This window comes from Triticum urartu, chromosome 4A, assembly GCF_056163025.1.
Source record: "Triticum urartu cultivar PI428250 chromosome 4A, HENAU_Tu73, whole genome shotgun sequence".
Lineage (NCBI taxonomy): Eukaryota > Viridiplantae > Streptophyta > Magnoliopsida > Poales > Poaceae > Triticum > Triticum urartu.
In genome coordinates, this window is record NC_141876.1 from 528,672,680 (window position 1) to 528,816,858 (window position 144,179).

A 144,179-nucleotide genomic window follows, 5' to 3' on the forward strand; every position below is an offset into this window, starting at 1 on the left:
ACACGATTCCAGCGCCCAAGGTCGACGGGAGGCCTTGGAATGGGCGTGCTACAGTGCCGGAGAGCACTGTAGCATGCTCCAGAGCGCGAGCTCTACACGCCATGGCATTGTCTATGTGCCAGGGGCGTGTCCACTAGTGTCTGGGCCTTTGTGGGGTGAGTAAACAAAGGGGAGGTGGCCTTGGATGCCCTAGTGAACCACTAGGAGAGGAGAGAGGTAGAAGAAGAGGGAGAGAGGGGCTGTCCAGGGAGGTAAATGGGGGTATTTTACCCCTCAATCATTGAGCAATGGCCAGGGAGAGTTACTGGAGGTAGGAGAAGACTAGGAGGGGCTGTGGTAAAAAGATAGGGTCATGGAGATTAGTGGAAGTGGTCAAAAAGGTGGTTTTGGAAATTTTGCAGAAGGTGTTTGTTGTAGGTTTGGGAAAGAAAATTAATTCCACTTGCCATGAGAATTAACAGGATGGAATGGCACATAGAAGTAGGATGTTCCACCAAGTTTGAGCTCATTTGGGCAAAGTAGCCAATGTAACTTTGGTAAACCCTAGAAATCAACAGAAATGGCTTTACCAAGATTTAGTCATGCAAATCTATTCTCCTTGATGCACCACTTGGTGTAGTGTCATAATTTGAGGTTATGAACATGTCCACAAAAGTTGAGATCAAAAGGAGAAAGTTGCCAATGTAGAGTTGTTCAAATTTGGTTCTGAACAGGAAGGGTTTTGGGGCACTTTGAGCAAGATAACATTCTCTCCAACTTGTGCCATTTGGTATAGATGAATAATTAGACCATTTGAGCATGTTCACAAGGTTTGAGAACATTTGGACATGTTTGGCAATGTAAAGTTGCTCAAACTTCAAAATGGACAGAAATGGTTTTGAGGAGATTTCATGGGGTTATACTATTCTCCATGACATGATACTTGGCAAGATCATCAAACATGTCATATGTGACATGCTAGAATTTTCTTGGAATTGCTGGGGAATATTTCCTGTATAAATATTTCAAATCCTTGAAATGGGCAGAAATGATTTTTGAGGGATTTGACCAATATTTTGAACATGACCATGTGTTGAAACTCTTATATATGGACAATATATGTCCATTGAGTTTCCCTGATTTTTGTCAAATATTTTTGAAACAATAAAATAATTTTTCCCTATTAAAGACCATTTCTGGCCTTAAGAAAAAGCTTTTAAATAAAATAGTAAAATAACTTTTAAAATTATATTTTTGTGGTTTATGGGAGTCCTATATCTAATAGGATTCAAATATATTTTTGGAAAGATTTTTACTGCCCTGAATTAAGTACTTGCAGTACAAATCTTAATTCAGGGGTTTTTGGAAAACTAATTTTTGAAAATACTTTTTGGCCAAATTATTTTTGTAAGAAAATACTATATTGCTCTATACACATGGCATGATCATTGGTTCAAGAGTTTGGAGCAAGGAGATGAAGTATAGGAGTTGGAGGATTTATTTGATTTTTAGAGCACTTGCAAACAACAAACAAAAATCCAATCAAGGTAAGGTCCAAAACACTCAAAAGTTTTTGTCAAACCACATTTTATCATGATTGTTAGCTTAAGTGTTGTGGCATGAAAATCATGGTGTGACAGCGGTGGGTGGCATATGGCTTTGGTTTGCAAAGAGCTGGCAACCGGTGCATCGTTGGACTAAGTCCTGAGCGTCTGCCCGGGCCGTCGGCCAATAAAAGCCTGTACGGAAGGCCTTGCTTACAAGGGACCGGGCTGCAGCGTGATGACCGCCGAGTCCGGCATGAATTTCAGCCAGGAGGTTCCGCCCCTCCTCTTCGGAGATGCACCTTTGAAGGACTCCGGTAGTGCTTTTCTTATAAAGCTCTCCCTCGTGGACTCTGTAGGCTTTGGATCGCCGCACTATGCGGCGTGCCTCATTTTGGTCCTCGGGGAGTTCCTGCCTAGTAAGGTAGGCCAGGAATGGTTCTGTCCACGGGGCGATGATGGCCATTATTACGTGGGCTGAAGGTGTTATTTCATTGGCAGAGCCTCCGATTGTGTCAGAATGTTCGGTGTCGGGCAGTGCGGTTGGGTCCGGGCTGTTATTGTTCGGCTCCCCTTCCCATACTACGGATGGCTTGAACAACCTTTCCAAGAAGATGTTGGGGGGGACTACATCGCGTTTTGCGCCGATGCGTGCCAGGATATCTGCCGCCTGATTGTTTTCCCGGGCTATATGGTGAAATTCAAGCCCCTCGAACCGAGCTGACATTTTTAGGATGGCGTTGCGGTAAGCTGCCATTTTTGGATCCTTGGCATCGAAGTCTCCATTTATTTGTGATATTGCGAGGTTTGAGTCCCCGCGCACCTCTAGGCGTTGGATGCCCATGGATACTGCCATCCGGAGACCATGTAAAAGGGCCTCATATTCGGCTGCATTGTTGGAGTCCGTGTGCATAATCTGTAGTACGTATTGAACTGTGTCTCCTGTGGGGGACGTCAAAACAACGCCAGCCCCTAGTCCGGCCAACATCTTGGAGCCGTCGAAATGCATGATCCAATTTGAATATGTGCCGTACTCTTTAGGGAGTTCGGCCTCCGTCCATTCTGCGACGAAGTCGGCCAAGACTTGCGACTTGATGGCTCGTCGTGGCTTATAAGTTATGTCGAATGGGAGGAGCTCAATGGCCCATTTTGCAATCCGGCCCGTTGCGTCACGGTTGTTTATAATATCGTTAAGTGGTACTTCCGAGGCTACTGTTATTGAACACTCGGAAGTAGTGTCATAGCTTCCGGGATGCCATGAATACCGCGTACGCAATCTTTTGATAATGCGGGTACCGTGACTTGCAGGGAGTGAGGACAGTGGACACATAGTAGACCGGCTTTTGAAGGGGAATTTGTGTTCGTCCGCTTCTCGTTTGACGACGAGCACTGCGCTTACAACCTGATGTGTTGCTGCAATGTATAATAGCATTGGTTCGCCAATGTTTGGCGCGGCCAGGACTGGGTTTGTTGCCAGTATGGCTTTTATTTCGTCGAGTCCGGCCATGGCTGCATCCGTCCATTTGAAGTGTTCGGTGCGCCGAAGGAGGCGGTAAAGGGGTAGGGCCTTTTCTCCTAAGCGGGAGATAAAGCGGCTTAGAGCCGCCACGCATCCGGTTAACTTTTGTATTGTTTGAGGTCCTTTGGGATATCTAGTTGCGACAGAGCTCGGATCTTGGCTGGATTTGCTTCAATTCCTCTACCGGATACAATGAAGCCCAAGAGCTTTCCGGCTGGAACGCCGAAAACGCATTTTTCTGGGTTGAGCTTGATGTCGTATGTTCGGAGGTTATCAAATGTGAGCCTCAAGTCGTCTACTAGAGATTCAACATGTCTTGTTTTGATGACCACATCATCTACATATGCCTCCACTGTTTTGCCGATCTGGCTTGCCAGACATGTCTGAATCATGCGCTGATATGTTGCGCCGGCGTTTTTGAGCCCGAAGGGCATCGTGTTGAAGCAGAATGGCCCATATGGTGTGATAAATGCCGTTGCGGCTTGGTCTGGTTCTGCCATCTTGATTTGATGGTAGCCAGAATATGCGTCGAGGAAACACAACGAATCGTGTCCTGCGGTAGCGTCGATAATTTGATCGATGCGGGGGAGGGGGAAGGGATCCTTTGGGCAAGCCTTGTTAAGGTCTTTAAAATCAACACACAGGCGCCAGGATTTTTCCTTCTTTGGTACCATCACCAGGTTTGCTAGCCAGTCCAGATGTTTTATATCTCTGATGAATCCGGCCTCCAATAGCTTTGCTAGCTCCTCTCCCATGGCATGTCTCTTAGGTTCGGAAAAACACCGAAGAGCCTGTTTGACAGGTTTGAATCCTGTTTGGATATTTAAGCTATGCTCGGCCAGCTTGCGTGGGATTCCTGGCATGTCTGAAGGGTGCCAGGTGAAAATGTCCCAGTTCTCTCGTAGGAACTCTCGCAATGCGGCGTCGACATCAGGGTTTAACTGTGCCCCGATGGAAACTGTTTTATTGGGGTCTGTTGGATGGACTTGGAATTTGACTATTTCGTTCGCCGGTTTAAAGGAGGTGGACTTGGATCTTTTGTCGAGTACCACATCGTCCCTATTCACCGTAGAGCGCAGCGCAGTCAGCTCCTCAGCCGCTAGGGCTTCGGATAGTGCCTCGAGGGCCAGTGCGGCTGTCTTGTTTTCGGCACGGAGTGCTATGTCCGGATCACTAGCGAGAGTGATGATCCCGTTAGGCCCGGGCATCTTGAGCTTCATGTACCCGTAATGGGGTATTGCTTGGAAGATTGTAAATGCTTCCCGCCCTAGCAGAGCGTGATAACCGCTGCTGAACAAAGCCACCTGGAACGTGACCTCTTCGGACCTATAATTATCCGGCGTGCCGAACACCACATATAGTGTGATTTTTCCTGTACAGCGCGCTTCCCGACTGGGGATTATTCCTCTAAAGGTTGTGCTGCTTCGCTCAATGCGGTTCCAGTCTATTTCCATTTTGTGAAGGGTCTCCTCATAAATGAGGTTCAATCCGCTGCCGCCGTCCATGAGTACCTTGGTAAGACGAAAGTCGTCCACTATTGGACTAAGGACCAATGCGGCTGGTGCTCGGGCTGTTCGGAATTTAGGTTCATCACTAGCGTTAAAGGTAATAGCCATGTCACTCCATGGGTTTATTGTTGCTACTTGGTAGACTTCGGCAAGGCTGCGAAGTGTCCTTTTTCGCATATTATTTGATGCGAAAGTCTCGAAGACTGTTAATACTGTATTGGTGTCTCTGGGGTGGCTTTCTGTGGCCTCCGGAATTAGGAGATTTTCGCCAATTTTGGCCACCTGCCGGAGTATCCAACATGCTCTGAGGCTGTGAGTTGGTGTGGCGTCCTCTGTACTGTGAATTTTACAGGGTCCATTAAGCCATCTTTCCAGTACGGTTCCATGCCCTGTAAAGGGTTTTTGCTTTTTAGTGCTTGACCCGGGTGACTGGTGATGATGCACCCTTTTATTTCGGACTGGGTTTGTATTCAGGGCCGGATTGTCCCAAAATTTTATTTCGGTTTTCCAGGCGCTTTCCATCGCACAGTACTTTCGTACAATGGACGCCAAGTCAGCAAAGCGTGTAATATCACGGCGACTTATGGCGTTGAGTATTCCCTTGTCTGTGCAATTATTGCAGAAGATTGAGATTGCGTCTTCCTCGCGGCAGTCCCTTAGCCTGTTCTTAACCAGGAGGAATCTGGCCCAGTAATGATGTACTGTTTCATCGGGTTCTTGCCTGATTTTGGGTAGATCGCTTATGTTGGGGTGGGTGGGTGGAATTAAATCCGAAGCCTCACCCCATCTAAGGCTCAGAGGCCGAGGAATTTCCGAACTCGAAAATTTGGATTCCTGGATGTTGTCCAATGAATCCAGCCCGTCGTCTGACTCTAAGCTCAGGTCTTGAGTGATATCCTCCCCTCCGCGGGTATCCAGCTTGGAGGGATCGGGAATCCGGACGTAGCGAGTCCTTAAGATAGATGAAGGGTCGCCGCACTGTCCCTCTACCACGGCAACGTGATGGGTGACTTGGGGAGAGTTAATCTCTCTCAGATCGGTTTTAGGCCCAATCTGGTCATAATCCGTAGCGACTCCTAGGGCGGCGAAGCGATCCAAGAGCTCGTTTATGGAGGAAAGCTCCATTGGATCTAACTGCTCGGCGAGTTCCGAGCTGACATGAAGATTGTTTTCGATGGCTCGAGAGGTCATCGTCGGCACCGAAGCCGAACAGGCGGTCATAAGAAAACCACCTAGCCGGAGGGTTTGGCCGACAGCCAAAGCTCCCTTAGCAATGGTGCCGTCTTTAAAGACGGGGCGAGGCATCCTTCCTGATGGCGACGACACAGAGGAACTCTCAATGAAAGCACCAATGTCGGTGTCAAAACCGGCAGATCTCGGGTAGGGGGTCCCGAACTGTGCGTCTAGGCCAGATGGTAACAGGAGGCAAGGGACACGAAGTTTTACCCAGGTTCGGGCCCTCTCGATGGAGGTAAAACCCTACGTCCTGCTTGATTAATATTGATGATATGGGCAGTACAAGAGTAGATCTACCACGAGATCGGAGAGGCTAAACCCTAGAAGCTAGCCTATGGTATGATTGTTGTTGTCCTACGGACTAAAACCCTCCGGTTTATATAGATACCGGATAGGGTTAGGGTTACATAGAGTCAGTTATAATGGTAGGAGATCTGCATATCCGTATTGCCAAGCTTGCCTTCCACGCCAAGGAAAGTCCCTTCCAAACACGGGACGGAGCCTTCAATCTTGTATCTTCATAGTCCAACAGTCCGGCCAAAGGACATAGTCCAGCTGTCCGGACACCCCCTAATCCAGGACTCCCTCAATGGCCAAACTATATGACTTTGTAGGGATACATTTTCTTTGGCTATGGTATTTTTGATAAGACATAATTGCTTGATTAGCATACTTGGAGTATTACTATTTTTATGTCAACAATAAACTTTTATCTTGAATCTTTCGGATCTGAACATTCATGCCACAATAGAGAAAAATACATTGAAGAACATGCTAGAAAGCATGCCACATCAAAAATTCTGTTTTTTATCATTTACCTACTCAAGGACGAGCAGGAATTAAGCTTGGGGATGCTTGATACGTCTCCAACGTATCTATAATTTTTGATTGTTCCATGCTATTATATTATCTGTTTTGGATGTTAATGGGCTTTATTTTACACTTTTATACTATTTTTGGGACTAACCTATTAACCCAAGGCCCAGTGCAAATTGCTGGGTTTTTTGTGCCTATTTCAGTGTTTCGCAGAAAAGGAATATCAAACGGAGTCCAAACGGAATGAAACCTTCGGGAGCATGATTTTTGGAACAAACGTGATCCAGAGGACTTGGAGTGGACGCCAAGAAACGAACGAGGTGTCCAGGAGGCAGGGGGCGCGCCCTCCCCCTCGTGGCTCAATCGACCTAATTCTTCCTCCTATATATGTTCACATACCCCGAAAACATCCAGGAGCACCACGAAACCCTATTTCCACCGCCACAACCTTCTGTACCCAAGAGATCCCATCTTGGGGCCTTTTCTGGAGCTCCGCCAGAGGGGGCATTGATCACAGAGCGCCTCTACATCAACTCCATGGCCCCTCCGGTGATGTGTGAGTAGTTTACTTCAGACCTTCGGGTCCATAGTTATTAGCTAGATGGCTTCTTCTCTCTCTTTGAATCTCAATACAAAGTTCTCCTCGATCTTCTTGGAGATCTATTCGATGTAACTCTTTTTGCGGTGTGTTTGTCGAGATCCGATGAATTGTGGGTTTATGATCAAGTCTATCTACGAACAATATTTTATTCTCCTCTGAAATCTTTTATGCATGATTGGTTATCTTTGCAAGTGTCTTCGAATTATCATTTTGGTTTGGCCTACTAGATTGATCTTTCTTGCAATGGGAGAAGTGCTTAGCTTTGGGTTCAATCTTGTGTGCTCGATCCCAGTGACAGAAAGGGAAATGACACGTATTGTATTGTTGCCATCGAGGATAAAAAGATGGGGTTTATATCATATTGCTTGAGTTTATCCCTCTACATCATGTCATCTTACCTAAGGCGTTACTCTGTTCTTACGAACTTAATACTCTAGATGCATGCTGGATAGCGGTCGATGTGTGGAGTAATAGTAGTAGATGCAAGCAGGAGTCGGTCTACTTGTCACGGACGTGATGCCTATATACATGATCATGCCTAGATATTCTCATAATTATTTGCTTTTCTATCAATTGCTTGACAGTAATTCGTTCACCCACCGTAATACTTATGCTATCTTGAGAGAAGCCACTAGTGAAACCTATGGCCCCCGGGTCTATCTTCCATCATATAAGTTTCCAATCTATTTTTACTTTGCAATCTTTACTTTCAATCTATATCATAAAAATACCAAAAATATTTATCTTATCATTATTATCTCTATCAGATCTCACTCTCGTAAGTGATCGTGAAGGGATTGACAACCCCTTTATCGCGTTGGTTGCGAGGTTCTTATTTGTTTGTGTAGGTACGAGGGACTTGCGTGTGGCCTCCTACTAGATTGATACCTTGGTTCTCAAAAATTGAGGGAAATACTTGCGCTACTTTGCTACATCACCCTTTCCTCTTCAAGGGAAAACCAACGCAGTGCTCAAGAGGTAGCATGCCACCACTAAGCTTGAAACGCCGAGATCCTCCGCCAGGGCCAGTGCTTCCCTGCACGCAAACATCTCCAGCATCGTTGGGTCGGAAATGCCCCGGATGACTAGTGCCAATGATCCCATGTATAGCCCTGTATGATCCCTGCACACTGCTGACACCGCTCCCCCATGTCGATGACGGGCCACTGCTGCATCAACATTCATCTTCATGACCCCCTCGGGAGAGGCCATCCATGTGTTTGGCAAGACTTGATGTGGAACCCCGCTGTTTTTCCTCTCCCCAGGTTTGGGTAGTTGGGCTAGGTCTTGAATTTTTTTTTTATGAATGACGAAGTTTGCTATGGAGACTGAAAAATTCCCTCATAAACTGCCTTCCTCCTTGCGTACCAAATAGCCTAGAGAGAGACTACCATTGATACAAAGCTAGAATGATCCATAGTGTCCCTCATTGCGAACAGCCAGTTCTTCGCCCTCGTCTCCCCGTTCTCCACCATCATCGTCACTAGTCCTGGTTCGGCTAGTGCCCAAGTGCACCTCGCCGAGGTGCAAGACAGTAGCGGATGACGCCATGAATCAAGAGCCCCACAGAGAGGGCATGCATCTCCGGTCTCCATGTTTCTCATGTGCAGTACATCCGTCGTTGGCAGAGAATGTCGTGCCAAACTCCACAGAAATACCTTAATCTTCGATGGAACGTTGATGCCCCAAAGCTTCGACCAATCCTTCTCTTCTCTCTCATTACTAGAAACCCCCGCCTCTTCGTGCAGCCATCCTTCCCTCTCGGTTTTTGTTTTGATCAAGAATTTATATGCCGAGCTTACAAAAAACTTTCCCTTTTTATCTGGATGCCAAGCCCAGAAATCTTCAATGTTCCTCGTACAGACGGGCAGTTTCAGTACTGCCTCTGCATCAATGGGCAAGAAGATGGTCCTTACAAGTTGTTCGTTCCATGCTGCCACGCTGGTAATAGCAATTCAGAGACCAACTGAGGAGCGTTCGTCACCCTTGATATAATTGGACGCAGCGACACTTCTTTGGGTATCCAATTGTCATCCCAAATATTCGTTGTTTGTCCGTTGCCAATCCTGTGAATTAAACCCTGTTTTAGAATGTCTTTCCCTTCTAGAATAGCTCTCCAAATCTGTGAGGGCTTTGATCCTAGCTCTCCATTGAGGAAGTTGGTGTCTGGATAATATGAGGCTTTCAAAATTCTGGCACTAAGAGATTCAAACTCTTGTAAGATCCTCCAGGCTTGCCTTGCCAAAAGTGCAAGGTTGAAGAGTTCAAAGTCTCTGAATCTCAATCCTCCCAAATATTTGGGTCTTGTCATCACCTCCCAAGACACCCAAGCTGGTTTTCTATGGCCCTGCTTGCATCCCCATTAGAATTTTCTTATGATGGAGTTCAAATGATTACATAGTCCTCTCGGGAGCTTAAAACAGAACATAGAATAAACTGGGATCGCCTGTGCTACAGATTTTATCAATACATCTTTATCTCCGGCCGATAAACATTTACTCATCCATCCTTTTATCTTGTCCCAGACTCAATCGCTGAGATACTTGAATGTGCTCATTTTTGAGTGACCCACGTCAGTAGGCATTTCTAGGTATTTGTCACTCAAAGATTCATTAGGAGCATGCAAACAGCCCTTAACTGCATCCCTGACTATCTGTGGGCACCCCTTATTAAAAAAAATAATAGAAGATTTGTCCCTGGCTAGGAGTGATAAACAACAGCAGCTGCCTAGGTGTTCAGCCCGGACAGTAGCAACCCACCAAGGCCCAAAATACGAAGAAGAAGGCCCGAAGGAGGCCTCCTCGCTGCGCCGAATGCCCAAACGCACACAGGCGCCGCCTGTTCGCTGTCCTGTCCTCCGCCGGCCGCCGCCCTTCACCGGAGCGCTGTGCCCCCCACGCCGTCCTGCCCGGTCTGCCCCCGCCGCTTCGCACAACCATGCCCTGCCGCCGTTCCCCGGCCCCTCGGCAGCCCGCCTTCGCGCCGGTCATTTTTGGCCCCGTCCGCCGGGCTCCTGCCGCTGTGCGGCCTGCGCCTGGTACAAGGACTGCCGCCCTGCTCCCGCCGACCAGGCGCTGACGCCCGACGCCGAGGAACGCCGGGTAGGGATCGCCTCTCGAGCAGTGTATTTTTGTTATCGATTTGTCAAGTTAAGTTGATGGATTTTGCTACGAATTCACCCGCTATTATTTCTAGTATTTGTCATGTTTTATGTACGTACTTTGTTGGATAGTTGAGCATTGAGTTCAAATTCTACATCCATCCACGACCTAGACATGGCAGCTACGCGTCCGGAGGGTTCGGCGGAGGAGCATCGGATGCGGGCGGCGCTGCGCCACCTGCAGGCGGAGGCCGGAGTGCTCGAGCGCCTGGTCTACAAGCACAGGAACCAGCACCGCGGTGCCGCCTACTTCCAGTACCTCCTCAAGGTACTCCTACTACCACGACCTGCTCGCCCATTTTTTCCGGCGAGTGGCTCTGCACTGATGAGTGTGATTTGTATGTGTTTGGGTTGGGCGCGTAGGTGCGGAGGGACGAGAAGCTGCTGCTCGGCGCCAATCTCATGGAGGTCATCAGCGCGGTGTTCCCGGTCATCACCTGTCGTAAGCCAGCCAACACTATTCTTGTTCCGAACAGGTTCGTCAGGTTTTGCATCCCTGGTGCGGTTGCACTCCCCTGTAAAACAATCTTTGTCATATATTGATCCTAGGAGATAACAAATAAAAATGTATTCACTAATGACTTATAGCTAGAAGTTTCTACTTGTAGGGCAGTGCTTAATTTCTTCGCAGTTCGGATTATTTCGTTTGTTTTTATTCTTGGTACAATGATGCTATAATCATATTAGTCTGCTATTCAGGTTATTGATTAATGTTTTCTTTTATAGGCAGGGTAAGAGGAAGCCTGGTGCAAACCATTGCCAATATAAGAGGCTTTTGGGGGTTGCCCGTTTGCTGTCCCAGGTGCGTTTTGTTGTCTGTCGACACTGGTTGTGTTTTGCAAAATATCCTATTGCAGCTGAGTCAAATATTTTGATGGAACCATAAATGCAATGCCACCGTTGATAGAGCACAACTTTTGTTCCTTGTGGTCGTTTTCAAGTAACGAGTTACACAATATTGAAATTTAAATCTGTGAAAGTCTGCCTATATCGCCTGGTTGTTTTACTTTTGTTTAGCTAACTATGGAGAGCAGAAAAGGGTTGTGATTATCCCTGCACGTTTGCAAGATTTCCGATGTAATTTAGCATAAACCCTTATATGGTACATGAAGCTCATTACCCTAGAAATTCTATATTTTGTAACTGCCTGATACATACTTCTGGATGAGCCGTTGTAGTTTACAGATCATTCTTGATCAACTTCGAGACAGGAGATAGCTAACTTGGTTTGAACACTAATGCTTTCTGTATTTTGTGCAGTTGGCTGAACCTGTTATGAAGGGAGCAGTGTATCCTTTTTTGTGTTTTGTTGTTTTCTTAGCAAATAAAACAAGGTGTACACCCACACTTGGCTTGCCTTAGGTGAAGCATGTATCATTTTACTCTGTGTACCAAAAAGGAAATAAATCTCATATTAACTTTCATTCTGAGTTGATTGCTACCTACCAAAGTTCCTTAATACATACTACAGCCAGATCAGCTTTTTACTTGCTAGATCTTTTTTCGTAGAACTTTGCACTGCAGTGCTTGCTTTGCTTGCACGAGTGAGGGTCCTGACTCAACAGGTGAGCCACATAGTCTACAGTCATGGCTATGAATGATTGTATCGATTGAATTCAGTAAATAACCGCCCATATATATATGCAGCAACTAACTTGGTAGTCAAACTGTTATGTGTATTAAATTAGGATTCTAAGAAATGTCAACTTGGAATCATATGTGTGCTAGTTATCTTCTGTCTCTTTGTGCAGAAATTTTGCTTACAATGCTGACCCTCTGATATTGTGTTTACAGATGTTACTTGATGTTGTATCAGTATACAACAAGGTTACTGATCTTACGGATAAAAAGCAGTCTGTTAAGATCAGTATTGGTAAAGTGCAGGCATGTTTTGCTTCCACACTATTACTCTGTAATCCTTGATCATGGAAAAAAAAGGTAAAGCATAAGATCATGCTTTCACACAAAAGTGCAGTGGCTGGACCTTGCAGTTACCTCTCCACATAACTCCTTGGTTTCGCCTCTTCATTTCACAGGCTTTCAGAGAGTACTACCCCTCGAGTAACAATCCCAGTACTATACTAGAGTGTGTATGGGTAAAAGATAAATTTGTTTTGCATGAAAAGACAAAAGCTAGCAGTCAGAAAACCCAAGGTGAGGATCTGAAGTCATGCACTCCAGATTCATCAATCCAGTATGAGACCCTTGGACTTGTTAGTGAAGGTTGGAACACCTTACCTTCTCTGATTCATGATATATGAACCTTTGGAGTTCATAATGGTTGCATTTTCTGCAATACTTATACATGAGTTCCTGCTGATACTAAAAGAATCCCATGCAATTGTATCTAAAAGGCATGCAAATGAAAAATAGTTTTCTGTTAAGTAATCTAAACTGAAAATACAGTATGTATTAATAACAAATATATGTAGTAGAAAGTAGTAGGAAGTGATATGGAATGAGTATGAATGGAGATGAAGGGCCTTGGTGGCACTATTACATTCACGTTCAGTTGACTATATGGAAGTAATGATGACACTTAAGTATGTTTTCTGATACCATCTCCATGTCTCTTATGTTAGATGACATTTGACAAAACTCTCAAGAGTATGCGTTTGGGATTTGTAACTTATGGTGGACTACTGTTGTTTAGCATGATATTTTGGTGTAGTAGCCATATATCTCTATACGACTGACAGTTTTAACAACGAAAACAACAGTCAGTTAGCCTAGCTGGATGATGTCAGGGATTGTGTGAATTGCCACTATGATCTTATTTGCTGTTATTTCCATTGCAATTTTAATGCATATTTTGGGTTGCGTGCTCCAACTGGAAATTGAAGTGCATGTGCTGACAAAATGCTGTACTTTTTTTAAACATCACTTGTTTGTTTTGTATCTAATAGAACATGAATGCTTGTTTATTTGTGTTTATCGTGTCATACTTTGAAAAGGATTCTTATAACCTCTAACGCTGCACTTGTGACATATCAGAGATGGAAAGCCTTGATGGAGCGAACACCCCAGCCAAGCAACAACATGATGCTTCTCTGGCTGACCAACCAGATAAAGCCACCCATTGCGGCGATGCTGGAGATTCTCACAGCGGGAGGCAACTACCAGATGATCAAAACACTCCGGGTTCTCTTCTTGGCACGCCCGCTGCTGCGCCGACTCCACGCAGAGATGTCAAGCCTGATACGAGGAAGAGAGTGGCATTCATCGCGGTGGGGAAAACAAAGTCACCGTGACACCGCCTGAAACATCATCATCCGTAGTTGCCAAGAAGCAAAGAGTGGACACGATTCCACAGACCGCTGCAGATCCCGCTTTGTAACTCTGAAAGAATAACCGGGTCGGCCTGATCAATGTGTTCTCGATGCTTTGTTGCATTCTTACCGCATCTCGTTTTAGTACCAAGAGATTGTTCTTTTTTCACCAAGCACCACGTGACATATCCAGATAATTGATGAGGTTTAGGCCAAGAAGCAAACGTCTCAGGCGCTACGCTACGGGTCATTATTTGACCACAATCATGCACTGCGTATAATCGATCATCTACTTTCATATGGTCTAGATAAGAGGTGGCCACACAACCACAACTTTCTCATTCAATCGTGCTTACACGCCTTCTCTGAGGCCTCAAGAACAGCATCAAGTGCCAGCATGTTGCTACACAAGATGGCAACACCACAAACATGTGCACACACAAAAGAAAATCACTAATTGAGCTGAGAATCGAACCAATCGATCAGGTAATTTCATACATTTTCAATCACGTTCAATCTCCCGTTCCTCTAAATCTTCTTGGAAGCTTTTCTGCTGCTGCTGCTGCTTCAGGTCGTGGTCGTCAAGCTTGAGGAAGAGTCCCATCTGTCGCAACAAGTTGTCCGGCCTGGCCGTGTTGTACTGATCAATGCGGAGCGCCTTCGCCTCCTCGTCCAGGGTCTCGTTGAACATTGCCGTCCTCTCCGTCTCGAGCACTTGCTGACGGGCCTTCTCCCTCGCCCGGGACGTCTCCTTCTTTCGTCGCCTTTCCAAAATCTCGCCGGCACGGGCGATGAAGTCGCGTGTTGGAGGCGTAGTACTGTTGGCGGCGCGCTCTGCCGGAGCTGGATGACTGTCGACGCTCTGGTGAGATGAACCAGAATCCGAGCCGCTGCTGCCGCTGATGGTTGCACCTTGGCCAAGATTCTTCACCGGTGAGGCGTCGCCGAGCTGCACCTGCACTGATGTCGGCCTGACCGGCAAAGGGGAGACGCCACCGACGATGTCCACGTCTTGGTCCTCCTCTTGGTCTTGGGCCCTCTCTCCAAGGAACTTGTCCAGCTGCTTCTGCATCTCCACGAGGGCCGCGTCTTGGACGGCGTTCATCTCGATCTCGACGTAATCGTCGCAGATGCCGCGGCGGCTGTGCTTCTTCAGCAGCTCCAGGATATGAGCAGGGAGTACATGGGATTCAGACAGATTGGCTAGCTTGGTGAGGTCCGCGTAGAGCTGGCTCCGCTCCTTGGGCGTCATCTTCTTCGCGGGAACGGGAGGGGGGGACGCCTTCCTCTTCTTGGCTGGCGGCTCCTCGGCTGGAAGGGACGACGGGGACGAGGCGGGAAGCATGGCGTGCGCCTCGGCGAGGAGGCGACGGACCGCGACGAGCTCTGACTGGAACCGCTGGCGAAGGATCTCCAGCGGGCGCTTCCGGCCGGGCATGATGCTGAAGGGCTCCCGGCGGGCAATCTCCATGGGAACAGCGGACGCCGGAAGATGCGAGAGGATGCGGTGGAGGAGATGATGGGAAAGATTGGAGGTGCCAGATGGCCTTTTAAAGCTTTGTGATCCTGATGGCAATCGAAGCCGTGTTTGCTGTGATCGATGAAGAAATCGAAATGTTTACATTTCGAGTCAGTTTCAGCATCGGATTTGGTTGCGTTGCGTTGCGTGCATCTCAAGCTTATGGAAATGTCGATTCACCACGGCCATGGCCTTTTTCTCCCATTTCGTCTTGCGTCTCAAGCTTATTATATATGTCACTGAGTTTTGTTCATGGAGTTTAAATCAAATACAACCCTTTGGCTTGCAGTCCAGTCATTCATTACAATGCCTTCTAAAATAATCTATTCACTACAAGTCATTCAATTAAATTGAATCCCTTTCAGAAATTATTCTTTATTCACGTCGACACGAATTCCAAATTTTATGGCCGGTTGGCCGTTTGGAAGTGAATTGAAAACCGTGAAGCTGGGGCGTGGCAAATAGTTGGGCACACCCGCACCATGCGGAGTGTGAGAGGACATTGTAGCAGTAGCAGGGCAGGTGTGTGTAGCATGTGGCCAGCAGTCGGCAGCAAGGTTACTCGCCTGAAGGGGCTGGCAAGCAAGGCCGCAAGGGGCTTTGCTCTGGTGTCGCAATGGACTTTGTGACGCTTCGGCACCTTGGTGCTCACATGGAACGGATCCTGACATGAAGCTCTGAGTCCCCACCTTGAGCGCTCACACGAGACGATGTCTCACCAAGAAGAGGCGAGGTGAACTCAACGGTCTCACCCACCAGCAATGGGATAGAGCATGAGCCACAGATGAGGCCAGATGAGGCCGATGAGGATGGGCCATTGCCTGGAAAGGAGTCGGGGTGGGAGAGGACAAAGTGTCGGGGCAGAGAGGGTGTGAGATTTCAGACAATACCGCAATCAATAAAGCGGGGCGAAAGCCTTTTTCAGTTAAATATTACATGCATTTTCATCTTGTTTGTTTAATCTATGCAAATTTACTAACCGATAGTTTTACAAGAGATACTTTAACAACAATCATTGTCATATACTCTCACTTTAGAAAAAATATGTAAACTAGGAGTAAGGTTGTTACGATTGGTGATGGTCTAAACCTAGGTAAAACTTGTGCCTCGTGTTACAACCCAAATTTTTCTTAAATTTTGGTTGTGAAATTAGAAGCATATGCATCCATGATTTCCTTGCATATTTGGTTTTTGAGGCAAATAAGGACAACATTTGAATTCAAATCACCATTTGAATTTAATTGGAAGACATGAAGGGCTCACCCTAAACTTTATTCAGAAAACTTGCATAAGGGCACACTACTAGGGAAAACCCTAGTATCATAAATATCAAAGTACAAGGCACGTAAAGACCGACATGACAAACTGAAAAGATAGCAGAACATCTCTGAGTTTGACACCAACGCCCGTCACCTGCCTCCGACACCACCACAACAGCCACCAAAGAAAAGAATGACGGATCACCCCTCACCCAAGCTCAACGGGGCTCCATCGTTGATATGCAGCTTTGCGAACCTCCAAGGTGGCTCACCAAATGTGAAGCCCTTGCCGTTGAACGAATCAGACCGGGGTGATGTCTACTACGCAACTTTATTCTTGTAGACACGTGTTGGGCCTCCAAACGCAGAGTTTTATAGGACAGTAGCAATTTTCCCTCAAGTGGATGACCTAAGGTTTATCAATCCATGGGAGGTGTAGGATGAAGATGGTCTCTCTCAAACGACCCTGCAATCAAATACAAGAAATCTCTTGTATCCCCAACACACCCAATACAATGGCAAATTGTATAGGTGCACTAGTTCGGCGAAGAGGTGGTGATAAAAGTGTAATACGGATGGTAGAAATATATTTTTATAATCTGAATAAATGAAAACAACAAGGTAGCAAATAGTAAACGGGCACAAAAGCGATATTGCAATGCTTAAAAACAAGGCCTAGGGTCCGTACTTTCACTAGTGCAATCTCTCAACAGTGCTAACATAGTTGGATCATATGATTATCCCTCAAAGTGTACCGAAGAATCACTCTCGAGTTCCTATTAGCGGAGAACAAAAGATAGGAATTGTTTGTAGGATACTAAACCACCTCAAAGCTATTCTTTCCATTCGATCTATTCAAGAGTCCGTACTAAAATAACACAAAGCTATTTTTTCCGTTCGATCTATCTTAGAGTTCGTATTAGAATAACACCAAAGCAAATTCATATTCATAATACTCAATCCACACAAAGAACTACAAGGAGACCCCAAAGTTTCCGTCGGAGAAAAGATAATAAAAACGTGCATCAACCCCTATGCATAGATTACCCTAATATCACCGCGGGAATCCGCGAGTTGAATGCCATAACATATATCAAGTGAATCAATAAGATACCCCAAGTGTCACCTCAAGTATTCATACTGCAAAACATATATCATGTGTTCTCAAATCTGAACATTCAATCCTACATGACAAAACTTCAAAGGGTAAAGATTCAATTCATCACAACAAGAGTATAGAGGGGAGAAACATCATATGATCTGACTATATTAACAAAGCCCATGATATAGATCACGAGAGAGAGAGAGAGAGAGAGAGAGATTAAACACATAGCTACTGGTACAAACCCTCAGCCCCGAGGGTGGACTACTCCCTCCTCATCGTGGTGGTCGCCGGGATGATGAAGATGGCCACCGGAGATGATTCCCCCCTCCGGCAGGGTGCCAAAATGGATCTAGATTGGTTTTCGGTGGCTACGGAGCCTTGCGGCGGCGGAACTTCTGATCTAGGTTAACCCCGAAGGGTTTCAAAATATTTAGAAATTTATAGTGCAAAGAAGGGGTGCGGGAGGCCACCGAGGTGGGCACAACCCACCTGGGCGCGCCAGGAAGGCACCCCCCAGGTGCTGCTCTGGCCCATCGGGAGTCTTCTGGCCCATAAAAAATTCATAAAAAGTTTCGCGGTATTTGGACTCCGTTTAATATTGATTTTCTGCGATGTAAAACAAGCAAAAAACATCAACTGGCACTGGGCACTGGGTCAATAGGTTAGTCCCAAAAAAAATGATATAAAGTTGCTATAAAATGGTTGTAAAACATCCAAGAATGATAATATAACGATATGAATACTTCATAAATTATAGATACGTTGGAGACGTATCACGGGGCAACACCCCGGGCACGGCATCGAACTCCAGATCTGGCACCCCACCACGACTAAGACGCCGAAGAAAGAAATCATATATGCCATCCATGAACCACGAACCCAGCACACGTTCCGTGTTCCAGACGTCGTCGATGCAGACCACAATCTGCATCCGCCCCTGGACTAGAGAGGCCCGATTTCCTTCCATGCGACTGCCCATACGACCAACTATGGTCGTATGAAACGTTGTCTTCTACTCTAGCCCTCTTCGGTAAATCGGCCGCCATTTCTTCATTCGAATTCGGAATTTGACGTTTTTGGGTTCGTTGGATTCGTATGAACGACGCTGACCATTTTTGCTAATAGATATTTGTTTTGAGCACTTTGAAAAAATGATTTTTTTGCTCTCTGAAACGGCTAAGTTTGGGGTCTGAATGTCCACTGTTTGAACTACTTTCATCCTGCTAAGTGCATTGGAAGTCCTCATCGCCTACAAAACACACAAAGAGAAATAAAACACTAACAAAGAATAAAGATTATGTGCTCACGGTGAAAAGGATAAAAGTTGGAAATCATGACATGTAACTAGCTCAATAGGACATGATATAAGTTGATATACGGAGACAGTGTGCAACATATGAGCTGTGAAAATGCGTATGGAGCCATCACAATGGAACCTCTGAAACTAGAGCAACGCCAAACTCAGCTCAGCACCGAGCTTTGAGTGTACATGAAGCACAAGTGAGGTGATCTCTTGGTAGATCACGATGCATGTTGGTCATCCAGGGGCAACTTGAGCTCCGTCGTCCACACTGAGAGGATAGTGGAAAGGATGTTTGTTGCTAGATTTTTCGAGGAAAAAATGACTAGAGCAGGAAAAAGGAGCATGGGGGATAAATAAGTTGCATGAAAACACGTATGCAAGCATGACCGCAGAGCAGGCAAGCCACACAAACCATATAATGTGGATACCATGAGTCTTTTTAGTACATCATGAATTTCTTATAGAAAATTGGCTCCATCCTTACTAGTTCCTCGCAAAAAAATACTCCGAAAGTAGTGACCTAAACACTCTTATATTTCTTTACAGAGGGAGTACTAGTTAATTGTTATGGTTTCGGCTTGAGGGAAGTGCTTGAAATAGACCCTGATCAACAATGAGGTTGCCTTCTGTTTTCCACTTCCTGACCCGTGTGTGTTTTTGGGGGGTGGATTCTCACTACTAGGGAAAACCTTATACACAGAACATTAGCAGTAGCGCGGGCTAAAAACGCACGTTGGTGCTAATTAGCAGCAGCGCGGTGTTTTAAACCGCGCTACAGATATAGTTATAGCAGTAGCGCGCCCGAGTACAAAAGCGCTACTACTAAAATTCCCACGGCTTAGCCGATAGGCTACACATAGTAGTAGCGATCTACGTAGAACCGCGCTACCGCTACTTGTTTTGTAGCAGCGCGTTTACGAACAAAGGCGCTACTGCTAACGAAAATAAAATTAAATGGAAAGCAAATAAAAAAGCGAAGGAATAGCAGTAGCGCTTGTTAAGAAACGCGCTACCGTAGCAGCAGCGCACTTCCTGGAACGCGCTACTACTACTTTTAACTTAACCGCGCGGTTCGTTCTTCCCCCACGGCCACTTCCCCCAAATCCTACTCCTCCGCTGTAGCCGCCCTGCATCGCCGTCGGTCGCCGCGCGCGACCCGTCGCTCTCCCCACACGCTCGACGCCGCCCCCGCCCCTGACCGCGACCTCGACGCCCCCCTACATCACCGCCCTCCGCCGTGTGCCCGCCGCCCCGACCCCGACCCTGTCCCCGACCTCGACGCCGCGTGCCCCTCTCCCTAACTCCGCCGGCGCCAGAGGTGAGCACACCCTCCTCCTCCTCCCCTACCTCTGCCTAGCTAGGGTTCTTAGGGTTAAATTTCAGAGTTCATCTAATTAGTTAGGGTTCATCAAATTAGATGCTAATTATGGCAGTAGTTGTTAAATAGAATTAGTTTTAGAGTTCATCGAATTAGTTAGGGTTAAATTTTAGAGTTCATCAAATTAGTTAGGGTTAAATTTTAGAGTTCATCAAATTAGTTAGGGTTAAATTTTAGAGTTCATCAAATTAGTTAGGGTTCATTAAATTTTAGAGTTCATCAGTTAGGGTTAAATTTTAGAGTTCATCTAACTAGTTTTTTTTTACTATTTTTAGTAAGTGTTTAATAGAATTAGTAAGAAAATTAATATAACTAGTTGAACTAGTTTATTTTTAGTAAAAACTAGTTTATTTTTATTCATAGTAAGTGCTTAATTGAACTAGTTGAATTAATACAACTATTTTATTTTTAGTACAAAAATTAATAGAACTAGTTTACTTTTTTAGTTAAAGCAATTATTCCCGCATCGACGTCGACGATGCCTATCCCGCATCCTCGTCGTTGAGTCGGCGGAGGACACCTGCGTCACCGGATGGGTCATGTCCGGGACTGGGCTCCGCCGGGGTGGTACTGGGAGGCGCTACCTACCGGGGGGCGCAGGTTGGTGAGGAGTCAGCTCGTCGTTGACCCGAACCTTCTTTGGTGGCGGTCGCGTGGGCCAGTGACGGTCCAGAGGCTCGAGGACCCCGCGGAGGTGGTGGGTCACCGTGTCAGTGAGGAGGACGCGCACGTCCGTCGCTACTTGTTTGTGTTGGAGCACAGGTTCTCCAATACCTGGCAGGTTCTCCAGGGATCTCACTGGAGCTATGATCATGTGATGGTTCCTTCTCTATGGGTGTCCACCGCCCGCGCCGATACCCGTCGTGCGCTAGGGTTTTAGTTGTATTAGTGATGTTATATGTATGATACTATTCGGGATGTATTAGTGATAATATTCGATGATGTACGGACCCATGAGATGATTTACTTTTGCTTATTGAATGCATGCTAATTTGAATACTTACTTATTTTACGATTTGGTTTTGCTTATTGAATGCTCATGTCAATATGAGTCCTATAAGATATTTTGAAGTGTATATCTTGTGTTGCTCAAATAGGATATGTGCTTGCCCAAGTGGCCGGTCATGTTTGCAGGTTACACCTCCGAGTGGCCTATGTTTTGCTGGAGTGTTGATTCATTTCCGTTTCGGCAAATTTCAGGCGCTCGATATGTCCTATTTTAGCAAAGGTCGTGCCGGATTTTTCCGTAAATTTTGGCATGAGTTGTGCCAGAATATGTAGAAAATATCGAGTGTCCCGGATTTGTGTGTTGAGTATCCTGGTAGTTGTCTTCGATCGATTTTCAATTAATGTTTCAACTATGAACATAGGAAATGTCTGACGACGAAAAGGATTTCGGTATTTGCATGTACTGCGAAGATGAGCGCGGCCTGTGCGACGGAATCTTTCTAGATGATGATAGGCGCTTCAGCATCAAGCTGGACGAGAACTTAGAAGTGGATACAGTAAGTCACAACAGCAAGTCTTTTTTCGTAATTAAGCATGACATCTCCTTCATTTGCTTCAACTTATAATTTATTTTTTTTACTATTCTACTAGCGTATCCCCTGCCATGCAAGAGTTTTTGTCTTGAATAAGATAGGTTTCAGTCGTACCATGGAGGTAAAGAAAGTTTACTTGAAGAACGGACATGGTTATATTTTCCACGCAAAATTATACAACGAAGACGACTACACCTATTTTGGATGCAAAACTTGGCGAGCACTATGCAAGACTTATGCATTTGAGCCTGATATGGTTATCACCTTTGATATTCGTCCGGAAGATGATATTGAAGGTAATACCGACATCTGGGTCGATGTGCAGATGCCTCCAGTTATACCATTATGTGAGTTTCTTAACCATATTTATGTCTTTGATATTGTTTATTCAAAAATAGTTGACAACTAATTTCTATTGTCAGCTTATTTCCGTTCAAGCAAACATGACCAGCGCTTGGTAGACAGGACCTACTACTGTCCCGGGGCTGAACTAAACTGCGAGGAGCTAAGTCATTATGTTTCATGGCTTTAGGATCTTGATACTGTCAAGACAAATTTTCTTCCTGCACTTAGAAATGTTAGTACTGAAATCGTGCGACCAATAGTGTTTGTACTGAACTACGGTCACATCTATTTAGGAAAGATGGTAAGATTTTTACTATTCGTCCTCAGTTCATCTTTTGCATACATTATTTTTTAAGCTAAACTTCATTGCTAAGTATGTTACTATACGATGTTCTTCAACAGGGACTCCCGATGAATGTTGTGCCTGATTGGATCGAGACTAAAGGTACCATGAATATTATTAGTTTACGGCCAAGATATCCTACAATGCACTTTAGTGCATTCAGGATTTCTAATAGCGAGGAATGCTTAATAGTGAAAGACTGAAGCAAAATTGTGAATGATCGCAGAGAAGTACTAGGGGGCAGCAATCAAAAGCGCAGCCCACAATTAGGAGACAGGTTCATCTGCATGCTCCAACTTGATGAAGGAGGAGTGCTATACATGTTTTATGTTATTTTACCTGAGAGAGAGCAGCAGGAGTGATTAGCTAGCTAGAAATGAGTTTGAAGATGATGATGTGCTACACTATGACTATGATGATTAAATAGCTAGTGTTCATGGTAATGACTATGATGATTATTATTAGCTAGTGTTGGTGGTGATTAGATAGCTATCGCAGCTAGTGTTGGTGGTGATTAGCTAGCTAGAATGAGTTTGAAGATGATGATGTGCTACACTATGACTATGGTGATTAAATAAATATTGTTGATGGTAATGACTATGATGATGATTAAATAGCTTGTGCTGGCGGATTAGATTCAAGTGGAGGCAACATGTGGTGCACATTGAAAGTACTACTAGTCCAAACTAGATCAAGTTTGGATTAGTAGTATACTTTTGACATGCACCACATATTGCCTCCACTTAAACCTAATCCACCTTTATTTGACACACTGTTATGGACATAATGATATAAACCTCATAATTAATATTGTACCAAAATTTGTATAACGTCGTATAAATACACTAAAAAAAGTACTAGTAGCGATGGATAAGAAACACACTACAACTAGCTAGATTAGCAGCAACACGGGACAGAACAAGCGTTGCCGCTATGTGTCTTAGCAGTAGCGCCTGTCGCATGCGCTACTGCTAAGTAATAGCTGTAGCGCCTTATTAGTAGCGCGGCTGCCCGCGCTACTAATGGAATTTAAACCCGCGCTACTACTAGGGTTTTCTCTAATAGTGTCTATATGCCACCCACAGGTGGCAAAAAGAGGTCGCTTCATCCACATCCCCCGTAGGAGGACCGGCCCAGTCCGCGGCAACATGTCGTTTGTTGCTTCTTTATTTCTCGCTTGTTTTTTCTGTTGCCTTTTTGTTTTTGTTTGTTCACTAGAAGTTTTCTTTTCTTTTGTGTTTTTCTTTCGGTTTTTATTCTTCTTTTACTTTTATTTTTTATGTTCCTCCTTTCAGGTTGGTTTTTTCTTCTACTTTTTTCATGATTTTTCTTTTTGCATTTTTCTATTATATTGTGAATATTTTCTTAAATGCGATGAACAATTTTCAAATAAACACTGTTTTTATTATATTTTTAAATACACTATTTTTAAAATATATGAAAATCATTTTTAATATACATTAACATTTTGTAATTTTGCAATAAAAAATTAATACACAATGACATTTTAATTATATTGTGAACCTTTTTAAATATACAGTGAATTTAATTTTGAAACACATACTTAACAATTTTCGCTAATTTTACTTGTTTATCTTTTAGTAAGTTATTAATACCTGGCTCCTAAAAAGCCAGAGCCATTTTTTGGTGAAAAATCGAAAAGAAAAAAAAAGTAACCGTTCGCCGGCTCGTTTTCCCTGGCTTCAGGCGGAGCCTCCCCTATTTGACGACGCTCATAATTGTCCAACGGCAGCTTCTTTTTTTTTTGGCAACGTCGTGGCCAGTTTATCAGTGGCATAATTGAGAGGCCTGACACTGATAAAACACCCCTAAAAAAAGACACTGATAAAACTGGCCCGGTAAAGCCATCTCGGATCTGTTTTGGGCTACATCGGCTTCAGCAAACTTACAACTTGAAACTTCAATTTAAAGTCTTTCACAATTACCCTCGAATAACTACCGATACAGATTCAGTCAATCTCAAGTTCTCAGCTAGCTGCTCGATCTTTGGAAGTACTAGTAATGACATAATCAATTTTTTTAGGGATACTTAATCAAGATATATAAAGGTTGAGTGGTTGACACCTAGGTACCTACCGAAAGTTCATACTGACCATGCCCTTACAGAAGAAGGCCAACGAGACCGATCGAGTACTAGAACTGAACTAGCTACTGATTATTTTATGCTAATCTTCAGCAAACTATTCCTTCGAACTGCATGCATGCATGCATCACGCTGAGAGAAATGGCGGATGTCTGCGCGATGATCAGAACTCTAGGCGACCCGTCTCGGCGTCTCCCAGTCCAGCCCGAACGCGGCCATGTCGTAGTAAGGCACGTACTTCTGTGGATTAATAGACGCACACGAGTTAATTAATTAAGTAATCGGAAGTTCTCATGGCACATAGCTTAATGGAGTACTGTTTCACTGAATTTTTCTCACAATGCACCTCGAGCTTCTCCATGAGCTGGTTGGCGGTGGGGGCGGAGACGATGATGCGGCGGGCGGCGGGGTTGATGAAGCCTTCCTCCACGGCCTGGTCCATGAAGGTCAGCAGCGAGTCGTAGTACCCCTCCACGTTCAGCAGACCAACCTGATCGAAGAATTGACATATGCTGCCATGTGAGATTACGTGCATGCATGTTTGTAGCTTAGGTTTAGGTTGCTGGATCATTTGACATATGTGTATATGTACGCAGGTACGCACCGGCTTGTGATGGATATCTAGCTGCGCCCACGTGATCACCTCCAGCAGCTCCTCCAGCGTCCCGTACCCTCCTGAATGGGTGAGATTGTTACTTACAAAGTACAGTTTCGCACGTGCAGGATCAATTGCATTGCATGATGTCTTCTTTCTACGACGACAACATGTCAGAGAGGCGTTAATGGAGGAGTATTACGGAACCATGAATTTGGGGGGTCCTGGCCGGCCAGACCTGACCGATAGGCTGAGAAGATGCAATGCAGTGCAGTAATCAACAAGGCAATGATGCGAGCCGATGCAGGGGGTGCATTCAGCACGTACCAGGCAGGGCTACGAAGGCGTCCGAGAGCCTGGCCATCTCGGCCTTCCGCTGGTGCATGTCGGCCACCGGCCTCACCTCCCCCACCATCTCCCCGACGATCTGCCACAGCAACAACATCCATTTATCCTTACATTTACTTGGACCAAGTACCAACGCAGCAGCAGCTAGCAGAAATCACACTGAAAGTCCAGATGCAGAGCTAATGTCGGCACGCGAGACAAACAAAATCGCTTGCCGGCCGGGCGGGACAAGTACATTCGATGCTCTCAGTTCTCACAGGCACTAAAGGAGGGAAGACGAAGGTCGGAGGACCAGGCCGCTGCTGCTGATGATTAATGATGGTATCCATCCCATGTGATAATAAGCAGAGCTTCGGCGGCACTGTTGATAAATTTCCACGAGCTGAGACGCTACCGATCGACATGCATGTGTAAGCAGGGCAGTGCCGCAGGGCAGGCGTCGAGTTATTATCATATGCAGGATGTTTAATTCGTGCAGGTCAATGCTACTGTGGACAGTGAAGTCAGTACACCTGCCCGGATCAGTTGTTGACCACGGATAGATGCAGGTAGCCATCAAACTAATTAATTAGCACGCCTGTCTGTCTGTAACATACGGGGCTAAGCATGACCCAAAGAAATCTTACTGGTTACTAATTAAAGAAGGTTCTTTCTCTCTAGGAGTATGTCTGTTTCGGCCCGGGAATAGAATGGAATCATCACGCAAAGCTGCGCGTGCTCCCGTTTGTTTATGCTCACGCCTGCATGTTTGGATTTGTGCCACGGGTTTACTGCTACGTGGGGTTTCGTGATTCTGTGGATTGTTTTCTGCAATTTTGTGGGCAACAACGTCTACTTCTGCTGTGTTGTGTTTTGTTCCCTTGGGTTAGGAAAAGGGAACACTCCCAAGAGAGGAGAGAGGCCACTACGTACTGCCAGCCTGAGAGCAGACTAATTAGCTAGTCCTAGCTAGGAGCTACTGCAAGTGGGCATTCCAAGATGCAGTGAAGTAGAAGTGTCATGATAGAAACTCGAAATGGATGAGCATGCCATGTCCATTTCTGCTCCGAGCAAGCTGCAGCAGGAGGAGGAGACAAGCAGTACAGTAGTAGTACATACTCCCTCCATTCCACAATATAGTGCTTTCTCTATCTCCGTGTTTCAACTTGGACTGTAAATTTAACTATCAAGACCAATTGCAGCGGGGGCAAAAATTATATCAGTGAATTCGTATTCGAAAGAAGTGTTCAATTATATAATTTTTTCTCCCGTCGCAGTTGGTCTCGTTGGTTAAATTTATGATCAAAGTTGGACCTCGGGAAGCGCGGGTACACTATATTTTGGAATGGAGGGAGTACCTCGGGTGTCATGAGAGTCTTGGGAATGACCTTGCATGCGCAAGACAGCAACATGAGACGACTTTCTTATACTTAGGCTACCATAATGGAACAACTTAGGGCATCTCCAGCCGTTGGCCCCCCAGGACCTGGGGCAAAAAATCGCCCCCTGGGAGTGCATCGGCGCTAAACCGCGCACTGGGGCGTGATGCCCCCCAGTCGCGCCCCCCACGGGTTTTTTAAAAAGTCAAATACGGCACAAACACGACTCAAATTTAACGCAAACATCGGCGAGTTCGTTCAAATTTAAACATACTTTACAAAAAAAAGAAAAAACTACCGCGGGCTACCCCCGCCGTCTCCCTCGCCGCCCGCCTCGCCGCCCGCCCACGCGGTTCTACATGCCGAGGAGGCGATAGAACCGCGTGTAGTCACCGCCGTCGTCGTCGTCGTCGTCGTCGCCCCCGCCGACGCCCCCGCCGTCCCTGCTGCATCCCTCCCCCGGTTGGCGCGGCGGGTTGGACGGTCCGGGGGCGTCGTCGCTAAGGACCACGACGCCGTGCTCGTCCTTGCGCCCACGCTTGCGGGCGGCGATCTCCTCCAGGGCCCGGCGCTGCCGGACCATCTCGTCGCGGAGGTAGTCGTCCCGCGCCCACCGCAGGGCATCCTCGTCGGAGAAGCCGCGCCGGGCTATCTCCTCGTACTCCACGGGAAGGCCGGGCTCCGGCTTGGGCTCCGGTTTGGGCTCGACGAGGACGAAGCGGCCGATGGGGGAGGCGTTGTTGCCGATGCGGACGCCGGAGCTGCGGGTGCGCGTGCTGACAGGCGCGCCCTGGGGCTCCGGCTTGACGGGGCGGAGGTGGAGGCAGGGGGAGCCGCCGGACAAGGAGGAGGACCCCCCGGCCTCCATGCGCCTCGGGGTCCAGGAGCTTCCCCGGCGGCGTGTGAAGGACGGGGGAGCGGGGTACTCGAGGCGCGGCGTGTTGCCGCCCTCGATGTACTCGAGGACGGCCTCCAACGTGCGCCCGGGCACGCCCCACCACCGACGCCGGCCGACGGCGTTGAGCCTGCCGGAGAGCTCGACGCCGTTGGTGGCCTCGAGCTGCTCGGCGTGACGGCGGCGGAAGTAGGGCTCCCAGAGCGGGCTGTCGAGGACGTAACGTGGCCCCTCCCTCGCCGCATGCGGCAGGGACGAGCGGATGCGTGCGATCTCCGCACGCCGCGCCGCGCAGGTGGGTATCGGTGGCACCGGCACGCCGCCGGCGCTGATCCTCCACGCCCCGGGTACCCGCATGTCTGGCGGGACCGGTTACTCGGCCTCGAAAAGGAGGCGAGCCTCGCTCTCGTGAAGATGGCGGCGGCCGAAGCCGTTCGCCGCCGCGCCGTCGCCTGGGAAGCGCTCGGCCATGGGTGCTGGAGACGGCGAGAGAGAGGAGAGGGAGGAACGACGACGGCGAGAGAGAGGAGAGGGAGGAACGACACCGGCGAGAGAGTACGAGTCGCCGAGTGCGCTGGGGCTCGTCTTATATAGGCCGAGGCGCCGCCCGTGCGGGAGCCGCCGCGAGTACGCGTGGCGGGCGAGGGAGGGCGAGGAACGTGCGTCATCCGGTCTTCACTGCGCCGCCCGTGAGGCATCAATGGCACAGACTGACCGGCGCGGCAGCGCGGCAGCTTTGGCATTGATTCGCCGCGGGAAACGAGACGATGAGGACGACGAAGGGGCGAGAAGAGGGTAGAGTCGCTGACGCGGCAGGCCCGCGACTGTTTCGCGTCAAAACAGTTCGCTCCGGCGCCCCCGGGCACCCCCCAGCGCGCCGGGTTCGGCCTGGGTCCGTCGACGCTGTTTTCGGCCCAAACCGATGAAAATCTGACTCCTGAGAACACGACTGGGTCGATTTTTCAGCACCGGCGCAAAAAAAAAACGCGTAAAAAGGCCTTCTTAAAGGCGTGGCTGAAGATGCCCTTACCCGATGACGTGCCTGCCGCCGTGGTAGACGGCCCGGGAGACGAGCCCCATCAGCCCGATGCTGCCGCCGCCATACACCAGGTCGATGCCCCCACCAACCTGTCACCCACCATTCAACGTTAATTACCTAGCTCCCCACCGTACGTACGCATGTAAGTAGTACGTTTGAGATCTGACTGGCAACGTTCAAGTCACGCGGCCGACCGTATGTACGTGATCGAGTGAATTCCTTGTACCCCTTCGTCTAGATGTATAAGTTACGTTACGAAAACTAAATAATCTTAAAACACTTTGGCACGGTGTATTAACTCCCACCTCGTTTTTATTTCTTGATATATCAACCAATAAAAGATACATATTTTCAATGACTTGAGACTAGCAAACACGACATGCAATGATTAATTCATTGCATACAATGCTATTAATTAGCAAATAAACATTAAGTTCTTTCGTTTTCTTCTCTATCTTGGTCGGGATGCACAATCTAAGATGCTTTATGCATCTGGACAAGGAAGTAGTAGACAATACTTGTTGCACTTGCACAGCGAGTGAAATAACCCGTACTACTGCACATGATGAATGCGGTGGGAGTACTACGTACGGACGGTAGCAAGTGATGGATGAGCCGATCGATAGTACTCCCTCTGTTTCTTTTTAGTTTGCATATAAAATTTAATCAAAGTTAAATTTTATAAAGTAAACTTTATAAAATTTGACTAGCTTTGTAGAAAAATATATCAACATTCAGACTATAAAATTAATAGTATTAGATGCATGATGAAATTAGTTTCATAACAATAACTTTTGTATTGTAGATGTCGATATTTTTTTCTATAAAGTTAGTCAAATTTTAGAAAGTTTAACTTTGACTAAATCTTATATGCAAACTAAAAAACGGAGGGAGTACATGAGAAGCACTGAAGCTGACGAGTGCACGTACGCATGCTGATGGCTTGCATGCATGTGTTCAAGTCGTGTTCGTACGTAGTACTATTTCAGAGGAGCTAGATACGGAGTACTCCTAGATGACGAGCTCTGCCCGGCCTGTCCTACCAGTGTTAGCCGTGCTCTGTGCCGCTGGCAAGTAAAATCATCTCACTGTAAAAGTGTGTAGTTTTGTGCTTTGACATAGCTAGGCATCTACGGACATACACATTAATCTTGGCTCTACTAACTTGACAGCCGCTTTCGTGATTAACCGTGGTGCAAACTAATAAGCAGATTAATGCATGTCAACGTACGAGAGGAGAGAAGACCGTCCAGGCCATGCATGTGCAGCAGGCGCGCGTGTTTTCCCTCATCCTTAATCATCCATAAGTGTAAGTGTATTCAGATTCTGGATCTCATCAAGGACCAACGACCGACTGCTTAATCATTCAGCAATTAGTGCTATTAGCTAAAAAAGTCTCCCTGCTCGATCGCTTTAGACCGCGTGATTACGAACAAGGAACGTCCCCACAACCCCTTTGCGAAACGAGAATCAAGAGCAGCTGGCTGGCGTAATCGTGATACGTACTGCTGACCAAGATGAGATGCATGCACGAATAGAGAGTAGTAGCACGTACGAGCTGGTTGGCGAGGTCGATGGCGGCGTCGTGGTAGCTGCTCTTGTTGCCCTGGCTGCTGCCGCAGAAGACGCACATCCGCTTGAATCTGCTCGCCTGATCCATCCTGCTCTCTCCCCCTCTCCCTCTCTCTTTGATCTGCTCTCTCTCCCTCTCCTCCTCTCTTTGATATGTGTTTTGCTTCTGTGTGTGCACAACGAGCACCTATCACTTATATAAAGCCGGGCTAGAGAGAGAGAGAGCCGACGGGTGTTAGGTATAGCTGTACTGCGCTGTCTTTTGCAAACAATAGAGAAGGTCAAAGTTCTTTTTCCCGGGAGAAAATGTCAAAGCTTGTTTTCTAAAATCATTTAAAATATACTCTCACCTTGACATATTATATAGTGCATCTTCTCAAAGTCAAAGCATGTAACCTTTGATCAAGTCTATGAAAAGTGTATCAGCGTTGACAATGCCAAACCAGTACTATTAGATTCATCATAAAAATGTATTTTGATATGGTACACATTCGGTGTTGTAAATGTTTATATTATTTTTCATACACTTGAGCAGCGTTTACCGACTTTGACTTTGCAAAAATAATAATACATGTGATATATATCATTTGGCAAGCAGGGACTACTCTGGATCGGTTCTAGAAAATTGTTTTGGATTTCTGGCCTTTGTACTTCTTAGAAGCCATTAATGAACGCAAATAGTGCTATGAATTGACAACACATAAATCTCATACTCCCTCCGTTCCTTTTTATAGTGCGTATAAGTTTTCTGCTACAATTCCAGATTGTAGTGCACATTTGTCCGGCCAAGCAAATTTGGACGAAGCTGACCTCCAATGGAAGCGCTGGAGGAGTTATCCCTCGCAGCAGCATGCACGTGGTGGGTGGGTCACATGCGGTGGAGGCAGGGCTATCTCGTCGAAAGGACAACGACCAGCACATTCATTAGTATAAGAGCCACAATCTATGCGCACTAGATAATGAAATAGAGAGAGAGTATAAAATATGACTCTTTTTGTCGATTTTTCTGAAAAGAGGAAAGAAATATAAGATCTTTTAGATCACTAATAAGAGGGAGTACATGTAAAATCCTATATACCTAAATAATTAATCTCTATTATCTCAATTCTCTCAACATGCACACATGCCACCTCACCAAACATGTCACATCATCATCCCACTAATTGTTTCTCTTAACATGCATGGGAAATGCTATTTACATTCTCTCCCAATATGCACATATCTCAACTCTCCACACATGCCACCTCATCAAGCACACTAATTATATTTCTCTCAACATGCATGAAAAATACTACCTATATTCTATATATATCCACAACTATATTGTTGGGGAACGTAGCAGAATTTTAAAATTTTCTACGCATCACCAAGATCAATCTATGGAGTCATCTAGCAACGAGGGAGAGAGGAGTGCATCTACATACCCTTGTAGATCGCGCGCGGAAGCATTCAAGAGAACGGGGTTGATGGAGTCGTACTCGTCGTGATCCAAATCACCGATGACCTAGCGCCGAACGGACGGCACCTCCGCGTTCAACACACGTACGGTTGGGAAGATGTCTCCTCCAACTTGATCCAGCAAGGGGGAAGGAGAGGTTGATGAAGATCCAGCAGCACGATGGCGTGGTGGTGGAAGCAACGGTGATCTCGGTAGGGCTTCGCCAAGCTCAGGGAGAGGGAGGAGTGTCACGGGAGGGAGATGGAGGTGCCAGGGGCTAGGGTGCGGCTGCCCTCCCTCCCCCCCCACTATATATAGGACCCCTAGGGGGGCGCCGGCCCGAGGAGATTGAATCTCCAAGGGGGCCGGCGGCCAAGGGGGGTGGAGTGCCCCCCAAGCCAAGTGGGGCGCCCCCACCCCTAGGGTTTCCAACCCTAGGCGCAGGGGAGGCCCATGGGGGGGGGGAGGGCACACCAGCCCACTAGGGGCTGGTTCCCCTCCCACTTCAGCCCATGGGGCCCTCCGGAATAGGTGGCCCCACCCGGTGGACCCCCGGGACCCTTTCGGTGGTCCCGGTACAATACCGATTACCCCCGAAACCATCCCGATGGCCGAAACTTGACTTCCTATATATAAATCTTCACCTCCGGACCATTCCAAAACTCCTCGTGACGTCCGGGATCTCATCCGGGACTCCGAACAACTTTCGGGTTGCCGTATGCTAATATCTCAACAACCCTAGCGTCACCGAACCTTAAGTGTGTAGACCCTACGGGTTCGAGAGACACGCAGACATGACCGAGACGACTCTCCGGTCAATAACCAACAGCGGGATCTGGATACCCATGTTTACTCCCACATGCTCCTCGATGATCTCATCGAATGAACCACGATGTCGAGGATTCAATCAATTCCGTATACAATTCCCTTTGTCAATCGGTACGTTACTTGCCCGAGACTCGATCGTCGGTATCCCAATACCTCGTTCAATCTCGTTACCGGCAAGTCACTTTACTCGTACCGTAATGCATGATCCCGTGATCAACCACTTGGTCACATTGAGCTCATTATGATGATGCATTACCGAGTGGGCCAGAGATACCTCTCCGTCATACGGAGTGACAAATCCCAGTCTCGATTCGTGCCAACCCAACAGACACTTTCGGAGATACCTGTAGTGTATCTTTATAGTCACCCAGTTACGTTGTGACGTTTGGCACACCCAAAGCACTCCTACGGTATCCGGGAGTTGCACAATCTCATGGTCTAAGGAAATGATACTTGACATTCGGAAAAGCTATAGCGAACGAACTACACGATCTTTGAGCTATGCTTAGGATTGGGTCTTGTCCATCACATCATTCTCCTAATGATGTGATCCCGTTATCAATGACATCCAATGTCCATAGTCAGGAAACCATGACTATCTTTTGATCAACAAGCTAGTCAACTAGAGGCTCACTAGGGACATGTTGTGGTCTATGTATTCACACATGTATTACGATTTCCAGATAACACAATTATAGCATGAAGAATAGACAATTATCATGAACAAAGAAATATAATAATAACCATTTTATTATTGCCTCTAGGGCATATTTCCAACAGTCTCCCACTTGCACTAGAGACAATAGTCTAGTTACATTGTGATGAATCGAACACCCATGCAGTTCTGGTGTTGATCATGTTTTGCTCTAGGGAGAGGTTTAGTCAACGGATCTGCCACATTCAGGTCCGTATGTACTTTACAAATATCTATGTCTCCATTTTGAACACTTTCACGAATGGAGTTGAAGCGACGCTTGATATGCCTGGTCTTCCTGTGAAACCTGGGCTCCTTGGCAAGGGCAACGGCTCCAGTGTTGTCACAGAAGAGAGTCATCGGGCCCGACGCATTGGGTATGACTCCTAGGTCGGTAATGAACTCCTTCACCCAGATTGCCTCTTGTGCTACCTCCGAGGCTGTCATGTACTCTGCTTCACATGTAGATCCCGCCACAACGCTTTGCTTGCAACTGCACCAGCTTACTGCCCCACCATTCAAAATATACACGTATTCGGTTTGTGACTTAGAGTCATCCAGATCTGTGTCGAAGCTAGCATCGACGTAACCCTTTACGACAAGCTCTTCGTCACCTCCATAAACGAGAAACATGTCCTTAGTCCTCTTTAGGTACTTCAGGATATTCTTGACCGCTGTCCAGTGTTCCATGCCGGGATTACTTTGGTACCTTCCTACCAAACTTACGGCAAGTTTACATCAGGTCTGGTACACAGCATAGCATACATGATAGACCCTATGGCCGAGGCATAGGGGACGACACTCATCTTTTCTCTATCTTCTGCCGTGGTCGGGCATTGAGCCGTGCTCAATCTCATACCTTGCAATACAGGCAAGAACCCCTTCTTTGACTGATCCATTTTGAACTTCTTCAATATCTTGTCAAGGTACGTACTCTGTGAAAGACCAATGAGGCGTCTCGATCTATCTCTATAGATCTTGATGCCAAATATATAAGCAGCTTCTCTAAGATCCTTCATTGAAAAACACTTGTTCAAGTAGGCCTTTATGCTTTCCAAGAATTCTATATCATTTCCCATCAACAGTATGTCATCCACATACAATATGAGAAATGCTACAGAGCTCCCACTCACTTTCTTGTAAATGCAGGCTTCTCCATAAGTCTGCGTAAACCCAAACGCTTTGATCATCTCATCAAAACGAATGTTCCAACTCCGAGATGCTTGCACCAGCCCATAAATCGAGCATTGGAGCTTGCACACCTTGTCAGCATTCTTAGGATCGACAAAACCTTCCGGCTGCATCATATACAATTCTTCCTTAAGGAAACCATTAATGAATGCCGTTTTGACGTCCATTTGCCATATCTCATAATCATAGAATGCAGCAATTGCTAACATGATTCGGACGGACTTCAACTTCGCTACGGGTGAGAAAGTCTCATCGTAGTCAACCCCTTGAACTTGTCGATAACCCTTAGCGACAAGCCGAGCTTTATAGATGGTTATTTTACCATCCGCGTATGTCTTCTTCTTAAAGATCCATTTGTTTTCTATGGCTCGCCGATCTTCGGGCAAGTCAGTCAAAGTCCATACTTCGTTTTCATACATGGATCCTATCTCGGATTTCATGGCTTCCAGCCATTTGTCGGAATCTGGGCCCGCCATCGCTTCTTCATAGTTCGAAGGTTCACTGTTGTCTAACAATATGATTTCCAAGACAGGGTTGCCGTACACTCTGGTGCAGAACGTGTCCTTGTGGACCTACGAAGTTCAGTAGCAACTTGATCTGAAGTTTCATGATCATCATCATTAACTTCCTCTCTAGTCGGTGCAGGCACCTCAGGAACAATTTCTTGAGCTGCGCCACTTACTGTTCAAGAGGTAATACTTCATTGAGTTCTAGTTTCCTCCCGCTTATTTCTTTCGAGAGAAACTCTTTCTCTAGAAAGGATCCATTCTTGGCAACAAAGATCTTGCCTTCGGATCTAAGGCAGAAGGTATACCCAATAGTTTCTTTAGGGTATCCTATGAAGACGCATTTTTCCGACTTGGGTTCGAGCTTTTCAGGTTGAAGTTTCTTGACATAAGCATCGCATCCCCAAACTTTTAGAAACAACATCTTAGGTTTTCCCAAACCATAATTCATACGGTGTCGTCTCAACGGATTTTGACGGAGCCCTATTTAAAGTGAATGCGGCAGTCTCTAAAGCATAGCCCCAAAATGATAGCGGTAAATCGGTAAGAGACATCATAGATCGCACCATATCCAATAGAGTGCGATTACGACGTTCGGACACACCATTACGCTGAGGTGTTCCAGGCGTCGTGAGTTGTGAAACTATTCCACATTTCCTTAAGTGTGTGCCAAATTCATGACTCAAGTATTCTCCCCCACGATCTGATCGCAAGAACTTAATTTTTCTGTCACGTTGATTCTCAACCTCACTATGAAATTCCTTGAACTTTTCAAAGGTCTCAGACTTGTGTTTCATTAAGTAGACATACCCATATCTACTCAAGTCATCAGTGAGGGTGAGAACATAACGATAGCCACCGCGAGCCTCAACACTCATTGGACCGCACACATCAGTATGTATGATTTCCAATAAGTTGGTTGCTCGCTCCATTGTTCCTGAGAATGGAGTCTTGGTCATTTTACCCATGAGGCATGGTTCGCATGTGTCAAATGATTCGTAATCAAGAGACTTTAAAAGCCCATCTGCATGGAGCTTCTTCATGCGTTTGACACCTATGTGACCAAGGCGGCAGTGCCACAAGTATGTGGGACTATCATTATCAACCTTACATCTTTTGGTATTCACACTATGAATATTTGTAACATTACGCTCGAGATTCATTAAGAATAAACCATTCACCAGCGGAGCATGACCATAAAACATATCTCTCATATAAATAGAACAACCATTATTCTCGGATTTAAATGAGTAGCCATCTCAAATTAAACGAGATCCTGATACAATGTTCATGCTCAAAGCTGGCACTAAATAACAATTATTGAGGTTTAAAACTAATCCCGTAGGTAAATGTAGAGGCAGCATGCCGACAGCGATCACATCGACCTTGGAACCATTCCCGACGCGCATCGTCACCTCGTCCTTCGCCAGTCTCCGCTTATTCCGCAGCTCCTGCTTTGAGTTACAAATGTGAGCAACCGCGCCGGTATCAAATACCTAGGAGCTACTACGAGTACTAGTAAGGTACACATCAATTACATGTATATCACATATACCTTTAGTGTTGCCGGCCTTCTTGTCTGCTAAGTATTTGGTGCAGTTCCGCTTCCAGTGACCACTTCCCTTGCAATAAAAACACTCAGTCTCAGGCTTGGGTCCATTCTTTGACTTCTTCCCGGCAGCTTGCTTACCGGGCGCGGCAACTCCCTTGCCGTCCTTCTTGAAGTTCTTTTTGCCCTTGCCTTTCTTGAACTTAGTGGTTTTATTCACCATCAACACTTGATGTTCCTTTTTGATTTCCACATCCGCTGATTTCAGCATTGAATATACCTCAGGAATGGTCTTTTCCATCCCCTGCATATTGAAGTTCATCACAAAGCTCTTGTAGCTCGGTGGAAGCGACTGAAGGATTCTGTCAATGACCGCGTCATCCGGGAGATTAACTCCCAGCTGAGTCAAGCGGTTATGCAACCCAGATATTTTGAGTATGTGCTCACTGACAGAACTATTTTCCTCCATCTAACAACTGAAGAACTTGTCGAAGACTTCATATCTCTCGACCCGGGCATGAGCTTGGAAAACCATTTTCAGCTCTTCGAACATCTCATATGCTCCGTGTCGCTCAAAACGCTTTTGGAGCCCCGGTTCTAAGCTGTAAAGCATGCCGCACTGAACGATGGAGTAATCATCAGCACGTGACTGCCAAGCGTTCATAACGTCTTGGTTCTCTGGGATGGGTGCGTCACCTAGCGGTGCTTCTAGGACATAATCTTGCTTGGCAGCTATGAGGATGATCCTTAGGTTCCGGACCCAGTCCGTATAGTTGCTGCCATCATCTTTCAGCTTGGTTTTCTCTAGGAACGCGTTGAAGTTGAGGGCAACATTAGCATGGGCCATTTGATCTACAAGACATAGTGTAAAGATTTTAGACTAAGTTCATGATAATTAAGTTCATCTAATCAAATTATTCAATGAACCCCCACTCAGATAGACATGCCTCTAGTCATCTAAGTGAAACATGATCCGAGTCAACTACGCCGTGTCCGATCATCATGTGAGACGGACTAGTCAACATCGGTGAACATCTTCATGTTGATCGTATCTTCTATACGACTCATGCTCGACCTTTCGGTCTTCCGTGTTCCGAGGCCATGTCTGTACATGCTAGGCTCGTCAAGTCAACCTAAGTGTATTGCGTGTGTAAATCTGGCTTACACCCGTTGTATTCGAACGTCAGAATCTATCACACCCGATCATCACATGGTGCTTCGAAACAATGAACCTTCGCAACAGTGCATAGTTAGGGGGAACACTTTCTTGAAATTATTACGAGGGATCATCTTATTTAAGCTACCGTCATTCTAAGCAAATAAGATGCAAAACATGATAAACATCACATGCAATCAAATAGTGACATGATATGGCCAATATCATTTGCTCCTTTTGATCTCCATCTTCGGGGCTTCATGATCATCGTTGTCACCGGCATGACACCATGATCTCCATCATCGTGTCTTCTTGAAGTTGTCTCGTCATCTATTACTTCTACTACTATGGCTAATGCTTTAGCAATAAAGTAAAGTAATTACATGACGTTTATGTTGACACGCATGTCATAAATAAATTAAGACAACTCTTATGGCTCCTGCCGGTTGTCATACTCATCGACCTGCAAGTCATGATTCCTATTACAAGAACATGATCAATCTCATACATCACATATATCATTCATCATTCATCACAACCTTTGGCCATATCACATCATAAAACACTTGCTGCAAAAACAAGTTAGACGTCCTCTAATTGTTTGTTGCAAGTTTTTACGTGGCTGCTATAGGTTTCTAGCAAGAACGTTTCTTACCTACGCCAAAACCACAACGTGATATGCCAATTTCTATTTACCCTTCATAAGGACCCTTTTCATCGAATCCGATCCGACTAAAGTGGGAGAGACAGACACCCGCTAGCCACCTTATGCAACTAGTGCATGTCAGTCGGTGGAACCAGTCTCACGTAAGCGTACGTGTAAGGTCAGTCTGGGCCGCTTCATCCCACGATGCCGCCGAATCAAGATAAGACTAGTAACGGCAAGTAAATTGACAATATCGACACCCACAACTGCTTTGTGTTCTACTCGTGCATAGAAACTACGCATAGACCTAGCTCATGATGCCACTGTTGGGGAACGTAGCAGAATTTTAAAAAATTTCTACGCATCACCAAGATCAATCTATGGAGTCATCTAGCAACGAGGGAGAGAGGAGTGCATCTACATACCCTTGTAGGTCGCGCGCGGAAGCGTTCAAGAGAACGGGGTTGATGGAGTCGTACTCGTCGTAATCCAAATCACAGATGACCTAGCGCCGAACGGACGGCACCTCCGGATTCAACACACGTACGGTTGGGAAGACGTCTCCTCCAGCTTGATCCAGCAAGGGGGAAGGAGAGGTTGATGAAGATCCAGCAGCACGACAGCGTGGTGGTGGAAGCAACGGTGATCTCGGCAGGGCTTCGTCAAGCTCAAGGAGAGGGAGGAGTGTCACGGGAGGGAGAGGGAGGCGCCAGGGGCTAGGGTGCGGCTGCCCTCCCTATCCCCACTATATATAGGACCCCTAGGGGGGCGCTGGCCCTAGGAGATTGAATCTCCAAGGGGGGGCGGCCAAGGGGGGTGGAGTGCCCCCCAAGCCAAGTGGGGCGCCCCCACCCCTAGGGTTTCCAACCCTAGGCGCAGGGGAGGCCCATGGGGGGCGCACCAGCCTACTAGGGGCTGGTTCCCCTCCCACTTCAGCCCATGGGGCCCTCCGGGATAGGTGGCCCCACCCGGTGGACCCCCGGGACCCTTCCGGTGGTCCCGGTACAATACCGATTACCCCCGAAACCTTCCCGATGGCCGAAACTTGACTTCTTATATATAAATCTTCACCTCTGGACCATTCCGAAACTCCTCGTGACGTCCGGGATCTCATCCGGGACTCCGAACAACTTTTGGGTTACCGTACGCTAATATCTCAACAACCCTAGCGTCACCGAACCTTAAGTGTGTAGACCCTACGGGTTCGAGAGACACACAGACATGACCGAGACGACTCTCCGGTCAATAACCAACAGCGGGATCTGGATACCCATGTTGGCTCCCACATGCTCCTCGATGATCTCATCGTATGAACCACGATGTCGAGGATTCAATCAATCCCGTATACAATTCCCTTTGTCAATCGGTACGTTACTTGCCCGAGACTTGATCGTCGATATCCCAATACCTCGTTCAATCTCGTTACCGGCAAGTCACTTTACTCGTACCGTAATGCATGATCCCGTGATCAACCACTTGGTCACATTGAGCTCATTATGATGATGCATTACCGAGTGGGCCAGAGATACCTCTCCGTCATACGGAGTGACAAATCCCAGTCTCGATTCGTGCCAACCCAACAGACACTTTCGGAGATACCTGTAGTGTACCTTTATAGTCACACAATTATGTTGTGATGTTTGGCACACCCAAAGCACTCCTACGGTATCCGGGAGTTGCACAATCTCATGGTCTAAGGAAATGATACTTGACATTCGGAAAAGCTATAACGAACGAACTACACGATCTTTGAGCTATGCTTAGGGTTGGGTCTTTTCCATCACATCATTCTCCTAATGATGTGATCCCGTTATCAATGACATCCAATGTCCATAGTCAGGAAACCATGACTATCTTTTGATCAACGAGCTAGTCAACTAGAGGCTCACTAGGGACGTGTTGTGGTCTATGTATTCACACATGTATTACGATTTCCGGATAACACAATTATAGCATGAACAATAGACAATTATCATGAACAAAGAAATATAATAATAACCATTTTATTATTGCCTCTAGGGCATATTTCCAACATATATATCAATCGAATACAAGTTATCATATCTATTTCAAATTTCATCATTTTTTGCAAGAGATCTCCACAACAGCATGCGGGGTATAATCTAGTTTCATAAATATTGTATGACTCTTTATGTCATCCGTGGAGAAAAAGACAAGGGAACACATTTATCTTTTCTATTTTATGTATGGAAAAAGATGATCATACTGGCAGACAACATATTTTGTCATTACTTTATAGAGTTCATCACACTGTGAGTTGTTTCGCATATTTTGAGAATCTCCAAATATATTAAGAAAAACCGCACTCCAAATGTTAATGTAGTTAGTTAGGGCATCTCCAAGGTGGATCGGTAAACCTCCCGCAATTATTCGAATCGCGCTGTCCGGACCGCGGAAGCAATTCAACGCAGTCCTGTATCGGTCCGTGGGGCGGTCCGAACGTGATTTCTCCCGCAAAACGAAGACAACAGTGGGGGAGCTTTGCGGGAGTCCGGACACGCGAAACTTACGAATCCGACTCCCAGGCCCACCCAAAACCCTTCCCCGACCCCGCGGCTCCATCCTCCCTATTTTCTCTACTTCCTTCCACTACAAGAAATTAGTTAATCCATGACGGATTTTTTTGACGATCCTATATCCGTCACCGATTATGACAGTTTACACCCATCCGTCACCCATACCGTCACCGACTAGTAAGCCGCGTGTGGGCCGGAAAACAGCAGGCCCTTGAAGACGGATGTCGGGCTACCGTCACGGAAACTTTCACGGATTGAACAAGTGGGCTTAGTCGGGCCTACCATTTTTTCCATATACACCATCCAGACCGTCATGGATTGTGCTCATGCTGATGTGGTGTAGATGCCCCTTCTTTGGCCCACATGTCGGTTGGACCATACGTGTTTTTCCAAAAAACAAAAAACTGAGGATGCGTGGGTGCCATTGTATGCCCCACATGACAGTAAAAAACAAGTTATCGATTTAGTGCGTCGCCGTCCAGATCGAGGGTCGTCGCCGCGGCGCTGCTAGTGCCACCGATGGCTGCCCGGGCGAGGGGTGGTCCGGTGGGGTGGTCTGTCTCGGTGTCATCTTCAGGATCCCGTAGGCCTCTCGCCTCGCCGCCGCCCGCCCTTGCTACACCGACAAGCCAGCCCCCGCGAGGCATTATCGCGCCACGATCTAGCCGCCGCCCGCCATTGCCGCACTGACGAGCAGCCGCCGCCCACCATTGCTGCACCAGACACTCCCCCGTTCTTCCCCACATCAACGTCAACCAGGAGCGAGTGGTATGTCTTCTACAGAAATCATCTCTCTCCTACTGAATTTGTTGATTAAATATTGTGATTTGCAAGCGGAGGTGAAGCAAGTATGCATATACAGAGATAATTTAAGATGGATTTCCCATCCTTAATATTGCTATTCTAGTATAGTTGTATGGATTGAGGTGATTTTTTCTTTTTGGATAGGGGATCTAGTATAACAGTGCTTGGCCAAATGATTTAAATGTACGCATAGATTAGAAGCTGGGGTTATGTTGTGTTTTAATATCCAGATCTTGTATACCACGTGATCCGAAATCCCAGTTACCTTGCGTAATCTGCAAGTGATTTATGCATGCTTAAGCTTGGTGTTTTGTTGGCAGAATTTGCCCAGAATCTGATCCTACCCTAAGTACAAGACATGCTACTTCTATTGGTACAAAATGCCCAAAATCTGATCCTGCTTTAAATCCTTAATACTTGTGACTACCTGGTTATCGTTATTTTGTTTGTTCTGTTGTGCAGAAGAGATTGGCTATAGGCAGCTCCCTCTATTATAACTTGTTGCTATTTTATTTATCTGGCGATTAAAAGTCTTCACTTATGGTTGTATTTTATTTCCATCTTTGCTAGTAAACATGTTGCCTGTCTAGAGTGATAATTCTGTTCCATATGCCCCTTGTAATATTGGGATTACTTGTAAGTTGTTCTAGTCATGTCTCTTCAGTGATGATATATCTTTGATTCTTTTTCTGCAATGCAGATGGATAGACGTTGGATTCATCGTACATTGTTTTCCCGTGAGTACATCGAAGGTGTCAAAGAATTTATGAACTTCATTCAAGATAATTTTAGCTAGGATGAGAAAATACTCCGCCCATGTAGAAATTGCCTTAATCATAAACACCAGCATCAGACCGTTGTGAACACACACATATTGACGTATGGCATGGAAAGTACATACACTCGCTGGATATATCATGGAGAAGACTTTGATGTTGATGCGATTGAAGAACCTGTTCATGTGCATGACACCGCCGATGGTAACAATGGTGCTGATCGATTTGAGGAGATGTTTGGAGACCTACGCACAACAGTAGAACAAGCTGAAAGTGAAACTGAAAATCCTTCTAAGCATGAGTCGTTTTTGAAGAACGTGATGAAAGAGGCAAAGCAGCAACTTTATCATCGTTGTACCAAGTTTTCGAGGTTCTCCTTTGTGGTAAAGCTTCTTCATTTGAAGTCATACCATAGGATCACAAATAGTGCATTTACTGATATATTGAAGATATTGGCTGAAGCATTCCCTGAACCTAATACACTCCCAAAATCATACAAGGAAGCAAAGAACCTTCTAAAGGAATTAGCCCTTGGGTATGTTTCTATACATGTGTGCTTTAATAATTGCATTTTGTTCAGGAAGCAATATGCCAATCATGACAACTGCCCAGTTTGTGGCCTATCAAGGTGGAAAGACCCTGCTAGAAAGAAGATTCCACAGAAAGTGTTGAGGCATTTTCCATTGGTGCCTAGGCTGAGGAGGATGTTTCTTTCCAAAAAAGGAGCAGAAGAAGCACAATGGCACAAGCTAAAGAGTCAGCCCAGTGAGAAGGAATTGAATCATCCGGTTGACGGTGATGCATGGAAAGATTTTGATAAACAATATCCAGATTTTGCAAAAGATGCCAGAAACATTAGACTTGGCATTGCCACTGATGGGTTCAATCCTTTTGGAAACTTTAACACAACCTATAGTATGTGGCCTGTGTTTGTTATACCATACAACCTTCCACCTTGGGCATGCGTGGACCAATCAAATTTCATGATGGCTTTGCTAATTCCAGGTCCTAAATCACCTGGCAAGCACTTTGATGTCTTTCTACAACCACTTGTAGAAGAATTACTTGAGCTCTGGGAGGGTGTGCATAATGAAGCTTGACAGATCAACTATTAGTGCATACATCATTAGCTTCTCTTGTCGCCGCTTTACACTGTTTCGCCTTAATTATTGTTGCTGCCATCGGTTACTAGTATATTGTCTTGGCCTTCTTGTGAGCTTAATACCATCCTTGATTTTACCTTCTCTATAGGTCCACAATCCTATGAGGAGCCAAGGGAAAGGGGGCCCAATTTGGGGAAAGGTCTGGAAAGGATCACTCGACGCCGGCAGGGCAAACTGCCGCTTCTCATTCCAGAAGGAAGCTTACGACCATAGACACCTCTTCTGGCTGCAAAGTTTGCAACCGAATGCAATGTCACAGTCAGACACCATATGCATGTGTTTAAGCACTGGAAGGATTACAAGGACCCAAATGGAAATATCAGAGATGGGATCTTCAGAAACTTTGTAGGCAAAGTTGGTGTAAGTACATAATCCTGGCCTTTCTCCCTCACATTGCTAGGAACCTGTCAATCTTCTGCTATTTTTTCTATGTGCCATCATGATACTTACCCATGTTTTTTATCTTACTAGAACAAGTTTCAGATGGACCTAGAGGTAGTGCCAGTTAGGAAGGCTTGCCCAGAAATGCTGAAACGCGCGACTCGCCAAAAACGATATAGGCCGAAGAAAGAGTATTTTGATCCCCACGCCCCCATTTGGTGAGGATAACTTCTCCGGTCCCCTCGATGACTGATGACCAGTGGAACGAGCTGGTGGAAAGCTGGAAGGGTCCCAAAAAGTGTTGGAAATATGCCCTAGAGGCAATAATAAAATGATTATTATATTTCCTTGTTCATGATAATTGTCTATTATTCATGCTATAATTGTATTATCCGGAAATCATAATACATGTGTGAATACATAGACCACAATGTGTCCCTAGTGAGCCTCTAGTTGACTAGCTTGTTGATCAACAGATAGTCATGGTTTTCTGGCTATGGACATGGGGATTTCATTGATAACGGGATCACATCATTAGGAGAATGATGTGATGGACAAGACCCAAACCTAAGCATAGCACAAAGATCGTGTAGTTCGTTTGCTGTAGCTTTTCTGAATGTCAAGTATCATTTCCTTAGACCATGAGATTGTGCAACTCCCGGATACCGTAGGAGTGCCTTGGGTGTGCCATACGTCACAACGTAACTGGGTGACTATAAAGGTACATTACAGGTGTCTCCGAAAGTGTCTGTTGGGTTGGCACGAATCGAGACTGGGATTTGTCACTCCGTATGACGGAGAGGTATCTCTAGGCCCACTCGGTAATGCATCATCATAATGAGCTCAATGTGATCAAGTGGTTGATCATGGGATCATGCATTACGGTACGAGTAAAGTGACTTGCCGGTAACGAGACTGAACAAGGTATTGGGATACCGACGATCGAGTCTCGGGCAAGTAATGTACCGATTGACAAAGGGAATTGAATACGGGATTGATTAAGTCCTCGACATCGTGGTTCATCCGATGAGATCATCGAGGAGCATGTGGGAGCCAACATGGATATCCAGATCCCGCTGTTGGTTATTGACCGGAGAGTCGTCTCGGTCATGTCTGCTTGTCTCCCGAACCCGTAGGGTCTACACACTTAAGGTTCGGTGACGCTAGGGTTGTATAGATATGAGTATGCAGTAATCCGAAAGTTGTTCGAAGTCCCGGATGAGATCCCGGACGTCACGAGGAGTTCCGGAATGGTCCGGAGGTGAAGAATTATATATAGTAAGTGTAGTTTCGGCCATCGGGAAAGATTCGGGGTCACCGGTATTGTACCGGGACCACCGGATGGGTCCCGGGGGTCCACCGGGTGGGGCCACCCATCCCGGAGGGCCCCATGGGCTGAAGTGGGGAGGGGAACCAGCCCATAGTGGGCTGGTGCGCCCCCCCCCCTTTGGGCCCCCCTGCGCCTAGGGTTGGAAACCCTAGGGTGGGGGCGCCTCCACTTGCCTTGGGGGCACTCCACCCCCCTTGGCCGCCGCCCCCTTGGGAGATCCCATCTCCAGGGCCGGCGCCCCCCCAGGGGGCCTATATAAAAGGAGTGGGGAGGGAGGGCAGCCGCAACCCAAGCCTTGGCGCCTCCCTCTCCCCTGCTACACCTCTCCCTCTCACAGAAGCTCGGCGAAGCCCTGCTGCGATCACTGCTGCATCCACCACCACGCCGTCGTGCTGCTGGATCTTCATCAACCTCTCCTTTACCCTTGCTGGATCAAGAAGGAGGTGACGTCATCCGCTCCGTACGTGTGTTGAACGTGGAGGTGCCGTCCGTTCGGCACTTGGTCATCGGTGATTTGGATCACGGTGAGTACGACTCCATCATCCCCGTTCTTTGAACGCTTCCGCTCGTGATCTACAAGGGTATGTAGATGCACTCCTCTCTCCCTCATTGCTATATGACTCCATAGATTGATCTTGGTGATGCGTAGAAAATTTTAAAATTCTGCTACGTTCCCCAACAGTGGCATCATGAGCTAGCTCTATGCGTAGTTACTATGCACGAGTAGAACACAAAGTAGTTGTGGGCGTCGATATTGTCAATTTGCTTGCCGTTACTAGTCTTATCTTGATTCGGCAGCATCGTGGGATGAAGCGGCCCGGACCAACCTTACACGTACGCTTACGTGAGACCGGTTCCACCGACTGACATGCACTAGTTGCATAAGCTGGCTGGCGGGTGTCTGTCTCTCCCACTTTAGTCGGATCGGATTCGATGAAAAGGGTCCTTATGAAGGGTAAATAGAAATTGGCAATTCATGTTGTGGTTTTGGCGTAGGTAAGAAACGTTCTTGCTAGAAACCTATAGCAGCCACGTAAAAACTTGCAACAACAATTAGAGGACGTCTAACTTATTTTTGCAGCAAGTGTTTTGTGATGTGATATGGCCAAAGGTTGTGATGAATGATGAATGATATATGTGATGTATGAGATTGATCATGTTCTTGTAATAGGAATCACGACTTGCATGTCGATGAGTATGACAACCGGCAGGAGCCATAGGAGTTGTCTTTATTTATTTATGACCTGCGTGTCAACATAAACATCATGTAATTACTTCACTTTATTGCTAAAGCGTTAGCCATAGTAGTAGAAGTAATAGATGACGAGACAACTTCAAGAAGACACGATGATGGAGATCATGATGATGGAGATCATGGTGTCATTCCGGTGACAACGATGATCATGGAGCCCCGAAGATGGAGATCAAAGGAGCAAATGATATTGGCCATATCATGTCACTATTTGATTGCACGTGATGTTTATCATGTTTTACATCTTATTTGCTTAGAATGACGGTAGCTTAAATAAGATGATCCCTAGAAATAATTTCAAGAAAGTGTTCCCCCTAACTATGCACCGTTGCGAAGGTTCGTTGTTTCGAAGCACCACGTGATGATCGGGTGTGATAGATTCTAACGTTCGAATACAATGGGTGTAAGCCAGATTTACACACGCGATACACTTAGGTTGACTTGACGAGCCTAGCATGTACAGACATGGCCTCGGAACAGAGAAGACCGAAAGGTTGAGCATGAGTCGTATAGAAGATATGATCAACATGAAGATGTTCACCAATGTTGACTAGTCCGTCTCACGTGATGATCGGACACGGCCTAGTTAACTCGGATCATGTTATACTTAGATGACTGGAGGGATGTCTATCTGAGTGGGAGTTCATTGAATAATTTGATTAGATGAACTCAATTATCATGAACTTAGTCTAAAATCTTTACAATATGTCTTGTAGATAAAATGGCCCATGTTGTCCTCAACTTCAACGCGTTCCTAGAGAAAACCAAGCTGAAAGATGATGGCAGCAACTATACGGACTGGATCCGGAACCTGAGGATCATCCTCATAGCTGCCAAGAAAGATTATGTCCTAGAAGCACCGCTAGGTGACGCACCCATCCCAGAGAACCAAGACCTTATGAACGCTTGGCAGCAGCGTGCTGATGATTACTCCCTCGTTCAGTGCGGCATGCTTTACAGCTTAGAACCGGGGCTCCAAAAGCGTTTTGAGAAACACGGAGCATATGAGATGTTCGAAGAGCTGAAAATGGTTTTTCAAGCTCATGCCTGGGTCGAGAGATATGAAGTCTCCGACAAGTTCTTCAGCTATAAAATGGAGGAAAATAGTTCTGTCAGTGAGCACATACTCACAATGTCTGGGTTACATAACCGCTTGACTCAGCTGGGAGTTAACCTCCCGGATGACGCGGTCATTGACAGAATCCTTCAGTCGCTTCCACCGAGCTACAAGAGCTTTGTGATGAACTTCAATATGCAAGGGATGGAAAAGACCATTCCTGAGGTACATTCAATGCTGAAATCAGCGGAGGTAGAAATCAAAAAGGAACATCAAGTGTTGATTGTGAATAAAACCACTAAGTTCAAGAAAGGCAAGGGTAAGAAGGACGACAAGGGAGTTGCCACGTCCGGTAAGCAAGCTGCCTGGAAGAAGCCAAAGAATGGACCCAAGCCCGAGACTGAGTGCTTTTATTGCAAGGGAAGTGGTCACTGGAAGCGGAACTGCCCCAAATACTTAGCGGACAAGAAGGCCGGCATCACGAAAGGTATATGTGATATACATGTAATTGATGTGTACCTTACCAGTACTCGTAGTAGCTCCTGGGTATTTGATACCGGTGCGGTTGCTCACATTTGTAACTCAAAGCAGGAGCTGCGGAATAAGCGGAGACTGGCGAAGGACGAGGTGACGATGCGCGTCGGGAATGGTTCCAAGGTCGATGTGATCGCCGTAGGCACGCTACCTCTACATTTACCTACGGGATTAGTTTTAAACCTCAATAATTGTTATTTAGTGCCAGCTTTGAGCATGAACATTGTATCAGGATCTCGTTTAATTCGAGATGGCTACTCATTTAAATCCGAGAATAATGGTTGTTCTATTTATATGAGAGATATGTTTTATGGTCATGCTCCGATGGTGAATGGTTTATTCTTAATGAATCTCGAGTGTAATGCTACACATATTCATAGTGTGAATACCAAAATATGTAAGGTTGATAATGATAGTCCCACATACTTGTGGCACTGCCGCCTTGGTCACATATGTGTCAAACGCATGAAGAAGCTCCATGTAGATGGACTTTTAGAGTCTCTTGATTATGAATCATTTGACACGTGCGAACCATGCCTCATGGGTAAAATGACCAAGACTCCGTTCTCAGGAACAATGGAGCGAGCAACCAACTTATTGGAAATCATACATACAGATGTGTGTGGTCCAATGAGTGTTGAGGCTCGCGGTGGTTATCGTTATGTTCTCACCCTCACTGATGGCTTGAGTAGATATGGGTATGTCTACTTAATGAAACACAAGTCTGAGACCTTTGAAAAGTTCAAGGAATTTCAGAGTGAGGTTGAGAATCAACGTGACAGGAAAATCAAGTTCTTGCAATCAGATCGTGGGGGAGAATACTTGAGTCACGAATTTGGCACACACTTAAGAAAATGTGGGATAGTTTCACAACTCACGCCGCCTGGAACACCTCAGCGTAATGGTGTGTCCGGACATCATAATCGCACTCTATTAGATATGGTGCGATCTATGATGTCTCTTACCGATTTACCGCTATCATTTTGGGGCTATGCTTTAGAGACTGCCGCATTCACTTTAAATAGGGCTCCATCGAAATCCGTTGAGACGACACCATATGAATTATGGTTTGGGAAGAAACCTAAGCTGTCGTTTCTAAAAGTTTGGGTATGCGATGCTTATGTCAAGAAACTTCAACCTGAAAAGCTCGAATCCAAGTCGAAAAAATGCGTCTTCATAGGATACCCTAAAGAAACCATTGGGTATACCTTCTACCTCAGATCCGAAGGCAAGATCTTTGTTGGCAAGAATGGATCCTTTCTAGAGAAAGAGTTTCTCTCGAAAGAAGTAAGTGGGAGGAAAGTGGAACTTGATGAAGTATTACCTCTTGAACCGGAAAGTGGCGCAACACAGGAAAATGTTCCTGGGGTGCCTGCACCGACTAGAGAGGAAGTTAATGATGATGATCATGAAACGTCAGATCAAGTTGCTACTGAACTTCGTAGGTCCAAAAGGACACGTTCCGCACCAGAGTGGTACGGCAACCCTGTCTTGGAAATCATGTTGTTAGACAACGGTGAACCTTCGAACTATGAAGAAGCGATGGCGGGCCCGGATTCTGACAAATGGCTGGAAGCCATGAAATCCGAGATAGGATCCATGTATGAAAACGAAGTATGGACTTTGACTGACTTGCCCGATGATCGGCGAGCCATAGAAAATAAATGGATCTTTAAGAAGAAGACAGACGCGGATGGTAATGTGACCATCTATAAAGCTCGGCTTGTCGCTAAGGGTTATCGACAAGTTCAAGGGGTTGACTACGATGAGGCTTTCTCACCTGTAGCGAAGCTGAAGTCCGTCCGAATCATGTTAGCAATTGCCGCATTCTATGATTATGAGATATGGCAAATGGACGTCAAAACGGCATTCCTTAATGGTTTCCTTAAGGAAGAATTGTATATGATGCTGCCGGAAGGTTTTGTCGATCCTAAGAATGCTGACAAGGTGTGCAAGCTCCAATGCTCGATTTATGGGCTGGTGCAAGCATCTCGGAGTTGGAACATTCGCTTTGATGAGATGATCAAAGCGTTTGGGTTTATGCAGACTTATGGAGAAGCCTGCATTTACAAGAATGTGAGTGGGAGCTCTGTAGCATTTCTCATATTGTATGTGGATGACATACTATTAATGGGAAATGATATAGAATTCTTGGAAAGCATAAAGGCCTACTTGAACAAGTGTTTTTCAATGAAGGACCTTGGAGAAGCTGCTTATATATTAGGCATCAAGATCTATAGAGATAGATCGAGACGCCTCATTGGTCTTTCACAGAGTACGTACCTTGACAAGATATTGAAGAAGTTCAAAATGGATCAGTCAAAGAAGGGGTTCTTGCCTGTATTGCAAGGTACGAGATTGAGCACGGCTCAAAGCCCGACCACGGCAGAAGATAGAGAAAAGATGAGTGTCGTCCCCTATGCCTCGGCCATAGGGTCTATCATGTATGCTATGCTGTGTACCAGACCTGATGTAAACCTTGTCGTAAGTTTGGTAGGAAGGTACCAAAGTAATCCCGGCATGGAACACTGGACAGCGGTCAAGAATATCCTGAAGTACCTAAAAAGGACTAAGGAAATGTTTCTCATTTATGGAGGTGACGAAGAGCTCGTCGTAAAGGGTTACGTCGATGCTAGCTTCGACACAGATCTGGATGACTCTAAGTCACAAACCGGATACGTGTATATTTTGAATGGTGGGGCAGTAAGCTGGTGCAGTTGCAAGCAAAGCGTGGTGGCGGGATCTACATGTGAAGCGGAGTACATGGTAGCCTCGGAGGTAGGACACGAAGCAATCTGGGTGAAGGAGTTCATTACCGACCTAGGAGTCATACCCAATGCGTCGGGCCCGATGACTCTCTTCTGTGACAACACTGGAGCTATTGCCCTTTCCAAGGAGCCCAGATTTCACAGGAAGACCAGGCATATCAAGCGTCGCTTCAACTCCATTCATGAAAGTCTTCAAAATGGAGACATAGAAATTTGTAAAGTACATACGGACCTGAATGTGGCAGATCCGTTGACTAAACCTCTCCCTAGAGCAAAACATGATCAACACCAGAATTCCATGGGTGTTCGATTCATCACAATGTAACTAGATGATTGACTCTAGTGCAAGTGGGAGACTGTTGGAAATATGCCCTAGAGGCAATAATAAAATGATTATTATATTTCCTTGTTCATGATAATTTTCTATTATTCATGCTATAATTGTATTATCCGGAAATCGTAATACATGTGTGAATACATAGACCACAATGTGTCCCTAGTGAGCCTCTAGTTGACTAGCTCGTTGATCAATAGATAGTCATGGTTTCCTGGCTATGGACATGGGGATGTCATTGATAACGGGATCACATCATTAGGAGAATGATGTGATGGACAAGACCCAAACCTAAGCATTGCACAAAGATCGTGTAGTTCGTTTGTTGTAGCTTTTCTGAATGTCAAGTATCATTTCCTTAGACCATGAGATTGTGCAACTCCCGGATACTGTAGGAGTGCCTTGGGTGTGCCAAACGCCACAACGTAACTGGGTGACTATAAATGTACATTACAGGTGTCTCCGAAAGTGTCTGTTGGGTTGGCACGAATCGAGACTAGGATTTGTCACTCCGTATGACGAAGAGGTATCTCTGGGCCCACTCGGTAATGCATCATCATAATGAGCTCAATGTGATCAAGTGGTTGATCAAGGGATCATGCATTACGGTACGAGTAAAGTGACTTGCCGGTAACGAGACTGAACAAGGTATTGGGATACCGACGATCGAGTCTCGGGCAAGTAACGTACCGATTGACAAAGGGAATTGAATACGGGATTGATTAAGTCCTCGACATCGTGGTTCATCCGATGAGATCATCGAGGAGCATGTGGGAGCCAACATGGATATCCAGATCCCGCTGTTGGTTATTGACCGGAGAGTCGTCTCGGTCATGTCTGCTTGTCTCCCGAACCCGTAGGGTCTACACACTTAAGGTTCGGTGACGCTAGGGTTGTATAGATATGAGTATGCAGTAATCCGAAAGTTGTTCGAAGTCCCGGATGAGATCCCGGACGTCACGAGGAGTTCCGGAATGGTCCGGAGGTGAAGAATTATATATAGGAAGTGTAGTTTCGGCCATCGGGAAAGATTCGGGGTCACCGGTATTGTACCGGGACCACCGGATGGGTCCCGGGGGTCCACCGGGTGGGGCCACCCATCCCGGAGGGCCCCATGGGCTGAAGTGGGGACGGGAACCATCCCATAGTGGGCTGGTGCGTCCCCCCTTTGGCCCCCCCTGCGCCTAGGGTTGGAAACCCTAGGGTGGGGCGCCTCCACTTGCCTTGGGGGGCACTCCACCCCCCTTGGCCGCTGCCCCCTTGGGAGATCCCATCTCCAGGGCCGGCGCCCCCCCAGGGGGCCTATATAAAGGAGGGGGGAGGGAGGGCAGCCGCACCCCAAGCCTTGGCGCCTCCCTCTCCCCTGCTACACCTCTCCCTCTCACAGAAGCTCGGCGAATCCCTGCTGCGATCACTGCTGCATCCACCACCACGCCGTCGTGCTGCTGGATCTTCATCAACCTCTCCTTTCCCCTTGCTGGATCAAGAAGGAGGAGACGTCATCCGCTCCGTACGTGTGTTGAACGCGGAGGTGCCGTCCGTTCGGCACTTGGTCATCGGTGATTTGGATCACGGCGAGTACGACTCCATCATCCCCGTTCTCTGAACGCATCCGCTCATGATCTACAAGGGTATGTAGATGCACTCCTCTCTCCCTCGTTGCTAGATGACTCCATAGATTGATCTTGGTGATGCGTAGAAAATTTTAAAATTCTACTACGTTCCGCAACAAAAAGATGGTATGTCTCTTCCTGCAGACCGATCTCGCCTTCTACATGCTAATCTAGAGACCGTGCCTTACATGTATTTGGTCTCTTGATGTACGGGATATCTCAAATTAACAAAGCTAATCGAGCTCAAGTTAAGTTCCACCAAACTACTAGAGCGCGCAGCTACCCTATGCACTGTGGAAATCTGGTAAGTCAAACATGTGGCCGTGGATGTGCAAGATGTATGTGCGCACTGTTAAAAGGTGTTTTTGGATTGCTTGCATGTAGTGTAGGTATATGATGCTCCCTTTGCCTTCATATCTGTTGTTTTCAGGGAGACAAATACAAGGATAAAGAACCAACTGCAGTGGATTTGTTCAAGGAGTGCCACTACAGCAAGAAAAAGAAATGTTACACCAATGTTGTGATGGATGCAATTGTAAGTCAGCTTTCAAAGACTACCAACCATCAAAGTTTTAACTTTTGCACGGCTAGAATTAATATTGTTTCAGTCCCTGTTATAGATTGAAAAATAATAAGCAAATGCCAGTGTATGTTAATTGGAAATGTTAACATATTCACCTGACTCTTGTAATAGATTGTCCTATATTGCAGTTTTGTCCATCCTCGGTCTCTATCTTGTAGTATATATAAAATAATTAGATTTAAACATTAGTTGCTTGTACTTAATTGATATAATTTATCATGTTCCTTTTGGTCACTTTGTTGTTGATGAATAATCCGACTCAGCTCCGCACAGAAAAAAGTTTAATCTGACTCTGTTCTCACAAGATAAGGATGCATGCTAGCTTTCCTCATGCATGATAACTTGCTGATGATGTCATCTCTACTTGTGCTTAAGCTGCTCATAACCATGTTTGTTGCTTGCATTGCTAGACCGAGATGGAAAAGAAGGTTCCTAATCCTACAGAAGATGGTCAGGAATCGAGCTCTGCAACTGAGGCGACAACCGAAGTTGTAGCTGAAGTGCTTGCTAAGCACACTAAGAAGCCGAGGTTTCTTCAGCATGTGGAGATCCAGCACGTCTATGCGAGATCCAGTGCTATCAACCGTGAAGTAGAATTGGCAGTGCAGTGTTAGGGATCGTAGCAGAAATTCAAAAATTTCCTACATGTCACCAAGATCAATCTATGGAGAGACTAGCAACGAGAGAGAGAGGAGTGCATCTACATACCCTTGTAGATCGGTAAGCGGAAGTGTTCAAGAGAACGGGGTTGATGGAGTCGTACTCGTCGTGATCCAAATCACTGATGATCCTAGCGCCAAACGGACGGCACCTCCTCGTTCAACACACGTACGGAGTGGAGACGTCTCCTCCTTCTTGATCCATCAAGGGGGGAGGAGAAGTTGGTGGAGATCCAGCAGCACGACGGCGTGGTGGTGGAAGTAGCGGGATCCCGGCAGGGCTTCGCCAAGCACAAGCGGGGAGGAAGAGGTGTCACGGGAGGGAGGGAGGCGCCAGGGCTTCAGGTGTGGCTGCCCTCCCTCCCCTCCACTATATATATGGGCCTAGGGGGAGCCGGCCCCTTGTAGATCCCATCTAGGGAGGGGGCGACAGCCCTAGGGGTGGCTTGGCCTCCAAGCCAAGTGGAGGCGCCCCCACCCCTTAGGGTTTCCAACCCTAGGCACATGGAAGGCCCAAGGGGGGGCGCACCAGCCCACCAGGGGCTGATTCCCATGCCCCTTCAGCCCATGGGGCCCTCCGGGATAGGTAGCCCCACCCGGTGGACCCCCGGGACCCTTCCGGTGGTCCCGGTACAATACCGATGACCCCCGAAACCTTCCCAGTGGCCGAAACTGGACTTCCTATATATAAATCTTTACCTACGGACCATTCCGGAACTCCTCGTGACATCCGGGACTCCGAACAACTTTCGGGTTACCACATACTAATATCTCTACAACTCTAGCGTCACTGAACCTTAAGTGTGTAGACCCTACGGGTTCGGGAGACATGTAGACATGACCGAGACAACTCTCCAGTCAATAACCAACATCGGGATCTGGATACCCATGTTGGCTCCCACATGCTCCACGATGATCTCATCAGATGAACCACGATGTCGAGGATTCAATCAATCCCTCATTCAATTCCCTTTGTCTATCGGTATGATACTTGCTCGAGATTCGATCGTCGGTATCCCGATACCTTGTTCAATCTCGTTACCGGCAAGTCTCTTTACTCATTCCATAACACATCATCCCGTGATCAACTCCTTGGTCACATTGTGCACATTATGATGATGTCCTACCGAGTGGGCCCAGAGATACCTCTCCATTACACGGAGTGACAAATCCCAGTCTCGATTCGTGCCAACCCAACAGACACTTTTGGAGATACCCGCAGTGCACCTTTATAGCCACCCAGTTACGTTGTGACGTTTGGTACACCCAAAGCATTCCTACGGTATCCGGGAGTTGCACAATCTCATGGTCTAAGGAAATGATACTTGACATTAGAAAAGCTTTAGCAAACGAACTACACGATCTTGTGCTATGCTTAGGATTGGGTCTTGTCCATCACATCATTCTCCTAATGATGTGATCCCGTTATCAATGACATCCAATGTCCATGGTCAGGAAACCATGACCATCCATTGATCAACGAGCTAGTCAACTAGAGGCTTACTAGGGACATGTTGTAGTCTATGTATTCACACATGTATTACGGTTTCCGGTTAATACAATTATAGCATGAACAATAGACAATTATCATGAACAAGGAAATACAATAATAACCATTTTATTATTGCCTCTAGGGCATATTTCCAACAGTCTCCCACTTGCACTAGAGTTAATAATCTAGTTCACATCACTATGTGATTGCAATGAATCCAACACCCATGGGGTTTGTTCATATCTTGCTTGTGAGAGAGGTTTATTAGTCAATGAGTCTGAACCTTTCAGATCCATGTGTGCTTTACAAATCTCTATGTCATCTTGTAGATGCAGCTACCACGCGCTACTTGGAGCTATTCCAAATAACTGTTCTACTATACGAATCCGGTTTACTACTCAGAGTCATCCGGATTAGTGTCAAAGTTTGCATCGGCATAACCCTTTACGACGAACTCTTTTACCACCTCCATAATCGAGAAAATTCCTTAGTCCACTAGTTACTAAGGATAAGTTCGACCGCTGTCGTGTGATCCATTCCTGGATCACTCTTGTACCCCTTGACTGACTCATGGCAAGGCACACTTCAGGTGCGGTACACAGCATAGCATACTGTAGAGCCTACGTCTAAAGCATAGGGGACGACCTTCGTCCTTTATCTCTCTTCTGCCGTGGTCAGGTCTTGAGTCTTACTCAATATTCACACCTTGTAACACAGCTAAGAACTCCTTCTTTGTTGATCTATTTTGAAGTCCTTCAAAATCTTGTGACGGTATGTATTCATTCGAAAGTACTATTAAGCGTTTTTTGATCTATCCTTATAGATCTTGATGCTCAATGTTCAAGTAGCTTAATCCAGATTTTCATTGAAAAACACTTTTCAAATAACCCTGCATGCTTTCCAGAAATTCTACATCATTTCTGATCAACAATATGTTAACAACATATACTCATCAAAAATTCTATAGTGCTCCCACTCACTTCTTTGGAAATACAAGTTTCTCATAAACTTTGTATAAACCCAAAATCTTTGAGCATCTCACCAAAGCATACATTCCAACTCCGAGATGCTTACTCCGGTCCTTAGAAGGATTGCTGGAGCTTTGCATACTTGTCAGCATCTTTCAGGATTGACAAAACCTTCTGGTTGTATCACATACAACCTTTCCTCAAGAAAAAATGTCGAGGAAACAATGTTTTTTACATCCTATCTGCAAGATTTCATAAATAATGCAGTAACTGCTAACATAATTCCAACAGACTCTTAGCATCGCTACGAGTGAGAAAGTCTCATCATAGTCAACTCCTTGAACTTGTCGGGAAACATCTTAACGACAAGTCGAGATTTCTTATTGGTGACACTTACCATCATTGTCTGTCTTCCTTTTAAATCCATCTGCACCCAACAACCTTACGACCATCAAGTGGTTCTTTCAAAGTCTATACTTTCTTTTATACATGGATCCTCTCTCGGATTTTATGGCCTCGAGCCATTCTTCGGAATCTGGGCCCACCATCACTTCTCCATAGCTCGTAGGTTCATTGTCGTCTAGCAACATGACTTCCAAGATAGGATTACGTACCACTCTGATGCAGTATGCATCCTTGTCGACCTATGAGGTTTGGTAGTGACTTGATCCGAAGTTTCATGATCACTATCATAAGCTTCCACTTCAATTGGTGTAGGTGCCACAGGAACAACTTCCTGTGCCCTGCTACACACTAGTTGAAGTGATGGTTCAATAACCTCATCAAGTCTCCACCATCCTCCCACTCAATTCTTTCAAGAGAAACTTTTCCTCGAGAAAGGACCCGTTTCTAGAAATAATAACTTTTGCTTCCGGGTCTGAAATAGGAGGTATACCCAACTATTTTTGGGTATTCTATGAAGATGCATTTATCCGCTTTGGGTTCGAGCTTACCAGCCTGAAATTTTTTCACATAAGCATTGCAGCCCCAAACTTTTAAGAAACGACAGCTTAGGTTTCTCTAAACCTATAGTTCATATGGTGTCGTCTCAACGGAATTGTGTGGTGCCCTATTTAAAGTGAATGCGGTTGTCTCTAATGCCTAACCCATAAACGATAGTGGTAATTTGATAAGAGACATCATGGTATGCACCATATCCAATAGGGTGCAGTTATGATGTCCGGACACACCATCACACTATGGTGTTCCAGGCGGTATTAGTTGTGAAACAATTTCCACAATGTCTTAATTATGTGCCAAACTCGTAACTTAGATATTCATCTCTATGATCATATCATAGACATTTCATCATCTTGTCACGACGATCTTCAATTTCACTCTGAAATTACTTGAACCTTTCAATAATTCAGACTTGTGTTTCATCAAGTAAATATACTTAGCATCTACTCAAATCATCTGTGAAGTAAGAACATAACGATATCCACTGCGTGCCTCAGCACTCATTGGACTGCACACATCAAAAATTGATTACTTCCAACAAGTTTCTTTCTTGTTCCATCTTACTGAAAATGAGGCATTTCAGTCATCTTGCCCATGTGGTATGATTTGCATGTCTCAAGTGATTCAAAATCAAGTGAGTCCAAACGATCCATCTGCATGGAGTTTCTTCATGCATATCTACCAATAGACATGGTTCGCATGTCTCAATCTTTTCAAAAATGAGTGAGTCCAAAGATCCATCAACATGGAGCTTCTTCATGTGTTTTATACCAACATGACTCAAATGGCAGTGCCACAAGTACATGGTACTATCATTACTATCTTATATCTTTTGGCATGAACATGTGTATCACTACGATCGAGATTCAATGAACCATTCATTTTAGGTGCAAGACCATTGAAGGTATTATTCAAATAAACAGAGTAACCATTATTCTCCTTAAATGAATAACCGTATTGCGATAAACATAATCCAATCATGTCTATGCTCAATGCAAACACCAAATAACAATTATTTAGGTTTAACACCAATCTCGATGGTAGAGGGAGCATGCGATGCTTGATCACATCAACCTTGGAAACACTTCCAACACATATCGTCATCTCACCTTCAGCTAGTCTCCGTTTATTCCGTAGCCTTTTATTTTGAGTTACTAACACTTAGCAACTGAACCGGTATTTTAATACCCTGGTGCTACTAGGAGTACTAGTAAAGTACACATTAATATAACGTATATTCAAAATACTTCTATCGACCTTGCCAGCCTTCTCATCTACCAAGTATCTAGGGCAGTTCTGCTTCAGTGACCGTTCCCCTCATTACAGAAGCACTTAGTCTCGGGTTTGGTTCAACCTTGGGTTTCTTCACTAGAGCAGCAACTGATTTGTCGTCTCATGAAGTATCCCTTCTTTCCCTTGCCCTTCTTGAAACTAGTGGTTTAACCATCAACAATTGATGCTCCTACTTGATTTCTACTTTCGTGGTGTCAAACATCGCGAGTTGCTCAAGGATCATCATGTCTATCCCTGATATGTTATAGTTCATCATGAAGCTCCAATAGCTTGGTGGCAGTGACTATGGAGAACCATCACTATCTCATCTGGAAGATTAACTCCCACTCGATTCAAGCGATTGTAGTACTCAGACAATCTGAGCACATGCTCAACGATTGAGCTTTTCTCCCTTAGTTTGCTGGCTTAAGAAACTTGTCAGAGGTCTCATACCTCTTGACGTGGGCACTAGTCTGAAATCCCAATTTCAGTCTTTCGAACATCTCATATGTTCTACGACGTTTCAAAACCGTCTTTGGTGCCACAATTCTAAACCATTTAGCATTACGCACTGAACTATCATGTAGTCATCAAAACGTGTATGTCAGATGTTCGCAACATCCACAACCGACGCTCGAGGTTCAGCTCACTGAGCGGTGCATTAAGGACATAATCCTTGTGTGCAGCAATGAGGACAATCCTCAGTTTACGGACCCAATCCGCATAGTTGCTGTTGGGGAACGTAGTAATTTAAAAAAAATTCCTACGCACACGCAAGATCATGGTGATGTACAGCAACGAGAGGGGAGAGTATGTCCACGTACCCTCGTAGACCGAAAGCGGAAGCGTTAGCACAACGCGGTTGATGTAGTCGTACGTCTTCACGATCCGACCGATCAAGTACCGAACGCACGGCACCTCCGAGTTCTGCACATGTTCAACTCTATGGCGTCCCTCGAACTCCGATCCAGCCGAGTGTTGAGGGAGAGTTTCGCCAGCACGACGGCGTGGTGACGATGATGATGTTCTACCGACGCAGGGCTTCGCCTAAGCACCTCTATGATATGATCGAGGTGGATTATGGTGGAGGGAGGCACCGCACACGGGTAAGAGATCAAGAGATCAATTGTTGTGTCTATGGGGTGCCCCTTGGCCATGTATATAAAGGAGTGGAGGAGGGGGGAGAGGGCCGGCCCCTATGGCGCGCCCTGGAGGAGTCCTACTCCCGCCGGGAGTAGGATTCCCCCCCCCCCTTCCAAGTAGTAGGAGTAGGAGTCAAGGCAAGGGAAGGGAGAAGAGAAGGAAGGAAGGGGCGCAGCCCCTCCCCCTAGTCCAATTCGGACTAGGCCTTGGGGGGCGCCCAAACTCTCCTCTCTCTTTCCCCTAAAGCCCAATAAGGCCCATATACTCCCCGGCGAATTCCCGTAACTCTCCGGTACTCCGAAAAATACCCGAATCACTCGGAACCTTTCCGATGTCCGAATATAGTCGTCCAATATATCGATCTTTACGTCTCGACCATTTCGAGACTCCTCGTCATGTCCCCGATCTCATCCGGGACTCAGAACTCCTTCGGTACATCAAAACATATAAACTCATAATATAATTGTCATCGTAGCGTTAAGCGTGCGGACCCTACGGGTTCGAGAACTATGTAGACATGACCGAGACACGTCTCCGATCAATAACCAATAGCGGAACCTGGATGCTCATATTGGCTCCTACATATTCTACGAAGATCTTTATCGGTCAGACCGCATAACAACATACGTTGTTCCCTTTGTCATTGGTATGTTACTTTCCCGTGATTCGATCGTCGACATCTCAATACCTAGTTCAATCTCATTACCGGCAAGTCTCTTTACTCGTTCCGTAATACATCATCTCGCAACTAACTCATTAGTTGCAATGCTTGCAAGGCTTAGGTGATGTGCATTACCGAGAGGGCCCAGAGATACCTCTCCGACAATCGGATTGACAAATCCTAATCTCGAAATACGCCAACCCAACAAGTACCTTCGGAGACACCTATAGAGCACCTTTATAATCACCCAGATACGTTGTGACGTTTGGTAGCACACAAAGTGTTCCTCCGGTAAACGGGAGTTGCATAATCTCATAGTCATAGGAACATGTATAAGTCATGAAGAAAGCAATAGCAACAAACTAAACGATCAAGTGCTAAGCTAACGGAATGGGTCAAGTCAATCACATCATTCTCCTAATGATACGATCCCGTTAATCAAATGACAACTCATGTCTATGGTTAGGAAACATAACCATCTTTGATCAACGAGCTAGTCAAGTAGAGGCATACTAGTGACACTCTGTTTGTCTATGTATTCACACATGTATTATGTTTCCGGTTAATACAATTCTAGCATGAATAATAAACATTTATCATGATATAAGGAAATAAATAATAACTTCATTATTGCCTCTAGGGCATATTTCCTTCAGTTGCTACTGTCAACTCTCAACTAAATTTTCTCTAGGAACACATCTAAAACAATAGAACCAAAGTGTGAGCTATGACATAATTTGCAAAGACCTTTTGACTATGTTCATGATAATTAAGTTCATCTAATCAAATTATTTAATGAACTCCCACTTAAATAGACATCCCTCTAGTCATCTAAGTGATACATGATCCGAGTCAACTAGGCCGTGTCCGATCATCACGTGAGACGGACTAGTCATCATCGGTGAACATCTTCATGTTGATCGTATCTTCTATATGACTCATGTTCGACCTTTCGGTCTTCCGTGTTCCGAGACCATGTCTATACATGCTAGGCTCGTCAAGTCAACCTAAGTGTATTGCATGTGTAAATCTGGCTTACACCCGTTGTATGCGAACGTTAGAACCTATCACACCCGATCATCACGTGGTGCTTCGGAACAACGGACCTTAGCAATGGTGCACAGTTAGGGGGAACATTTTCTTGAAATTATGGTGAGGGATCATCTTATTTATGCTACCGTCGTTCTAAGCAAATAAGATGTAAAACATGATAAACATCACATGCAATCAAATAGTGATATGATATGGCCAATATCATTTTGCTCCTTTTGATCTCCATCTTCGGGGCGCCATGATCATCGTCGTCACCGGCATGACACCATGATCTCCATCATCGTGTCTTCATGAAGTTGTCTCATCAACTATTACTTCTACTACTATGGCTAACGGTTAGCGATAAAGTAAAGTAATTACATGACGTATAAGTTGACACGCAGGTCATAAATAAATTAAGACAACTCCTATGGCTCCTACCGGTTGTCATACTCATCGACATGCAAGTCGTGATTCCTATTACAAGAACATGATCAATCTCATACATCACATATATCATTCATCACATCCTTTTGGCCATATCACATCACACGGCATATGCTGCAAAAACAAGTTAGACGTCCTCTAATTGTTGTTGCAAGTTTTTATGTGGCTGCTATAGGTTTTTAGCAAGAACGTTTCTTACCTACACCAAAACCACAACGTGATATGCCAATTTCTATTTACCCTTCATAAGGACCCTTTTCATCGAATCCGACCTGACTAAAGTGGGAGAGACAGACACCCGCTAGCCACCTTATGCAACTAGTGCATGTCAGTCGGTGGAACCAGTCTCACGTAAGCGTACGTGTAAGGTCAGTCTGGGCCGCTTCATCCCACGATGCCGCCGAATCAAGATAAGACTAGTAACGGCAAGTAAATTGACAATATCGACACCCACAACTGCTTTGTGTTCTACTCGTGCATAGAAACTACGCATAGACCTAGCTCATGATGCCACTGTTGGGGAACGTAGCAGAATTTTAAAAAATTTCTACGCATCACCAAGATCAATCTATGGAGTCATCTAGCAACGAGGGAGAGAGGAGTGCATCTACATACCCTTGTAGGTCGCGCGCGGAAGCGTTCAAGAGAACGGGGTTGATGGAGTCGTACTCGTCGTAATCCAAATCACAGATGACCTAGCGCCGAACGGACGGCACCTCCGGATTCAACACACGTACGGAGCGGAGACGTCTCCTCCTTCTTGATCCAGCAATGGGGGAGGAGAAGTTGATGGAGATCCAGCAGCACGACGGCGTGGTGGTGGAAGTAGCGGGATCCCGGTAGGGCTTCGCTAAGCACAAGCGGGGAGGAAGAGGTGTCACGGGAGGGAGGGAGGCGCCAGGGCTTCAGGTGTGGCTGCCCTCCCTCCCATCCACTATATATAGGGGCCTAGGGGGGCGCCGGCTGATGAAGCTATGTACCTAGGGTAGGGGCATGGACCTGTCCTAAGTACCCTACCCAAGGACATCCCTAGAAGAAGTCGCCTTTCAATCGACTTGGAGGTATCCCACTCGACGGATTCAAGACACTCGACCACGAAGCAATCACTCGACCAAGATCCAACCACTCGACTGCCAGGAGATGTAAAGTCACCCTGCACGCAAACGGTCGGTCATTAAGTAGCTTTTATGGTCATCATAGCACTTTATTAGGGGCGTTACCAGTAACCCCCAGTCTTAATGTACTTTAAACCCTGCATTACTGAGGGCTGGAGGGGCCTGGCGAACTCTATATAAGCCACCCCCCTCCTCAGTATCAAGGGTTCGCACCCCTGTTATTCATACACACATAATTCAGTCGACCGCCTCCGGGCACCGAGACGTAGGGCTGTTACTTCCTCCGAGAAGGGCCTGAACTCGTAATCCTCATGTGCTTACAACTCCTCCATAGATAAGATCTAGCCTCTCCATACATACCCCCCTACATCACTGTCAGAGTTAGAACCACGACAGTTGGCGCCCACCATGGGGCTAGGAGTCTTAGCGCCTAGTTTGAGAAGTTGCGATTTTTTCCGATCTCTTTGATCATGGTTTCGGGCGGAGCTTTGGTGGAGGGCCGCGAGATCCGTCTCGGCGCGCTCACGTTCATCGCCGACGACTCCGCTTGGCTTCAGGAGGCTCCACTCGACGTCGACGCGCTCCCCGTCCGCGGGGCGATGCACTTTCGCGCATGCGTCCGTGGTGTCCTCCTGCGGCAGTCGTCGACCCAGTATCGGTCGAATCCTGTGGCATCTCCTCGCCTTGTTTCTCGCCGGCGCAAGCGCTCCGGTTGGTCGAGGCTTCAGAGGTGGGTGAGGCATGCGGTGGCCCGCCAGTCGGTCACCCCACAAGTCGCGGCAATCGAGCCCGACGAATCCCTCTACGGCCTGTTCGACCGGCTCCGCAAAGACCGCATCCGAATGCGACAGCAGTGACCTAGCTGCAGAGGTTCTGGTGATCGATGGCCCACACAGTCCTCCCAGTTTCCCCCGCGCTGACGGAGGCGCGGATGGGGGCGACCCGTTGCGTCCTCACGAGGAGTATCTCCCCGAGCCTCTCACGTCGTTGCAGCGGGAGGAGCTTCGCCGCCGGAACATGGATGCACTCCACACTCCTATCGTTGGAGAAACCCCCGAGGCCCGAGCCTTGGAGGACGCGCACTTGGCTAACTTGGCCGAGCGCACTCGACTGGAGAATCTCCAGCGAATACTCGATCAGCGAGCGCGTCAATGGGCTCCAGAATCCAGTCGACGTCAACTCTTTCCGCCCCCACAGGTATATCGTACTCTGATTCAGAATTTGGCGGCCGCGGCCCGTATAGCAGAGTCGATTCAGCCCTCCCAGTCAGAGGCTGGCAGAGGCTTGTTGCAAATCAGAGCGTTGCTTCGGGCAGCGGGAGACCAGAATTCCGCTGTTTCTCAGTCGTGGAACAGGATCCACGGTCGATCCGTTGCAGCGGATACAGTCCAGTCGGCTCACAGCCCAAGATCGCCTCCGAGGCGTGAGGGACGTGGAGACCGGCGTGGTCAGTACAGAAGGAACGAGCAGTATGATCACCGATTCGATCGTGATGATCGACGTCGAGTGCCAACCCCTCCCCCGAGGAGTGGATCATATGTGCCTCGATAGCAGGATGACAGACACCCTCATAGTGTTGGGCGGAGAATTCCAGTCGACCCCAGGGAACCAGGCTTTGATGCGAGGTCCATTCTCGTTCAAGGTTTGGTCGACAGGAATAGAGCTCACCGAGAAGGCCACGACAGAGATGCGCCTACCAGTAGCAGAGTATATGTTTCAGGGCCGGAGTGTTTCAGTCGAGCCATCAGAGCCGCTGTAATTCCTCCCAACTTCAGGTTGGCGACTGGAGTTAGTAAGTTCACCGGTGAGTCCAAGCCCGATACTTGGCTCGAAGATTACCGCGTGGCTGTCCAGATTGGCGGTGGGAATGATGAGGTAGCCATGAAGCACTTGCCTCTCATGTTAGAAGGCTCGGCCAGAGCGTGGCTGAATCAGTTAGCACCCAGCAGCATTTACACTTGAGAGGATCTCTCCCGAGTGTTTGTCACCACATTTGAAGGAACATGCAAGCGACCTGCAGGCCTTACGGAATTGCGGTCTTGCGTGCAGAAACCGAATGAAACTCTGAGGGATTACATCCAGAGGTGGATCAAATTGCATCACACAGTTGAAAATGTACCAGATCATCAAGCAGTTTGTGCCTTTAAAGAAGGCGTTAAGTACAGAGAATTGAATCTGAAGTTCGGTCGAATCGGAGAGATGTCTCTGAATCGGATGATGGAGATTGCCACCAAATACGCTAATGGTGAAGATGAGGATCGACTCCGGAGTGGCAAGCATAAAGCAGTCGCCCAGGAAACCGGAGGAAATTCCAGTCGGAAACAGAAGCGGAAAGCCGAGCCAGCCGCTCCTGGAGAGGCCCTGGCCGTAACCCAGGGAAAATTTAAGGAAAAACCCAAAGGACCTTGGAACCCCAAGAAAGTTAAAGACCAAGATGGAAATGATGTTTTGGATCTACCATGTCACATCCACACCAAGAAAGATGAAGAGGGTAAACTCATTTACCCAAAGCATACCACTCGATAGTGTCGGCTTCTGATCTAGCAGTTTCAGGGCAAGCAGTCCAAAGATAAGGAAAAGGAGTCAGACAAAGTTGAGGACAAGGAAGATAGTGACGATGGGTACCCCCAGGTCAATTCCACCCTGATGATTTTTGCTGATGTTGAGAGCAAAAGTCGACTGAAGGTTATTAACCGTGAGGTAAATATGGTTGCTCCGGCAACACCCAATTATCTGAAGTGGTCCCAGACTGCCATCACATTCGACCAGTCTGATCACCCTACGCACATTGCCACCCCTGGGAGGCAAGCTCTGGTGGTCGACCCAGTTGTCGAAGGCACTCGACTTACCAAAGTCCTGATGGATGGAGGCAGCGGTTTGAACATACTGTATGGAGAAACATTGAAAGGGATGGGCATTCTGATGTCCAGGCTTAGTACCAGTAACATGAGTTTCCATGGAGTCATTCCTGGGAAGAAAGCCGAGTCACTCGGCCAAATTGCTCTTGATGTGGTTTTCGGTGATTCCAAGAATTACCGCAAGGAAAAGTTGACATTCGAAGTTGTGGATTTCCAAAGTGCTTATCACGCTATTTTGGGCAGGCCAGCTTATGCACGCTTCATGGCTCGGCCATGTTATGTGTATCTCAAATTGAAGATGCCTGGTCCCAAAGGTGTGATCACTGTTACAAGCAATCGGAAGAAAGCAGAAGAGTGTTTTCAGATAGGCTCAAAGATTGCTGACGCTCAGATGGCAGTGGTCGAGCTGCAAGAGTATCAGAAGACTGCAGATCCGAGTGAGTTGCTACGAGCTAAGAAGCCTGCTTCAGAATCAGCTTTTCAGTCGTCCGGTGAAACGAAGGCAGTTCACATTCACCCGACCGATCCAAACGCTGCTCTGACTCACATCTCAACGACGGTCGACTCCAAATAGGAAGAAGCGCTCATCCAGTTCCTCCGTGAGAACTGGGACATCTTCGCATGGAAGCCTGCTGACATGCCTGGAGTTCCCAGGGGGCTGGCTGAGCACCGTCTACGATTCGACCCAAAATTTAAACCTGTGAAAGAACATCTTCGACGGTCCGCCATCCAGAAGAGGAAGGCCATTGGCGAGGAGGTGGCTCGGCTCTTAGCAGCGGAGTTCATCCGAGAAATTTACCACTCCGAGTGGCTCGCCAATGTTGTCATGGTCCCCAAGAAGGACAAGTCACTTCGCATGTGCATTGATTTCAAGCATATCAATCGGGCCTGCCCGAAAGATCATTTTCCTCTCCCCCGCATCGACCAGATAGTCGACTCGACTGTGGGATGTGAGCGTTTATCTTTTCTAGACGCCTATTCCGGGTACCATCAGATCCGTCTGTACGGGCCCGACGAGATCAAAACAGCTTTCACCACTCCATTCGGGTGCTTCTGTTATGTCACCATGCCGTTCAGCCTCAAGAATGCCGGAGCCACGTTCATGAGGATGATTCAGAAGTGTTTGCTCACTCAAATCAGTCGGAATGTGGAGGCATACATGGATGATATTGTGGTCAAGTCACGGAAGGGTTCCGACCTGCTGACTGGCCTTGCTGAAACCTTTACCAACCTCAGGAGGTATGATATCAAGCTCAATCCGTCAAAGTGCACATTCGGAGTTCCTGGTGGGAAGTTACTCGGTTTTCTCGTTTCCGAACGGGGAATCGACGCCAATCCTGAAAAAATTGGTACTATACTCCGAATGAAACGTCCTGTGCGCGTGCATGACGTCCAGAAGCTTACAGGATGCTTGGCTGCTTTAAGTCGATTCATCTCTCGCCTCGGTGAAAAGGCATTGCCTCTTTACCGACTGATGAAGAAGTCCGACAAGTTCGAGTGGACTCTAGAAGCTGATGCAGCGTTTACAGAGCTCAAAGCTCTGCTCTCCACCCAGCCGGTGCTTGCTGCCCCAATCAGCAAGGAGCCTTTGCTGATTTACATTGCAGCCACAGGACAAGTTGTCAGTACAGTACTTACGGTCGAGCGGGAAGAAGAAGGAAAGGCCTTCAAAGTTCAGCGCCCAGTATATTATGTTTCTGAAGTTTTGACTCCTTCAAAGCAAAGATATCCTCATTACCAGAAGCTTGTATATGGGATTTATATGACCACGAAGAAGGTTGCACATTACTTCTCTGATCATTCCATTACAGTCGTCAGCGACACTCCACTATCAGAGATTTTGCACAACAGAGATGCAACTGGTTGAGTGGCCAAATGGGCGATTGAACTTCTTCCCCTAGATATCAAGTTTGAGGCAAAGAAAGCTACCAAGTCCCAAGCAATTGCAGATTTCGTCGCCGAGTGGATCGAACAGCAACTTCCGACTCAAGTTCACTCGGAGCACTGGACCATGTTCTTCGATGGATCTAAGATGATGAATGGTTCCGGTGTTGGGGTAGTATTGGTTTCCCCCCGAGGAGATAAGCTCAGATATGTTCTCCAGATTCACTTCGATTCCTCCAATAATGAAGCAGAATATGAAGCACTTTTGTATGGGTTGCGCATGGCCATTTCACTCAGCGTCCGTCGCCTCATGGTCTATGGCGACTCAGATTTGGTTGTTAATCAGGTAATGAAAGAGTGGGACGTCAGAAGTCCAGCTATGACTGGTTATTGCAATGCAGTGAGAAAGTTAGAGAAGAAATTTGAGGGGTTAGCTTCATCACATCCCCCGACTGAAAAATCAAGCGGCTGATGATTTGGCAAAGATAGGCTCCAAGAGAGAAGCCATCCCCAGTAATGTGTTTCTGGAACACATCCACTCGCCATCAGTCCAAGAAGATCCTTTTACAGATGAAGCCCCGCAGCCAAAGAGTGCCACAGATCCGACTGAAGTTGAAATTCCGGCAGTGGTCGACCTAATCATGGAAGTTTTGGCAATCACCCCCGATTGGACGATACCGTACATCGCGTATATCCGGAGAAAGGAACTCCCGGAGGACGAAGAAGAGGCTCGACAGATCGTCCGTCGATCCAAGGCCTTTACAGTCATAAAGGGACAGTTGTATAGAGAAAGCGCGACTGGAGTCGGTCAGAAGTGTATAACACCAGAAGAAGGTCAGATAATCCTTGATGATATCCACTCGGGGACCTGTGGTCATCATGCGTCCTCTCGGACCATTGTGGCTAAAGCATACCGAGCGGGATTTTACTGGCCAAGAGCGAATGAAATGGCAAAAGAGATAGTCGACAAGTGTGAAGGGTGCCAGTTCTACTCCAACATGTCGCACAAGCCTGCATCAGCCCTGAAGACCATTCCACTCATCTGGCCCTTCGCTGTTTGGGGACTGGACATGGTTGGCCCATTGAGAACAGGCAGGAGCGGTTTCACACATGTGCTTGTGGCATTCGACAAGTTTACCAAATGGATTGAAGCTAAGCCTATCAAGAATCTTGATGCTTGCACTGCTATCAGTTTCGTCAGAGAGTTAACATTCAGATATGGAGTCCCGCATAGCATCATCACCGACAATGGGTTAAACTTTGATTCAGACAAGTTCAGAGCTTTTTGCGCCTCTCAAGGCACACGAGTCGACTATGCATCGGTCGCCCACCCCCAGTCAAATGGACAAGCGGAAAGGGCAAATGGTCTGATTCTCAAAGGACTAAAGCCTCGGCTGATGCGTGATCTCAAGAACGCAGCAGGCGCTTGGGTCGACGAGCTTCCGTCAGTTCTGTGGGGATTGAGGACCACCCCGAATCGGTCGACTGGAAGAACTCCGTTCTTTGTGGTTTACGGAGCGGAAGCAGTCCTGCCGAGTGATCTACTTCACAATGCACCCCGAGTCGAGCTTTATACCGAAGATGAAGCAGAACAAGCCCGGCAAGACGCAGTCGACCTCCTGGAAGAAGAAAGAGAAACGGCTATGATCCGATCGACCATTTATCAGCAAGACTTGCGTTGATTCCATGCCAGAAATGTGAAGAGTCGAGCCTTCCAAGAAGGAGATTTGGTCCTCCGAGTGGATCAACAGAAACCACACAAGCTCGCTCCTACTTGGGAAGGTCCCTTCATCGTCACCAGAGTCCTCCACAATGGAGTGTATCACCTTTACAATGTCGATCGCCAGATCGATGAGCCACGAGCTTAGAATGCAGAACTGCTCCGCCCCTTTTACACTTGAATTCTCACTCGGATGAGATGTAATAAGAAAAACTTCTGTAGTCTATTTATCAAAGACAAGAGTGTTACAATTTTTCCTATAATTGTTGTCGCTTTTGTTTGCGTGTGAAATCCCCCAGTGGGTGGCTTAGCTGCGAATCCGTTTCGCCTAAGTTTGTAAAAAAAAATCCTACCGAGTGGTGAGCCAGACTCCCACTCGGGGGCTTAGCTGCAGTCCAGTACTCGCCTAAGTTTGAAAAAATCCTACCGAGTGGTGAGCCAGGCTCCCACTCGGAGGCTTAGCTGCAGCCCAGTGCTCGCCTAAGTGTTTAAAAATCCTACCGAGCGGTGAGCCAGGCTCCCACTTGGAGGCTTAGCTGCAGCCCAGTGCTCGCCTAAGTGTTTAAAAATCCTACCAAGCGGTGAGCCAGGCTCCCACTCGGAGGCTTAGCTGCAGCCCAGTGCTCGCCTAAGTATTTAAAAATCCTACCGAGTGGAGAGCAAACCTCTCACTCGGGGGCTTAGCTGCAGTCTAGTACTCGCCTAAGTTTGAAAAAATCCTACCGAGTGGTGACCCAGGCTCCCACTCGGGGGCTTAGCTACAGCTCAGTGCTCGCCTAAGTATTTAAAAATCCTACCGAGTGGCGAGCCAGACTCCCACTCGGAGGCTTAGCTGCAGCTCAGTGCTCGCCTAAGTATTTAAAAATCCTACCGAGTGGCGAGCCAGACTCCCACTTGGAGGCTTAGCTGCAGCCCAGTGCTCGCCTAAGTGTTTAAAAATCCTACCGAGTGGAGAGCAAACCTCCCACTCGGGGGCTTAGCTGCAGTCCAGTACTCGCCTAAGTTTGAAAAAAATCCTACCGAGTGGAGAGCAGACCTCCCACTCGGAGGCTTAGCTGCAGTCCAGTACTCGCCTAAGTTTGAAAAAAATCCTACTGAGTGGAGAGCAGACCTCCCACTCGGGGGCTTAGCTGCAGTCCAATACTCGCCTAAGTTTGAAAAAATCCTACTGAGTGGAGAGCAAACCTCCCACTCAGGGGCTTAGCTGCAGTCCAGTACTCTCCTAAGTTTGAAAAAATCCTACCGAGTGGAGAGCAGACCTCCCACTCGGGGGCTTAGCTGTAGTCCAGTACTCGCCTAAGTTTTTAAAATCCTACCGAGTGGAGAGCAGACCTTCCACTCGGAGGCTTAGCTGCAGCCCAGTGCTCGCCTAAGTACGGAACACATCCCAATCCGCAAGGACGACGAGGTGCAAATCGACTGCTACCTTCTCCTTCAGAGCTGCACCACAAATACAAAGTTATTTCGAGTGAAGAACAAGTTCCACTCGACAGATAATTCATGAAGATATTCAACGATAAATCAAGTTTAGATAAGATCCAAAGGTCCTAGACCGCAGATCAAAGTACTCGAGCCTCCAGCTCGACAGAGTTTAACGGTTACAAAATCCACTCGGCATTCCGAGGCAAATTTAAAGTGAAGCATAAAAGTTTTTATTCCTCAGGCGAAGGACTGGAAGGGGCGAAGAACTCGTCCAAGTCGATCCCGTCTGCAATGCGAGTGGCAGCAGCAATGAAAGTCTCCATGAAGTCTTGAAAGTTGTGCTTCCTGGTATTGGCAACTTGGATGGCGGCCAACTTTTCTTCTCACGCCTCCTTGCAGTGGACGCGGACCAGAGACAGAGCGACGTCAGCGCCACATCTAGCAGAAGATTTCTTCCATTCCGCCACTCGACCTGGGACTTCATTCAGTCGAGTCATCAGGGACTCGAGGTCATTCTGAAGCGTCGTCCTAGGCCAGAGCAACGTGTCGATCCGCAACATCGCAACCTTCAACCGAGCAAGATAGTCAACAACGCCGGCAACACGAGATTCTAGTCGGAGCACGTTCATAGCAGCCTCGTCCTTCACTGGAGAATTGATGGGGTCCAAGTCTGTCTCCACTCGACTGGTCTCCTCTTCGAAGTTCTGGCAGAATTCTCTAAACACAATTCAAGGATAAGTCAGTGGCTCTAAGCAGGTTTGGTAACTGCAAGTCAGTCGGGCCAGAGTAATTACCCTCGAGCATGACGAACAGCTTCTTGGCGAGTCCACCGAGATAAGCCTCCAGATCGTTCCTCTTCCCCGTTAGTTCACTTTCCTTGTCATTCAGAGCTATATTGCCATTCTTCAGACGGCTGACCTCTTGATTAGCCGCGTCGAGAGCAGTTTTCAGCCTGGAGTTTTCCTTTTCAAGAGTACCGACTGAAGCCAGTTTTTCTTCAGCAAGCTTCGTTTTGTTCAGGGCCTCCTTCTGCGCTTCGGCAAGGTCTTGATCCTTCTTCTTCAGAGCCTCCTCCATTTTGTCTGTGAAACAGTAAGTGAGATCAACATCGAGGACGGCCAGAAAGAAAGGACAGTCGACAAAAGCTCACCAGCCATACCTTTTGCTTCGTCCCTCGCCTTCTGCAAGTTCTCCTGAGCAAGCTTCAAGTCAAGGTTCAGCTGGATCTGTTTGTTCTCCAACTCAGTGTAGCGAGCCACAAGTTCGCATGATTTCTGCGAAAAATCAGTCGACAGACATCCAAGATAAGTTGCTTCCGAGTAACCAAGAGACAATGATGGCGTTTCGAAGACTACAGCCGAATCAAAAACATTCGACAGTAGTCTCGGGGACTACACCCAGTGGGTGCACTCAGCGTGCCCCCACTGGTTCGACCAAAAAAATTGACTGCCCGCAGTCGACCAAGTACAGTTCCATTCGACATGGCCTGACCAGACCGAGTGAAGAAGTTCAGCTAAAGCAACACAATATAAAGACTACAGTCGACTGCCAGCAGTCCACCGTAGTCTCGGGGACTACACCCAGTGGGTGCACTTAGTGTGCCCCCACTCGTCAAAAATATTAATAGACACACCCAGTGGGTGTACAGATATAAAGATCTTTGGAAAAGAGATTCTTCAGATAGCATATCCTAACAGAACAAGCGGTGAATCGACTGACCTGGACGTTGCTTTGAAGAGCTGAACTCGCGTCATAAGCTGCTTGGCTGGCTTCCCGAACCACCTTCACTTGCTCCATCATGATCCCCGCCTGGCGTATAGCCTCTTTAGCGGCACCCACTTGGTCCTCAGGGACATGGTGTGTGGCAAAAAGCGAAGGCGGATTTGCAGTCGACGTCGAAGGCCGGACACTCGTCAGAGGTTCAGCGAAGGTCACAGAAGCCCGAGTGGTATCACCACCCTCCCGAACTGCGGCCTCAGGCGCCGGAGTAGTTTGTGGGGTCTTGCCAGCCGGCGCCCTCCTGTTCCTTCGCGCCCTCAGCGGCACTTCGTCGTCATCATCAGGGAGGTCAATGACATGATGAGGAGCTACAAGAAAAATCCAATCGACCGGAATTATAAGAAATCGTCAGTCGACTAAAAGCAGAGCATCAGTAATCATACCGGGGTTGGAGGTAACAGCGTCTTCCATCTCTTGATCATCGTCCTTGGCGGAGATCTCCAAGGTGGCAGCACTACAAATTTCGAAAGTCAGTCAACTTATTCAATGAGTCGACCAAGAGTCCGTCATGTTCGACAAAGGAAAACAAATTCTACTATTACCCAAAAATGGTGGGGACAGTCATCTTCATCTTGGGCAGAGCCTTGGGCGGCTTGGACGGCGTCGCGCGTGGGTGCTTGGGAGCTTTTTCTGCCGGCGCTGGAGATGAGGTCCGAGGGCGCTTCGACGACTGCCCAACAGGGACAGTCGCCTTACCACGTTCCCGCGCAGGGTCGTGTGTAAGATTGGATCGCCGTTCCAAGCGGGGAGGTTTTACTTCTTCCTCCTCCTCTTCACTAGAGTCATCATCGTCATCCCCCTCTCCTTCGCCGTCAGATTCCCACTCTTCTCTCTCGTCTCCGCTTTTGCCTCCGCTCGCCTCTCCTTCCTCGGCCTGCTCCTGTGCTCCATTGGGTGTTGAGTACATCTCAGTAGTGGCATAGAGGACAACAAACAAGACAAAAGTCAATCGACTGATCCAAAGAGAACAAATAAAGAAAGCAAGATCACAGTCGGAAACGCAAGGTCAGACCTTGTCCACTTCGTATGTTTGGTCGAGTGGAGGAATCCTCCTGGCTCCTCGGGGTTGTCCTTGTTCCCTGTGATACTCGACAACCACCCTTCCAACATCTCATCAGTGACCTCCTCTGGGTGAATCCGAGTGGTGTCTTCGAGACCCGAGTACAGCCACATCGGGTGGTCACGAGCCTGAAGCGGTTGGATGCGCCTCCGAAGGAAGACTTCCAACAAGTCCATGCCAGTCACACCCTCGCGGACAAGCTGAACCACTCAACCGACCAGCACCTTGACTTGCGCCTTTTCCTCTGGCGTCACTTTCAGAGAGGCAGGTTTTTGTGCTCGATTCAGAGAAAAAGGGGGAAGCCCAGTCGACTGTCCTGGGGTCACCTGGTCTTTACAGTAAAACCAAGTCGACTGCCACCCACGGACTGACTCAGGAAAAGTGATAGACGGAAAGGAACTTTTTCCCCTCATCTGGATCGCCAGGCCCCCGCACAGCTGGATCACCTGCGTCCGTTCGTCACTCGACTTGGCCTTCTTGACCGACTGAGAGCGGTAAGTGAAGATGTGCTTGAAGAGTCCCCAATGGGGGTGGCAACCCAAGAAGTTTTCACACAAGGAAACGAAAGCAGCAAGATACACAATAGAATTGGGAGTAAAGTGATGGAGCTGCGCTCCGAAGAAGTTCAAGAAGCTCCGGAAAAAAGGATGAGGAGGCAGAGAGAATCCACGATCGATATGGGTGGTGAGGAGGACGCACTCACCATCAAGAGGCTGGGGTTCGACTTCTTTCCCCGGGAGGCACGCAGATTCATGGGGAATGAATCCCCCCTCGACCAGATCATCGAGATCATCCTGCCAAATCACCGACGGCATCCAGTCGCCCTGGATCCAATCCTTGGGCAGAGCAGTCCTCGAGGAAGATCCGCCCCGAGCGGACTTCTTCCCCTTCCCCTGCACCGCCGCCTTCTTCGCGCGCTCCAGAGCCGACGTCTTCTCCTTCACCATCGTCGCCGGCGAAGCTCGAACAGACCTATGGCACCAAGGTGAGAGCAGAGGTGGCGGAGGATCTTGTGAAGGAAGGGGGAAAAGTGAAGGCGCACTGTTCGGGGGTCCCGAGCCGGCAGCTTATAAGAGGTCGCTTCCGAGTGGCTGACTGGTAGGCCCAGGCAATCCCGTCAAATCCCGCAACAGGCCGTGCGCGGTACGTGGCGAAAAAGGTGGCGCGGGGATCGAGGAGCTTCCGTCCTATCCCATCCGATTACTGCGGCCGCCCCCGTCCCGCGCGCTTCCCGAAATTCAAATCCCGCAAAATCCGTGGGCCGCAGAACAACTCGTCAAACAGAAGATCCCTTTCACACCGTCACTCGGAACTTCACAAGTAAAGAAATTCACTCAATAAGAGGCCAAGAATGGATCAAGGCGACTGAAAGAAGTTGACGACGTCATCCGTGACAATTGATCCAAAACAAGACGTTCATATAACATGAAGAACCAGTCGGAAAGATCCCCAACTCCTTCCCCACTCGAACCTCGATCCATTCGGGGGCTAATGATGAAGCTATGTACCTAGGGTAGGGGCATGGACCTGTCCTAAGTACCCTACCCAAGGACGTCCCTAGAAGAAGTCACCTTTCAATCGACTTGGAGGTATCCCACTCGACGGATTCAAGACACTCGACCACGAAGCAATCACTCGACCAAGATCCAACCACTCGACTGCCAGGAGATCTAAAGTCACCCTGCACGCAAACGGTCGGTCATTAAGTAGCTTTTATGGTCATCATAGCACTTTATTAGGGGCGTTACCAGTAACCCCCAGTCTTAATGTACTTTAAACCCTGCATTACTAAGGGCTGGAGGGGCCTAGCGAACTCTATATAAGCCACCCCCTCCTTAGTATCAAGGGTTCGCACCCCTGTTATTCATACACACATAATTCAGTCGACCGTCTCTGGGCACCGAGACGTAGGGCTGTTACTTCCTCCGAGAAGGGCCTGAACTCGTAATCCTCGTGTGCTTACAACTCCTCCATAGCTAAGATCTAGCCTCTCCATACATACCCCCCTACATCACTGTCAGAGTTAGAACCACGACACCAGCCCCTTGTAGATCCCATCTAGGGAGTGGGGCGGCAGCCCTAGGGGTGGCTTGGCCTCCAAGCCAAGTGGAGGCGCCCCCACCCCTTAGGGTTTCCAACCCTAGGCGCATGGGAGGCCCAAGGGGGGGCGCACCAGCCCACTAGGGGCTGGTTCCCACGCCCCTTCAGCCCATGGGGCCCTCCGGGATAGGTGGCCCCACCCGGTGGACCCCTGGGACCCTTCCGGTGGTCCCGGTACAATACCGATGACCCCCGAAACCTTCCCGGTGGCCGAAACTAGACTTCCTATATATAAATCTTTACCTCCGGACCATTCCGGAACTCCTCGTGACGTCCGGGATCTCATCCGGGACTCCGAACAACTTTTGGGTTACCGCATACTAATATATCTACAACTCTAGCGTCACCGAACCTTAAGTGTGTAGACCCTACGGGTTCGGGAGACATGTAGACATGACCGAGACAACTCTCCGGTCAATAATCAACAGCGGGATCTGGATACCCATGTTGGCTCCCACATGCTCCACGATGATCTCATCGGATGAACCACGATGTCGAGGATTCAATCAATCCCGTATTCAATTCCCTTTGTCTATCGGTACGATACTTGCCCGAGATTCGATCGGCGGTATCCCCATACCTTGTTCAATCTCGTTACCGGCAAGTCTCTTTACTCGTTCCATAACACATCATCCCGTGATCAACTCCTTGGTCACATTGTGCACATTATGATGATGTCCTACCGAGTGGGCCCAGAGATACCTATCCGTTACACGGAGTGACAAATCCCAGTCTCGATTCGTGCCAACCCAACAGACACTTTCGGAGATACCCGCAGTGCACCTTCGTAGCCACCCAGTTACGTTGTGACGTTTGGTACACCCAAAGCATTCCTATGGTATCCGGGAGTTGCACAATCTCATGGTGTAAGGAAATGATACTTGACATTAGAAAAGCTTTAGCAAACGAACTACACGATCTTGTGCTATGCTTAGGATTGGGTCTTGTCCATCACATCATTCTCCTAATGATGTGATCCCATTATCAATGACACCCAATGTCCATGGTCAGGAAACCATGACCATCCATTGATCAACGAGCTAGTCAACTAGAGGCTTACTAGGGATATGTTGTGGTCTATGTATTCACACATGTATTACGGTTTCCGGTTAATACAATTATAGCATGAACAATAGACAATTATCATGAACAAGGAAATACAATAATAACCATTTTATTATTGCCTCTAGGGCATATTTCCAACACGCAGAAGATGAATGTTGAGCTTCGGGCGCGTGTTGACACCTTGACCAAGAAGTTGAAGGAATCTGAAGAAGAAAGGGCCAGGCAAGATGAGGAGTACAGGAAGCGAGACGAGGAGAACAGGAAGAAGCAAGCTGAGATGGATGCAAAACTAGACTTATTGCTAAGTCAGATGCCATCAAGATCAGCTGAAGGGTAAGTTGTTTGTCCAAAAAGCCGCTGGAAGCTATATGAATGTGGGATATGCTGGTGGAACCTAGCTTATTATTTTGTCAGCCTTTTGTTATGCAAACTGCATACTGTTCGATGCAAACTAGTTGCATGTTGGTGCTTGATGGTTAGTGAATCTCGAGATGTAAGCTGAATGCTATGCTGGATGTGTCATGGAGGACCAATACTTGTGTAATGTGACTTGTGCTTTGTAATGTTGTGCCTCTTTTCTGTCTTAATATTTGTATACAAATTATTAATAATTGTTAGTGCTAAATTGTTTCGTGTAAAAATCATAAATGGGCTTCGTTGGGTAAACCTAACATTGATGGGTTGGATGAAGTAGGCCTGGAAACATATTTTGGGTAAAAAAAACATAACTGGCCCATAAGATTAATGGGCTGATGTGCTTGTTGGACCACCAGAAATGGGCTAACATAAACAGTGAAAAAAATAGTTTGAACCAAAACAAATGGGCCAATGGCTACATGGGCCCAGGCGGCGCCATGTCATACCCAGACTGGAGTGTTGATGCCACGTCATCATGTAAATGCATGACGAAAAAGTCCATCACAGAGGTCCGGTCCTGGGGCGGGCCGGGCGGGCTTGGGGACCGATCGGTGACGGTAAATGACCGTCATGATTTGGCCTAAATCCATGACAGACGGAAAATCCGTCATGGTTGGTCGGGTGGACAAATTATGACGCGATATACATGACGGACGTGCCCACCGTCACCGACAGTCATCGATGACAGTTTCTGGGCTCTCGCTGACAGACAAGGGCTGTCACAGATTACCATATTTCTTGTAGTGTTGTTTCTCTCTTGTCGTCGTTGCTGGTCCACCACACTGGTGTAACACCCCGGATATGACTTTCCCAATTTGTACTCCAACTCTTGCCGTTTCCAGCGTTAAGTTATTTTATTTTCTCGGGTTCGGGTTTTTGTCTCCGTGTGTTGTTGTCGCTGTCATGCATCTCATATCATGTCGTCATGTGCATTGCATTTGCATACGTGTTCGTCTCATGCATTCGAGCATTTTCCCCGTTGTCTGTTTTGCATTCCGGCGCTTCGTTCTCCTCCGGTGGCCATTTCTAGCTTTCTTTCGTGTGTGGGGATTAAACATTTCCGAATTGGACCGAAACTTGCCAAGCGGCCTTGGTTTACTACTGGTAGACCGCCTGTCAAGTTTCGTATCTTTTGGACTTCGTTTGATACTCCAATGGTTAACCGAGGGACCGAGAAGGCCTCTGTGTGTTGCAGCCCAACACCCCTCCAATTTGGCCCAAAACCCACCTAAGCCTTCTCCATCGTCTAGATCGTTCGATCACGATCGCATGGCCAAAAACCGCACCTCATTTGGACTCTCCTAGCTCCCTCTACCTTTATTTATAGACCCCCTCCTTCAAATTCGCGGATCCCCCTCTCCGAAACCCTAAATTTCCACCTCGCGCGCCGCCGGACAATGTCCGTCCCGGCCCGGACAAACTCCGCCGCCGTCCGCAGCCACTGAGGCGCTGCCACGTGTCCCGGGACCGCATCACCGCGCCGCCATCCTGCGCGGGCCCGCCGGGGCCCAAGGCCGGCCCCCGCGGCCCGAGCTTCTCCGCGCCCGCGCCCGGCTGCCCCGCCGCCCGGTGGCCGGAGCCCCTCACCGCCCCGTCACCGGCCACCTTGGCCGCCGCCGCGGGCTTCGACGCCGGCCGCCGCGAGCCGCCTGACGCGTCGCCCCTTCGTCCAAGCCGTCAACGCCCGCGAGCGCCGCGGCCACTCCGGCCATCCCCGCCCTGCGCCTACCTCCTCCTCCGTCGGCCGACCCCAACGCCGGCGAACTCCGGCGACTCCTCCGGTGAACCTTGTTCCGCGTGCCGCGATCCAGATCCGGTGAACAGTAAACCCTAGGTCGTTTTTTTACTTCCAAGTCCCGAAAATTCCAGATCCATGTGCCCATGTTCGTCGTGCCGTAACTTTGCATCCGTAGCTCCGATTCATGCATATAGCATATCAAAATGTTCATCTCAGAGAGTAAATCATTTCATTCCATTGCATCATTTTCATTTGAGTTCATCTTGATGCCCGAAATGCTGTTAGAAGAGGGCTACTTGAGATAATTGTCAGATCTGCTACTCCATTTAGGTTGTTGTCATTTTTGCCATGATTAATGTGTGCATGATATGCCCATGAGTTCTACATATGTTTTGTTAAGGGTTTTGTCATCTTTCCAGAGGTGCAACCCATGTATTTTTGTGATGTGTGTGGTGACTAGCACGAGCTTGCAAAGTGGTGCACTTGTTAATTCTGATTTCAAGGACTTGGCAATTCCATTAAGCCCTTGAGCTGTTTATCTCATATGGCCATATGTTCATGTTGTTTCCTAGTGATCCGTGCCTCTTATGAGGATGATCAGTAAGGATGTTTTGTTAATCTTGTAGTGCTCTATCCATCCTTGTCTTTGTTTGCAATTATGGAGCACCCTAGCTTGAGTCAATCAACCTCTACTTTTGCTACTTTGTGAATCTGGGCAGATTGTCAACTTGTTTGCAATTTTGCCGATGATGTTGTAGTTAATCCGTGCATGCTATGCTATTGTTCTTGCCATGTCTAGCTTGCATTTTGTGTGTTCTTGATAGGTGTATGCTTATTTTGTCATGACTTGCTCCGTGTTGAGTGCATCGAGCTCGTAAACATGCCTACTTGATATCTGTTTTTAGCATGCTCCAGTTTTCACTAAGTCTGTGATCTGATTATGTTTTTGCTATGTTCACATGGTTGCAATTGTATTTTCTGATCCCTTTTGGATCAAGGTCACTAAGGGACTTTTGTTAAGCTCTTTGAGTAGCTCCATGCCATGCTTTACTTTGCCATGTTCAGGTCCTGTAGCATGTAGTTTTGTTGCTCCGAAGAGTGCTACCTGATCTGAAATTCCAGACAAGTGATAATTTCACTAAGCCTGAGATCTGTTTGCCATATGCATTTTTGCCATGCTTGTTTGAACCTGTTAATGGATGAATTGGCCGTAGCTCAGTGCTAGACTTTTGTTAAGCATCTTGTATGCATCCCTGCCATGTATTTTGTTGTCATGTTTGGGTGCTGTAGCATGTTCATCTCATTGCATTTAGATGGCTACTTGCTGTAAATTGCAGACCGGTGCCATATTTGAATCGCTTGCCATTTCCAAACCTTAACTCCGATTCCGGCGTTCTTTATATCATTTTCAAGCAATTTCATCTCATCTTTCCAGTGACACGCTTGGATTTCCAAGTTAAGGCCAGGTTCATGCTTTCCTTGTCAAATCTTGCTTATGCATCCCGCATCGCATCCTGCATAGCATATCATCATTGCATCATATTGTTTGAGATCTTGCACGTGGTTGATTTGTGTCCTTGTTGCTTGTTTGTCTTGTTTGGGTAGAGCCGGGAGACGAGTTCGCTAACGAGGAGCCCGTTGAGTTTGCTTTCGAGGATCCAGTCAACTCTGACAACTTTGCAGGCAAGATGATCATACCCTCAAAATCACTACTATCTTCGCTATGTTAGTTTGCTCGCTCTTTTGCTATGCCAATGCTACGATGCCTACCACTTGCTTTCACGCCTCCCAAATTGCCATGTCAAACCTCTAACCCACCATGTCCTAGCAAACCGTTGATTGACTATGTTACCGCTTTGCTCAGCCCCTCTTATAGCGTTGCTAGTTGCAGGTGAAGATTGGAGACCGTTCCTTGTTGGCACATTTATTTACTTGTTGGGATATCATTATATTGCCATGTTATCTTAACGCATCTATATACTTGGTAAAGGGTGGAAGGCTCGGCCTCTCGCCTAGTGTTTTGTTCCACTCTTGCCGCCCTAGTTTCCGTCATATCGGTGTTATGTTCCCGGATTTTGTGTTCCTTACGCGGTTGGGTTATAATGGGAACCCCTTGATAGTTCGCCTTGATTAAAGCTTTTCCAGCAATGCCCAACCTTGGTTTTACCATTTGCCACCTAGCCTCTTTTCCCCTTGGGTTTCCGAAGCCCGAGGGTCATCTTATTTTAAACCCCCCGGGCCAGTGCTCCTCTGAGTGTTGGTCTACCTGTCAGCTGCCGGTGGCCACCAGGGGCAACTCTGGGCTGGCCTACCCGTACCTAAGACAATCTGAGTGTGCCCTGAGAAAGAGATATGTGCAGCTCCTATCGGGATTTGTCGGCACATTCGGGCGGTGTTGCTGGTCTTGTTTTAACCTGTCGAAGTGTCTTGAAGAACCGAGATACCGAGTCTGATCGGAACGTCTTGGGAGGAGGTCTATTCCTTCGTTGACCGTGAGAGCTTGTCATGGGCTAAGTTGGGACTCCCCTACAGGGTTTTGAACTTTCGGAAGCCGTGCCCGCGGTTATGGGCAGATGGGAATTTGTTAATGTCCGGTTGTAGATAACTTGAACCTTAACTTAATTAAAATGAATCAACTGAGTGTGTTACCGTGATGGCCTCTTCTCGGCGGAGTCCGGGAAGTGGACACGGTGTTGGAGTAATGTTTGCGTAGGTTGTTCTCTAGTTTCTCGCTCGCGCTTTGCCTCCTCTTCTCGCTCTCTTGTGCGAATAAGTTAGCCACCATATTTGCTAGTCGCTTGCTGCAGCTCCACATATTTTACCTTGCCTTACCTATAAGCTTAAATAGTCTTGATCGCGAGGGTGCGAGATTGCTGAGTCCCTGTGGCTCACAGATTACTATTACACCAGATGCAGGGCCTGATGATTCCGCTCCAGGTGACGCGTTTGAGCTCAAGTGGGAGTTCGACGAAGACTCTCAACGTTACTATGTTTCCTTTCCTGATGATCAGTAGTGGTGCCCAGTTGGGGGTGATTGGGACCGTGTCGCATGTTGGGTTCTCTTTTATTTTGGCGCCATAGTCGGGCCATGAGTGTTTGGATGATGTAATGTTACTTATGTACTTGATTGACGTGGCGAGTGTAAGCCAACTATGCTATCTCCCCTTTTATTATCTATATTACATGGGATGTTGTGAAGATTGCCTAACTTGCGACATATGCCTTCAATGCGATTATGCCTCTAAGTCGTGCCTTGACACGTGGGAGATATAATCGCATCAAGGGTGTTACAACTGGCCACCACGCCACACCCCTGTCGAAAATATGCGTCTCCGTCACCTCTAGCGCTCTAGCAGGGCTCCCTGCCACTTCTCCTCCGTCTCCGTTCAACTACCTGTCCTCCAATCGCCTCGCCAGGTACCATCCTCTACCGTGCTCGGCAACTGTTTGATGAATCGCTAGAGCCGAAAACGGTTCTCCCTTCTTCTTTGTAGCAATGGATTCCGATTTGGAGTACATATACGAGTAGTATGTTGAGTCGTCCGGCGGCTCGTGGACGATGATGAGTATTCCGATGAGACGATAATGATGCAGGCGGTCCTTGAAAACGCAGAGCATGCGGAGGAGCATGTTCTCAATTTCAAGGGCTCGATCAAGGGCCATTGAGTGATCAACCGCAGCAATAGGGCGTGCGGGCATTTGACACTTATGGCCGACCACTTTGCCCCCGATGCACAATTCACTGACCATTTTAGCCGGTGTTTTTGGATGCGCAAGACTGTTTTCAATTGTTTGTACCATGGCGTCTGATCCTATGATGACTACTTCATCCTGAAGAAGGATGCCGTGGGAACGATTGGCTTGATCGTGCGGAGTAGAAAAAAACAAAACATCGAATGTATGCGGCTACAGTTGGATGACTGTCTCTCGCATCCGTGTCTACGGAGTGGTCCCCCTGTCTGCGGACGGATGCGGGAGAATTTTTACAGGTTACCATGTTGAAGATGCCCTTAGGTTGGTTTTACACCTTTCAAGTTAAGGGATGTCACGAACAAGGGGAAGTTACGGATTGAGAACTCACAAAGAATAAACAAGACAATGTACGTTGAATATAAATGGTACCTACTTAATTGTATACTTTTATATTTGCACACGACACAAAGATTATTAGGGTTTTATATGAAACCAGATGGTTGCCCGTGCGTTGCAACGAGAGTATAGACGTTCCAGTAGATTAGCCTATTACCTCACTGTATTGTACTAGTGTTTAGGCGTGTGGGTTTTATATATTATGAAATCAGATGATTGCCCGTGCATTGCAACGGGAGTAGATTAACCTATTTCCTCGATGTATTGTACTAGTGTTTAGGCGTGTGGGTTTTATATATTAATTAATATAAAGTGGGGCAAAAGTCTGCTTTGACATGAGCGAAGTATAGCTCCATCCACGCCATCGTGCTTTGCCACCAGCTAGTACATCATACCCATCCATCCATGGTTCTATCTATCTATCCAACTAACTACTGGTGCGAACCAACGGGCGGACAGACCAATCGATCGATTGGCATGCAAAAAGTGCGGGGGGTATGCATGCATGTGTTCCTATCTTACGGGAACCGCATGAACACGCGACACGACCCAAATCCTAACGCGACGACACAACTCCATGATATATACTCCCCACCTCCTTTTGAGGGATCCACGATACTGCCTCCTGCTTCCTCCGAGTTAATTTGTACCCACTCACCAACCAACCAACGAACCATCCATGCATGCATGCATGGTGAGCAACACGGGTTACGTGTGCACCCATGACCCATGCATCAGTATCACCCCCCTCCTCTCACCCACTTACCGTGAACTAAGGGGGTGTTTGGTTCAGAGACTTTTTAGTCACAAAAACTAGAAAATGTCCCTAAAAAGTTCTTAGGAATCAAACGGGAAGGACTTTTTCTATAGGGACTAGAAAAAGACTCTGCTGAAGAGTTTTTTTTAAATAGTCCCTGAGACTAGAAAAAGTCTTAGGACTTCTAAACCAAATACCCCTAAGCATCGGCGCACTGCGTGCGTGCACGGGTGTGGATCCTCTCCTCCTAGAGCATGCGGTCGTTTTCGGCAAGATTAATTGCCATGCACCATTATCCATCGTATGCGCAGAATGACCATTTTTTTCCCCTGCTGGTTTCTTCCACACGTACTACGTACGTAGTGTGCTACGTTATGGAGTCGAAGCACAATGGCATTTTTCTTCCAGGCGGCCGAGGCTAGGCCAACGGTGCGGCGGCGCGTGGGACCCGGGCGGCCGGACGTGCGTGCAGTGCGGGTCGAGCTTTCTCTGCTCCCACTCGCTGGACTGGATGGACGGGTGCTCGGTCAGTGACTGCCACACCGTAGATAGCTCGACCGTCCGGCCATCATTTCAGGCGGCCGTCCCGGAAGGCTTTTCCGTCCAACGATCGAGTTGCCAACCCCGTAGGTTATACAGTCGAGGACGCCGAGATAGCACTCACAGGGGCGGGACAGAAAGCGCGGCGGCCAGGCTGCCGCTGCCGGCATGATCATCGTCGCACTCGCACGGAAGCTCGATCTAGCAGGGAGGAAGGGGAGGCGGCATGATGGAGTGGTCGTCCGATCCGATTCACCGCCCACCGTGCATTTGCCTGCACTGCACGTCTGTCTCTTGCGGCCTTTGCGGCGGATCCGAGCATGCCTAGCTAAGGAAACTACTCCTCCTCCACCACGGAGTACTAGCTACTTAGGTTTTGGGCAATGGCCGGCACCCGTATGATGAGGCGCTGAAAGGCCGATCCATCCATGCATGGAGCACGCGGCATACACAATTAGTTGGCCGCTTCCATCCATCGGATCGGATTGAACGGCACCTTGCTAGCTACTCCTTCCGTTCCGAATTACTTGTCGCAGGTATGGATGTATCTAGATATTCTAGATACATCCATACCTGCGACAAGTAATTCGGAACGGAGGGAGTAGTACCTAGAAAGTGCAACGACTGTCCAACCTATCTAGTATATCTTGAGCCTCTTTTGTCGTGCAAAAAATGATAGGCACATCCGGTCGCCGCATTTGGGAAATAGGTGCCGCGACGACTAGGGTGTCGTCGTGTCTATCACCCGTTGGGCGCGTTCTGCCTCTGCTTTATGTGGCCAAATTTAGCCCTTGTGATGTTACTAACAAAAATTCACCAGTCCTGATCTACTTATCACGTCATTCCGAAGCTCAAGTTCAATCATTCTCGAAAAAGAAGAAGAAAGAAAGAAACTCAAGTTCAAGCTCTGGGCTGGACCTCGGTAATGAGGCAAAACGGAAACAAAGAAGGAAACCGAAGCTCGGCGGCCTACTACGACGGACCGCACGGGCCTTCATGGTTCGAAGCTCTGGCTGGGCCGGCATTGACTGGCCCATCGTGGTTTCGGAGAGGCCTCTTCTCAGTGCAGCAGCATCACCGCGGGGGAGGAGGATGGTTTAGTTTAGTACCACCTCGCCCGGGCAGAGAAGAGGACGTGCCTGGGACGGATACAAATAGCACCCGTGGTGCATTGGAGAGAGCACGCAGCTGCGTGGTGAGCACAAAGCGAATTATTCTTTCGCCTTTTACTAAAGAATACCGTGTGCACGCCACACTAAGCAGCATACCCTTATTTTTGGAGGGCGTCTCCTCTTTGTGAGGAGGCCCCAACAAACATGAATTTAAACTTTTGTAATCCTTAATTTATGAAAGTTGTAATTTAAAATATGTGGTAGCTACTCCCTTAGTTTCAAATTATTTGTCTTGGATTTTAGTGCTAGATACCTTGCAGAACTATCTACTTTGATCTCATCTGCGCCATGCTCGCATCATTCCTGACTGATGGAAAGTGGTGATCTGTGGCTCGGCCATGAGACCTTTTCCCTTTGTTCAGGATGAGTGAAAATGCCCTTGTGATAAACTAAAGAACCTTCTCCACTCAAGAACAGACCTTGGCCTCAAACCTTGGCAGGACCACGAAGGCAATCGACGTCGGGGCCAGGTGCACCGGCGAATCCACGGCGGCGGGCACCGGGTTCATGGCCGGGACGCTGGTGCCGTCTTCTCCCAGCTCCAGCGGGACGCCATTGAGCAGCATCGTCCTGCTCTGGTGGTCGCCGTCCTTGGCGGTCAGATGGTACTCGTCCCTCTTCGTGCTCTCACTCGACGGCTTGCTTCCCAGCCACGAGACCGCTCTCCTGAGCCCGCCGCCGCGCCTCCGGTGGCCGCCGCTTCTTCTCTCGACGCTCACGTTGAGGTCGTTCTGGAGGGTCACGTTGTACCCGGTGCTGTTGCTTAGGTTGATCAGGAGGACAGTGATTCCTTTCTGCATTGTGGAATAAGAAAGCTTTCTTCAGAATAGCACCGATGATTGATCTAGCAAATGTTTCAATGATATAGTCGAAGTAACTGTTCAGACACAACTAACTTGGCAAACTAAGTAGAACAGCCATATCACTTCAAAGTTGGTAACAATTCTAACAGTATCTGAAACTATCTCGATCAGTTCGCTTTAAGAAGGTCAAAGCGTCGGATTCTTACGTGTCGCTTGCTGCAGTGGGCATAAGCACGCAGCTTACGCGGTGCATTTATATCAACTGACAGAACTCCATTGCCCATAAGCCGATGCCATAGCAGAGCACTGAGAAGAAAAGGAGGGGTCAGCACATATGAGCCGTGCTCTGGAAAACACTGCGGCGACTGCAGTTTACAAGTGTGAGGCTTGCCTGTAGTAATCAGGATTTGGTAAGAATGTCTGCGTGTCAAGCAGACCGTAGTTGCCACCGATGAGAGTCTGCCTGCAGAACACTTTTGTGTTGTACTTCGACGCCATTCCAAGTTGATCTAGGTACCTGTTTGCATCGAAATTACGTCACGACTTTTTGGTCGCACAAGATACATCTACACCCTTCACAAAAAAGAAGAAGAAAGAAAGATACATCTACACCAATGCTGTACTTGTGTAAAGTTCATGAGAAAATGTTGAGAGCTGACCAGATGCTGTTCATGAAAGTATTTGACACCAGTTGACGGCCATTGTTGAACACCCCACCGCTTTCACTAACCCAAGAAGAAGCCCATGTTCCATGCCTTTGGAGGGTAAGTTGCATGTCCCGGTAAGTGTCTTCAGCACGATCTAGGTACTTAGGATCTACTATCTTCCTCATAAGGTGGACATCGTCCCCTGAAAACAAAGTGTCACCACTGGATGTTATTCACCACTATTTTGTTTTCTATGAAAGGGCTTGCTATTCCTTCAAAAAACTGTTTAGATAAGCGTTTTTATTTACGAATTTCATGAAGCTTCCTTTGCATCATGTATCACAACTTCACAAGAAGGGACCAAATTAAAATGGCATGGAAATATATTGTTTTATTGCAGAAGACAAGCATTAGTAAGACATGGACATAATAATATTAGTAAAGTCCCGCCTACAAAATTCTCAGCGTCATTTCTTTTTTCTTCTGATATCCCTAAGCCATGCAAAGCATCAAGATATAATTTTGGAGCACAACAATGAGCCTTTTCTAAATGCCACCAGAGCAAAAGCAACATATCACATACCTCCACCAAGATTGTAAATATGATGCGTCAAGGCATTAACAACACCGTGACCTGAAGTCTGAAGTAACTGAGTGTACCACTGTTGATCAAAGAATCCTCCAGGGGCTAACAGGAGTGGCTGGGAGAGCGGTGTCCTATACAACTGCCGGAGTATGGATTTAAGTTCAGTTACATCCTTTCCGTAAAGTTTGGCATCGACTCTTGCCCCGGTTCCATGCCCACTCAGCTCATTACCTGACAAGAAAGAATGTTCATGCCTTCGGAACTCAGAAGGGATAACATAGAAGAGCTGACTGAGCACAGAGCAAAAAAATACAGTAGATTACCGAATTCCCACGAGTCAATTGGATATCCTTTTGAGATTGTGTATTTGACAAAATCATAGGTGTTTGTAGAGTTCCACTTCCCTGCCCAGAAGGAACGTTGGACATTATACCTTCCATGGAGTGCATTCAGACCAAATGTGATAACTGCTCTGCAGATAGATTTGTGTTCACCCATGAGCTAGTTCTGTCGAGCACTTATAAAATGAACAAATGATGCTAAACAAGCACATATCCCTCAGTGTGCACATCAGTTCCTTGTACATATATATATTTAACTTAGTTATGTTGATAACTTCATCTGGCTTGGTTTCACTTTTACCATATCTCCTCCGTAAACAAAATATAATGTTGAGGACATGCAGAAAAAACGACACTGCTGGTTATTTTCTTCAACTATCAGTAGGTTAAAAAAGCATCCAGAACAATGATGGAAATGCAATATCACATGGTTATGGCTATGCGAGCACAATATGTGAACATCTGACACAAGTTATGCATGCTAAATTCAAAAAACTTGATATTAGATGCCTCACCCTGTTTTTTGGAATAGATCATTCAGTTTGTCCCACCTATCCATACTTAGACAACCGGCTGAGAAACCAAACAAACCATTTGACACATTTGTGAATGGAGAGCACGGACTATTTGTCCCAACTCCGTAAACAACTCGGTCTTGCAAAGAGCCTCCCAGCCTAATCCTCAAATTATGAAATTCTGCAGACAGAATAAAGATCTCTTTATATATTCATCAAAGTAACAACTAATGCTTAGAACTACAAAAGATGTCTGCAAGTAAAAATAATTATAATCCACTGACATGAGTTCAACTACATATGCTGCATACTGTATTATCTCAGAATTCTGGAGCAGTTGCCTTAAATATCTTGTGATACTTGATAAACTAGAGACCGTAACAAGCATAGTATCATTGCAGAGAGAACATAACCTTTTTTTGAACACAAAATTCACAGTAGGTGGGCAAATTATGCGCATAGATCATACGTAGTACATAGTCTAGAAAAACAATTAACATAGACCCAGCAGCAACTACCGAATGAAGACTAAAATATTCATACCTTGAATGGCTTGAGCCAGAAAGGGGTGATCCAAATCCTGAACAAACCAGTCGTTGGAAACAGCATGAACACGAAAAGCAGGTCAGTCCATGAACCACAATGTGCAGTAACAGCCTGTTGTTACTTACTGACAACAAGTCAAGAACATAAGCGTACCAAATTCAGAATGGAAGATTGGCCCCAGGGGCACTGATTGTAGTTGCACTTCTCCGGCGGCCACCAGTCAATGGTGGCGCAGATGTAGTTCACATCCGTCTGAGCAATTTTAGCGGATCCTTTAACTATGACCGTCGCCTCCTCCGGCTGCTGAGCCGAAGCCTGGTGAGGAGCATGTAGGCAGACAAGCGCGAGGAGGAGGAGGAGATGCCTCGCCGCCATGCTTCCTTACCTAGCAGAACATATATAAAAGCAAAAAATCAGGATACTTTTGTGTGTTCGTTCTGCAAGCTCACCATCAGATCCCGAAAATCGTGCATAATTAGCCAGTGAGACGATGCGCTGAGGCTGAATTCGCCCAAACAATGCGCGGAATTCATCAGCCCGGATGAGACCATGGGGCAGGCAATTGCAAATTAACGGGATTAACCACTCGGATCAGTATAGCAGACTAACAGTAGGGTCTGAAAATGCTGGCGTCTGTGAGAAAAGATGCTAATAAAGTACTGTAGGAAGAAGGAAGCGAGACGAGACGAGACCGCACCTTTCCCCTTCTTCCACCAACCACTCCGTCCCCGTCAGGCGTCGGCAACCAACCGGGAGAGCCGCGCGCGGTCGGCCGTGAGATCCGGCGGCCGGCGGAGCTGCTTCGGAGCTGAGGCCACCACCGCTTCCTCGAGCCGCAGGAGGCTCCACGGGACGCTCCTGCTCTGCTATCCCTCACTCACTCGGCAGGGCTCTGGTGCCGCTGGCTTCTTGGAGCGACGCGGCGGCCGGGGGAGCAGCGCGGGGAGCAGGAGAAGGAAGGAACACGCTGGTGGGTATTTCTGGAGATCCGTGGTAGATTTATTATTCTTTGCTTGTTCCCATGAATGCTTTTTCAGGCGATGAACTTCTTCTTCCTTTGCGAAAAGGAGAGCTGCTCATTCGCGCTGGACCAATCCATGCGCCATTTTTGTGTATGAACGAGCTTGTCGCTTCAAATGGTAGGACTACTCTCTGTTTAGTGTCTACGGATTTTTGCTGATACACTTCACAGTCAGAGAGCTGTTGGGTGGAGGTGGGAGCGTCCCGACAGCGACAGTGCACCACCTGGAGCCAAAGATTCCGATTTCTTGATTATCATTCTTAAATAAATAAATAAAAAAGAAAGAAGAGAAGGTGTCGGTTGGACGTAGGTCGGGTCTTGTAGGCTAATTCTCTCTTGTTTGTTCAAAAATCTTTGCGGTTCAAACTAATTTGCTGAACTAGTTTAGATTAAACTAATTTGTCAAACTAGTTTAGATTCTACGAACGAATGTTGGGGCAACTTAGAGCATCTACAACTGGGCTCCCCATACATGTCTCTGACGACTAGATAGAAATTTGGCACCAACCGGCTCAAAGTCTAGACTAACCACCACTCCTCATATCCAACTCAAATCTAGGACGAATAGGAAAGTTCCGGACGCGCCCGAGCACGTCCGCATTGGTATATTGTCATATGTCTGCTAATTTTACAGGAAGTTTGAGACGCCAAAGAAATTATGTACGGTTAAAATCATGTTAAACAATCTTATTGCTAAAAGGCAAGAACTACTCCACGCGTGTTTTCCCCCCTGCTTTTGAAGTAACTTATTTTTGTATCCTTAAGTTCACTCTACCGCAAGTCGCAAAACTATCGTCCTTGCTAGTTAGCCTTGAATGTGCATAGTCTGGTAGTTGTCAATGCTATTAAGGTGGAGCCACTCTTTGACCAAATTCCATGACCTCAAGGTGAACCGACAATTGAAAAGCAAGTGCCCTACGGTTCTCTGAACCCTTTTGTAAACAGGACAAAGACCACAATTTGATCAACCTCGCTTGGCCAATCTATCCATCGTCCAGATCCTGTTTTGGATGGTCAACCAAGCAAAAAAAAAATTGACTTTCGGCGGCACCCAAGCCTTCCAAACCATGGAGTCCAAAGATGACATGACTCTTCCTAAGAATTGCGTGCGATAAGCCGAGGCCGCAGAGTAGTGCCCACTATCCGCAAGCTTCCACACGATGTCATCCTCGATGTGGCCGTCTAAGGTGGAAATCATTAATAAGCATCCATGAGGTGAAGAATTGACTGATGTGCCAGGCGGACACCATGGTGGCTGGGTTGATCTTGAAGATCCAAGCTTTTTCCTTGACGGCCTCATGCACCAACCAAGTTTTCCTCATGGACGCGTCGTCGATGAGGGGGCGATGTCCCTAGGCTTGCGGGCGAGGAGCCAAGGGGAGTTCTAGAAAGGTGGTTTATCTCCGTTGCCCACAATGATGGTGGTGGATGCATAGAAGAAGTTAAGGTCGTCCTCGTCACATGAGTTTCCCATGCCAACCCACAATTTTGTTGGCTCTTTCCATTCGTACCATGGAACTATAGCCTCAACGCTTGCACGAATTTGTCAGTATTAAGCACTTATCGTAGCTATAAATAACCTCCTGGGTCAAACTAAATTGGCCAAATAGCCAAGTCCTCTTTCTTCTTGATACTATTCATGTAAAGCCAGTCAATTTTCACCCAATGGAAAGATAATAATTGTAACATGTAAACATTTGCCTAAATAGAGTACTAACCTTTTTTTCTATGAAACTAACAATGTTTTTTTCATGAATATCCAGAAGCATCTCAAAGATTATTTTTAAATGTTTTTTAAAATTAAATCTTTTTTCAGATTTAATTTTCCTTTGTGTGTGAACATGGGCTTCAACACTCTATATTTGTCCTTGACCGTGGTAAAGTACACTTCTAGTGGGAGCGTTGTTCGTTGTTACACTTTTTATTCCTTTTTTGGGGAATTGCTAATTGCATGGAATATGCATGTACCTCGGAAAATACCCTTTGGTTCCTAGGTGTATAGACACCTAATATGGGGAACGAATTACTAATCTAAAAAAGTCAAAAAGTTTAGATTTTTTTTGAATAATTTGCACCAGTATATAAATTTTCATGAATAAAAAACTAGAGTTGACTTTAGGGCAAAAAAAAATTTATTTACTATTATAGGTCACTATTCACGTTATTTCGGTCAAAATGTTTGTTTATTCTGAAAAGAAGTCAATGTTTTTTCTTTTTGTGGATTTTTTTACAAGTATCATGGAAGGTCAAGTTTATTTTAAAAATATTTTCAGAATTGTTTGAATTTTTATTTAATTACTATGTTTTTCATATAGGGTGTATATACACCTATAGAAATGTCTAACTGTCCAAAATGTCATGTATTATGCAATGAAGAGGGCAAATGGGAGTAAAAATATCTAAATGGCACATAAATAAATATTTAGCACAGTTCATGCACTTAGGATGATGCCCTCGAATTTGCGGGGGCCACTCCTCTAGATTAACAAAAGAACATATATAGAAGTAGAAGGGCAATAATGATGATATATACTACTGTATTAAACATGACTGATTTACAACATGCTAACTGAATGTATAGACGGTCATTAGAATTTGACTGAATAATAGTATCTCCGTACGAAATTAGTTATCGCTAACTAAATGTATCTAGCACTAAAATATGTCTGTATGCATCTGTTTGAGCGGCAACGAATTCTGGACAGAGGTACGAAAAAATGGAACAACGGTCATTAGAATTTTCATAAAAATATTTCTTAATTCCTTTTGGTACTATTAACAATATGATAATATATTTTGTTTGGAAAATAATTAAAGGTCAGTGATACGCCTATAGAAATGTATCACTGTCCAAAATGTCATGTATTATGCAATGAAGAGGGTAAATAGAAGTAAAAATATATACATGGTATAAAAATAAATACTTAGCACATTTGATGCACTTAGGATGATGCCCTCGCATTTGTGAGGGGCACTCTGCTTAACAAAAAGAACATGTATAGACGGGCAATGGTGATGATATATATTAAACATGACTGATTTACAAATGCTCAGTTCGAGGACATTATCTCCAAGCAATTACATAGTTAGATGGACAAGGGTGACGACAAGCCCTTTCCAAAATAACAGGAGTACAAGGTTTCAAAAAGTCAGCGGAAAGACAATACCACCGCCGTACGTGGAGTTCTTCATGCTACGATTTGCACAGTGAAGCACGTATGCTAGCAAGCATCTAGCTATATGGCTTTGTTCCACATTGCAAGTGGTATCCTAAGCACGTTCTTCATCTGTGGTGTCACCGGTGGGATGATCTTGATCCGCAGAACGTTCCTCCTTGTTGGCGGCGGCAGCGACTCTGACACGTCGTCGGTGTGGAGCTTGGGCGCGAACCACGGGAGCTGGAGCGTGGCGGCCGTCGTGAGCCGCCTAGCTGGGTTGTACTTAAGCATTTGGCTAAATAGAGCGCTAACTTTTTTCTATAAAAATAACAACGTTTGTTTGTTCATGAATATCCAGAAGCACCTCAAAGATTATTTTTAAAATGTTTTTTAAAATTAAATCTTTTTCAGATTTAATTTTCCTTTGTGTGTGAACATGGGCTTCGACACTCTATATTTGCCCTTGACCTTGGTAAAGTACACTTCTAGTGGGAGTGTTGTTCGTTGTTACACTTTTTATTCCTTTTTTTGGGGAATTGCTAATTGCATGTAGTATGCATGTACCTTGAAAAATACCCTTTGGTTCCTAGGTGTATGTACACCTAATATGGGGAAACGAATTAATAATTTTAAAAAGTCAGAAAGTTTAGAACTTTTTTAGAATAATTTGCACCAGTATATAAACTTTCATGAATAAAAAGCTAGCGTTGACTATAGGGCAAAAAAATTTCTTTACTATTATAGGTCACTATTCACGCTATTTCGGCCGAAATATTTGTTTATTCTGAAAAGAAGTCAATGTTTTTTTCTTTTTGTAGATTTTTTTTACAAGTACCATGGATGGTCAAGTTTATTTCAAAAATATTTTCAGAATGTTTTGAATTTTTATTGTGTTACTATGTTTTTCATATAGGGTGTATATACACCTATAGAAATGTATCACTGTCCAAAATGTCAAGTATTATGCACTGAAGAGGGCAAATAGGAGTAAAAATATCTAAATGGTATATAAATAAAAATTTAGCACATTTGATGCACTTAGTATGATGCCCTCGAATTTGTGAGGGCCACTCCGCTAGATTAACAAAAGAACATACATAGAAGTAGAAGGGCAATGATGATGATATATACTGTATTAAACATGACTGATTTACAACATGCTCAGTTCGCGAGGGATATCACCTCCAAGCAATTACATATAGCTAGATGGACAAGGGCGGCGATGACAAGCCCTTTCCAAATTAGCAGTACAAGGTTTCAAAAAGTCAGCAGAAAGACAAAACCACGATGCTTGGATTCGCACCGTGAAGCACATATGCTAGCAAGCATCTACTAGCTAGCTACACTACATGGCCTTGTTCCACATCGCAAGTGGTATCCTGAGCACGTTCTTCATCCGTGGTGTCGCCGGTGGGATGATCTTGATCCGCTGCCGCAGGTCCTTCTTCGTTCCGGGCGTCGCAAGTGGGATGACCTTGATCCGCTGCCGCAGGTTCTTCTTGGGTGTCGCCGGCGGAGTGAACTTGATCCGCAGCACAGTCTTCTTCTTGAGTGTCCCCGCCGGAACGATCTTGATCCGCACAACGTTCCTCCTTGTTGGCGGCAACGACTCTGAGACGTCGTCGTCGGTGTGGAGCTTGGGCGCGAACCACGGGAGCTGGAGCGCGTCGGCCGTCGTGAGCCGCCTAGCTGGGTTCCACTCGAGAAGCCCCTTCAAGACTTGGAACCCGTCGTGCGACAAGGTCTCCCGGCGGAAGAGGTTTCCCAGCGTGTTTGTGTTGTGCTGCTGCGCCTGCGCGTAGGAGAACACTCGCGGCACCTCGGCCGCGAAGAACTCCGGCCACGTCGTCTCGTCCGGGAAGCCGAGGACGCGGAAGATAGCCGAGAGCTGGGCGGTCCTGTCGTCCTTTTTGTCGGCCTTGAACAGCCTCTCGCCGGTCAGCATCTCGGCCATGACGCATCCCAGCGACCACACGTCGACGCCCGCATCGTAGTCCGGCTTCCCCAGGAGCATCTCGGGGGCCATGTAGGGCATGGTGCCGGCAAACTCGTAAGGCTTCCTCGCGGTCTTCAAGGACATGGCCAGCCCGAGGTCGCACAACTTGAGGATCTTCCCTCCTTCCCCGACCAGGATGTTTTGCGGCTTGATATCTCGGTGGACGATGCGGTCCCTGCCGTGCATCTTGTTGGCGCCGGTGAGGAGCTGCCACATGTAGCCTTTCACTATGGCCTCTGGCAGCGGCGGCCTCTCGGACAGGAAAACATGGAGGTTGGGGCCGACGTAGTCCATGGCGAGGCAGAGGTTGTAGGTCTCAGGGTCGCGGAAGAGGCCATGGGAGCCGACGACGTAAGGGTTCGGGGTGCAGGCCTCGAGGAAGCCGGCCTCGTCCTGCATCTCTTTGTTGGCAGCGGCAAGATCGCCGTTGGAGCGGAGGACCTTGATGGCGACGGTCTTGCCCGTGACGCGGTGGCGCGCCTTGAGGACGGCGCCGAAGCTGCCCTCGCCGAGGCAGGGCGTGTCATCGAACTCGAAGGCCGCGGTGGTGCCGATGCGGACGCGCCTCCTCTTGCAGCAGGAGATTTCTGCTTCTTGATCCATCCCGTGGCCGGCAGCTGGTCGCTTGCCGACAGCCATGGCGCTCGAGCTGGACTAGGGCTTTGCTTCGCGTGGACTTGATGCGGGGCTCGGCGATGGATCGGAGGTGGAAGCAGGAGATCGAGGAAGGGGGGAAGGGAGCTAGGGTTGAGCTAGAGCTACGCAAACATTTCTGTATATATAGATCGTGCATGATCGACTAGGCTACGTGTTGGGTATTGACCGCGCACCACCCGGATTCCATATCCATCAGCCCTGCATGCGTATTCTTTAAGCAAACCGCGAGCAGATGGAGTTCGATGTTGCTCTGGATCAAGTTAGCTATGCTATCCGTATTGTGATTGCACTCGGAGCAAATCGAGTCGATTGCAGAGAGGGCACCCCCCGTACCATGGGCATATGCACCCACTTTTCGAAAAATCCATTTTAAGCACGTTTTAAAGTGTCAAAAAATTCAAAAGAAAATATCACACATACATATTCGCAAATGTATGTACACGTCACAAAGTTTTATGAAAAAAATGTCTTTTTGTTTTGTCACCGCAAAAAATACAAAATTCAGTGCTTCTAAATAGTGTTTCATGACATATTTTGTATCTTCCTTACATAAGCCACAAAGAAATTATTTTCCATAAAACTTTATGCACGCACATAGAACATGAAGACATGCCCATGCAACTTTTTTTAGATTTTTTTAGTATTTAGAAATGTGTTTTCCAAAATGGTTCCATATATACTCGGATTCATTCATGCACATTACGTCAATTGCATGGCTTGCATGTTGTGCTAGCTTGCACTACAAGTCAAAGAATGTTGCCTACCGGCGGATTTAGTCAAAGTTGGATTTGGTTGTTGTGTGCATGGCCGAGCGAGTAGGTCTGCGTGTGTGCATGTACATATATGTGTGCCCGATTATACTAGTACTTCCTTCATTGTTATTTAGTCCGGCATATTAGTTTTGGTCAAAATCAAGCTTTGTAAACTTTGACAAAGTTTGTAAATAAAAATATGAACATATACAGTAACAAATCAATATCATTATATTTATTATTGAATCTAGTTTTACATCATATAGATTTGTTTTGCTAAATGTTTATATTATTTTTTATAAACTTTGGTTTTTCTAATGGTCCAGGTTTCTACCAGGTAGACTCACATCACACGATCTTGGTCGGAGATTCGTGCAGTGTTTGCCCGGTCAACAAAATGAACTGTGCGTATTTCGATGGGCAGTACATAACCTCAAACGATGTGTACATCTGTACATGTCCAAAATAGTAGCAATACCATGCAGGACCCACATTGGAGCCATGCTTCATCCATATGCCCACTAGCTGACGTTTCATTTGAACCCTGTGAGTCCGTGACCTAAATCGAAGTGTGCGACGGTTCTACAAGATTGAGATTAAGATTTATCTGTCTACTTGGATGCATAGATTACAAATCCGCCGGTGTACTACTAGTTTTCAATGGCAAGTTCGATCCGCTTCCTTGTTAACAAGGTAATCTACACTAGTAAAAAATAAGGCTTTGGTTATAGCGTAATATACATATTAGTCTCGGTTGCATTATGAACCGGGACTAATGTGAGCATTAGTTCTGGTTCGAGCGGCTGAAGGCATTAGTCCCAGTTCAAATGGGTCCTTTAGTCCCGGTTTGAGACACGAATCGGGACTAAAGGGCATCGCACACTTTAGTTCCGGTTCGTGTCTCAAACCGGGATAAGGGCCCATTTCTCAAACTCTACCCCCCCCCCCTCCCCCCTCCTCATGTATCGTCATTTCAGTTTTATAAAAAAACAAAAAAAATGATAAAAGCTTCAAAAAATAAAATCCTTCGAGATGTAGTTATATACTACATCTACTAGTTAGGAAAATTAAAAAAATTAAATTTAGACATGTTTTGCAAAATAATGTTATGAAGAAGTAAAACGGCTATAATTTTTGCATACAATGTCGGAAAAAAACGTATACTAAAATTTTAGAATCCTCAAATTCTTAAAGGAAAAAAGATATGCTTAAATTTTAGTTTTTTTGAATTTTGGTTAAATCTGGTCAAACTACTTATTCAAGAAGTATTAGTGTTACTAAATAATTGTTCAAAAATATTAGTGTTACTAAATAATTATTTCATATTTTTGAATTTTGGTCAAATCTGGTCAAACTGTGGTCAAACAATGGTCAAACTACTTATTCACGAAATATTAGTGTTACTAAATAATTATTCTTTTTCAGAATAATAGTTTCAAACTCAAACAGTGAAACGTGTGACTTCATGCTCAAGCTAAACTCCTGAGGGTTAATAGGATTGACATCTTATTATTGTCAGTAAAACAACAAGTGCAGACTTGGAAATGAGGAGGAATAGAACCTGAAAGTTAAGCGTGCTCAGGCTGGAGTAGTTAGAGGATGGGTGACCGGCCAGGAAGTTAGATGATTTGGAATGATAAGGGGTGATTAGAGATTAGAGATTAAATTGAGCGGTGATGAGGGGTGATTAGAGATTAAATTGTAAAATAATTCAGAAATTTGAAAATCAGGAAAAAAATTCAAAAAATAAAATTTTCGTAAAATTTCCTTTAGTCCCAGGACTAAAGGTGGAGCTCCAAACAGTGGCCACGTGGAGGGCCTTTACTCCCGGTTCGTAAGGGGGGGCCTTTAGTAACGACCCTTCAGTCTCGATTCCAGAACCGAGACTAAAGGCCCTCTAAAACTGAGACTAATGGATCTTTTTCTACTAGTGCTACCATCTCAACAAACATATTGAAATTAATGAGGCTCATATGTGGGCAGTTTTAAACCTCCAGATCTCTTCTGTTTTGCTAGCACACATTACGCGGAAAGTGTGATGTTCCAATATGAGATCGATTTCCTTTCAAATTTTGTATGTTGTTGATGTCCTGCTCACATATTACTCAAGTATGGTAGCGAAAAAGTTGATGTTATCTTTTTACTGACATTGGTGTGTGCAGCATCGATTTTGTATATCGTATGTGCGATTAACATCCTCACTGTGTGCTAATTACATGCCAGTTTAATGTGTTGTTCGGTACATCGCTTTGTATTATACCAATTGTAAACTCTAGAAGTTCAACCTTGGTTAACTCCATTTTTCCATTGAATAGGCAACCTGATTTTTGCCGCGTTCCATATCTCTTAAATGTAACAATTTATATGGCTACTATTAGTGTTGACTATTAATGTATGCATGCACATTATAATCTGTGGTCTTAGTTATCTGTTATTGCATTTTGGTTTCACTTTCTTCTAGAATGGTATGTATGAAAATGTCACTGTAAAACTACTCTCTAAAACTACATTGCATACTACGTAGTTCCTCCCCAACTAGTCAAGTTGTCTCATCTGTATATTGGACATGAACAGATCGAGACCATTATGGTGGTTATGCATAAACGTAGAAGGTGTGAAGAAAGTTTCAAATGCTTGATCGACATCTATGAACATGGGTATGGCGAGTAAAACATTTATACACACTCGCATCCAGAATATAAACAAGTGTTGGTACAATAGTTTTCAAATGCCTTCTAATAATGTTTGGCAATGCTATTGCATCCACTCCCAAAAGCAACAATTGAGTTTTCGCATAAGTTCACGACTAATATTATGGATCAACTTATCTACATTGCATAGTCTTCTACAATTAGGTCGTACTGCGCTGTCAGCCTTGCGTTGTTGCCTTTCATTGACATTATATCCCATAGATCTTTTCCTCTCATTACTGGAAATGCAGCCTGCATCACAAAAATAACCACTTCTGTTAGCACTTGAGTACGAACATTGTGTATCATATCAACGTGGTCGACAATAGATGGCTCATTGTTGCAGTTTTACAAGCATGCTTACATTGTTAAGTGGAGTTGCTAGTTCTCTGTGTCCATTGTAGTACAGAGCACAGTACATGACATACAAAGCTGAATTTTCCCTGTGAACATCCTTGTTATAGCAACAGACATACCAAAAATATGAAAAATGCAATTTCGATGTTTACCTTTGTTAAGCATACCTGGTGCATCTGGTGCATATCTTTTCCTTGATCTTGATAGACCATGTTTCTTTTGGCCATTTCCATCTTGGGTAAAATGTTTCAATGCACTTTGTCATTGTAAATTGTAAGTCAATTATTGTCCCAAAGTGCATAGCCTTCACATCATGTTCATTAGCCCCAATTTTGTTAGGGTCCAACAGATGGATTTCCTTGTTCACTGTGTCCCATACGTACAGTGATTTCATATTGTAATGGTCTACTAGAACTATTATCTGCGCGAGGATGTAAGTTGTTAGTAAGCGGTACTGACAGTATGTAATGATGTCTTTCACAAATGTTGGTACCAATGATAGTACCTGTGTGCAGTATTCTACTTCATACTTGAATAACTTGCTTCTAAAAAAATTCGCATACTGCTTCAGATCGGTTGGTCTGTCCTTAATTAGAGCTAGATGTTACAAAACCAACAGAATTCCATATGAGTTGAACAAAAAAACTTAAAACATAGTTGTACCACTATGATTCACTTGCGTTTGACTCGAATTGATAAGACGGGGATGTTTGCTTATGCACCGACCAACTATTTGGCATGAAGTGTCTGGGCCGTTTCTGAAATTCTCCGAACATTAGGTCATCGCGGCACATATATGATCTAAGTAGTGCGTCACGGTATTACACCGAGTACATTGCACCTAATTTGGAATTTGTTTTCATAAAAATTCTAGGTATACGTATTGTTGTTGGACTATGATGCTCATACCATATGTTGTAGACAAAACACCTAATTATTAGTTCACTCCTTGATTATGCATGCTATGTATAATATGTCTAATTCTAGGTAAAATACATACGCTGATAGATCGTTTTCATTTTGTTTGTGCAGCCATCTCCGGAATTCTAGTACCTTAGAGTCTACTAGAAGGTGACGCGCACTTTGTCGCGCCGTTTTTCAGTTGTGAGCAAAGCCTCTTTTCTAAAAAAAATGGACAGAAAGGCACCAAGAGCAACTGGGTGAATTTTGATGTGCGAGGCTGAATTTTGAGTGCATATCGGATTTTGTTTTACAACTGAAACACAATAGACTGTAGATAAAGTGGCAATCTAGACTGAGGATGTGTCACTCTCGAAATAGACAATTAGCTCGATGTCCTTATTATATTGTAAATACGAGTGCAAAGAGAAACAATGTCTAACCAACCTCTAAACTATTTGCAAGCAACAATCATTAATTTAAAGCTACAAATGAATCAAGCAATAATGTTCGTTAATAAGAGGTGGCTGGCCATAAGTGCCTCAGTAGTCAGTAGAGTTTTTAGTAACTGAAAGGGGAGCTATCAGTCTGTTGCAACAGTTCATTCTTGGAAGAGCCTCATCAGCAATAAATTGTGGTCAGGAACAAACAACCAAGTAGCATTCACCAAAGGCACATCACCAGTAACGACGCCATATAAATGAATTTGTTAATAAGTTGTAGCTGAATTAACACCAACAAGTCGCAGGTAGCAAAACAGAAAGTTCAATTGGCATGCAGAACAACAATACTCATATCTTCTATCCCTTGAGCTTGCAATTGAATCTAAAACAGAGACATAAAAATAGTAGCTACAATAATTCGTAGAAGATAGCAAATTTAATGGAAAAAAGGCAAGTTGGAAAAAAAACTAAAACCAACAGATCATTATATTTAATCGAACCGACTGCAATTATTTATAAAATAGGACTTTCTAAAAACATAATAATTTTGGATAGTGTCGTGCAAACACCAAGCCGCGACAATCAGTGATGCCGTTGCCGAACGATCGAACGAGAGAGAGAGGGGCGCCGATGCGGCCGGCGTGTCGGCAGAGTTCAGCGGCGAACCCAATGGTGGCGTAGAGGGTGGTGGTGCTGCGCTCCTCGGTGCAGGCGTAGGCGAGCAGCCCGTGTCCAGCTCGTGCACACCATGGTCATTTGCATAGACCACAGTGAACGTCGTCGGCGCGGGCGCCGTGACCGCGCCCTGTGCATTCCAAGTCCATGGCCTACTCTCCTCAAATAAAACATCAAGTGTGACTTGTACCTTTTGTGTAGCCGGATTGTACACACGATAGCCTTTGGTTCCTTCCTTGTAGCCAACGAAGATCATTGGAGTTGATCGATCTGAGAGCTTAGTCACTCTAGGGCCAAGCTTCTTGACATGCGCCACACACCCAAACACACGTAGGTGCAGCACACTTGGCTTGTGGCCGTGCCAAGCCTTATACGGCGTCACCCCGTCCAAGCTGCGTGTGGGAGCTCTGTTGAGCAGGTACACCGCAGTCTTTACTGCTTCAGCCCAGAAATACGACAGCACGGCCATGCTTTTGAGCAGGCAACGCGCCATCTCGACGACGGTCTGATTCCGGCGTTCAACCACTCCGTTTTGCTCAGGGGAGTATGGGGTGGTCGTGTAGTGTTTGATGCCTAGCTGCTCGCAGTATCCTCTGAACTCAATGGAGTTGAACTCACCGCCTCGGTCAAACCGGAATGCGCGAAGCCTGCATTTTCCCTCGTTCTCAGCCATTGCCTGCACTTTCTTGAACTTCTGATGAGCTTCATCCTTGGATTTCAGTAACTCCAACCACATGTATCGACTGTAATCGTCAACTATCAGTAAGAAATACTTACTGCCCCCCGGTGTGGTTGGTGTGATTGGCCCACACAAGTCTGTATGAACAAGCTCAAGGCCTTTCTCTGCTTTGTATCCGGCCACTTGAGGAAAAGGGGCACGGTGTTGTTTGCCCAATGCACAACCATCACAATACTCCTCGACGCGGTCAATGACCGGCATCCCACGTACCATTTCCTTCAAAGGCATGGCTCGCAAAGCTCTGAAGTGCAGGTGTCCCATCCTAGCATGCCAGCGCCAGGTGACATCTTCAGTCTTGGTGAGGAGACAGGCCGGGGAGTCAATTCTCAGTACGCCCGTGTACAATCTGCTCGCCGTCCGTTTGAGGCGAGCCAGGATGCGCCGGCCCGGATCTTGGATGGTCATGATCCCATCTTCAATCCCTATCCTGCATCCACCCTCATCCAACTACCCTACTGAGATGATATTGCTGCGTAAGCTGGGAATGAAATAGACTTCAGAGAGAGCACGTTGATCACCATTCTGGCAGCGAAACACAACAGCGCCCCTGCCCTTGATAGCCACCAGAGAGCCGTCTCCGAATTTCACTGTGCCGTGTACACCTTCATCAAGTGTGGAAAACATGTTCCTCTCCCCAGTCATATGGCTGGACGCCCCTGTATCATAGTACCAAAGGCCATCGGGTGAAGGCGCGGGAATTACTTTTTCCTCATTCAAGAACACAGCTTGGGGCACCACTAGCTCAGGTGTAGAGACGTTGGTGATCACGGCCATGAGCAGGCCCTGATCGTGTTCGTCGCGATCTTCGCGGACGAGGTTAGTGTTGGGTTTCGTAGTAATTTCAAAAAATTTCCTACGCACACGCAAGATCATGGTGATGCATAACAACGAGAGGGGGAGAGTGTGATCTACGTACCCTTGTAGATCGACAACGGAAGAGTTAACTTGGTTGATGTAGTCGTACGTCTCCACGGCCCGATCGATCAAGCACCGAAACTACGGCACCTCCGAGTTCTAGCACACGTTCAGCTCGATGACGATCCCCGGACTCCGATCCAGCAAAGTGTCGGGGAAGAGTTCCGTCAGCACGACGGCATGGTGACGATCTTGATGTACTACCGTCGTAGGGCTTCGCCTAAGCACCGCTACAATATTATCAAGGACTATGGTGGAAGGGGGCACCGCACACGGCTAAGAATATGATCACGTGGATCAACTTGTGTCTCTAGGGGTGCCCCTTATCTCCGTATATAAAGCCTCAAAGGAGGGGGGCCGGCTGGCCATCATAGGGCGCGCCAGGAGGAGTCCTACTCCCTCCGGGAGTAGGACTCCCCCCTTTCCTAGTTGGAATAGGATTCGTGAAGGGGGAAAGAGAGAGAGAGAAGGAAGGGGGGCACCGGCCCCCTCTCTCCTTGTCCTATTCGGACTAAGGGGGGAGGGGCACGCGGCCCATCCCTGGCCACCTCTCCTATCTCCCACTAAGGCCCACTAAGGCCCATATACCTCCCGGGGGGTTCCAGTAACCTCCCGGTAATCCGGTAAAATCCCGATTTCACCCGGAACGCTTCCGATATCCAAATATAGGCTTCCAATATATCAATCTTTATGTCTCGACCATTTTGAGACTCCTCGTCATGTCCGTGATCACATCCGGGACTCCGAACAAACTTCGGTACATCAAAATGCATAAACTCATAATATAACTGTCATCGTAACCTTAAGCGTGCGGACCCTACGGGTTCGAGAACAATGTAGACATGACCGAGACACGTCTCCGGTCAATAACCAATAGCGGAACCTGGATGCTCATATTGGCTCCTACATATTCTACGAAGATCTTTTATCGGTCAGACCGCATAACAACATACGTTGTTCCCTTTGTCATCGGTATGTTACTTGCCCGAGATTCGATCGTCGGTATCCAATACCTAGTTCAGTCTCGTTACCGGCAAGTCTCTTTACTCGTTCGGTAATACATCATCCCGCAACTAACTCATTAGTTGCAATGCTTGCAAGGCTTCAGTGATGTGCATTACCGAGAGGGCCCAGAGATATCTCTTCAACAATCGGAGTGACAAATCCTAATCTCGAAATACGCCAACCCAACATGTACCTTTGGAGACACCTGTAGAGCTCCTTTATAATCACCCAGTTACGTTGTGACGTTTGGTAGCACACAAAGTGTTCCTCCGGCAAACGGGAGTTGCATAATCTCATAGTCATAGGAACATGTATAAGTCATGAAGAAAGCAATAGCAACATACTAAACGATCGGGTGCTAAGCTAATGGAATGGGTCATGTCAATCAGATCATTCAACTAATGATGTGATCCCGTTAATCAAATGACAACTCTTTGTCCATGGTTAGGAAATATAGCCATCTTTGATTAACGAGCTAGTCAAGTAGAGGCATACTAGTGACACTCTGTTTGTCTATGTATTCACACATGTATTGTGTTTCCGGTTAATACAATTCTAGCATGAATAATAAACTTTTATCATGATATAAGGAAATAAATAATAACTTTATTATTGCCTCTAGGGCATATTTCCTTCAGTCTCCCACTTGCACTAGAGTCAATAATCTAGATTATACTGTAATGATTCTAACACCCATGGAGCCTTGGTGCTGATCATGTTTTGCTCGTGGAAGAGGCTTAGTCAACGGGTCTGCTACATTCAGATCCGTATGTATCTTGCAAATCTCTATGTCTCCCACCTGGACTAGATCCCGGATGGAATTGAAGCGCCTTTTGATGTGCTTGGTTCTTTTGTGAAATCTGGATTCCTTCGCCAAGGCAATTGCACCAGTATTGTCACAAAAGATTTTCATTGGACCCGATGCACTAGGTATGACACCTAGATCGGATATGAATTCCTTCATCCAGACTCCTTCGTTTGCTGCTTCCGAAGCAGCTATGTACTCCACTTCACATGTAGATCCCGCCATGACGCTTTGTTTAGAACTGCACCAACTGACAGCTCCACCGTTTAATGTAAACATGTATCCGGTTTGCGATTTAGAATCGTCCATATCAGTGTCAAAGCTTGCATCCACGTAACCGTTTACGATGAGCTCTTTGTCACCTCCATATACGAGAAACATATCCTTAGTCCTTTTAAGGTACTTCAGGATGTTCTTGACCGCTGTCCAGTGATCCACTCCCAGATTACTTTGGTACCTCCCTGCTAGACTTATAGCAAGGCACACATCAGGTCTGGTACACATCATTGCATACATGATAGAGCCTATGGTTGAAGCATAGGGAACATCTTTCATTTTCTCTCTATCGTCTGCAGTGGTCGGGCATTGAGTCTGACTCAACTTCACACCTTGTAACACAGGCAAGAACCCTTTCTTTGCTTGATCCATTTTGAACTTCTTCAAAACTTTGTCAAGGTATGTGCTTTGTGAAAGTCCAATTAAGCGTCTTGATCTATCTCTATAGATCTTAATGCCTAATATGTAAGCAGCTTCACCGAGGTCTTTCATTGAAAAACTCTTATTCAAGTATCCCTTTATGCTATCCAGAAATTCTATATCATTTCCAATCAGTAATATGCCATCCACATATCATATCAGAAATGCTACAGAGCTTCCACTCACTTTCTTGTAAATACAGGCTTCTCCGAAAGTCTGCATAAAACCAAATGCTTTGATCACACTATCAAAGCGTTTATTCCAACTCCGAGAGGCTTGCACCAGTCCATAAATGGATCGCTGGAGCTTGCACACTTTGTTAGCTCCCTTTGGATCGACAAAACCCTCTGGTTGCATCATATACAACTCTTCTTCCAGAAATCCATTCAGGAATGCAGTTTTGACATCCATCTGCCAAATTTCATAATCATAAAATGCGGCAATTGCTAACATGATTCGGACAGACTTAAGCATCGCTACGGGTGAGAAGGTCTCATCATAGTCAATCCCTTGAACTTGCCGAAACCCTTTTGCGACAAGTCGAGCTTTGTAGACAGTAATATTACCGTCGGCGTCAGTCTTCTTCTTGTAGATCCATTTATTCTCACTTGCTTGCCGATCATTGGGCAAGTCAACCAAAGTCCACACTTTGTTCTCATACATGGATCCCATCTCAGATTTCATGGCTTCAAGCCATTTTGCGGAATCTGGGCTCACCATCGCTTCTTCATAGTTCGTAGGTTCATCATGATCTAGTAGCATGACTTCCAGAATAGGATTACCGTATCACTCTGGCGCGGATCTCACTCTGGTTGATCTACGAGGTTCGGTAGTATCTTATTCTGAAGTTTCATGATCATTATCATTAGCTTCCTCACCAATTGGTGTAGGTGTCACAGAAACAGTTTTCTATGATGCACTACTTTCCAATAAGGGAGCAGGTACAGTTACCTCATCAAGTTCTACTTTCCTCCCACTCACTTCTTTCGAGAGAAACTCCTTCTCCAGAAAGTTTCCGAACTTAGAAACAAAAGTCTTGCCTTCGGATCTGTGATAGAAGGTGTATCCAATAGTCTCCTTTGGATATCCTATGAAGACATATTTCTCCGATTTGGGTTCGAGCTTATCAGGTTGAAGCTTTTTCACATAAGCATCGCAGCCCCAAACTTTCAGAAACGACAACTTTGGTTTCTTGCCAAACCATAGTTCATAAGGCGTCGTCTCAATGGATTTTGATGGTGCCCTATTTAACGTGAATGCGGCCGTCTCCAAAGCGTAACCCCAAAACGATAGCGGTAAATTAGTAAGAGACATCATAGATCGCACCATATCTAGTAAAGTATGATTACGACGTTCGGACACACCATTACGCTGTGGTGTTCCGGGTGGCGTGAGTTGCGAAACTATTCCGCATTGTTTCAAATGTACACCAAACTCGTAACTCAAATATTCTCCTCCACGATCAGATCGTAGAAACTTTATTTTCTTGTTACGATGATTTTCAACTTCACTCTGAAATTCTTTGAACTTTTCAAACGTTTCAGACTTATGTTTCATTAAGTAGATATACCCATATCTGCTTAAGTCATCTGTGAAGGTGAGAAAATAACGATATCCACCACGAGCCTCAATATTCATCGGACCACATACATCTGTATGTATGATTTCCAACAAATCTGTTGCTCTCTCCATAGTACCGGAGAATGGCGTTTTAGTCATCTTGTCCATGAGGCACGGTTCGCAAGTATCAAGTGATTCATAATCAAGTGGTTCCAAAAGTCCATCAGTATGGAGTTTCTTCATGCGCTTTACACCAATATGACCTAAACGGCAGTGCCACAAATAAGTTGCACTATCATTATCAACTCTGCATCTTTTGGCTTCAACATTATGAATATGTGTGTCACTACTATCGAGATTCAATAAGAATAGACCATTCTTCAAGGGTGCATGACCATAAAAGATATTACTCATATAAATAGAACAACCATTATTCTCTGATTTAAATGAATAATCGTCTCACATCAAACAAGATCCAGATATAATGTTCATGCTTAACGCTGGCACCAAATAACAATTATTTAGGTCTAATATTAATCCCGAAGGTAGATGTAGAGGTGGCGCGCCGACCGCGATCACATCGACTTTGGAACCGTTTCCCACATGCATCGTCACCTCGTCCTTAGCCAATATTCGCTTAATCCGTAGTCCCTGTTTCGAGTTGCAAATATTAGCAACAGAACCAGTATCAAATACCCAGGTGCTACTGCGAGCATTAGTAAGGTACACATCAATAACATGTATATCACATATACCTTTGTTCACCTTGCCATCCTTCTTATCCGCCAAATACTTGGGGCAGTTCCGCTTCCAATGACCAGTCTGCTTGCAGTAGAAGCACTCAGTTTCAGGCTTAGGTCCAGACTTGGGTTTCTTCTCTTGAGCAGCAACTTGCTTGCTATTCTTCTTGAAGTTCCCCTTCTTCTTCCCTTTGCCCTTTTTCTTGAAACTAGTGGTCTTGTTGACCATCAACACTTGATGCTCCTTCTTGATTTCTACCTCCGCAGCTTTCAGCATTGCGAAGAGCTCGGAAATAGTCTTATTCATCCCTTGCATATTATAGTTCGTCACGAAGCTCTTGTAGCTTGGTGGAAGTGATTGGAGAATTCTGTCAATGACGCTATCATCCGGAAGATTAACTCCCAGTTGAATCAAGTGATTACAATACCCAGACATCTTGAGTATATGCTCACTGACAGAACTGTTCTCCTCCATCTTGCAGCTATAGAACTTATTGGAGACTTCATATCTCTCAAATCCGGGCATTTGCTTGAAATATTAACTTCAACTCCTGGAACATCTCATATGCCCCATGATGTTCAAAACGTCATTGAAGTCCCGGTTCTAAGCCGTAAAGCATGGCACATTGAACTATCGAGTAGTCATCAGCTTTGCTCTGCCAGACGTTCATAACATCTGGTGTTGCTCCAGCAGCAGGCCTGGCACCCAGCGGTGCTTCCAGGACGTAATTCTTCTGTGCAGCAATGAGGATAATCCTCAAGTTACGGACCCAGTCCGTGTAATTGCTACCATCATCTTTCAACTTTGCTTTCTCAAGGAACGCATTAAAATTCAATGGAACAACAGCACGGGCCATCTATCTACAATCAAACATACATAAGCAAGATACTATCAGGTACTAAGTTCATGATATATTTAGGTTCAATTAATCATATTACTTAAAGAACTCCCACTTAGATAGACATCCCTCTAATCCTCTAAGTGATTACGTGATCCAAGTCAACTAAACCATGTCCGATCATCACGGGAGATGGAGTAGTTTCATTGGTGAACATCACTATGTTGATCATATCTACTATATGATTCACGCTCGACCTTTCGATCTCCGTGTTCCGAGGCCATATCTGTATATGCTTGGCTCGTCAAGTATAACCTGAGTATTCTGCGTGTGCAACTGTTTTGCACCCGTTGTATTTGAACGTAGAGCCTATCACACCCGATCATCACGTGGTGTCTCAGCACGAAGAACTTTCGCAACGGTGCATACTTAGGGAGAACACTTCTTGATAATTAGTGAGAGATCATCTTATAATGCTACCTTCAATCAAAGCAAGATAAGATGCATAAAAGATAAACATCACATGCAATCAATATAAGTGATATGATATGGCCATCATCATCTTATGCTTGTGATCTCCATCCTCGAAGCACCATCGTGATCACCATCGTCACCGGCGCGACACCTTGATCTCCATCGTAGCATCGTTGTTGTCTCGCCAATCTCATGCTTCCACGACTATCGCTACCGCTTAGTGATAAAGTAAAGCATTACAGTGCGATTGCATTGCATACAATAAAGCGACAACCATATGGCTCCTGCCAGTTGCCGATAACTCGGTTACAAAACATGATCATCTCATACAATAAAATTTAGCATCATGTCTTGACCATATCACATCACAACATGTCCTGCAAAAACAAGTTAGACGTCCTCTACTTTGTTGTTGCAAGTTTTACGTGGCTGCTACGGGCTTAAGCAAGAACCAATCTTACCTACGCATCAAAACCACAATGATAGTTTGTCAAGTTGGTGTTGTTTTAACATTTGCAAGGACCGGGCGTAGCCACACTCGGTTCAACTAAAGTTGGAGAAACTGTCACCCGCTAGCCACCTTTGTGCAAAGCACGTCGGGAGAACCGGTCTCGCGTAAGCATACGCGTAATGTCGGTTCGGGCCGCTTCGTCCAACAATACCGCCGAACCAAAGTATGACATGCTAGTAAGCAGTATGACTTATATCACCCACAACTCACTTGTGTTCTACTCATGCATATAACATCAACACATAAAACCTAGGCTCGGATGCCACTGTTGGGTTTCGTAGTAATTTCAAAAAAATTCCTACGCACACGCAAGATCATGGTGATGCATAGCAACGAGAGGGGGAGAGTGTGATCTACGTACCCTTGTAGATCGACAACGGAAGCGTTAACTTGGTTGATGTAGTCGTACGTCTCCACGGCCCGACCGATCAAGCACCGAAACTACGGCACCTCCGAGTTCTAGCACACGTTCAGCTCGATGACGATCCCCGGACTCCGATCCAGCAAAGTGTCGGGAAAGAGTTCCGTCAGCACGACGGCGTGGTGACGATCTTGATGTACTACCGTCGCAGGGCTTCACCTAAGCACCGCTACAATATTATCGAGGACTATGGTGGAAGGGGGCACCGCGCACGGCTAAGAATATGATCATGTGGATCAACTTGTGTCTCTAGGGGTGCCCCTTGTCTCCGTATATAAAGCCTCAAAGGAGGGGGGCCGGCCGGCCATCATAGGGCGCGCCAGGAGGAGTCCTACTCCCTCCGGGAGTAGGACTCCCCCCTTTCCTAGTTGGAATAGGATTTGTGAAGGGGGGAAAGAGAGAGAGAAGGAAGGGGGGCGCTGGCCCCCTCTCTCCTTGTCCTATTCGGACTAAGGGGGGAGGGGCGCGCGGCCCATCCCTGGCCACCTCTCCTATCTCCCACTAAGGCCCACTAAGGCCCATATACCTCCCGGGGGGTTCCGGTAACCTCCCGGTAATCCGGTAAAATCCCGATTTCACCCGGAACGCTTCCGATATCCAAATATAGGCTTCCAATATATCAATCTTTATGTCTCGACCATTTTGAGACTCCTCGTCATGTCCGTGATCACATTCGGGACTCCGAACAAACTTCGGTACATCAAAATGCATAAACTCATAATATAACTGTCATCGTAACCTTAAGCGTGCGGACCCTACGGGTTCGAGAACAATGTAGACATGACCGAGACACGTCTCCGGTCAATAACCAATAGCGGAACCTGGATGCTCATATTGGCTCCTACATATTCTACGAAGATCTTTTATCGGTCAGACCGCATAACAACATACGTTGTTCCCTTTGTCATCGGTATGTTACTTGCCCGAGATTCGATCGTCGGTATCCAATACCTAGTTCAATCTCGTTACCGGCAAGTCTCTTTACTCGTTCCCTAATACATCATCTCGCAACTAACTCATTAGTTGCAATGCTTGCAAGGCTTCAGTGATGTGCATTACCGAGAGGGCCCAGAGATACCTCTCCGACAATCGGAGTGACAAATCCTAATCTCGAAATACGCCAACCCAACATGTACCTTTGGAGACACCTGTAGAGCTCCTTTATAACCACCTAGTTACGTTGTGACGTTTGGTAGCACACAAAGTGTTCCTCCGGCAAACGGGAGTTGCATAATCTCATAGTCATAGGAACATGTATAAGTCATGAAGAAAGCAATAGCAACATACTAAACGATCGGGTGCTAAGCTAATGGAATGGGTCATGTCAATCAGATCATTCAACTAATGATGTGATCCCGTTAATCAAATGACAACTCTTTGTCCATGGTTAGAAAACATAACCATCTTTGATTAACGAGCTAGTCAAGTAGAGGCATACTAGTGACACTCTGTTTGTCTATGTATTCACACATGTATTATGTTTCCGGTTAATACAATTCTAGCATGAATAATAAACTTTTACCATGATATAAGGAAATAAATAATAACTTTATTATTGCCTCTAGGGCATATTTCCTTCAGTTAGACTGTTCCTTCTTCCCTTGTTCCTTTTGCTTCTCCAGCCATGACCAACAGTCCTTTTTCCAGTGTCCGACCTTGCCGCAATAATGGCATTTGCCTTTCTTCTTGCCGCCTGAGCCGCCGGATCCTCCCATGCCGCCGCTGCCCGGCGTAGGTCTGCCACCGCTGCCGCCGTGAGGTTTGGGCTTGCCCGGCGACTTGTTCTTGCCGCCGCCGCTATCGGACGATGAACCGCCGCTGCCGCCCAGCTTCTCCCGGGCCAGCCACTCCTCATGAGTGAGCAGGAGGCGCCCGGCGGTATGCGCGCTGTCGTCAAGGTCGTAGTGATCCTCACATGCAGAGAAGCGGCCGACAAGCTCCTCGATGGATATGGTTTTCAGATCAAGCAAGGACTCGATCGCCATGGCCATTGGGCGGTACCGACGTGGCACCACTCAGAGAAATTTCTGGATTGCCTTGTGCTCGGTGACGGGGTCGCCGTACAGCTCCAGATCGGCGACAAGGGCGGCGAGCCGCAGCCCGAAGTCCTCGACGGACTCCCCATCTCTGAAATGGAGATCCTCGAACTCCCGCCGGCGCACCTGCGCCTTGGCTTCACGGGCGCGCTCACTGCCCATCCGCATTGTCTTGATGGTCTCCCACGCCGTCTTCGCCGTGTCCTTCGCGGCCAGCACACGCAACATCTCCGGCGGAACGCCGATGAGAATGATCTGCAGCGCGCGCCGGTCGTCGTTCTCGTCAGCGGTGTCGTCGGTCACCGCGGACCAGACGCGGGCGACTTGCAGCTTGACTTGCATCACGAGTGCCCACTCTTGATAGTCCGTGCACGTGAGCATCATGGACGCCCCCGACTCCTCTCGCACGACGCGCTCCACCACCCGGTACTCGCCGCTGCCGCTGCCGGTGAGGCGCGTGAGCGGCGCCTTGGATGAAGGCGTCTTCGACGGCGACTTTGTCCCGCTCTTGTTCTTCCCGTCCGACTCGTCGCCCGACATGTGCGCCGCCACGGATCAAACACCGCCGGCCACCGGAGCAGGATCAAACACCAGGCTCTGATGCCAAATGTCGTTCCTCTCTCTCTCGTTCGATCGTTCGGCAACGACAAGTGAAACAAAGAATTATGTTGCCGCAATTAGTACCTACACAGGAGATAAGGACCATCAACAAGTATAATGATTAAAACAAATAATCATGTATGAACATTTAGTTGCTTGCAAAAGAAATATGAACCATGATATGCCTATGGCTAATAATTCCCTCACATGACAATAGAACATAAATTAAGGCATTCATTCCAATCGCTTAGAATAGCAAATGAAGTAATGCTGACTGAGCAACACAATGTATTAGGTGATGAAAAGGAATCCCAAAGATACAAACCAAACGGAAAGTAAATGTTTGTTATGAAAATGGGGTAGATAAATGCAGATCAATGGAAACTGAGAGGTAAAGATGATCACACATTAAATGGTTTAATTAGGAATACATGGTTTATTTCCAAACACACGTCAAAACCATATTAACCGACGCAAGAATTTTCTGAATTTCTCCTATATGGTAGCGCAACAAATTATATTTTAGCAAGAAACAAATATTGCAAGAACACCATACAGGAGCGAATCTTGAGACAATGCACACTCATTCATTTTCATCTTCTATTTCAGGTACCAAATCTCATAGATAATCATGGCTACTAGCATCAAATTTATTTAAAAGTTGCAATTCTTGTTGAACAGCTCGATTAAATCAGAACTCGAGAAACCAACATTGGCCCCATTGGAACCTTGCCCTCATCATAATGGTTCGTCATCCCCACTTGGTCAACATCCTGCAATTAAACCAGATCTCATGGAGGACAAAGTGAGACTGAAATAAAAACGTGTGCTCACTTGGTACTGCATTTTTGGAATGTCACCCTTGTAAGGATCCCTTCAATGCGCAGAAAAAAAAGGAAGACCATAAAAGAGTATTGGAGACTGCCTTCAGCTGAATCATCACTTGTCTGCCTCAAGCTGTAAAATTGTTAAGTGGACAGTTAAATGAGAAATTGTTGTATTATGAATATATGTGTGAAAATAGTCGACCAAGAATAGAGCACATTGCAATATAACAGCTTTGGAAAAAAATAGTGAAACCAAAAAGAAAAGATGCACGCTTTGCTCTTCCTATAGCCAACAAAACTATAATTTCATTCAAAACAAAATTTTCAAAACTTAGCATGCATACCTAAATATTGGAGTGAATCACAGGTTGAATACTAATAAGGATAAACCAAAAAATCATTTGAACCCGTATCCTAACACCAACTCACAATAGCCTTCTCCGCTGAAAAATTCTATTGCAAATAACATTTACATTTCAAACAAATCAACTTGTTTTGGCTGGTACTGCATCACAAAAGCATTGTATAAGCACCTTACATTACCACACTCCATCAAATAAATCTGCAACAACATATACACACACACAATCGGAAAGAATTGGACATATTTTGTGCTTTGGATAAAGGCAACAGTTGCATTATTTCTCCTTGAAAATTGAAATACATGCCTCATCTTATTTTCTCTATAGAACTCTGAAACATGCAGCCATAAAATCCATGCAGCAAAAGTATCTTTGTTAGCACACAGTGACACAGGACTCTGAAACATGCACGACAAGTTCAAGAGCGGCAGCGCTGTCTCACCATGCAGCCAGTGGGCGTGAAACCAACCATTCATGCCGTGTCAACGGCTCAGATTTCCCCATGTAGTGAGCTGCAGGAAGAAGGGCAATGAACTGAGAGAGTGAGAGAAAAAACTGGGGTTGAGTGTACATGCTGCCTCCTCAACGCAAGAACGATGGTGACCAGGACACCGGTGCAGAGGGGGTACATCTGTGACGCGAGATCAATAGAAAGAATAATGCATGAGACGTAGGGTGGGGTTACCAATGGAGAAAGGACGGCGTGGACAACACCGTGGCAGCCATCCACGGCGATGGCGCCGCTCCTCCTGTACATGCAAGCCCTCTTCCTTGTCGCTATGTTGGGTGAAGGAGGCGGAGCCCGTCCGGCCGTCTAGTCACCGTGCGCAACAGAGAGGAGCAGAGGAAGGGGAGTGATACGTTCATTTTGCATCATGCTTTTATATCGATATTTATTGCATTATGGGCTGTTATTACACATTATGTCACAATACTTATGCCTATTCTCTCTTATTTTATAAGGTTTGCACGAAGAGGGAGAATGCCGGTAGCTGAAATTCCGGGCTAGAAAAGGAGCAAATATTAGAGACCTATTCTGCACAACTCCAAAAGTCCTGAAACTCCAGGTGAGTCATTTTTAGAATATATAAAAAATATTGGGCGAAGGAAGCACCAGAGGGGGCCACCCACCATCCACGAGGGTGGGGGGCGCGCCCTACCCCCTGGGCGCGCCCCTGGCAGGCCTCCGGTGCCCATCTTTGGTTGTATGAAGTCTTTCGCCCTGGAAAAATTCATAAGCAAGCTTTCGGGACGAAACATCGCCGCCACGAGGCGGAACCTTGGCGGAACCAATCTAGGGCTCCGGCGGAGCTGTTTTGCCGGGGAAGCATCCCTTAGGAAGGGGGAAATCATCACCATCGTCATCACCATCGATCCTCTCATCGGGAGGGGGTGAATCTCCATCAACATCTTCACCAGCACCATGTCATCTCAAACCCTAGTTCATCTCTTGTATCCAATCTTTGTCTCAAAACCTCATATTGGTACCTATGGGTTGCTAGTAGTGTTGATTACTTCTTGTAGTTGATGCTAGTTGGTTTACTTGGTGGAAGATCATATGTTCAGATCCTTTATGCATATTAATACCCCTCTGATTATGAACATGAATATAATTTGTGAGTAGTTACGTTTGTTCCTGAGGACATAGGAGAAGTCTTGCTATAAGTAGTCATGTGAATTTGGTATTCGTTCGATATTTTGATGAGATGTATGTTGTCTCTCCTCTAGTGGTGTCATGTGAACGTCGACTACATGACACTTCACCATTGTTTGGGCCTAGGGGAAGGCATTGGAAAGTAATAAGTAGATGATGGGTTGCTAGAGTGACAGAAGCTTAAACCCTAGTTTATGTGTTGCTTCGTAAGGGGCTGGTTTGGATCCATATGTTTCATGATATGGTTAGGTTTGCATTAATACTTCTTTTGTAGTTGCGGATGCTTGCAAGAGGGGTTAATCATAAGTGGGATGCTTGTCCAAGTAAGGGCAGTACCCAAGCACCGGTCCACCCACATATCAAAGTACCGAACGCGAATCACATGAGCGTGATGAAAACTACTAGCTTGACGATAATTCCCATGTGTCCTCGGGAGCGCTTTCCTTTATATAAGAGTTTGTCCAGGCCTGTACTTTGCTACAAAAAGGATCGGGCCATCTTGTTGTACCTTATTTACTTTTATTACTTGTTACCCGTTACAAATTACCTTATCACAAAACTATCTTACCTCAAGAAGCTCACGATGGACTGCAACAAGGTTATCATCTTTTTCGATCAGTTGGAGGAGGTTAGACCTCTGTTTAGAACAGAGTTTAATTTTAGGAAAATAGTCAAGCTGCATTATGAGTGTTTGCTGAAGCTTCATTATATCTATTGGAAACAGAGGTGCACCATCAGATACATTAAGGTGGGTGAAGAGAATTCGAAATTCTTCCATGCTATGGCATCGGAACGCATGCGAAGGAACTCTATAGCCAGCTTGAAAACTGCGGGAATGGTTGATCCAGTTTCGGACCATGAACAAATGGCGGGAATCATGTGGGCTTCTTTCAAAAACAGAATGGGCCAGGCCCAAGGGATATCTATGGGCTTTGACCTAGCAAATCTCATCCAGCCCATCTAGGGTCTGGAGGAACTGTCTCAACCTTTCTCTGATGATGAAATAAGGAAGGTTCTGAAAGAGTTGCCCCCTAATAGAGCACCTGGCCCAGATGGATTCAATGGCTTGTTTGTTAAACGCTGCTGGCCGATAATTGAGCAGGATTTTCGACGTCTTATCAAGGACTTCTATGAAGGAAAATTATCTCTTGAGAATATTAATGGCTCTCTCATTACTCTCATACCCAAGATGCTCTCTCCTGAGGGGCCAGATGATTTTCGGCCTATTTCTTTGACTAACACTTTCTTGAAATTTCTTACTAAGTTGTTAGCAAATAGGCTGCAAAAGGTGATCCTTCTTTGTATCCATAAAAATCAATATGGGTTCTTGAAGAGTAGATCAATCCAGTACTGCTTAGCTTGGGCCTTTGAATACATCCACCAGTGCAAACAGATAAAGAGACCCATCATAATTCTCAGGTTAGATTTTGCAAAAGCATTTGACACTGTGGAGCATGAGGTTGTGTTGCAGATGCTTAAACACAAGGGGTTCGATGACAAATGGATAAGCTGGGTCAAAGAAATTCTATCTACAGGATCTTCCTCTGTATTGCTTAATGGCATACCAGGCAAGCAGTTTCAGTGCAAGTGTGGTGTCAGACAGGGTGATCCTCTGTCACCTCTGCTATTTGTAATTGCTGCCGATCTCCTGCAGTCAGTGGTCAACCAGATGTTCTCGCATGGAATCCTAACTCTCCCAATTCCTTCACATGACCAGGATTTCCCTATAATCCAGTATGCCGATGACACTGTCATCTTTTTTACTGCCAAAGATGAGGAGCTGGTGGCTCTCAAAAATATGTTGCTGACTTTTCAACAGTCCACTGGGCTTTGAGTTAACTTTGCAAAGTCCTCCATGATTCCTTTAAATATTGATGATGTGGAAGCTGCCAGGCTAGCTGCCTTGCTTGGATGTAAACTTGGACAATTGCCGTTTACTTATCTGGGTCTGCCACTTGGTACTACTAGGCCCAGAATTGTGAATTTTATGCCTTTAGTTGATGCCTTGAAGAGGAGACTGACAGATAGTTCCTCCATGCTAAACCAAGGCTCCAGGTTGCAGCTATTAACCTCAGTTTTGACTTCCATGCCCATATATTTCCTCTGCAGTCTACAGCTCCCAACTGGTATCATTAAGCAACTTGACAGGATCTTCGGGCAGTGTTTGTGGACAGGAAATAGTGATGCACCAAAGCAATCTCTGGCTGCATGGGATCTGGTCTGTAGGCCTAAGGACAAAGGAGGACTTGGAGTGATTAACTTGCATCTCCAAAATAAGGGCCTCCTACTGAATCATCTTCACAAATTCTTCAATAAGGCAGACATCCCATGGGTTACTTTAATCTGGAATAGCTACTATGATGATGAAGTTCCACATGCTACAGTCCCAGTTGGGTCATTTTGGTGGAGGGATATACTCAAGCTCTCTGATGCATATACTGCAATCTCAACAGTTCACATCAACAGGGGAGACTCTGCCCTTTTCTGGTCTGATGCTTGGGTAATTGGTGGCTCTTCAAGACCTCTATGTTGGAGGTTACCTAGGCTTTTCTCCTTTGTTATTAATGACAAACTCTCTGTGAATGAATTCCTCATCTCTCAGGACCTATACTCGATGTTCTTCTTGCCTTTGTCACATGAGGCTGCTCTGGAGCTGCAAGTTTTGGAAGCTTGGATACTAGACTTACATAGAGACATCACTCTGCCAGATGTTTGGCTATGGCCTGGAAAATCTGGTGAATATTCTGCCAAGAGTTTTTACACTCTTATGCATTCTCATTTGCCAACCATATTGCCATGTAAGTGGTTGTGGGATAGCAAGTGCACCATGAAGATCAAAGTCTTTGGTTGGTTGTTGTTTTTTGATAGACTCAATACCAAGGACTTATTAATTCGTAGGCACTGGAGATCACCTATGGATGATAATCTCTGTGTTATCTGCAATGAGCTAGTCTATGAGGATAGGTTGCACTTGTTTTTTAACTGTAACTTCAGTCGCAGAGTATGGAATTATGTTTCCATTGACTGGTCCAGGGGCTCTGAAATTCAGCAATGTATTCAGCATGCAAGATCAAGGTTTAAGCATCCCTTCTTCTTTGAAGTTATGCTCACTGTAGCTTGGAATATATGGATCCTCAGGAATGGCAAGACTTTCAGAGGAGAAAATGCAACTTTTGCTGCTTGGAGATGTAATTTTGTACATGATCTTACTCTTCTAGCTCATAGAATGAGAGTAAATATTAGAGAAAAGTTGTATGCTTGGATTAACTCCCTCACTTAGCTATAGGTAGGTAGGTAGTTAGATTCTGTTTTTTCTTCCTTTTATTTCTTGCTTTCTTCTCTAGCTTGTACAGTTTCTACTTCTTTATTCAATAAAGGGTTGTGGAGCTTTGCTCTACAGTAAATATTCAAAAAAAACTATCTGTTACCAATAATTTCAGTACTTGCAGAGAATACCTTACTGAAAACTGCTTATCATTTCCTTCTGCTCCTCGTTGGGTTCGACACTCTTACTTATCGAAAGGACTACGATAGATCCCCTATACTTGTGGGTCAGGAGGGAGGCGAAGGGAAGCATCAAGAAGGGGAGCGGAGGGGCCAGGATGAGGCTAGGCTCAAAATAGGTGACCGCTAGGGCGATGCCCTTCTCATCGACCAGGCAACCAACTGACTCGGCCCATTGAGCCAACACACAAGCCTTGACCCAACGAATCGACCAATTACTCATGGGCCCAGGAGCGTTGACCACAGCCCCGTCGCACCAAGACGTTCAATTCCTAGGAGCTTAGTATCTAGACTGATGTTTGATGTGTCGAACTCAAATGGTGACTTCCTGTCATATGGCAAATGATCTGCATATCACTTGACTTAATATTATTCAAAGATGTAGATTTAAAAAAATGGCTACGTTGTTTACCTTCGTTTTGCATTGCAAGCTAGTGTGCAGAGCAGTTCATCAATGATGGCTCTGTTTCCTCTGCTTGGTGTGCTCGCAGACATAACTCACGTTTCTCATTTGGCTGACAACCTATATGCAACAGAAGCAACATGTAAGACTTTGTTCAATTTTGTAAATTTGTTCTTGGGTGACATATAGTAATTTTATTTTCCAATATATTGTATTGGTGTAGTTGATGTTGTGATTCTTTGACAATATGTCATGTTTACCTTTTGTATACAAGACAATCTGACTTGCGAGGTGAGCATCGAAATCCAGAGAGCATTCTGCTCCTGAGACATTAGTAACTGCAACTCTCTTTTCATGCTCTGCCTCACATGACAAAGGCCTTTTTGTTTTTCTACCAAATGACTTCAAGACAGATAATAATTTAAAAATGCTTGATAATATAAATGGCAAACCTTCATTTTTTTTCCTACGAACGCACCTTTAGAAGCTCTATTTTTTTTACATCTATCCTTGTACTTGGTCTTCAGTATTAATTGTCCAACTGACATGGCTTTCCCACTCCTGGTAGTTGCTAGATTTAAAATGGCATTGTGCGACCATACAATATATTAGGAATCATTACAAAAAATACCAAACATTTGGATGTTTAAACAAGGTTCCTACCGCAAAACATGTCTACGAGTTTGTATCATTTATATAATCAATGTGCTTGATCAAGTAGATGCACTGTGAAACAAATCTTCTACATGCGCTTCTCAAGGCTTCTTCTTCGTCCAGTAATTCGCTGGCGTTCAGTGCCTCCCTCTTTCTCTTATTGTCCAATGATTATAAAATCTATTACCCTTGTCTGGTAAATCTAGAATAGCAAACTAGGTGTGATTCTTTGAACTGTGAACAGGAGAGTTGTTACTACATGCCCAGACGATGGTTCACTACTAGGGGAAAGCCTATAGTAGAATCTTATCAGTAGCGCGGGAACGAAAGAGTCGCTACTGCTAATTAGTAGTAGCGATGTACAAGGAAACGCACTACATGTAGCAAAGTAGCAGTAGCACGGGTGGGGCATGCCACGCTACTGCTAAGTGGTCCCATCGCCACAGACGGGGGCTGCCCATACTAGTAGCGGCGGGTGGAAAACCGTGCTACTACTATAGTCGTAGCAATAGCGCGTGTCCGCGGCCACCGCTACCGCTATGTGCGTGCGGTGCCAACAGGCGGGCCCCACTTAGCAGCAGCGATGGTCCACCAACACGCGCTACTACTATGGAGATTAATAGTAGCGTTGTTAGCAATCCCACGCTACTATTACGTGTAGCGGCCACCTTTTCCACACCATCTCTCCCTCTCCCCCTCCCCCTTTCCCCTCTCCCTCCTCTACCTCCCTCACTTAGTTCTTCCTTCTCCTACCTCTCTTCTCTCCCCATTAATGCCCCCATCCACCAACTCCTCCATTAATGACCTCTCTTTCTAGCTAGCTTCGTCCTCACCTTATTTGTCTCTCCCTCCTTCCCTTTCCCCACTCCTGTTGGGGAACGTTGCAAAGAAAACAAAAAAATTCTACGCACACGCAAGATCTATCCATGGATATGCATATCTACGAGAGGGGAGAGTGTGTCTACGTACCCTCGTAGACCGTTAAGCGGAAGCGTTTATCAAAGCGGTTGATGTAGTCGTACACCTTCATGATCCGCCCGATCAAGTACCGAACGTACGACACCTCCGTGTTCAGCACACGTTCAGCTCGATGACGTCCTCGCCTTCCTGATCCAGCAAGATGAATGAAGTAGTAGATGAGTTCCGGCAGCACAACGGCGTGGTGATGGTGGTGATGCAACTATCTCCGCAGGGCTTCGTCGAGCACTACGAAAATATGATCGAGGATGAACTAGAGGGAGAGGGGCGCTGCACACGGCTAAGGAATCGTTGTGTGTGTTGCCCATCTCCCTCCTCTCATATATATTGGTGGAGGGGAGGGGAGGCAGCCCTAGGGCACCCCTAAAGGGGCTGGCGGCCAGCCCTAGTGGCCTTCCCTAGGTGTGCCACCCTTCCTTTCTTGGCGCTCGGGGAGAAGGCGGGAGGGGAGGCGCCCCCCTTTCCTTTCTCTCATGTGGAGGGGAAGGTAGGAGGGGCTAGCCCTCCTTCCTTTCCTTCCCTAGGGCCGCCTGCCATGAGGAGGGGTGTGCCAGCCCTATGTGGGCTGGTGTGCTCTCCCTCGTTGGCCGAACAAGCCCAATAACTCCCTATGGCCTCCCAGAACCCCTTCCGGTACTCCTATAAAACTCCAGTGCATTCGGAAACCTTTCCGGAGACCAAATAGTATCGTCCTATATATCAATCTTTACCTCCGGACCATTCCGGAGCTCCTCGTCCTATCCATGATCTCATACGGGACTCCGTACAACATTCGGTCACCAACTCACATAACTCATATAATATTATATCGTCAACGAAGTTAAGCGTGCGGACCCTACGGGTTCGAGAATGTTGTAGACATGACTGAGACGCTTCTCCTATCAATAACCAATAGTGGGACCTATATGCCCATATTGGTTCCTACATATTCTACGAAGATCTTTATCGGTCAAACTTTTATGACAACATATGTAATTCCCTTTGTCTGTCGGTATGTTACTTGCCCGAGATTCGATCGTCGGTATCTTCATACCTAGTTCAATCTCGTTATCGGCAACTATCTTTACTCGTTCCGTAATACATCATCTCGTAACTAACTCCTTAGTCACTTTGCTTGCAAGCTTCTTGTGATGTGTATTACCGAGAGCGCCCAGAGATACCTCTCCGATACACGGAGTGACAAATCCCAATCTCGATCCATGCCAACTCAAAAGACACCTTCGGAGATACCTGTGGAGCATCTTTATGATCACCCAGTTACGTTGTGACGTTTAATAGCACACAAGGCATTCCTCCGGTGTCTAGGAGTTGCATGGTCTCATGGTCGAAGGAATATGTATTTGATATTAAGAAAGCAGTAGCAATAAACTGAACGATCATATGCTAAGCTAATGGATGGGTCTTGTCCATCACATCATTCTCCTAATGATGTGATCCCGTTATCAAGTGACAACACATGTCCATGGTTAGGAAACCTTAGCCATCAATGAGCTAGTCTAGTATAGACTCACTAGGGACACAGTATTTGTTTATGTATCCACACATGTATTTAAGTTTCTGATCAATACAATTCTAGCATGAATAATAAACCTTTATCATGAATAATAAAATATAATAATAACCATTTTATTATTGCCTCTAGGATATATTTCCATCAACTCCTACCTTTGTCTCACTAGGTAGCTCTTCCTCCCTCTCCACTAGTTAGGTAGAGCATCTCCTTCCAACTAGATCTAGCCATTTTAGAAGTAAGCCATGCATCTTTGTCCACTACTTTTGATCCCTAGATAGCGGCATCGGTCGACATCTACTGTGTGCTCGATTCCTCTCTCACTACAAGATAGGTGAGTAAGAAGTTGTGCTTTGCAAGAACAGAAATATGTGTGTTTGCGCTATATGATGGTGGGAATATGCATGTGGCATGCATGAGTTGCCGCCTGCTACCTCTTGAGCACTGCGTTGGTTTTCCCCGAAGAGGAATGGATGATGCAGCAAAGTAGCGTAAGTATTTCCCTCAGTTTTTGAGAACCAAGGTATCAATCCAGTAGGAGGCTACGCGCGAGTCCCTCGCACCTGCACAAAACAAATAAATCCTCGCAACCAACGCAAATAGGGGTTGTCAATCCCTATAGGGCCACTTACGAGAGTGAGATCTGATAGATATGTTAAGATAATATTTTTTGGTATTTTTATGATAAAAGATGCAAAGTAAAATAAAGGCAAAGTAAATAGCAAAGGAAATAACTAAGTAGTAGGAGATTAATATGATAAAGATAGACCTGGGGGCCATAGGTTTCACTAGTGGCTTCTCTCAAGAGCATAAGTATTCTACGGTGGGTGAACAAATTACTGTTGAGCAATTAACAGAACTGAGCATAGTTATGAGAATATCTAGGTATGATCATGTATATAGGCATCACGTCCGAGACAAGTAGACCGACTCCTGCCTGCATCTACTACTATTACTCCACTCATCGACCGCTATCCATCATGCATCTAGAGTATTAAGTTAAAAACAGAGTAACGCCTTAAGCAAGATGACATGATGTAGAGGGATAGACTCATGCAATATGAAGAAAACCCCATCTTGTTATCCTCGATGGCAACAATACAATACGTGCCTTGCTGCCCTTACTGTCACCGGGAAAGGACACCGCAAGATTGAGCCCAAAGCTAAGCACTTCTCCCATTGCAAGAAAGATCAATCTAGTAGGTCAAACCAAACTGATAATTCGAAGAGACTTGCAAAGATAACCAATCATACATAAAAGAATTCAGAGAAGATTCAAATATTATTCATAGATAGACTTGATCATAAACCCACAATTCATTGGTCTCAACAAACACACCGCAAAAAGAAGATTACATCGAATAGATCTCCACAAGAGAGGGGGAGAACATTGTATTGAGATCCAAAAAGAGAGAAGAAGCCATCTAGCTACTAAATATGGACCCGTAGGTCTGAGGTAAACTACTCACACTTCATCAGAGAGGCTATGGTGTTGATGTAGAAGCCCTCCGTGATCGATGCCCCCTCCGGCGGAGCTCCGGAACATGCCCCAAGATGGGATCTCGTGGATATAGAAAGTTATGGTGGTGGAATTAGGGCTTTGGCTCCTGTTCTGATCGTTTGGGGGTACGTGGATATATATAGGAGGAAGGAGTATGTCGGTGGAGCAACAGGGGGCCCACGAGAGTGGAGGGCGCGCCTAGGGTAGGCAGGCGCGCCCCCTACCTCGTGGCCTCCTGTTTTATTTCTTGACGTAGGGTCCAAGTCTCTCTGGTCTTATTCGTTGAGAAAATCACGTTCCCGAAGGTTTCATTCCGTTTGGACTTCGTTTGATATTCCTTTTCTTCGAAACCCTAAAACAGGCAAAAACATCAATTCTGGGCTGGGCCTCCGGTTAATAGGTTAGTCCCAAAAATAATATAAAAGTGGATAATAAAGCCCAATAATGTCCAAAACAGTAGATAATATAGCATGGAGCAATCAAAAATTATATATACGTTGGAGACGTATCACCGCCTATATATGTGTATTTGTCGGATCTTGCATAACATGAGTTGCCTATGTTTTGCCGAAATGTCAATTTATTTCCGTTTCGGCGAATTTCAGGCAAACTCTATATGTCCTTTTTAGGGAAGATCATGCCGAATTTTTGTATGGCTTTGATGCATGCATGCATGGATGCGTTTATAATCCTTTTGCTTATTAATTATACCGCGCAGGCAATCATGAAGGTCAGTGGAATGCTGGTGGAAATATGGTTGCGATCTGTGGTGCAGGACATGTATGAAAATAACCGAAAGAAGATTTTATGTCCATGTCGAAGATGCAAAGGTGGAGTCTTGCATGACCCCTTTCAGGGAGGACATGTGAAAGCACACCTTCTCATGCATGGTTTCATGGATGGCTATACTCAGTAGATAAGTGAAGATGATGACATCGATGGGGCAGCCAATGATGACATTGTTGGGCCAGACGAAGAGATGATGACCGATAATGGCGGCGAAGAAGAGGCCGGACATGACGGCGTAGAAGAGGCTGCACATGGAGGTGAAGAAGAGGCCGGACACGATGGAGAAGCCGCGAACACGCCGCAACCTTATTCTCTACTAAGTTCAATCATGGGGGACCCTCATGTTCGAGACCTGCTTCACAAGAAGACGACTAGCGACAGAGCTGCTTCTAGAGAGGAGTCCAAGCTTGAGAAACTGGAGGAAGACTCGAAGAGTCCATTGTATGGTGGTTGCGATCCAGAGGTGACCCGCTTCAATTTCACGCTCGAACTTCTAAAGACAAAGGCTAAAAGCAAATGGACCGACAGAAGCCTTGATGAGCTTCTCAAGTATCTAAAGAAGGTTCTTCCCAAAGGTAACCTGTGTCCTACTAGTGTCGTTGCGGCCAAGAAAATAGTGTGCCCTCTTGATCTGCCGCATGTTAGATACCACACATGCATCAATGATTGCATCATTTATCAGAAGGAGCACGCGGAAAAAATCTGTTGTCCGGTGTGCAATGCTTCTCGATACAAGAAGGCAGGAAAGAAATGTCCCCAAAAAGTTGTATGGTACTTACCGATCACTCCCCGTCTGCAACATTATTTTGTAGATTCTAAGGAAGCAAAGCTAATGCGTTGGCACGCGGAGAGGAAAAAGCCTGACGATGGAGATGATCCAAAACTGAGACACCTCGCAGATGCAAGCCAGTGGAGAGCGTTCAACGCCACATATCAATTTTATGTAGGAGATGCAAGGAACATAGTGCTTGCAGCGAGTACCGATGACATGAATCCATTTGGCAACCAGAACACAACCCATAACCAAGTTCTATAATGAAAAATTCCCATTAGTAATATATGAAAGTAACAAAATAGAAGAATCTCTATCATGAAGAACATGGTGCTGCTTTGAAGCACAAGAGTGGAAAAAGATAGCACCGAAGAGGCTAGCAATGGTGGAAGGGTGAGAGTGTGTATAATCCATGGACTCAACATTAGTCATAAAGAACTCACATACTTATTGCAAAAGTTCATTAGCCCTGGAAGCAAAGCACTACTACGCATGCTCCTACGGGAATAAATTAGTAGGAAAAGACTATTGCTCGTCCCTGACCGCCACTCATAAGGAAGACAATCAAAAACAAATCATGCTCCAACTTCATGGCATAACGAGAGACCATACATGCATGCTTCGGGAATCACAAGCCTTAACACAAATATTCTTACTAAACCACAATTACTCACTAGCATAACTCTAATATCACCATCTCTATATCTCAAAACAAATGCAAGGAATCAAACATCTCATATATCCAATGATCTTCATGGAAGTTTTTATTATATCCCTCTTGGATACCCATCATATTAGGACTAAATTCATAACCCAAGCAAATTGCCATACTGTTTATAATACTCTCAAAATAATATAATTGAAGCATGAGAGTTCATCGATTTCTTCGAAATAAAACCACCTTCGTGCTCTAAAATATATAAGTGAAGCACTAGAGCAACTACCTAGCTCAAAAAGTACAAGTGAAGCACATCGAGTATCCTAACAAATTCACAATTAATGTGTGTCCCTCTCAAAAGGTGTGTATAGCAAGGATGATTGTGGCAAACTAAAAATCAAATAAAGCAAAGACACATATAATACAAGACGCTCCAAGAAAAACACATATCATGTGGTGAATAAAAATATAGCTTCAAGTGATTACTAATAGATTGTAAACAAAACAGGGGATGTCATCCGGGGCATCCCCAAGCTTAGATGCTTGGTTGTCCTTGAATATTACCTTGGGGTGCCTTGGGCATCCCAAGCTTAGGCTCTTGCCACTCCTTATTCCATGGTCCATCGAAACTTCACTCAAAACTTGAAAACTTCACAACACAAAACTCAAGAGAAACTCGTGAGATCCGTTAGTGAAACAAAGCAAATCACCACCTTTAGTTACTGTTGTGAACTCATTACAATTTTATATTTGTGTTATATCTACTGTATTCTAACTCTTCCATGGATCATACCCCCTATACTACCCATAGATTCATCAAAATAAGGAAACAACAAAATGGAAACAGAATCTGTCAAAAACGGAACAGTCTATAGTAATCTGGACTTTAGCCAAACTACTGTAACTCCAAAAATTCTTAAAAATTATAACAACATGAGAAATTTGTGTATCAATAAACTATAAAAAATTCAAGAATTTATCGCGTTCGAGCAGACCATATCAATTTTTTTACTGGGCGCAAAAGTTTCTGTTTTCTCACATAATCAAATCAACAATCTTCCATCTCAAAGGTCTTACTTGGCATAAACACTAACTAAAAGACCAAAATACAATAACATAAGTTTAATTGCATAAACACATAAAAACATAAAATAAAAATATTGGGTTATCTCCCAACAAGCGCTTTTCTTTAAAGCCTTTTAGCTAGGCACTGATAGTTTTAATGATGCTCACATGAAAAATAGCAATTGAAACACGGAGAGAGCATCATATAGCATGTGAAGAACAAGTTTAATTCTAACATACTTCCTATGCATAGGCATTTTATAAGTAAACAAATTATCAAGACAAGCAAAAACTAGCATATGCAAGGAAATAGAAAGAAACAATAGCAATCTCAACATAACGAGAGGTAATTGAGTAACATGAAAATTTCTAAACCATATTTTTCTCTCTCACATAATAATTACATGTAGGATCATAATCAAATTCAATAATATAGCTATCATATAAAATTTTCTCTTCATTATCCACATGCATAAAAGTTTTATAATCTTCCAAGACAGTGGGATTAATGTTAAATAAGGTCATGACCTCTCCAAACCCACTTTTATTAAAAAATCATAAGATTGAACACTCTCCAAATATGTGGGATTCTTTTTTTCTAGAGTTGACACTCTTCCAAACCCACTTTCAATAATATTGCAAACATTATTATCAATTTCATATTCATCATGAGGCTCAAATAAATTTTCGAGATCATAAGAAGAATCACCCAATCATGATCTTTGCAATAAGTAGTGGAGATATCAAAATTAGCATCCCCAAGCTTGGGTTTTTGCATATTATTAGCACAATTGACATTAATATAATTTATAATAACACCATTGCAATCATGCTTTTCATTCAAGGAGCTATTGTGAATCACTTTATAAATTTCTTTTTTTAGCACTTCATCACATTTTTCAGATTCATGAATTTCAAGCAAAACTTCATAAAGATAATCTAGTGCACTCAACTCATTAGCAATTGGTTCATCATAATTGAATATTTTAAAAAGGTTAGCAAGTGTATGAGGATCCATAAAATTTTTGCTTTATGATTTGGAATAAACATGCAATTATACAAAGCGAACAAGCAAACAGACCGAGTAAGACATAAAGGCAAACGAAAAGAAGGCAAATAAAAAGGCAAATATTTTTGTGTTTTTCTGAAAATGTTTTAGAAGTGGGTGAGATGAAAACGAGAAGCAAATGGTGAATAATATAAATGAAAGAGATGTGAGTTTATGATAGGTACTTGGTAGGCTTGATGTAGATCCTTGCCGGCAACGGCGCCAGAAATTCTTCCTGCTACTTCTTGAACTTGCGTTGGTTTTCCCCTTGAAGAGGAAAGGATGATGCAGCAAAGTAGAGATAAGTATTTCTCTTAGTCAAGAACCAAGGTATAAATCCAGTAGGAGGAACACACAAGTCTCCAATGATAGCATCTGCACAAACAAACAAATACTTGCACCCAACGCGATAAAGGGGTTGTCAATCCCTTCACAGTTACTTGCAAGGGTGAGATCTGATAGAGATAGGTATAAAAGATAAGTAAAAGTGCAAAATGAAATAAAGGTAAATAAATTGCAGCAAGGTATATTTTGGGGGTTTTGATTTTATAGATCTGAAATAATATGATAAGAAATAGACCCGGTTGCCATAGTTTTCACTAGAGGCTTCTCTCTTGAAAGAATGCATACGGTGGGTTAACAAATTACTATTGAGTGATACGTCTCCAACGTATCTATAATTTTTTATTGTTCCATGCTGTTATATTATCATTCTTGGATGTTTTACAATCATTTTATATCATTTTTGGGACTAACCTATTGACATAGTACCAAGTGCCAGTTGTTGTTTTCTGCATGTTTTTTACATCGCAGAAAATCAATATCAAACAGAGTCCAAATGCAGCGGAACTTTTTGTGGGTTTTTTGGACTAGAAGACACCAGATGGGCCAGAGCTGGGGGGTGCCCCGAGGGGGGCACAACCCACCAGGGCGCGCCTGGCCCCCGAGCGCACCCAGGTGGGTTATGCCCACCTCGGTGGCCTCCCGCACCGCCTCTTCACTCTATAAATACCTGCTTGCTCCAAAAACCCTAGGGGAGTCGACGAAATTTTATTCCAGCCGCCGCAAGTTCCAGAACCACAAGAACCAATCTAGAGCCCTATTCCGGCACTCCGCCGGAGGGGAACACAATCACGGAGGGGTTCATCATCCTCATTGGTGTCTCTCTGATGATGCGTGAGTAGTTCAAGTCAGACATACGGGTACGTAGGTAGTAGCTAGATAGATTTTTCTCTCTTTGTATCTCAACACAACGGTCTCTTGGAGATCTATTTGATATAATGACTCTTTGCGGTGTGTTTGTTGGGATCCAATGAATTGTGAGTTTATGATTAGATTTGCCTTGACTTAATATCCAATCTTGATTGTTATAGCCTCGTATTTCTTCTCCAATATTTGGGTTTTGTTTGTCCAACTTGATCTATTTATCTTGCAATGTGAAGAGGTGCTTTGTAATGGGTTCGATCTTGTGGTGTCCTTTCCTAGTGACAGAAGGGGCAGCAAGGCACGCATGTATCGTTGCTATTAAGGATAAAAAGATGGGGTCTATTCCTACATGAATATATCTTTTCTACATCATGTCATCGTTCTTATTGCATTACTCCGTTTTTCCATGAACTTAATACACTAGTTGCATGCTGGATAGCGGTCGATGTGTGGAGTAACAGTAGTAGATGCAGGCAGGAGTCGGTCTACTAATCTTGGACGTGATGCCTATATACATGATCATTGTCTTGAATATCATCATAATTATTTGTTTTTCTATCAATTTCCCAACAGTAATTTGTCTATCCACCATTGCTATTTTCTTGAGAGAAGCCACTAGTGAAATCTACGGCCCCCGGGTCTATTTTCCATCATATACTTTCAGATCCTTATTGCCAATTGCATTTTCTTTTATTTGCTTCTTTTATTTTTAGATCTATATTATCAAAAACCCAAAAATACCTTGTTGCGTTTTATTTACTTTTATTTGCACCTATCAATCTACTACAGTTTTATCCTATCCTTACGTCACTTTTTGGCACCGCTACCCGAAACGGATTGGCAACCCCTTTTACGCGTCGGGTTGCAAGTATTTGTTATTTGTGTGCAGGTACCGTTTACATAGTGTTGCGTGGTTCTCCTACTGGTTCGATAACCTTGGTCTCATCACTGAGGGAAATACCTTACCGTTGTTGTGCTACATCCCCCCTTATTCCTTGGGGAAACACCGACGCATCTCAAGCGACATCATTGAGCAATTGATAGAAAAGCGAATAATTATGACGATATCTAAGGCAATGATCATGAATATATGCATCACGTCCGTGACAAGTAGATTGACTCCTCCCTGTATCTACTACTATTACTGCACACATCAACCGCTATCCAGTATGCATCTAGTGTATTAAGTTAACAAGAATGGAGTAGCACCTTAAGCAAGATGACATATGATGTAGAGGGATAGATCCAATCAATATGAATAAACCCCATCTTTTTATCCTTAATGGAAACAATACTATACGTGTCATGTCCCTTTCTGTCACTAGGATTGAGCACCGCAAGATTGAACCCAATACAAAGCACCTCTCCCATTGCAAGAAAAATCAATCTGGTTGGTCAAACCAAATCAATAGACTGGAGAGAAATACAAAGCTATATATCTTAATCATGATAAAAGAGTCCAGAGAAGACTCAAATAATATTCATAGATAATCTGATCATAAACCGACAATTCATCGGATCTTAACAAACGCACCGCAAAAGAAGATTACATCGAATAGATCTCCAAGAACATCAAGGAGAACATTGTATTGAAGATCAAAGAGAGAGAAGAAGCCGTCTAGCTACTAGCTATGGACCCGTAGGTTCTGTGGTAAACTACACACACATCATCGGAAGGGCAACAAGGTTGATGTAGAGGCCCTCCATGATCGAATCCTCCTCCGACAGAGTACCAGAACAGGTCTCCAGATGGGATCTCATGAGGACAGAAACTTGCGGCGACGGAAAAGTATTTTTGGTGTGCCCCTTTGGTATACATGGAATAGTTGGGTATTTATGGAGTTGAGATTAGGGTTGAAGAGGCATCAGGGGGGCCCACAAGCCTGGGGCGCCCCCCTAGAGCGCGCCTCCCGAGCTTGTCGCCAAGTGATGGCCCCTCTGACCCCCTCCCGAAGGTTCCTGGGTGTCTTCTGGTCCAAGAAAATTTCTCAAAAATTTTCTTTCCATTTGGTATTGATTTTCTGTAAAAGACAAAAACAACGAAAAACAGCAACTGGCACTGCGCACTAGGTTAATAGGTTAGTCCCAAAAAATTATATAAAATAGCATAATGATGCATATGAAACATCCAAGATGGATAATATAATAGCATGGAACAGACAAAAATTATAGATACGTCGAAGACGTATCATTGTCCCAGGTGTAAGTTCACCCTCGACTCACAACTCCTAGCATAGTTTTGTGTAGTTGTCCCAGCTGCAAGTCCATCCTTGACTCGCAACTGATATCGTTGTTTTGTGTAGTTGTCCCAGTTAAAAGTGCACTCTTGACTCCCAACTAGGCATGTAGTTTGTTTCATCCCATTTGCAACCTTACCCATGACACACAACTCAACCCTTGCTTTGTTTTTCATCCCAGTTGTGGGTCCACCCTTAACTCGCAACTCGGTCCATAGTTTGTTTCATCCCAGTTGCAAGTCGATCCCTGACTCGCAACTGGCCTCATAGTTTCGTAGTTGTCTCAGTTGCAAATTCACCCTCGACTCGCAACTAGGCTCATAATTATTTGAGTTGCAAGCCCATCTTGACTTGCAACTAGAGCATGTGTTTTTGGTTTTGTTTTTTTTTATCATAGTTGCAAGTCCACCCTTCACTCGTAGCTGGGCCTATAATTTTTTTCATCCCAGTTTTAAGTCGGCTCTTGACTCGCAACTAGGCTCGTAGTTTCGTAGTTATCCAAGTTGTAAGTCCACCCATGACTCGCAGATGAGCTCGTAGTTGTCCCAGTTGCAAGTACAACCTCGACTCGCAATCAGGCTTGTATTTTTTCATACCATTTGCTAGTCCATGCCCGACTCGCAACTAGGCTCATAGTCTATTATTGTCCCAGTTGCAAGTCCACCCTTGACTCGCAAATGACATCATAGTTTTGTGTAGTTGTTGCAGTTGCAAGTCCATCCTTAACTCGCAACTGCGACAGTAGTTTGTTTCATCGTAGTTGTAAGTCCACCCTTGACTCACAACTGAGCTCATAATTTCGTAGTTGTCCTAGTTGCAAGTCCAGCCTCGACTCGCAACTGGTCATATGTTTTGTTTTTCATCCCAGTTGCAAGTCAATGCTCGACCCGCAACTGGGCTCATAGTTTGTTACTGTCCCAGTTGGAAGTCCACCCTTGTCTGACAACTAGTATCGTAGTTTTGTGTAGTTGTCACAGTTGCAAGTCCACTCTCGACTCACAATGAGACCCACATTTTATTTTCTATCCCACTTGTAAGTCCTTCCTCGACTCACAACTGGGACTATAATATGTTTTCATCCCAGTTGCAAGCCCACCTTCGACTCGCAACTAGGTTGGTAGTTGTCCCAATTGCAAGTCCACCCTTGAATCGCAACAGGCCTCGCAATTTTGTGTAGTTGTCCCAGTTGCAAGTTCACCCTCGACTCGCAACTGGGCCCATGGTTTTATTGTTGTCCCAGCCGCCAGTTCAACCTTCGAATCGCAAAATGGGCAATTTGTTTTATCCCAGTTGCAAGTCCACCCTCGACTCGTAACTCGTACCATAGTTTTGTCTTGTTGTCTCAGTTGCAAGTCCATCCTGGACTAGCAATAGGCCCATTGTTTTTACATCCCAATTGCAAGTCCATCCTCAAAAAATAAAATAAAATTACAAGTCCATCCTCGACTCGCAACTAGGATTGTAGTCTGTTTTCATCCCAGTTGCAAGTCCACCATCAACTCGCAACTAGACTCATAGTTGTCCCAGTTGCAAGTCCACCCTCGAATCGCAATTGTTCTCGTAGTTTTTTTTGTCGCCTCTGTTTGCAAGTCCACCATGGGCTTAGAACCAGCACCAACCTTTTTTGTCCTCCCTCCTAGTTAGAAGCCCACCGTAGACATGCAATCGGGTTTTTTTAACCTTTTTATTTGTTGCCTTAGTTACAACCCCACCCTCATTTTACGAGTAGGCTATCCCTTTTTATTCTTCGCCCCACTTGCAATTCCACCATTGACTTGCAATTGGGTTTCATGTTTTTTTCATCGCAGTTACACGTTCACATCAACCTGCAACTGGGGTGAGCGACCAATTTTTATCCCAAGTACAACTGCATCTTCAATACGTAAAATGTGAGCCCCGGCCCTCACAGTTACTAGTCCACTTTTTTGCCCTTTTTAGCTGCTCAACGTTGTTTTTTTATTTTTAGGCCGATCCCATTTTTAAAAAAATTGTCCTAGTTGCAAGCCCACCTTTGACCCATTTTTATTTTTTTAACATGCAACCGAGACCGAGGGGCCCAAATTTTCATGTGTTATTTTTTTTGGAAAAGCCACCATTTATATGATTTTTAGTTCCCCACCTTTTTTTTAAATCTCTTAGTTGTATAGAAATGAGATACACCCTTTTGAGTCATATTATTTTGTACATAAGGCTAGTTTGTTCACCAATTCAAAAATGTTCGTATTTTTTAAAAAAAAGTTAGAGAATTTTTAAAAATGTCGCTTTAAGAAGTTGTGTTCACCATTAAAAAAATATTCTTATTTTCAAAATTGTTCAGAATTTCAAAATACGTTGGCATTTTCAAAAAAATTACAAATTCAAAAAATCAGGAATTTAAAAAATTCACAGTTTTTAAATTTTAAAATTTGCCCGTGTTTGACAAAAAGAATGTTCATAATTTTGAGAAGGTGTTCGAATTTGAAAAATTATTTGCAATCCTTCAAGTAATGTTCAGGTATGTCACTGCCATTAGTTCTTTAGACCTCACTCTACTCATTTGTCACGACAACTCGTCGCTTGCCATGGCTAGCAAGATGTGTGGTCCAACAGGAGGTATGCAGCTCAAATCGAAGTACCCGCGGCACATTCTTTTTTGCGCACGACCGCTCACTATTAGTTTGACACCAATGGGCCAGCCCAGTCGAAGAAGCTCCCATCGTTTTGGGTGGGTATCGTGGGCGACATACAAGCAACGCAAAAAGGAGACAAAACAAACAAACGATGCAATAGTGGGGGTTTGTTTATCTGTGATGTGGGATGATATCATACTTAAATGTTTGCATTTTCAAATTTTGTTCGGAGTTTAAAAAAATGTTCCCATTTTTCAAAAATATTGTTGTTTACAAAAAGATTTTCATCTTGAAAAAATGTTCCTGCTCAAAAATTATTCAAAGGTTCAAAAAAAGGTTTATGTTTTCAAAAAATGTTTTTGTTTTTAAAAATTATTTAAAACGGTTCGCATTCCAAAAAATACTTACTATTTTTTTAAAAAAAACTAGTGTTTTGAAGTTTCAAAAAAGCCTCAGATCTGTCCCTGCTTATGACTTCATTAAGTTCCGAGCTACCTAATAGCCATGAGATCTAATTGTGTCAAGTGGATAACCAGTTTTTCAGCTTTTTAACGTTCCAACTAACATTACATGCAAAAAAAAATGTCGCTCAACAAAAATAAAACAGGGGGCAAAAAATACTTAGATATGACATAGTCAGACCCTAACATTTATGTCTTGCTACCGTAGCCTAGTTTATCTCTAGCAATCTCCCTCTGTAGATCTTCTCCAAGATATACTCCAGCGATGCATGCATATCCAGGGATAAGCCCCTGCTATATAACACGCAGAGTCTCCTCTAATGAGGCAAGACGCTTCAACATTCTTCAGTGTACTTCAAGTTAGATTGCTATAAGATACTCCCTCTAACAACATATACAATATTTTTCAGTCTAAATTTAGACCCAAAAAAAACGTCTTATATTTTGATAGAGAGAGTACAAAGTACAGTGTTGGTTGTGAATAAATTATACTCCACTTAAGTTTGAGTACACAATTTGACAAAAGCTTGGGCGCCAGACTCAAAGTTCTCTTGTCACGCATGTATCCCACATTTCTATGACTAATTCACTGTCACAACAAAACACATTGCGCTGAGAAACACTTCATTGGCACAACAAAACACATTGCACTGAAAAACACTTCACTGACACAACAAAACACATTGCACTGAAAAAGCCACTTTGGTTTTGCCAGCTTATTCCCCCAAAACGTAGGTGTTCATTAGCTGTTTCAGATATTCCACCATAAACGAGGGTTCCGCACAGGACCGTCCTCCACCCAAACGAGCTGAGGCTTCTACGTCAGCAAGCAAGACGCCAAACACTCACATGCTACTTACTCAGCATCACTGGTACCAAAAACAAACGCAGCACAACCTTAATGATTATACATCTATGCTTGCACACGTTTCGCCGGTACGATGTATTTGCCCCTCGCTCCATGGCCATCTGCTATGTTGCGTATCCTGAATTGCCGTCTCACCCTAGCCTCCTCCGCCTCCAGGGAATCCTCATCACGCACAACAATAAACTGCAAAAAAAGAAAAGGAAAAAAGACATGAAACTAACAATGACTCATCTGCACATCCATGGTAAGTTTTTTGCCGACAAAATAATACCTTGTTAAATGCTTCATCTGAGATAGGCCTGTTAATGCACTTGCATCGACCATGGGGCTTTGCTTCACCCTTTTTGTACTCCACACCAGTGGGATGCTTCACATCATCACCACATTCACAGCACTCACCTACAATTATGGTTTAGTTTTGTTAATCAATATCTAATGCACAAGGTATCGGTATGCTCTTTTTATCATAACTAAGAATAACCGGAGAACCAGCTAAGCTAAGCTTATGACACTTTAGACATGCTACAAAGTTGTACTAGAGTTGAGACACTTATTTTGGTATGGAGGGAGTAGTTAATATTCTGGTGGAAATCTGAAACAGCTAGCTAACACGCCTATTTTAGACATGCTAAAACATAGTTAATAAAATCTGAAACAACTACCGAACACACCTACTCCCATGTTTTTAGAAATGCTCAAATTGAGTCAAAAATAGGTGTTGTTGTGACCAAATTCTGAATTCTTCATTGTTATCTTTACCGGCGCAGCGAACACACCTACTCTTCAAGTGAATTAACAAAGTGTGAAAACAGCTAGCACTTAGTTAAATGGCACTAGGTGATACAAAGTGTGAAAATAAACTTGCATATTGATAATACAGAATGGAAGAATTTATTAACTTGCATACTGATATACTGAATGGCACTTAGCTAAGCTTATGAAACTTTAGACATGCTCCAATATAGTTAATATTCTGGTTGAAAATCTGAAACAGCTAATGAACACCTAAGAAACACTGATATGTCCTGTGCATAGCGAATCCGTGGCTGATACGTTTCAGTGAAGTATCTGCGATTAATAAAGCAACAAAAAAAAAGAAGATAATTCCCGATACGTGCTGGATACCTCCCATGATACTATCCCGATACAGCCCAGTCCAGTAAGAGTAAGACTAACCCTACTTATCATGGTACCCCAGTCCAGCGCAATCCCTCCCCAATACATTTCCTTCCCGACCTAAACAGCGGCAGCAGCAGGCCAGCGGCGAGCTTGCGGAGGGCTCCTGAGATCCTGCCCCAGTCTCACTCGCTCCTCCTCACCTCCTCCACGTCACCCCTGACTCCTCCTCTCGGTCTCTCACGCAGCGGCAGCTGGCAGCAGCAGCAACTTGTGCTCCTGCTCCTCCTCCCTTTCTCTCTAATGCTACTGATGTTCATGTACCATATACCATAGCTCACAAGATAACGGCTCACTAGCATGGTTTATAAGGCGGTAAAGTGACCTAAAGGATGCTTAAGCGACGCCTAAGCGCCTAAAGCAGGCATATTTCTAAGGCGCTGCCAGGGCGCCTTATCACTTAAGCGACGCTTAAGCTTCTGAAGCAGGACGCTTTATAAACTTATAAGCGTCTGAAGCAGGACGCTTTATAAACAATGCTGGCTAGATGCTCATTGTTCTCTAGATGCAGCAGCCAGCGGCGAGGCGGCGGTGGCTCTGCAACATCTTGCCGGCAGCAAGTGAAAATAACGCAACAGAATATTGTTATGGTGAATTCTGAATATGGCACTTGGTGATACAAAGTGTGAACATAATGCAAATTTCAGTAACTTGCATATTGATATACTGGATGGAAGATTAAATAGCTAAATGCAAACATACCATTATCATCGGACGAAACCGCACAAAGACAAGTAAGCGCATACTCCTCAAATTCACCATCTGTGCATGTGATTTCAATGAAGAGAAGATTTTGGTTGTCATTCAATCCTCTTTCTGCAAGCACATTTAAATGTGAGAAGGACCTCCATTCATATTGAGAATCGTTTTCCGGAAAATGAGCTTTGTAACTCACAACCTCCTTGACTTCATATGCTCGATAAAAAAAATGGAAAGAGAGAACAAGGTAGAGAACAAACCTCGAAAAGATGGTGTTCCTCATTATGCTTGTCTAGTAAACATTTAACTACTTCCAAAGTGGGGTCAAGGTTCATCATTGCATCCAAAGCTTCTTTCGAATTCTTCCTTGTTCCATCACGCCAATATAGTTTATGCCAAACATACCTGTCCTCTTTGGAAAGCTCACCCAAGTACCTAGTTCAGATAACAATTACAAAAGAATAAGAGATGGACCAAACAACTCTTGTAATTAATTACCACAAATGCATCATTGTTCTTGCAACCAATGAGCGCCCAGCAAACTTGATTGCTACTAGATGACAGAATGCTAATTACTACTACCAAGGTACCAAACAAGAAAAGTTGTGACAAACAAATCAACAGTTTGCTGTTATATCACAGCAGCAGTGATCACTGACACGAGGTCAGTAAGTCCAACCCGTAAAACAACACTGGGTCAGGAATCTGAAAACGCAATCACATAGCTGAGCAAAAGTACAAGCATGACACCTCTGTTATAAATTATCAATAATAATTTCATGGTGGTCTTGGAAACACTAGCAAATCCCGAAAGCATGACACCTCTGTTGCTCCCTCCGAAGATATTTCTGCTACTGAAAACTGTGAGGAAGGGGTATCCAGCCAATATGAATTGGATATGAACTTGCTAGCTGAGAAGGAGACAAGGAAAAAGCTGCTTGGGATGAAACAAGAAAATGAGAGTGTTATCTGGGTTGAACGAGTAAATTCAGATTTCGCCAAGGATTCTGCTATGTTAGAAGACTTTACTGTTGAGGATGAGAGCCAGAAAGAAAATGATTTTGATCATACACAGGACCCAGACCATTTTGCTACAAGGCTGGGCATTGGGACTCAGAAGATTGAGGAATTAGTGCAGAAAAACTGAGAAACAGATACATGATGATGATACTGGAGGGGAGCAACTTCATGACAAAGAAAACAGAAGCCCCACACTGGTCAGGACTACTAGAGCCACTAAAATCCCTAACAGAGAAGTTGGGCTCAAGACGGTATCTATTCCTGACAAGCTGAAAGTGGGCCTGCAAAACCCATTGGAAGATTTAGTATCTGCTCATGTAGCCTGCAGAGTTCTACAAAAAAAATTTGGAAGCTGGTTTGCAATGATCTTTTTACAGCTTTGTAATGTTTTCTTTGACGGTATTATTGTTATCTCTAGACTTGACTATGGAATTTTCAACCTGATTGCCAAGGGGCAGGGGGCTGACAAGATCCAAATGTATAGAACTGTTTGCATGCTTAATGTGGCGTTTACATTTTTTACCAAAACCCTGATTGCCAACTAGGGCTATGCTAGTTGCAGAGAAATTAGTGTCCAAGATTCATAATGCTTTTGTTACAGGCTGTTATATTTTAGATAGTGTAGTACTGCTACATGAGACTTTACATTCTTTAAATAAGAGCAAACAAGCTGGTGTTTTTCTTGAAGTAGGTTTTGAGAGGGCGTACGACTAAATCAATTTCGAATTTATGTTTTCAGTCCTCGAAATGAAAGGTTTCCCTAGGAAGTTTGTGCAGCGGATTAAAGCTGTTGTCTGCAATGGCAAGGTTGCCAATACTCTGAATGACATGATAGGTAGTTAGTTTGCTACTAGGAAAGGGCTCAGGCAAGAAGACCCCTTCTCTCCTTCACTTTTTAATATTGCTGCTGATGTTCTGGCTACTCTTATCAAAAGAGCCCAAGAATAAGGTTTCATTAAAGGCTTATCAGTCCCTCAGCTTTGTTGAAGTGTATATGTGGATTGTCTAGCCCTTTCCATTAGTTCGGACTTTTGGTTGTGTTGGCTAGTGCATGAAGCTTAACATGATATCGGAGCTAAGGTCTTGAGTTCAAGTCCTGGCTTTCGCAATTTATCCAAAAATTGGTGCTGCCCCCCTTTGCCCACATATAGGCCTCTTGAGCCATGCCTCTGAGTCTATCCACGTGTCGACTTCCCGCATCACACGTGAGAGGGGGTGTTGAAGTGTATATGTGTATTGTCTAGCCCTTTCCATCAGTTCGGACTTTTGGTTGCATTGGCTAGTGCATGAAGCTTAACAAGCTGCACAACGGTGGTTTAGCCATATTGCAGTATGCTGATGACACCATTTTTATGCTTGAGGATGAGTTGGAGGGGGCTAGAAATCTTAAGGTAATTCTGTCATTCTCTGTGTTTTTGAGCATTTGACTGGACTTAAAATCAACTTCCTGAAAAAGGAAGTTCTCTATTTTGGGAGGCACTGGTTAAGCAAGACATTGATGCTCAGATTTTTACTTGCACCGTGGGAGATTTCCCTTCTAGATACATGGGCATCCGTCTGCATTATAGGAAACTTAATAATAGTGATTGGAACCTGTCAAAGAGAAAGTGGGAAAGAAAGCAGCTTCTTGGCAAGGGACTATGCTTTCTATGAGTGGTAAACTAATCTTGACTGAAACTTACTTAGGTAATGTACCTAGATTTATGATAGATAACAGAATGCTAATTACTACTCCCAAACAAGAATAAGTCATGGCAAACAAATCAATGGTTTGCTCTTATATCACAGCGGCAATGGTCCACAGTGATCACCAACAAGAGGCCATTCAGTCCTGACCCGTACAACAACGCTGGGTAAGGAATCTGAAAACACAATCACATAGCTGAGAAAAAGTACAAGCACCTAGCAGCAATCAAATCACACCAGTACCCAGTAAAATAGAAAAGGATATGCATCCTGAGTTTCTAGAATAATTTGCTAAACAATCAAAAATAATACTTCAACGCAAAAAAATAAAAGCGAAGTTATGAAATCATTACTTGATTTTAATCCGATTAGCATGATAGGTGTCTATGGCCTCCTGGGCTTCTTCTAAGCTCTTAAACGGACCACCCCGATGAGGATATGTGTGAAATAAGCCATCAGCATCAACTCTCAGAAAATATTTAATGAGCAATCCAGTTGGCATCAATGCTGAAACGGATGGAAAGGGGTTTGGCGGTGATAGGGCCTCAATACGCACTGCCCGCTCAGTGTCCTCACAGCTGAAAAAACAAAAGATGAATAAATTGGTGGAATATAGCAAATTTTGCAAAGATTGATACCAAGGAAAAGATGCCTCCAAGAGATCTCATTGTAATTCTTAGTCGTAGGAGTTACTTTGCAATTTATTTGATAATGGATCGAAATCATTGTATCTGTAATGGTTGCGAGTTTGAATAAAACTATAGGTGTTTCTAAAAAAACTAGCTAACCTGACCCCTTATCTCAAAAGAAAACCAACCTTTCTTACAAAAAGTAGTAAGTATTAGTAACTAAAAGGCACTCAAAAAAAACCAATGCAGAATTTTAGAATAAGAGATATTTGGTCGCGATGGGGATCAAAAGAGCATTTTTTTACAACACCTCATGCTCTCAAAACAGAAGAATTCAAAGCTTCCCTAAAAAAGCCTTGGACAAATAGCTCTTTTTCTAATGATCTAGCTACTCTTGGACAAATAGTGAGTAGGGAACAAGAATAGGAGCTGGACAACTTTGTGACCGAGGGAACGTATAATAACATGGTGTAAGCAATGCTATAGGAGCTGCCATGTCACATTTTATGCTGAGTGGAAGGAGAGATGGAGGAGAGGGAAAAGAAACGAGTTGTAGAGTAATAGCCGGCTGCAACACAAGCTTCAAAGAGTTTTCGTTAGAGGTGAGCAATGTATTAATGTAGTACTCCCTCTCTTATATTTTTTTACAGAGGGAGTAGTATATATCTTTTGCTAACTACTCCCTCTGTAAAGAAATATAAGAGCGTTTAGAGTAGTGGTCTAATATGAGAGCGTTTAGATCACTACTCTAAACGCTCTTATATTTCTTTACAGAGGGAGTACTACTGGGTGGGCTATTAGACCAACTCCAAGTAATATGGCAATACAATATAGCCAGCAGTTATTAAGCATGTTCTGAGAGAGAATAAATCAAAGAATATCTAGATAGTTGTCTCATGGGCAATGCAAATGGACTAGCCCTCATTAAATTGGTACAGGTGTAACAGAGATTATATTTCTGCATTTATATATACGAACGACCAATGTAAAACATGCAGCTATCACTACTAAATGTTCCAAGGCATTAAAAATAGAGAGCAGAGTGAGGGGATGGCGACAAAGTCATACGGTGGAGGCTGTGGCCGACTGTAGGAGAGGCCTTCCCCGTCCTTGTCGGCGAAGAGTTCTCCATCCCCGTCAAAGTAGCGGCATTCGGGAGGGGGTTGTGGCTGATGGTGGAGAGACGGGGAGGGGGTTGGGTCGTGGAGGGGAGGGGGTCGGCTTGTGCAGGCTGCAGCCGGTGGTGGAGGGGAGAGGAGGGGAGGGGGCCGACTGGTGGTGGAGGGGAGAGGAGGGGAGGTGGCCCTGGACGCTGCGGCTGGTGGCGGAGAGCAGGGGAGGGAAGGGGGGTGGCTTGTGGAGGCTGCACCTGGTGGTGGAGAGTAGGGGAGGGGAGGGGATCGGCTTGTGGAGGCTTCGGCTGGTGGTTGAGGGCAGCGGAGGGGAGGGGTTCGGCCGGCGGTGGAGGCTGCGGCCGGTGGTAGAGGGGAGGTAGCCCTGGACGATGCAGCTGATGGCGACGGTGGGGGAGGAGAGGGCACGGGAAGGGGTGATGCATCTGATGGTGGAGGTGGAGGGGGAGAGCGTCGTCTACCTCTGCGCGGCATGGACGACGGCATCGGCTAGGGTTTTGGAGATTTCCTCCCGGCGAGGCGAAGGGGAAAGGGAGAAGCTTTCTGGCGAGGGGAGGCGAGGGGGAGGAAGGGGGAGAGGTGATATGTCTGGGGTTTTTTTTTTGCGTCTAGAGTTCCCAGAATGGGCCGGCCCAGTTACGTTCCTCCTCGAGCGCGTTCTGTTTCTTCGTTTCTTCTACTTGTGTTTTTTTACCGTTCAAAAAAAACTTGTGTTTTTTTTCTGTTTGTCAAAAAAAACTTGTGTTTTTTCTTTTTCCTCAAAAAATAAAACTTGCGTTTCTTCTTCTTCTTCTTCTTCTTCTTCTTCTTCTCTATTTGTTTTTTCTTCTTCTTTTTCTTTCTTTGCTACTTCCTATTTATTGTGTGCTTCTACTTCTTCCTCCTAGCACAGTCCGATGTTTGTTTATGTAATTTTTGAGGAATGTGTCACTTTCACAAATGTCGATAGTGTACTTTAAAAATGTTTTGGAAAAATGTTCAAAGCCAATTAGAAAAATACATGTTCACAAAGTGTTACGAAAATGTTAAAAGCTCAAAATAAAAATGTTTAATGTGTACTTACAAATGTACATCAACTAATTTAGCTGGAAAAAAATATCACAATACTTTTAAATGTTGCCCTTTGAAAAATATTGACAATGTATTTTAAGAATCTATTGGAAAAATGTTTAATGTCTGTTTTGAAGAAATGTTGACAAAGTGTTGTGAAAATGTAATAGCTCGAGTGAAAATGACCAATGGATACTTAAGAAATATATGTCTAATAGTACTTAAAAAATATACGTAAACTAATTTAGGTGGAAAAAATGCTCATACCACATTTTATAAATGTATTTTCTTTTTCCAAAATGTTGATAGTTAACTTTAAAATTTTCTTAGAAAAAAATTCAACAATTATTTTAAAGAAATGTTGACCAAGTTTTATGAAAATGTTGATACCTCAAAACGAAAATGTTCAATGTGTACTTAAGAAAC

At 45.4% G+C, this 144,179-nt stretch overlaps 7 protein-coding genes, 1 non-coding gene and 1 pseudogene across 12 annotated transcripts; 4 read left to right on the plus strand and 5 right to left on the minus strand.

Moving 5' to 3' along the window:
- Positions 1-9,956: 9,956 nt before the first annotated feature.
- LOC147976419 (uncharacterized) lies at positions 9,957-12,517 on the plus strand. Of its 4 annotated transcripts, none has more exons than XM_087518779.1 (8): positions 9,957-10,304; positions 10,436-10,631; positions 10,727-10,805; positions 11,090-11,165; positions 11,624-11,652; positions 11,835-11,928; positions 12,158-12,301; positions 12,400-12,517. In XM_087518779.1, the coding sequence occupies exons 1-7, from the start codon at positions 10,017-10,019 to the stop codon at positions 12,284-12,286; spliced, it is 891 nt and encodes a 296-aa protein (XP_087374905.1). In that variant the 5' UTR covers positions 9,957-10,016; the 3' UTR covers positions 12,287-12,301; positions 12,400-12,517. The 4 variants fall into 4 exon arrangements, with proteins under 4 accessions (XP_087374905.1, XP_087374908.1, XP_087374907.1 ...); XM_087518782.1 differs by having other exon boundaries at positions 10,172-10,304; positions 10,486-10,631; positions 10,727-10,839; XM_087518781.1 differs by having other exon boundaries at positions 10,174-10,304; positions 10,727-10,839.
- Positions 12,313-13,829, plus strand: LOC125552518 (uncharacterized; annotated as a pseudogene). The gene is made up of 2 exons (XR_015601499.1): positions 12,313-12,586; positions 13,358-13,829. The product of XR_015601499.1 is annotated as an uncharacterized LOC125552518 (transcript).
- Positions 13,830-13,957: 128 nt separating this feature from the next.
- Positions 13,958-15,361, minus strand: LOC147976420 (uncharacterized). The gene has a single exon (XM_087519774.1). It carries the CDS (start codon positions 15,101-15,103, stop codon positions 14,135-14,137), a length of 969 nt encoding a protein of 322 aa, XP_087375900.1. The 5' UTR covers positions 15,104-15,361; the 3' UTR covers positions 13,958-14,134.
- Positions 15,362-24,394: 9,033 nt separating this feature from the next.
- LOC125554076 (putative cytokinin riboside 5'-monophosphate phosphoribohydrolase LOGL3) lies at positions 24,395-30,348 on the minus strand. The gene is made up of 6 exons (XM_087518783.1): positions 30,320-30,348; positions 28,756-28,853; positions 25,452-25,551; positions 25,134-25,204; positions 24,876-25,019; positions 24,395-24,769 (listed from the first exon to the last, which is right to left on the minus strand). The coding sequence occupies exons 3-6, from the start codon at positions 25,537-25,539 to the stop codon at positions 24,701-24,703; spliced, it is 372 nt and encodes a 123-aa protein (XP_087374909.1). The 5' UTR covers positions 25,540-25,551; positions 28,756-28,853; positions 30,320-30,348; the 3' UTR covers positions 24,395-24,700.
- Positions 30,349-53,179: 22,831 nt separating this feature from the next.
- LOC147976421 (uncharacterized) lies at positions 53,180-77,450 on the plus strand. Its single transcript, XM_087520854.1, has 4 exons — positions 53,180-53,197; positions 53,324-53,428; positions 53,887-54,078; positions 77,259-77,450. The coding sequence occupies exons 1-4, from the start codon at positions 53,180-53,182 to the stop codon at positions 77,448-77,450; spliced, it is 507 nt and encodes a 168-aa protein (XP_087376980.1).
- Positions 77,451-85,840: 8,390 nt separating this feature from the next.
- LOC147976422 (U5 spliceosomal RNA) lies at positions 85,841-85,960 on the plus strand. The gene has a single exon (XR_015602345.1). It is a non-coding gene; the product is annotated as a U5 spliceosomal RNA (small nuclear RNA).
- A 15-nt stretch (positions 85,961-85,975) lies between these two features.
- On the minus strand, positions 85,976-90,430 carry LOC147976423 (heparanase-like protein 2). The gene is made up of 10 exons (XM_087518784.1): positions 89,962-90,430; positions 89,418-89,649; positions 89,262-89,298; positions 88,719-88,899; positions 88,186-88,334; positions 87,860-88,093; positions 87,289-87,478; positions 87,021-87,146; positions 86,836-86,935; positions 85,976-86,620 (listed from the first exon to the last, which is right to left on the minus strand). The coding sequence occupies exons 2-10, from the start codon at positions 89,637-89,639 to the stop codon at positions 86,234-86,236; spliced, it is 1,626 nt and encodes a 541-aa protein (XP_087374910.1). The 5' UTR covers positions 89,640-89,649; positions 89,962-90,430; the 3' UTR covers positions 85,976-86,233.
- A 4,358-nt stretch (positions 90,431-94,788) lies between these two features.
- Positions 94,789-96,078, minus strand: LOC125554075 (putative cyclin-dependent kinase F-2). Its single transcript, XM_087519775.1, has one exon. It carries the CDS (start codon positions 96,076-96,078, stop codon positions 94,789-94,791), a length of 1,290 nt encoding a protein of 429 aa, XP_087375901.1.
- A 40,097-nt stretch (positions 96,079-136,175) lies between these two features.
- LOC125552517 (uncharacterized) lies at positions 136,176-143,272 on the minus strand. The gene is made up of 6 exons (XM_087518785.1): positions 142,639-143,272; positions 141,295-141,519; positions 138,492-138,670; positions 138,239-138,451; positions 136,632-136,759; positions 136,176-136,543 (listed from the first exon to the last, which is right to left on the minus strand). The coding sequence occupies exons 1-6, from the start codon at positions 143,187-143,189 to the stop codon at positions 136,406-136,408; spliced, it is 1,434 nt and encodes a 477-aa protein (XP_087374911.1). The 5' UTR covers positions 143,190-143,272; the 3' UTR covers positions 136,176-136,405.
- Positions 143,273-144,179: the final 907 nt, after the last annotated feature.

Excerpts from the sequence above, each read along its gene's own strand:
- LOC147976419 (XM_087518779.1), top strand. The coding sequence starts at position 10,017 with ATGCCCAAACGCACACAGGCGCCGCCTGTTCGCTGTCCTGTCCTCCGC. Across the intron at positions 10,305-10,435 it reads CCGACGCCGAGGAACGCCGG|TTGAGCATTGAGTTCAAATT; the intron begins GTAGGGATCGCC and ends TTTGTTGGATAG. Across the intron at positions 11,653-11,834 it reads CCTGTTATGAAGGGAGCAGT|CCAGATCAGCTTTTTACTTG; the intron begins GTATCCTTTTTT and ends TACATACTACAG.
- LOC147976420 (XM_087519774.1), bottom strand. The coding sequence starts at position 15,103 with ATGGAGATTGCCCGCCGGGAGCCCTTCAGCATCATGCCCGGCCGGAAG.
- LOC125554076 (XM_087518783.1), bottom strand. The coding sequence starts at position 25,539 with ATGGTGGGGGAGGTGAGGCCGGTGGCCGACATGCACCAGCGGAAGGCC. Across the intron at positions 25,020-25,133 it reads TAGATATCCATCACAAGCCG|GTTGGTCTGCTGAACGTGGA; the intron begins GTGCGTACCTGC and ends TTCTTCGATCAG. Across the intron at positions 24,770-24,875 it reads AGCTCATGGAGAAGCTCGAG|AAGTACGTGCCTTACTACGA; the intron begins GTGCATTGTGAG and ends ATTAATCCACAG.
- LOC147976421 (XM_087520854.1), top strand. Across the intron at positions 53,429-53,886 it reads ATGTTGTGATGGATGCAATT|ACCGAGATGGAAAAGAAGGT; the intron begins GTAAGTCAGCTT and ends TTGCATTGCTAG. Across the intron at positions 54,079-77,258 it reads ACCGTGAAGTAGAATTGGCA|AAGATGAATGTTGAGCTTCG; the intron begins GTGCAGTGTTAG and ends TCCAACACGCAG.
- LOC147976423 (XM_087518784.1), bottom strand. The coding sequence starts at position 89,639 with ATGGCGGCGAGGCATCTCCTCCTCCTCCTCGCGCTTGTCTGCCTACAT. Across the intron at positions 88,335-88,718 it reads GATCTATTCCAAAAAACAGG|AGCAGTTATCACATTTGGTC; the intron begins GTGAGGCATCTA and ends ATCTATCTGCAG. Across the intron at positions 86,621-86,835 it reads CCCACTGCAGCAAGCGACAC|AAAGGAATCACTGTCCTCCT; the intron begins GTAAGAATCCGA and ends TCCACAATGCAG.
- LOC125554075 (XM_087519775.1), bottom strand. The coding sequence starts at position 96,078 with ATGGCTGTCGGCAAGCGACCAGCTGCCGGCCACGGGATGGATCAAGAA.
- LOC125552517 (XM_087518785.1), bottom strand. The coding sequence starts at position 143,189 with ATGCCGTCGTCCATGCCGCGCAGAGGTAGACGACGCTCTCCCCCTCCA. Across the intron at positions 138,452-138,491 it reads ACACCATCTTTTCGAGGTTT|CATATGAAGTCAAGGAGGTT; the intron begins GTTCTCTACCTT and ends TTTTTTATCGAG. Across the intron at positions 136,760-138,238 it reads GGTTTCGTCCGATGATAATG|GTGAGTGCTGTGAATGTGGT; the intron begins GTATGTTTGCAT and ends CCATAATTGTAG.